The following is a 115528-nucleotide window of genomic DNA, read 5'->3' as shown; positions in this document are numbered from 1 at the left end:
TGTATTGATTTTGGGAGTTTTGGTCCCAACATTTTAGGAATTAGGGGCCAAAAAGGGCCCAAATAAGCATTTTCTTGGTTTTCGCACTATAACTTTAGTTTAAGTTAATAGAAATCTATGAAATTTTGACACAAGGTTTATGACCACAAAAGAACGGTTGGGATTGATTTTGGGAGTTTTGGTTTCAACAGTTTAGGAATTAGGGACCAAAAAAGGGCCCAAATAAGCATTATTCTTGGTTTTCGCACAATAACTTTAGTTTAAGTAAATAGAAATCAATGAAATTTAAACACAATGTTAATGACTACAAAAGGAAGGTTGGTATGGATTTTGGGAGTTTAGGTCCCAACAGTTTAGGAATTAGGGGCCAAAAAGGGACCCAAATAAGCATTTTTCTTGGTTTTCGCACCATAACGTTAGTATAAGTAAATAGAAATCTATGAAATTTAAACACAAGGTTTATGACCATAAAATGAAGGTTGGTATTGATTTTGGGAGTTTTGGTCCCAACAGAATAAGGGGCCCAAAGGGTCCAAAATTAAACTTTGTTTGATTTCATCCAAATTGAATAATTGGGGTTCTTTGATATGCCGAATCTAACTCGTGACTGTGTATGTTGATTCTTAACTTTTGGTCTACATTAAAGGGAAACTTCGCAAAAAAATCAAAAATTGATATTATGTCCATTCTATATAAAAAGGCTCAAATTTATAGATATTAAAGTTTTATTCCGCTAGATAAGAGATCAACATCGATTTTAAAAATTTGAGTATCAATTTTCTACGCTCCGCCATCTTGTCATCTTCTACGATTATAATCACGATATGTCTATAAAACACAAAGGACCAAAACTACAGTAACCGATGTAGTCGTAATTGCGTGTCGATATCTTGTCAATCGTACGATTGTTTTATCTGACTAACTATAAACTTGATACGGAAAATGTTCTTATTTTTTTTTAAATGACCATTATTATATATCTGTTATTTTTAAACTGTTAATATTGGAATTAGTTAAAGAGTCACAGTTCAAATAATAAATAAGTGTTCCGTGAAAATTGTTTTCAAAAATCTAATTCGTTCATAATTCTTTAAAGTAATAAACTTTATTCAAATAAATTCGGATCTTTCCTCATCTGATCACCAGCATGGCTAAAGGTATTACTCCCAAAGGTATTGTGAGGGGTGTGAGGACTCAGGTGACACGTCCGGGTATTCAAGCGATTTCCTGTCGGGCTTGCAAGTTCATGCATCGTTTCACTTCTGTAGGTATTGATCAGTGTACACGGCAGACTTATAACTTTCCATTTTGAACTATCAGGTGTATAATACACATCTCTGTCTTGTGTGTCCGAAAGTGATATGATGCCAATAATTTAACTCGTACGCTTGTTTATAAATAACATTTCTGGTGTAAAGAATATTATTTATGAAAATATAAAAAATACCACAAAAAAAAAAAAAAAAGATTTGAAGAAATAAAAATCTATATACATATTTTTTCCGAGGGTTAATTTGGGAAAATGTAATTTGTCAATTATAGTAAAGGACAGACTGGTACATACCAAAAATATTGATTTAAAAAATGTACGCACTTGTCGATGTTGGCTTATACGCCTGGATAGAAAGTTACGGAACTATAGTGCAATTTAAAATATATACATGTATCAGACTATATTGTATACCAAAAGAAGAAGAAGAAGAAGAAGAAGAGAACCAGTTTGATTTAAATACAGGTCGATATATATCTTGCTTTGGTTCATCGAAGTTATGAACATAGTAAAATCCCAGTTTTATGTATCAATTAGATTGTTCTCGAATAAAGGAAGAAATTCGTCATCATCACAATTGTTCCGACATTCATGTAAAATATATGCAACTGGACGTACACTAATAACCCCAAAGAGGTGTGAGTATTTTCTAGGAAAACTATTGAGTATTAAAGTTTCAAATCAATTTCGGGATTTATTTTCTTTCTTGCCGTGATATGATAGCAATTTAAAGAATAAACTGCTTGTTCGCTTTAGCGGTATCAGAGACATGTATATATGTCTCTGGCGGTATTCTTGCCAGTTGAACAGCCTTATAAGTTACATTCAAAAATAGGGAAAGATGACATAAAATTCGCTGTCTTTTGTTTTTGAACATCGTTGGTCAAATAGATAGAGTATTATACGTTGTGAGACGAGGACTATTTCAACAAATACTATAAATACAATTGGAAGTTTTCGTTTTTTGCAATTTGAGAGTAAATGATGTATCAAACGTTCAAGAATACGCATGTAAAATGTGTCACTGGATATAAAAAAAAATCAATCTCAAAACCTACTTCCGTATGGAACTTCCCCTTTCAGTGGCCTGCAAATTTAACAGATGATACACTTTATAAGATTTGCATGTCCAACAACGACCCACTACTCTACATGTGTTACTGACAGCCTAAGATAGTAATTCTTCTGTTAGGTCAATTCTCTTTCGAACAATACCAGAAAACATGGAAAGTAAGTTCTTTAAATTTTGACTCTGGAATTAACACCATTTTTTCGTGCGACAAACTTTATTTCTGGCGATGAGCAGACATGGACGGAAAACAATAAACAGATAGGTTTAATATTTGTTCATTCATTTAACATGTATAATATGAATACTATTGTACTTAAAAAAAACTTATATAGTTAGTTTCAAGAACAACCGGGTTCAGACAAACTGTTATGAAATCGATGCTGTTACTTATGCATTCACCCAATTCAATATTACGATCAAAGAGAGTAAATTAGTGGCAAAATAGACATTCCGTTAATAACGGCATAAGTATGCAGTTAGTACACGAACACCAATCTGTGTTTTAAAAACTAGCGATGGTTGCTAAGGATATCTTGATTTCGGGAACTTTCTGCAGCTTCCATTTTATGGAGCTCTTCTTCGGTATACCCTGGCTCTAGTGCGTACCCAATATGACCATACTCGTCAAAATCTGACTCTTTTGACTGACTGGAACCACTGTTATAGTACTATCATTCTCCGAACAAGATATTTTTATTTATGATTTTATGATAAATGTTTGGACCATATATAAACTGCTCTATAAAAACAAGCACGCAAAAATCATAAGATAGAAATATAAGTAATATGTGAGTAAAGTTAATTGAATCATTTAAGTTAATATCCTTTGGGCTCGAATGTAGTTAACTAATAAATGTGTTTTATAGGATAGCTCAAATCCTCATCCAAATAATATAATCTAGTATATGTAATAAAACCCTTCCTACTACACCGAGTTTTAATGCCAAGCGGTAGACATATTTTAGGTACCAATTAAGTAATTGAATGAGTAATAGATAACAATAATTAATCATGAATGTGCAAAGATTTAAAAACAAAAGTATTTTTCTTTGTTCGTACATATACTCCGCTTCGGTAGATTTATCTACTTATCTTCAGATAGTTTCAGATATACATTAATACATGGCTTTCAAAAGTCTAAATGTAAGTGTTCTCGTACATTTTTTGCCTAATAAAGAAAATCAAAATGCTTTGGTAAAGCTATTTCTAATTCCCCCTTTTTAATGAGACATACATCAAGGACAAGAGGTGTATATCATTTCATTCTGACACATGAATTAAGTTTCCCGTCTTAACCGAAAATTGTTTAAATTTTATTACTTAGTAAATTAATTTATTTGAATTGAAATAAATGATACAGCAAATATAATTAAATAATTCCACGGCGATCTATTTTTATTTGTAACAAACTTGAAACTTGAATTAGTATTATAGATGTGTATATTGAATGCTCCCTTGTTTTATAATCCACTGATCCGAATAGACAGTCACACCTGGCAAGGTGTGCCCTAGAGGCGTGGTTAAATACCGAAGTGCAAATAACAATTTACCTTTCAACAAGCCATCTAAGAGTATTCAATTTGCCACAGAACCGTGAATACACACATCGTATAAATCTAGTCAAAGCAGAGATAGTAAAAGGTCAATAAGAGTACACCAACATATTGTCTTTACAGATTATTGTACTTTAATTTGTTCACCTCATATATCAGTCCGAAAATGCATTAATTAATAAATTTATAACTTTTTTGGTGGTCTACTAAAATAATTCGAATATATACGTTTAACATAGAAAATTTATCTCATGAATGTGTACAATTGCACGTCTGTGCGTCTTATCTTCTTATTATCGGATGTTTATTAGATAAACCATAAGTCATCGGCGCGCTTACGATTACGTTTAAATATCATTAAAAACCAAGACTTTTACTGATTGTATTTTAAATCCCGGCATGCAAAAACCAGGAGAAAACGTCACGACCTACAGGAAGTAGTTAAAAAAATTTCATTAATTGTTGAATTTCTCCTTTATTACTGGACATATAGCGATAAAACTTTGTGAATATATATATTTTGTCATAATGAACATATTTAAACCATAAGTAAAAAATCGCGAATTTTCCCTTTAAGGTCCAAAGGGTCCAAAATTAAACTTAGTTTGATTTTGACAAAAAATGAATCAGTTAGGTTCTTTGATATGCTGAATCTAAAAATGTACTTAGATTCTTGATTATTGGCCCAGTTTTCAAGTTTGTCCAAATCGGGGTCCAAAATTAAACTTTGTTTGATTTCATCAAAAATTGAATAAATGGGGTTCTTTGATATACCAAATCTAACTGTGTATGTAGATTCTTCATTTTTGGTCCTGTTTTCAAATTGGTCTACACTAAAGTCCAAAGGGTCCAAAATTAAACTTAGTCTGATTTTAACAAAAATTGAAATCTTGGGGTTCTTTGATATGCTGAATCCAAAAATGTACTTAGATTTTTTTATTATGGGCCCAGTTTTCAAGTTGGTCCAAATCAGGATCTAAAATTATTATATTAAGTATTGTGCAATAGCAAGTCTTTTCAATTGCACAGTATTGCGCAATGGCAAGAAATATCTAATTGCACAATATTGTGAAATAGCAAATTTTTTTTTTAATTAGAGTTATCTTCCTTTGTCCAGAATAGTAAGCAAGAAATATCTAATTGCAAAATATTGTGCAATAGCAAGATTTTTTTTTAATTGGAGTTATCTTTCTTTGTCCAGAATCAACTTAAATCTTTGTTATATACAATATACAATGTATATTCACTTTTTACTACCAACTGATAAATTAAAATAATCTTTACCATTCAGTGATAACAAGCAGTTTTTTTTACATCTTGATATTTTATGATGTATTTAAATGAGTAGTTATTGTTGCAAACTCCATTAGAAATTTTAATTGAGATTAGTTTTGGAATAAGGGAAAGGGGGATGTGATTAAAAAAATTGGGTTCAATTTTTCTCATTTGAAATTTCATAAATAAAAAAGAAAATTTCTTCAAACATTTTTTTGAGAGGATTAATATTCAACAGCATAGTGAATTGCTCTAAGAGAAAACAAAAATTTTAAGTTCATTAGAACACATTCATTCTGTGTCAGAAACCTATGCTGTGTCAACTATTTAATCACAATCCAAATTTAGAGCTGAATCCAGCATGAATGTTGTGTCCATACATGCCCCAACCGTTCAGGGTTCAACCTCTGCGGTCGTATAAAGCTACGCCCTGCGGAGCATCTGGTTATCCTTTTAATAAGTTTGCCTCAACCAAATGATATGAAACTTGTACACAATGCTTATAACCACAAAACACAGATCAAGTTTGATTTTGGTGGCTTCACTTAATACTGTTCTAGAGTTACGACCCTTTACAAAAGGAAAAAATTGCTAAATTTTTCATTCCCTTTATACAACTTTAGTTTTCCTCAACCAAATGTTATGAAGCTTATACACAATACTTATTACACCAAAATACAGATCAATTTTGAATTTTGGTGGCTTCACTTATACTGTTCTAGAGTTATGTCCCTTTATAAATGGAAAATTGCTGAATTTTTCGTTTTTGTTCTCTAACTTAAGTTTGCCTCTACCAAATGTTATGAAACTTCTGCACAATGCTTATAACCACAAAATACAGAACGGGTTTGAATTGTGGTTGCATCACTGCTACAGTTTTAGAGTTGAGGCCCCTTTACAAATGGAAAAAATGCTGAATTTTTCGTTCCAGTTCTCTAACTTTTGTTTGCCTTAACCAAATGTTGTGAAACTTATACTCAATGCCTATTTACCACAAAACTCAGATAAAGTACAAATTTGGGTAGTGTCACTTTTGCTGTTCTTCAGTTATGTCCCCTTATAACATTATATGCAACCGGGGACATCATTTGAAAAGTGGATTTAAACACTAAAGTTAATCAATTGCTATTATAAAGTGTTAAGAAATCTGGGCCTTAAATCCCGTCCAGCATGAAGTGGATAGGTGATGTATTGTAAAGTGTTAATGGCAGTTAATAAATCGAAGCCGTACTGCTATGACATTCAGGTAATACTTACATTAATTAGGAAGAAAGAAAAAAAAAACGACCCCAAAACTGATGAAATTTATAGATCAACAGTCTTCGACATTATACCAATATCCATACCATATAACTTACATACCTCAGTCTTTACATTTTCAAAAACTAGTTACACTTCAATATACTTGCCTTCTCAGGAACCTGTTCTGTAGCAGTTATTCCTTGTTTTATTCATAATGTTTTCTGTCCTTATTGAATTTTGGTGTAAATGTGTCCTTTATGAAATATGTTTTTGATGGGTCCCTTTTTAAATTTAGTGTTGATTAGTTCTTTGTGAAATTTGTCCTTTATGATTTTTTTAATACTCAATCTTCCCTCTTCAAATATTGCTATAAGCAGGAGAAACGATAGAACTGACCAATCAAAATCAACCACTATGACAATCATTGTTTGATCTCTATCATGTGATCAGAGTTTTATCAGAGGCCCCTTACCATGAAGTCTACCTTAGAGGAAATATATATTACATGTTAAATATTTAATTATTACAGCTTATGACATAGGGTTCTGAAAAGAAAAACGTTTTATATGTATCTATCACATTAGTACAAAAAATATAAATAAACAATTGATTTTGAAAATAAATTAAATACAAACAAAAATCATAATCTTATGAACCACTGTTTTTGCAAAAGGCTGATTATCCAAACGAATCCTTGGAAACTAAAATGCATCTTTGACTGGTTTAGTTTTCTTAGTTTCTATATGATGGTCTTTTCATCTAAGGCATGGTCGTTTGTATTTATATATAATGCAAAATTCAAACTAGCTATTGACTAGATGTGGGTATTTTAAATTTAATTGTGAAATTTTAACATAAATATGATACCGAGCACATGCTTTTTACCGAAATTGCCATTCTGTCTTTACCTACAATATTTTAAACTGAAGATCACGGGAAAGCTTTTTTTAGCAATTTTAAAGGTGGGTCATACACAATTCAAGACATTTTAATCGGAACTGACTAGTTTTGTTCATATCACTTTAAAGGAAAAAGGTGTTTACAAATAAACTATATATAAACTAAACTATATAAAACCCATCTTCACAATTTTAGCAGTCTGATTTAGTTTTTTTTTTCTATTTGTCTGGCAAATTTTAACAAATGTGGACTTGTTTAATGGGCTGGGTGGGACAATGTACAAAAGAGAAAGATAATGAAATACCGTTAAAGGTTGTATAATAGAATTTGACAAATTTTGTCACTTCCTTTTTCTTAAGGTCGAAGAAAATTTGTTTCAGTTCAGAAATTTTGACATATTATAGCTTTTTGAAGGATTTGACTCCTGAGTGCGTGCAACTAATGTATTAAAATATTGTCACAGGAACTGTACTTGAACAATTGAGATATATCACAAAACTTTATTATACAAAGTTCATAATAAAGCAAATCTTTTAAATGTAAAAACTGCATTACAAAATGATCAAGGAAGTAAACAAATCCATTTCCTTTTCTCACGATTAACAGAATGGTCAATAGTCCGATAGTGCATACAACAAAAAGGAAAACTACCTTTTGTTTTATTAGTAAGAGTGTATAAAAACTACTCAGCATCAAGTGACAATTAACAATGTAAATCATTTGTTTGTCTTTATTTTCAATGAAATATATGCTTATAACGTTGTCACATTCTCTTTCAATATGACATAGAAAATTACTCGACTTGTGTGAGATGAAACATGATATCACTGGACGATCACAAGAAAATTTCAGAAAATATCGATGATTGGAATACTTTTCACAATTTGCACTAGATTCAGCAAGGAAATACGGGAGTTTAAACTATTGCCCAAAAGAGATTGATTAGAGATCATTTTGAAACAGTTTGAAGACCAAGTAAATTTCAACTCACTAAAAAGTTATTGCAAGGTTTTTATTATTGCAAATAATGCCACTTGGTGATTACCTCTATAAAAAAAACTTGTAATCTGAATCCGATAAAAATAATTTCCGAGACATAAAACCATTTATTATGGTATTTAGGGAGCTACCATTTGATTTTTATGGGGGGGGGGAGGGGGCTAGGATGTAATTTGAAAAAAATAGGCAGGACAGGAGTTTTGAGTAAAAAAAAGTCAGGATAAACTAAAAAAAAAAAGGCAGGACCGAACAGAGTGAAAAATAAAAAGGCAGGACAGAGATTACAGCTAAAAAAAAAGGCAGGACAAAATTTTTCATCCTAGCCCCCCCCCCCCCCCCCCCCCCATAAAAATCAAATGGTAGCTCCCTTATTCACTATCGCTTGTTTAAATTTGTAAATGAGAGTATCATTAGTGGATGATTATTTAGTCAACACGTTAAGTGATATCATCTACCTCTCTAATGATTTAATTGAAAATGCTGAGTGCAGTTTTATCAATTGATATGGCCGTATAGTTGCTAGTTATGATGATTATTAATCTTTTCTGAATATGGAACAATAAAAAAAAAATCCATAATGGCCGCAAATTTTAAAATGGCCGCCAACAGTCATGAGGCAGAGTCCAAAAATATGGTATAATTTATCATTTGAAAATAAAAGCACAACACTTTGCATATTGCTAGTTATGGTGCTTATTAATCTTTAATGAGTATGTGAGTATGGAACAATTAAAAATAATTCCATAATGGCCGACAAATTCAAAATGGCCGCCAACAGTCATGAGGCAGAGTCCAAAAAATAATGGTATAATTGATCATTTGAAAATAAAAGCACAAAACTTTGCATATTGCTAGTCATGATGCTAATTAATATTTTCTGAATATGGAACAATTAAAAATAATTCCTTAATGGCCGACAAATTCAAAATGGCCGTCAAAAGTCTTATTATCAGAAACTATATCGTGTATATCTAGAAAGCTATTAACAATCAACAAATATTTGTGCTTTGCAAAACTTTCAGGATTTCAGGTCATCAAATCTTAAATTACATACTTTTTGTTTGTCTTTTTAACTTTTTCGATTCAAGCATCACTGATGCGTCATTTGTAGACGAAACACGAAGTTATCCACAAGGAATATATAAACTAATTTACGATCATAGTTCGTACAACATGGCTTCTGAAAAGACGTTCAGGGTATCAAGTGTAGAATATGACAAATCGACTAAATCAAATAATATTGATTGGGCAAATTGCATCCTATGCCAAGAAATTATAGATGAAAAATTTATATGCCCATTTGATTCTAAACGTCTCAATGTTGGTGCTGGTTATCAATCTTCAGCTGACAATATTAAGAAGTTTCATAAATTACGATTGATGCCTGAAGGCATTAATGTGTGCATTGAAAACTTAGATGAGGGATCTGGAATAGCACAGTCTTTCTTTGACCAAAAGGCATGTTGGCACAAATCTTGCAACTTAAAACTAAACAGGACAAAGTTGAATAGAGCAGAAAAACGAACCTCACACGAGAGAATAGATGATAAAGCAACCACATCTTAAAAGAAAACTAGACATAGCTTTTCCGTTCAGTCCACCAGTAACCCGTCTGTGTGCTTTTTATGTAATGAAAATGGCCAAGAAGCCTTTCATGAGTCCTCAACGTTTGGACAAGATACAAGAAAAGTACCACTCTAAATGTTTAGTTTCCTTATATAATCGTGCATCTCGAATTGAAATGAAAAATGATAATGTCGAATCTATGAAGGAAAGTCAAATCCATGGTATTGCATTTTCAGAACTAGTCTCTTATATAAATGAAACAAGGTCATGCAATGAGACCATAAGTATTTTCAAGTTGTCAGATCTATGTAAACTTTATACGGAAAGAATAACATTCATGTCTAAATGCAGATGTTTCATCTTGAGTTAATAGTACACGACTAAAACACAGAATTGTATCTAATTTCCATTACTTAGATGCTCATACACAAGGCCTTGAAAACATTCTTACTTTCAAAGATGACATTGGTCCTGCATTGAAGAGAGTCTGCTTAGAAGACTTTGGTAATGAGTTTGTCAACATATCAAAAGCAGCTACATTTGTTCGTAAAGATATTTTCGCATCAAATTCAGAATTTAAAAGAACCTTCCCAAAGGGCTGTCAGAAAGCTTCTGTACACCCAGTCATTGCTTTCTTTGGTCAGTATGATTCTGTTTGGACCCAGCATTCAGGATCGTTCATATTCTCAGTCGACATTAACAATAGCACAGCTTCTGATGTATAGTTGTACAAAGAAACTATCCAACCGTCACATGAAAGATCACGAACCTTCAGTTTGTGCTTATTATGGAATCATGATCCATGTAAGACTAGAAAACGTGATCTAGTAGATAGTTTTTCAAACTTTGACTATCTGTCTCCTACGACCGAGTGTTAGAAATTTCTACTTCCATGGCCAATGATGATTGTCGTCGTTCAGTCATTCCCAAAAAATGGGTACAATTACAAAATTTCAGTGTCGCCGGCAAATAACCACAAAATGCAAGCTTAACATATGTCACAGATAATCTTTTTCGTGTTCTAAGTGATTAATATGTATACTAAAATAAAATTATATTCTTTTGTGATGTATATCGTAAATATATTTGTGTGATTTTCTATTCAGTATACGGAAATCACACGAATTCCGAATGTCGCCAAGAAAAACTCCAAATATCGGTTGAATTAAAATACTTTATTTCATCTAAATCATGATTATATTTGCTTTTTTATTTGACACTATATCTTGATTTTTATCCACAAAAATATTTTAGAATCAAAAGTTATAATATACACTTTGATTTACCCATTAAACCAATGTCGCCGATAAACGTATAACCTACCGTAACGTATCTTTAGGTACAGTCAAAACATATTTATATGATTGGAAATCATGCCCAAAGTGACTTTAAGCAAAGTTGATACATCAAATTTTAAAATCCTGCCTTTAACTTTTATTGCAATGAAACGAAAAATCAAAATAAATCTTCTCTTTCTCTTTTTTTCGATTATCGCATATAAGAATCCAACCTACGTAACGCGTATTTTGGAACGCACTAACCAAGAACAAATCAAAATGATGATTATTTCATTGAAAGCACACATAAAGCTTCTCAATAATCAGTTTGGAGAAAGCAACTCAACAATATTGTTACATATTTCCATGTATAATGTAAATAAAACTAACCTCCGTTTAAATAACCTCCGGGACGCAGTTTTTACAGTTAAGTTGTGAGACTTTTTTATCAGTATCAGCGGCTGCCGACACTGCCGAAAGTCATTTTTGTAGCAGACATCATTTATTATAAAGGAAACAGACAAACAAAATACATATTTTGAGAAAAAAATGTTGTTTTGAGAAAGGTATGTTAACTTGTTTTTTCCCTATTACGTGAGCAACATTATAACGTTTAATAAACGTGATATCAGCCATTTTCTTAGATTTGAAATAGTCTACAACACAACTTGTGTAATTACGACGACAATCATAACTTTAACAGCGGTTTATGGCAAACATTTTCAAGATTATTTAGGACTCATCAATGTAACGGAGGTTATGCAAATAAAAAAAATCTAAAGATGCATGTAAACACGATCATACCAATTGAAATTCTTGTACATTGTTATAGATACCAAATCAGTTCATCAATTATCACTAATAAAAATCAAAAGGTGATGTCAATCATAGACGACATCATTGATTTACGTTACGGAGGATAGAAATTTAAGGAAAAAAAGGTTTTTTTTCTCTAACAGGACTTTACTCTTTTTAGATAACAATTTACTAAGAAAAATGTTTAATTCTGTTGTCTTGTTTGTCATTTAATTCCAATATTTACATTCATTTATATGTTTGCTGTTGGTAAGAACTGGAATTGTCCGTTATGGAGGTTTTAAATGTCGTTACGGAGGATAGACATTTTTGAAATGAAACTATTTTGACTCCAAAACTTCATAGTTGAGTATAATACATACATTATGGTGTGAAGGAAGATGACATTATCTGTTTAGAGCTAATAAAATTAAGTTGAACAGTATTCGGTTTAGGTAAAACATATTTTTGAGTGAAAGTTCATGAATCGTTACGGAGATTTTGACAAGTACAAGTCCATTTGACTAAAAGAAACATATAACTTGATAGAAAACAGTTTTTTAGTTTGTAATGTCAATAAATTGTTTAGAAAAGCTAGCATTAAAGAGTTAAGTGTTACTATGTATCAGCATTCAGATACTGGTTTGATATCAACCTCCGTAACAAAGATGGGGGTGTGGACTAATACAAGCATAAAAAATACATACAAGTGATTCAAAACATAAATAATAGGGTTTTTCCTGGAAAGCTGTATAATGAAACTAAAATATTATACAGCATAACATTTTATTAGTTTAAATGTATTACTAAATAAGTTGTGAAAACTACTTATTTGAATTATTTTTTAAACACTATATTAATTCAGACCTTAAAATTGGTATTTGCTTTCAATATATACAGAATAATACGTATAAATCAGTTTGATATGGTGGTAAATGTAATCCATTTCACATGAGCCTGGATTTAAATCTTGTGTTTTTCTCTAATGCAATTTTTAAGATGACTTTATACAACACTAACCTCCGAAACGTTCATACTTACCTTGTCTTACAAAAAATGCTAAAACTAGAAAACAACTAAAATGGTGTAAGTAAAAATTTAAAAAATGACAGACTAGATATAGACACAGAAGAAAACAACACTCTCTCTCTGCTCAGTTGAAATTTATTTTGTAACAGTGTCTACATTCGAATTGTACCCATTTTTTGGGAATGACTGCGTGTTATGTCCAAGAAGGTATTGTTTGCCCTACCAGTCTACTACAAAATGTATATACAATTTACTTTCAATTGATATGTCCTCATTTCCAGCTGCATTAAAAGGGGAATTCAAATGGCTGAACAGCTGTGTCTAGGTTTTGGCACTTGAAAGAACTTCCGATATATTTCAATTCATGGATTGTGCCTTGCTCTAGGGCCATTGAAATTGAAAGTCTTTCCACTGTTCAATTCATTTATCGGTTGTGACACAGTCTGAGCTTTTTTCTGGGAAAAGTAAGAAATCAGCTTGGGACACATGGTCCGTATATGAGGAGTTGTCAGAAGCATTTCTGCAGGTTATTGAGAATCCAAATGAAGTGGAAATTTTAAAAGTGTTAAAAGTAATAGAACGATATGTTGTGCTTTTGTATGATCGGTCTAGTACAGCTAATATGGTGAATTAGTTAAGAAAACAGTGATTTACGCAGAAGACAAGAACAATTGACAATATTCCTCCAACACGAAATGCACTTCTTCATTGAACATACGAAACGTGCAGCTGATCAAGGTAGTGTTATTTGGGGCAATTGTTTAGTTGCAAATCCAAGTATGCCATCACCAGATTTATTTGGTAGGCAAAAACTTGATGTTTCTTGGGTACCATTCTGGTCTGTGCTTGCTGAAGCTTCAATGTCATACCAAGAGCTCATCCACTGTGGCTGTAAGAAAGGATGTCGAGGAGCATGTAAATTCTTGAAAGCAGCATTAAAATGCACAGCATTATGCAACTGCTCACCGGACTGTGAAAGAAAAACTGATTGCGACTGTGCTTTCTTTTGATTTTCCTGCATTTGTATCATATTTTAATTATAATTTTAATCTGCTGTCATGTTAAATAGTTACTTGTGAGGTTTTTTTTAATTTCTTATCTCATTTCTACAAAAGAAATACACTTTGCACTGATTCAATACTGCATATTGTTTTTGTTTCATTTCAGGAAAATTGTGTCATTACTTGTAACTGTGAAAAAATAAGAACTCGTCAAAGACGCCATTTTGAATGGTATCGGCCATTTTTATTTCATAGTTAATGTCACCTGTTACATTAAATAACAAATATGTTTGTATATACGTGCTTGTATTGAAATAAATGATCCATTTTTTTAATCATTTTTATACCATATTTAAAAACAAACATCAAATTTTGACATGTTAAACGGCGCCATTTTGAATATTGGCACCATTTTGAAAATATTATCTATGCACCCAGGTATTAATGATACATTGTAGGCCTTTGTCGATATCAAATGATCAGTTTCACGGATAAAGTAACTTTCTATCACACAATGATGGTGTATACATATGAATACTGTCAAACTTAGACACTTTAACGCGCCATTTTGAAATTGGACGCCATTTTGATGATTTCTGTATTATAATGTTTAAAAAAAACTAATTGGCATATCTTAATTGTATTTCCTTATGTTTGTGACATCTTCTGAACTCATTAAAATTGGAAGACTTCGTCAAGTGAATTATGTTATACTTATGTCGGCCATCTGGAATTTGGCGGCCATATTGGATTTTTTTTCGTGGATCCATATCTGAATTTTGTCTATACCCCTTAATCTTTCACTATGCCAAGTTTCATGCTTTTACCATAAAGTGATCAATTATTCTTATATCCGCTGGACTATTAATATTTTAAACCAAAACATTCTCCTGCGTCTTTCATAACACATTCGATAACGTTCAATTCATAGACAACAGTTTTATGAACCTTTATGAGGGTTAAAATTCAGTGATAATTTTTGGGGAAACACCTCTGAGTACAAAAGGTCACATGTTTATACCATTTGCAGAAACATTTCCAAAAGAGAAATACGTCTTTCCTGTATTATAATGAGAACACTTGGAGTATCAAAATCTAATGAATTCTCTTCTTGTCTAACCTTCTTGGAATTTCAATTTTGCCATAAATTGTTAAACTTTAAAATATGATAAACATTTTGTATAGGATTTTTTTTTAATCAAAACCAAAATATTTTCACAAAAAGATTCATATTGAATATGATTTAATAAACAGAGTAATTGGTGATTGGTGATATTTTCTGAATACATTCTCTCATGTAAGAAAAGTAAACACAATTTTAGTTTAGTTTTAAAACAATACTGTAGCAATGTTTAACTCTCCATTTTAAAAGGTTGTACATTTTTTGAAAAATATATAAATCAACTGTCTTTAACTTTAATTTGAATTTCTGGCCAGCTTGATAAAATACACAGGGTTAAAAATGGTAAAGGAGGAGTAATGATAGATGCTTTTTAGTCCCAACATCGCAAAAATGGTAAAATCATTTTGATATACCTTAATACCTTATAGAAAAACTATCTAAGGGCAAACTTGAATGGACATGTTCAATAGAGGATATCTTATGTAAATATTGTTTTCATAAGTATGGCTTAAACAATGCATAACTAATTTTGACATACTAGTATTTATGTTAAAACAAAGTTAAAACAAAGAATTAAAGATACTTCTGTTACTGGTGTTAATGCGGTTAACTCTTTGTTTTAACAATTTATCTAAATGTATACGTTTTATGACTGTACCAAGTCAGGAATATGACAGTTCTTGTCCATTCGTTTTTAATGCGTTTTGTTATTTGATTTTGCCATGTGATTATGGACTTTCCGAATTGATTTTTCTCTAAGTTCAGTATTTTTGTGATTTCACTTTTTAGATATAGATAAGAAACAGATATATTGCAGTTTTATCAAATATATAAAACTCGCATACAGATGTCTACAAAAAGACTCAATGTAAAAATAGTTATGTTTTATAGTTAGGCAAAGCTCTCACTTATAAATCAGTTGCATATCAATTGATTATGTTGAAAATGATGTGTGAACAAAACAAACAGGCAACTATGGTAAAAATATCAAAAATTGGGGTACAGCAGTCAACGTTGTGTTGTAATCTTAATCAGTATAAAAGCAAATACATGTGTAACAACGAAACTCAAAAAGACATATAGACAAAGCAAAGAAAGACAAGAATACATAATTTTACCATAGCTTAATGGCAATGACGGGATGTATAGGCGCAGAGCCACGCCATATGTAACAAAGCTAATCTGTAACAAGTCAGGAATATGGCAGTTGTTACTCATTCGTTTGATGTGTTTTAGCTATAGATTTTGCCATTTGTCGAGTGACTTTCCGTTTAGAATTTTCCTCGAAGTTCGATTTTTTTTATTATTTTACTTTTTATCTACTGCTTATATGTAAGAAAAACAGAGCAGAAACATAAAATTTATACTGAGTAATAAATCATAAAAATGAGGTTAATGTCAGAATGACATCCACAGCGTTAAATATTTCTATTCACCAAATGTAGTTGACCAAGTTCAATTACTAGTAGTATTAGAATTTGTTTTACCAAAAACACAAAAACTTAACTTTAACTTCTAAACCATGAAAATAAGGTCAAGGTGAGACCTGCCAGTTGAATATGTACAATAATTCCATACACCAATATATATATGGGTTCGAATCCCGACGAGGGAAGAACAAAAAATTTGCGAAAGCAAATTTACAGATCTAACATTATTGGGTTGATGTTTAGACGAGTTGTATAAATATATATATATATATATATATCTACCATACATAGTAGAACTATTGCTTATAGTATCTGATGAAAATATTCTGACAGGCAAGATGGATTTGCAAGGTACGCACAAACTAAATATAGTCATCCTATTGCTCATGATGAGAGAAAATTAACATTACGCAAACTAAACTATTTTATTCACTGAAGTAGTAACTGAACAATGAAAATGAGATCAAGGATAATGGACAAATGACAGACAGTAGTAACATAACATAAAGCATATATTTACAAAGAATGACGTATTCAGAACTTCCACCTTCAAATACATTTTACTTTTAAGCAAATAGTTAACGCCACCACTGAAGGCACCGGATCACTTACCCTATGTCGAGCTTTCCGTAGAAGTTGCAGGCACAATAAAACTGAATCTCGTTTTCAATTTACATATGCTTTTTGTTTTATATATGAAGAATATGCGTATTGTCAATATCCGCCATATGTGTTTTATATTTTATAATTATTGTTTAAATTTGACACTGAAAATAATGTTAAAATGTATGTTCTTTAATCAGTATTGCGTTTGAATAAAATTTTATGATACAAAAGGAATAGTCATTATGTTTTGAGGAATGTTACCTCATTTGAGGGACTGATACTCCTGCTTCCACTTAAAGCAAATAGGATGAACACAAAAATATCACGGATAAACTAAATAAAAATCGAAAACAAATGAAGTCGCGTACATGCATGAAAGGTCATTTGGCGAGGCATTGGAATGTTCACCTCCTATTAAAGTAGGATTGAAATGGAAAAGAGATCCCCTTTTTTATTTTCAATTAAATTATCTAGTATAAAACTTTTATACTGTATTGGGGTTTGATGTTCGATATACACAAAGTTTGATATATGTCCATTCGGAGTATGATCTGAACAACTGAACCTTATTCAAGATGGGTATAAAAGTTCAGACAAGAAGCCTTTAGAACATTCACTTTATTGTGGTTGTAAACGTAATTATAGGGTGGTTCATATATATATCCGAGATTGCGTTATAAACGTTTGTGTGCTTAATTCATTTTCATAAAAGACAATTCATTGTCTGGATGTCGGCCAAATATTTCAAGCATTTATTATTATTTCTGCAAAATACAAAAAATGGATCTCCTAAAAAAATGAAATATTTACCATACCTCTTTCTACATTCAGTAACGGCGGCTTTCGTGGTTAAAAGATATGTATTTGTCAAAGAATACATGAAACGCTCTGTCTAAATATGGAAAAAAAAGGATACAACTCTTTGAAAAATGAAGGCAAACTTGAAGTGATGACAAAGCCAGTAATAGCTCCTGACAAGTTGTCAAACAAGTATATGGGAATTTCTGAAAATTCCTTGTTAACTGATATTTCAAAAAGTATCTCAATTGATATACAAAGAGAAGAGAACAAAGGCATCCACATGTTTCGCAAAAGTAATATTTTGCTGTTTGTCAAAGATGCATACACTCTATTATAGTTTTGAACAACGATTATTATCGCTACTTTTCCCCTTTAATAGGAACGCTCTCATCATTGTTTCGACTTGCGTGAATACTATATCGCCATCGCTTAGTTTTTTCAAATACTTTTCCAACTCTTCGAATATATTAAAACAAGACTGAAAACTGTACTCTTGTATGTTAATCTCTGATATATGTAAAAATATTTCAATGACTAGATTAGCTAACCCTGCTTGTGCCTTGTAAAACCGATCAATATCAGCATCAGTCCCAACCATTGAATGTTCCCATACGTTTTTACTGGGAATGAAAATATTCGGTAAAAACTTCTTTCCTGAGGTTTCCTTTAAATATTCAAGTACTTTCAAAATACAAGAATGAATGCACCCATTTTCATTACAGTCTTCGAAATAACAGTGGTGTAAAATAGACGTTTTCATTGCATAGGAGTCAAAACACAATACCGACATCGTTTTACTAATAACCTTTAAAATTTTATAACACTTAATGTGGTGTTGACTCAGTTCACGAACCATATATAATTCAGGTCGAGTAAACGAAATTTGACAGCAAAAATGTTCGGAATATATGCTACAGTTTTTCGGAACAATATGGCAACCATCTTTCCTTACGTACTTGTGCAAAATAGATGGAACTTCCTGAAGGATTTTGTTCATTTCATCTTCTGGAATTCTTATGCATGGCATCATATCTACATCAATTAAACCGAAATCTGGATTGTTTTTCAAAGTTTCTTTCGAGAGACTTTCCCACACGACAGAAAGGGATTTAAAACCACCTCCAACTAAATGCAAATTTCCTAATGTCTTCGATATACATTTTTCAACTTCCTTACATGCGTATTTCATAACCATTTCGAAGTAATCATTAAACGAAGAACCAATTTTTTCTGAGCTATCTACTTGTTTATTTGGAGCAAAACAAAACTTTTCTCCTGAACAAAAGTCTTCCCAACGATCTCGATGGTGGGGCAAAAGGGTTACACATCCGGGACAGCTTTTCACCATTTTGAATTCCGTTTCAAGGGAGAGAATATCACAAACAACCATGTAATCAAATTCATATGGATTTCCTATTTTCGTTTCTTCATAGTATCCTCCTGCTGGAATGGCATCCGATATATATAGCCGTGGATCTTCCGAATCCATAAACTCGCAAATGCGTGTGATGGCGTCCCTTACAGCTGATTCTATCTCCTCTATCTCATTTTCATCCCGAATCCCAAACGTACATTTATTTTCATGTATGTCGAGTACAAATTTTTCTACAGACATCTCTTTTGCTAAAATTCTGAAAACAAAATATTTCTATTACTTATTTCCTACATGTGTATATATGTTTAACATTGCACTGATATAATTCAATTAGTGAAATAGGATATATGTGAAAACTTGATGTCAGAAATTATCGTACTTTTAAAATTGAACAATATGTTTATGTTCTATAGATCTCAGTGGACCATATGAGTATTTGGACCGCACGCGTATGGTCGGACCATATGAGTATATATACTCGTTTGGTTATTAACGGGCCGGACCATATGAGTATTTAAACCATATATATAGGTATTTCTTCAAATATGTATTAGAATTGTTTCAATAATACAGTTAACCTGATCTATAAAAAAAACCAATGATGGGTACATGAAATGTATTCATTTTATAATTCAAAGTCTATCCAAAACGGCACAAGTTTTATATAATTACAAGTTGTAACCCTCTGTCTTTCACGTATTGTATGAATCTGGGTGGTAATGTTTTCTGTTCCTCTCTATAGTGTCAATTATTTGATTCTTTTCCTGTCGACTTTTTCGTCAGTTAGTAAAACAGTTGACTTCTTATTCAACAGTTCATTAAGATGTTTTCCGACGTCGACATATTGCAATTCACTCGTTATAATAAATCGGTATTGACCATGGGTATAAAATGAGCTTACTATAGTTTTAACTAGTTAGTAAAACTATCGTCGTGTCATATGTTTTCGTATGTCATATGTTTTCGTATCATCAATATTTCATCGGTTTCGATTTCACACGCCTATATTGTGGCGGTTTTTTCGGTTTCTAAATTTTGTACAACACTACAACTTGACATCTTTAAAACATATTCAAAGTCGTTTTAAAAAACGCTAGAAAAAAATTAATAAAATTGACCAGATTAACCATTTTTATATAATGCCAAAAATATGCTTCACTAAAAGAGTTGTTGAGCAATATTCTGAGGGGTTATATGAAGTATAGCTATATCGTCTGCCTGTGGCGTGCCCGACATCGGATCTTCTAGACATGTGACTGTCATGTGTGTTTTTTTTCATTTTTATTACAAACGAGCGCGTTAAAATTATCATGGTATTTATATAAAATTGCTGTTCAAAATCCATTTATTCAATATTTAATTGACAATTCTTTTTATACATCCTTGATACACGAAGATGAAAACAGTCTTTACTTCTTACATTTAAACCCTAAATTTTAAAAACTGCATTTTGTTTTCCAAAAAAATCATTTCCTTTGTAGAAACCAAGTGTCAATCGGAAATAAATAAAAATGTAACAATTTCAGTCAAGAAACACCAACCTAAAACTATTTACTATTTATTTCTAGAACTGAATAGTATTGAATAACCTTTATTATGATTCAAGCGATCACCTGACTGAGAACAACGACTTTAAAAAATTCTAATTTCCGGATTATATAGACTATATAGTCATCTCCTGTCAGTGAACTGATCCAATTTTTGATTTATACGAAAACATATGACGCCGTTTTTTTGACATACGAAAATCGCAAAGTAATCGGAAACGGTTAAAAATCGTAGAAAGCCTTGACACAAAAACTAGATACATAAAATCATTAGATAGGACGTGTTTTTCAAATTTGAGTAAACACCTGAATAAAAACTCAACAGTGAAAACCGTAAGCAGAGAAAATTGTTATTAGTACGAAAACACATCACTTGATGATAATTGTGTGAAACTGCTTATTTTTATTTAGTTGATCTTATTATCATCATGATATAATAAAATATAATAAAATGACCTTTGATAGCGTCTTTTTGTTGACGTGACAACTAGAATGGTCATCCCTTATGAAGTGAATTAGCATTAAAAGTACACGTTTCAATTATCCGGACCATACGTGTATGCTCCAAATACTCATATGGTCCAGAACATTTATATAAAGTATGAAAAGCAAAGGACAGTGTCATAAGTAAAATCACAAAAATTCTGAACTTCGAAGAAAATTCAAAAAGGAAAGTATCTAATAAAATGACAAAATCAAAAGTTCATACACAGCAAACAGATATAACCTAGGTCATATTCCTGACTTAGTACAGACATTTTTTATGAAGAAAAAGGTGACCTAAACCTGGTTTTAAATCTAATTTTAATGCCAAATTAGATTTTTTATCCAATTTCACGGTCTATTGAACATGGAGAATGATAGTGCGAGCGGGGCATCCGTGTACTTTGGACACATTCTTGTTAACTAGCTTTACCTCTCACTTGTATGACAGTTGCGTCGAATTCTAATACGACGTGCTTCTTTAGCTTTGTAAACAACACTGTGATAAAATTCTCGATAAAATATACTTGGCGCAGACTCAGAGATATGCATAATAATGGCTGTTAAAATATACTTCCCCCGTAAATCTACATGTATTGGAACCTATTTGCAGATCCTTTGCCGATTTTATTGTTTTAAGAAGTGCAATTAAAAAAGACAAAATAACTTTTATTCTTATTCGTATGCATAATAAAAAGAAGTAATGCACAAGAGCTCGGAGAAATCAACAAAATAAAAATTAAATAAAATTCCGCGAAAGTCTATTAATCTTTTTGGCGCATTTAAGTCATTTCAAAACATGATGTCATACAAATGAACCCGCTAAACTTGAAAGTTTTGAAGAAATAGATAGGTGGCGCTGCTTACGATCAGCTGTTTTGAAACAAGCTCCGTACATTTTTCAATATTTAAATCGTTTTTAGTCATTTTTAATCTTAAAAGTCAGGTTAATTTATCATCTTTAAGCTTTTTGAGGATTGTGTGATTGTTTATAGAAAGACTTTCTGTGAATTTTGCAAAGAAAAAGACATATCTTGTAAACTTTTATGGGATGCATCCATAGTAACATCCGTTCAGAAAAAAATATCCAATGGCATTTCTTTTCTTATTAACCTGTGATTTATTCAGTTTGGAAGTGTAGAACAACAATTTTTAAGAATTCTTTACTTCGGTAATACAAAATTTTCCTAATATTTTATTTTTCTTATTTATTTTTCATTCAATGAGAAATTATCCACTCCGTTGTTAATAAACATTAATTGTGACGTCACCATTTTGTGTGTACATTCCACACTTCCGGTTTTAGAAATACAAACAGAAGAATACCAGTCAAGGTAATACTTTTCATTCACAAAATATTTGTGAACAACAATGTACTCATAACATACCTGTCATGTTAAGAAGAAGTCAAAGAACGAAAAAGGAGAAAAACCACTTCTCCCCTTCAAAAACAAATCACCAACGACAACATATAACTCAGATTTGTCCAGAAAGTGACACTGATAGTGACACAACAAACAATTTAAACGTAAATGTCTGTGAAAATAACAAACCAAACATACTAAAAGACTACGAAATATGCATTGGATGTGGCAAGGACAAAACGCACTCTAAGACTGATTGGATTGAATGCAATACTTGTAGATGCTGGTAGCACTGTTCATGTGCAGGTATCAACAACAGAGACTCTATTAAATATACTACATACCATATAAAGTATTCCTATGCATTTTGCATAATAAGAAAAGAAAATACATTTGAAAGAGCAACAAACATCACTAAAACAGTTAATAATCAACTGAATAATACAAACATAGTATATCCAACACAACAAACCACAGTAAATGATACCAATCAATCATTACAGCAGTCAATAAATATTACATGTAAACCTAAACAAAAATCATTCAAGGAAGAAACAGAGGATATTTTCATTGCTGACACAATCAAGGAACCTGAAAAGTGTAAAACCAGTACAGATATTAAAAAAGAAATTTATAAGCAAAAAAGAAAAGGGTTCGAATATAATTAAATTTTCATATAAACTTCCCTTTGGAGGAATTTCCCCCCATTTCCCATCTTCAGAAGAAAAGAAAAAGTTCAAAAAAGAGACGCTAAGGAAGTATTTGGAGAAGACATTGTGGCACATAATCCTGCAAATCATTTTCAAGACAAAAATATAATAGGTTTTGCTAAAAACATACCATTGAATTTAAAATTGGATAAACTCAAATCAGAAATTGAATATCAAACTGGAGGAAATATCTCTGAAATTTGTAGACTCCATTTTTGGGATACAAAACGTCACATGAAAGTAGTTAAAATCTTCTTTGACAGCCCATCAGATTTAGATAAATCCCTAGACATAGAAATTGCCAATGTTTCTACTAACATCACCAAGAAAATCAAAGTTGAATAAAAAAGAAACGTCAAGTTTGTTAGATGCTATAACTGTCAGTATCTTGGTCATTCTGCTAACCAGTGTCAGGATAAAAAACATTGTCACAACTGTGGATCAAATTCCTGTTCAGAAACTTTCTGTACAAAGCCAGCGACTTGTAGAAACTGTGAGGGAAACCATAAATCGTCATCGCCTTCATTCGCTTTATCAACCAACATAAATTTAAAAACTGTATTTAACCATATATATATATATATATATATATTCAACATGAAAATCCTTTTCCTAAATACTCAATCTTTTAAAACAGCAACTGGACTAAAAGAACTTTGTGAAAAATATAATGTTGACATCTTATGCATAAATGAATCATTTGAATCGGAAAAAATCCACTCTCATTTGGTGATTGGAAACCAATTACATCACCTAGACCAAACAAAGCAAGGGGGGATCTGCAATATTTTTAAAGCCAAACAATCATTTCATAGGACAAAGACAGGAAAATTTAGAATTAAAAGACATTGAAATGGTCAGTATTGAAGTAAATGTCTTTGGGTTCCGTACATCCCACCAGATAAACCAGAGTTGATGAAAAAGCTTTATACACATATTCAACAACAAAATTTAAACAATTTAATATTGGTAGGTGATCTAAATGCTAAATCCTTCGAATGGAACAATACAGTTGAAAATAAACATGGAGAACTACTAGAACAGTGTATGACAACAGCTAAGCTGATTTGTGTTAATGATGGACAGGCTACAAGAAGAGCAAGTAGTTCTGTAATAGACTTATTTCTAATTTCAAGGCCACTATTTAATGATGTAAAAAATTGTATAACCCTAACTCATGAAAAGGTACAATCAGACCATATTGCAGTATTGTTAGATTTTAATGCAGGAAATCCTCATGAAGAAAATACACCAGAAGAGGAATATTGGAATATCAAAAAATGTGATTGGAATGCATGGAAAGAAACAGCAAAAGAATCATTTTCAAAATTATCCTTTCCACAAAATGAAAATATAGAAAATAACTACAACCGATTTGAAAACTTTAACAAACGGTATGACAAAATGCATTCCCTTAGTCAAACCAAAGAAAAAGACAATAATACAACACCCTCCATGGTGGAATGATGATATCAGAGAAATGAAAGGAAAACTAAACAAAGCCCAAAAGAAATTTAAATTAAAAAGTACACCAGGAAATTTTGAATATGTTGCAAAAGCAGAAAATGATTTTGAGATGACAAAACGAGATGCCCAAAATAAATGGTCTGAAGACTTGTGTGAAAAAATTGGAGAAGCAAAATCTTTAAGGGAAAAATGGTCGAATTTTGAAAAATTAACTGAAACGAAATCTGAAAATTTAGTACATCCATTACAAGAAAATAATGGAAATATTCTTTTCACTGAATCAAAAAAATCTAACATCCTTAAAAATACCTTCTTTGAAGGTTACCGTTTAAAAGCAAATAATTTTAATGACCAATTCTATGATGACATCACACAGAAATACATCAGCATTAGTACTTCTAATCAAGAAAATACAGATAACATCAAGTACAATGATTATATTACAATGGAAGAGTTAGAAGGATCCATTTTTAAATTAAAAAAAGAATCAGCACCAGGTCCAGACTTCTTTTTTACTGAACTTTTCATCAATGGTGGAACCAATTAAATTAAATTTCAATAGTCACATAGAATCTACAGTGAAGAAAGCCAAAAAATCATTAAGAATTATAAGAGAAATCAAGGGAATAGCATTAGTACCAACCAATACACTTATTCAAATATATGACAGCTAAGTATGTTCAATTTTTAATTATGCTAGCAGCATTTGGCAATCGAGCACTGCAAGTCATCTTGAAAAATTAAATGAAATACAAATAAAAGGGCTAGCAATGTGTTTAGATTTACCATCTCACTCATCTCTTGAAGCATTAGAAGTACTTAGTGGAACATTACCAATAGATTTAAGAAGAGAAGAAATGGCCATCAGAGAGTTAGGAAAAATTAACTCATACAGTAATAATGTCCCAATTAAAAGAAAATTTGAAATTTGGAAAGAGGAGAAATATCCAGAAAAATGTATATCACCATTAGGAAAAATGTATCAACAAACAGAAGACATGAGAGATACAGAATTGGTTGATATAAACAAGATAGAACCACAGTATGAATACCAAGGTCTAGTATCAGTCATTAGAGCCCCTGACTACTGGCGTAACATAGGCAGCTCAAAATCCAGAACAACAGCCCAAATAGAGGAAGGGAAACAAATTATCTCTGAACAACTCAAATCTCAAACACCAAACACAGCAGTCGCTTTTACAGATGGATCATGTTTGGGAAATCCAGGCCCCTGCGGTGCAGGAGCTATAATCTACATCAATGATCAAGAAGAAAAATTAAAAAGACCTGTCTCTAACAAAGGATCAATCTTGCTAGCTGAACTTATAGCAATAAAAATTGTACTGGATCACATAGAATCTTTTTCAAAAGCGCAAATTGACACTTTAACTAATTTTCGGACAGTCAAACCGCATTAGGTATCTTAACTCTTAATTGGAAAAGTGACAGCTATCATCAAACCATTAACGAAATCAAAGGGAAAATAAAAAATTTAAACGAACATGGAATTTTAATCAACTTAAACTGGACACCAGGACATGCCAACATAAAAGGAAATGATGAGGCAGACTCCCTGGCAAAAGAAGCTGCTAAAGAAGCAGAAACAATAGCAGAAATAATTTTACAAGAGAGAATAATTTACAAGAGAGATTACTCTGTGACGTCATCACGACAAAGATTGAAGATTTAAAGTTTTCTGTTACGTGAACCATCGGAATTCGTATGATATTGTATTAAAACTGATTTTTTGAGGTAGGTTTTGTTTTATTTTCTATTCTATTGCATTATTCTCATAATTACCCATTTCAGCAAGTCAACATGGCTCTTAGTTACAAAATGTCAACTTTTGATTTGACGGAAGCTTACGAGAAAAACATGTAAATTAAAAATGACAAATGTTGGTTTTGAGAACTTAAAGAATTAAAAAGTTTTTTTCTAGCAGTTATTCTCGAAATAACCTACGCAAGTTACATATTTATAAAGATAGTTGAGCTTTATCTAACAGGGAGTAAAAAAGAACAGTCACATACACAGCATACCCACCCTCGCTTCAGTTTTTTAATGACCTATGACGTATTTGTCCTATTAGAATCGAAATAATTCATGGAAGCCATAGATTGTTGGAAATTGACACATGGCCTGGGCCGTGATATTCGAATTTTATCCTGAGCGTAACGCTCAGGATAAAATTCGAATATCACGGCCCAGGCCATGTGTCAATTTCCAGCAATCTATGGCTTCCATGAATTATTTCTTAAATATATATACGAGATACTAGCGGATGTGTTGGACTGACCTATAGTATGAAATGATTATTTGAAGCTGGCCATGCAGCAGGCATATTGCGGATATGATTGAAGTTCAAGTTTCAACTGTAATTTCGAAATCTAAAAAAAGAAACACTGTAGCCAACCGTCTGGCATTAAAATTGTGGGTAATGTTTTAATATATTATAATGCGACAAAGAGAAAATTTATAGAATTAAAGAATTTGATGAGGTAAAATCCAATATTGAACTTAATATAGTAGCTTTTTTTGTTTGTTAACGAACTGCATAAAGGGAATGAAGATGGACGTAGTCATGAATACCAGTTTTCTCAGCCGCCAGAAGTATGCAGTGAAGTAAGCACTCTTTTTGTAGTTGAGTCTGGTTCGAATAATATCAGATCATAACATCACTTCCAGCACTGAACTAATATTTGACAAAACTATACACGTCATTTTCTGTACATTGTAGAATACTCATTCATAGTGATGAAATCAAACGATAAATCAATGACTTGAAGATCCATTACTTTTTTTACAACAATATTCAGCAGACGCATAAAAACTTGAATAGGCTTAAAATGTATTGCTAACAAGGACCCCATGGTATGCCAGTCAGTAATATAATCAAATCTAATCAACTGCTTCGAAAATGTTGCAGTCCCCATCGAGCTTTTGATTTTGCCATTTGATTAGGGACTTTCCCTTTTGAATTTTCCTCTGAGTTCAGTATTTTTGTAATTTTACTTCTTCTTTTTTTAACAAAAATTAACTGTTTGTTATCGATTCGAATTACTTGAGAAGAGTTGATAATAATGCAGTGCTTATACTTCGTTAAAATAGCAATTACATAGCATGTTGAGACTACGCGGACAGAAACTCCGTCAGTTCTTGACTATGCATTTACATGTACTAAGAAAGTGTCACTGTGAGGGTTCCTCTTTTTTGTGTCAAAGAATAAATCTGCATATGAGGTACCAAGAATATCTATATATTAAACAATTTTCACAGTGCATACGTGAAAAACCTCCTGTTAACACAAAACATGAACATTATGATTTAGTTTAAAGAGAACTATAAAAAAAAAAAAAAGGAGATCGACAGCGCAGTGTTCGATTAGACACACCAAAATAAATGCTGGGACTCTCGAGTTGCTTGCTTCTGATATTCATGCAGTCCTAACTGAGTGGTAGTACCTTCGGGACAAACAAACCGAGAACGACAGTCGCTTGATGACGAGGTTTGAGAAGGATCAACAAAGAAATTGATGTGTTTGCCACAATAATAGACACGATATATTCAAAGCTGTGTTGTATGAAAAAGAAAGGGGCTTTATTTTCACAGACGTACTAGTTGACACCGATTTGGAAGTAATTGCATCTCGGCCTATGTTTTTTCTTGATCATTTGATGTTTACAGACGGCAGTGCCTAACATACAGTGTAAAAGTTATTGACGTGCTTGAAGCAGAAGAAACAACACTTCGATTTTGCGAAAGGACAAAATGGTTCATAAAAAGCAAGACATTGCTCGATTTTCTTGGTAATCATTAATAGTTTTCGTGTTTGAGGGTGGGAGACAAGAGAAATGAACGGGAGGAAGTAGAAAGTCAGTTGGGAGAAAGATAAAAGAGGCGAAAGAAAGGAGAAAGTCAGTTGGGAGAAAGGGAAAAGAGGCGTACATCCAATTTAATTGGATAGTTGTCTTATTTGCAATCATATCACATGTACATCTCCTTATATTTATATCGTTTATGAAAAATACATGCGATCTGATATTTCATACAATTATTTTTAACATTTGTACCAATAGGTATACTGCAGAGGATAACAAACAATTACGACAGTATACATGGTATAAATATTAAGCACTTTTTCCTATGACAAATACATTTTTTACGATTGTTCACCTTTCATTTGAGGACAATCTATAGACATAATCCAATATTTTATAGATAACATACCAGTCTGTTAGATAAGGACAAATTATGGCACCTCTCTTCTTATATCCTGAGTCAAAATGCAGATCTGCTGGCTATATAAAGCGAATGGCGGCTTGATTACCAAATTAAAGAAAATATTAAAAGCATTCAAATTACCACATTTACAACATTGGTAGTGTATTCATCAAGGGAAAATATTGCAGTTTCTGTTTCACTTGTTTCACTATGAAGATATATGTGAAAATCCCAATTGCTATTCTTATCAAAACAATGCCAATGGGAGACAACTCAATTCTAAATCTGGGAAAACCAACAGATAAAGTTTTTATTATTTAAAATCTCTTAAAGTCGTTCTTTAAATTTAAAAATGCATTATTTATTATGATCGAGAGAAAACTAATATGTGAACCCCTCACCGCTGTTCATCAATTAAAACTATTGTTGCTGATTTTTTTTTTATATTAGCGTTTTGGTGAGTTCAATTTGCTCGACATTCGTTTGTTTTCTATGTTATATCTCGTTATACATGTTTTTAGAACTTTTATTTGTCTTTTCGTCGGTTTTTTAGGTATCCCACGGCATTGTCATTTTGTTTCAACGTATGCGTTTGAATATCTCTTTGGCAACTTTCGCATCTCTTTTACAATTTGACAGCGTATACCAATAGCATTTTTAACTTTTGTCTTTTAATCAATACATATGATAGGAAACGCAATTTCGTAAAAGGCAAAACTAACACACTACTATGGAGAGCTTCCTTATATATTTGAACATAATGATATTACGGTTCGACAGTGTCGTCCATGGAAGATGAACATTCAAAATGATTGTGTGTACAACCTTTCAAAATATTTTGTATTAGAAAAAAATAAATAAAATGGCTATGGTTAATGCTAGCATTATAGAGATAAGAGTGAAATGTGTTTTTAATTAAAGGGTAATTTCCGAAAAGTAAATGTCAGTTGGACTTTGCTAAGCTCAAAGCTGTTATCATGGTTATGTACAGTATGTTTTACATGGTTAATATATGCAATATGTAAATCTTAATGTACACACGAAATATACAATTACTGCTTATCTTTTTATTGTATTATATATGTTGTGTATAAGATATAAGTTTGTACAAATTATAATTTGTACAGGGTTTTTGTACAAGTTATAAGTTTATTTTAACACATATACCTTCTTACACCTGATGATAAATGTTTAATAATTATCTTCTAAAATTCATTAGTTCAATGTTTTAAGCATATACTTCCACCTAGCATTTAGTGCTATTCTCTTTGTAATCAAACTGGAAATGAGGATACCTGAATGGTTTAAATTCTAATTTTAATTTTCTGTAAGGTGTATATGTCCGTCTGGCAGAGCTAAAATGACCCTGACATCATTTTCATTGTTTATTGTCAGCATCATGCAGTGTTAAGGTTTCTCGTTTACCATTAGCGATAAGACAACTATATTTTGTTGATTTAATGGTTGTAAAGTGTAGTACATGTCTGGCTAGCACTGTTCGCCTGTACGTGAACTCACATTAATTAATAGAACAGTTATAATGTTAATATTTTTGGTGATCATATACTGTGTATTTTAAAAACTATTCTTTGTCTTAAATGTTATGGCAAATGTTATGCATCAACACCCAATACTTTGCCTTTGACAATATTTTATCCCTTGTAACAACGATATGGTGTATATAACACAATAACAAGATAGGCAATTGTATATTTCGTGTGTAGATTATACTTTACATATTACATGCTAATTCCACTGTTTAATATGTATCACATGATATATCCTGTACACAATAATAGCTTTCAGTTGAGTTCAACTGGCATATACTTTTCGTAAATGATTATTTAAATTAATTTGAAACACCTATACTCTTATTCTCTAAAAAAAATTAAAAAAAAAAATTTAAAAGGTTACATACTGTAAATTCAGAAATTAATGCGAGGTTTTTATTATTGCGAAAAATGCGACTGAGTTGTAAACGCAATAATTTAAACTCGCATTTTGAAATATTTTATATGAATTTAACAGGATTTTTCTGAAAATCGTAAAAATTAAAATCGCATTTAAGTCTAAAATGAAAATATCGCAATAATAAATGCACGCAATAATTTCTGAATTTACAGTAGTACACAATCATTTTGAACATTCACTTTTTATAAAAGACAGTCTAACATTGCAATCATAATGTACAAATAGATAAGGAGAGGTTTTCAAAGTAGTGTGTTAACCTTGTCTTTTGTGAACTGCTGAAAGATATGCGAAAGATACCAAAGAGATATTCAAAGTAAAAAAAAATGACTATGTCTTGGCAAAAATTTAAAAAAAAAACGACGAAAAGATATACAACAATTCACAAAGCACAACATAGAAAGCAAAACAATGCGCAACTCCAACATTTGTTTGATGAGTTTCAGCTTTTGAATTCACCTTTTGATAAGGCGCTTTACGTTTTGTATGTTCTTCGGAGTTCGGTATCTTTGTAATTTAACTATATACACAATCCTTAATTTATTACCACAAATGAAGTTTAAATTTTAGTGGCGTCCCTTTTGCATTTTTTTTTTGGTTATGTGCCTTTATAAGGTTATATACAAGCAGTGGCATTAATTGTGTCCAATGGATACATTCTCTATTCCTTTCTGAAAAAGATCTGTGTAAATAGTTATCAAAGGTACCAGGATTATAATTTAGTACGCCAGACGCGCGTTTCGTCTACATAAGACTCATCAGTGACGCTCAAATCAAAAATATTTATAAACCCAAACAAGTACAAAGTTGAAGAGCATTGAGGATCCAAAATTCCAAAAAGTTGTGCCAAATACGGCTAAGGTAATCTACGCCTGGGATAAGAAAATCCTTAGTTTTTCAAAAAGTTCAAAGTTTTGTATACAGGAAATTTATAAAAATGACCACATTATTGATATTCATGTCAACACCGAAGTGTTGACTACTGGGCTGGTGATACCCTCGGGGACGAAACGTCCACCAGCAGTGGCATCGACCCAGTGGTGTAAATAGTTATCAAAGGTACCAGGATTATAATATAGTACGCCAGACGCGCGTTTCGTCTACATAAGACTCATCAGTGACGCTCAAATCAAAAATATTTATAAACCCAAACAAGTACAAAGTTGAAGAGCATTTAGGATCCAAAATTCCAAAACGTTGTGCCAAATACGGCTAAGGTAATCTATGCCTGGGATAAGAAAATCCTTAGTTTTTCAAAAAGTTCAAAGTTTTGTATACAGGAAATTTATAAAAATGACCACATTAACAAGGAAGTTATTAAACAAAGAGTTCCAAATGATCATCCCTTCTTAAATAGTTATCAAAAGTACCAGGATTATAATTTAGTACGTCAGACGCGCGTTTCGTCTACATAAGACTCATCAGTAACGATCATATCAAAATAGTTATAAAGCCAAACACGAGTTGGTTGAACGTTATGGAGTATCCGTTTCGCTGATGATATCAAATATGTTCCTAATGTCGTAATTACAATCCTGTTCTCTTTCCACGAAAGTGACCTACCGAATCAGACTTAAGGTACCGGGTTTGTAATTACATGAGCTACACGACTGGCACCACATGTAGAGCAGGATCTGCTTACCCTTCCGGAGCACCTGAGATTAACACCTGGTTTTTTTTTGGTGGGGTTGGTGTTGCTTTGTCTTTATTTTTCCATGTTGTGTTTTGTGTTCTATTGTTTGACTTTTTTTTTATCCATGGCGTTGTCTTTTTTTCTAAGTTAGAATTACACATTTCTAAACGTTATTATAAAGAGAAAAACAATCATTTTGAAAATTGAACAACAAGAAGTCACAACAGATTCTTGCATATGCAATAATGTTCCGTTTGCATATTAAATTTAAGTATTAAGAACAAGAGTGCACACACTGAAATGTCTCGCCTTCTTTACTAATCATTGATATTATGTTGATACTCCTAAATATAAAGCTTTATTACGACTGTCACATAAACTTAACATGAACCATGAAAATGAGGTACAGGTCAGTTGAACCATATGCCAGGCAGACATGTACAGCTAACAATGCTTCCATACAACAAATATAGTTGACCTATTGCTTATAGCTTATAGTTTAAGAAAATAGACCAAAACACAAAAACTTAACATAGAGCAATGAACCGTGAAAACCAGGTCAAGGTCAAATAAAACCTGCACGACTGACATATAGATCATAAAATATTTCCATACACCAAATATAGTTGACCTATGACATATAGTATAAGATATAAAGACCAAAACTCAAAAACTTAACTTTGACAACTGAACCATGAAAATGAGGTCAAGGTCAGATGACATCTGCCAGCTAGACATGTACACCTTACAATCATTCCATACAACAAATATAGTAAACCTATTGCATAAAGTATGAGAAAAACAGACCAAAACACAAAAACTTAACTATAACTACTGAACCATGAAAATGAGGTCATGGTCAGATGACATCTGCCCGCTAGACATGTACACCTTACAATCATTCCATACAACAAATATAGTAAACCTATTGCATAAAGTATGAGAAAAACAGACCAAAACATAAAAACTTAACTATAACCACTGAACCATGAAAATGAGGTCAAGGTCAGATGACACCTGCCAGTTGGACATGTACACCTTACAGACCTTCCATACACCAAATATACTAGACCTATTGCTTATAGTATCTGAGATATGGACTTCACCACCAAAACTTAACCTTGTTCACTGATCCATGAAATGAGGTCGAGGTCAAGTGAAAACTGTCTGGCGGGCATGAGGACCTTGCAAGGTACGCACATACTAAATATAGTTATCCTATTACTTACAGTAAGAGAGAATTTAACATTACAAAAAATCTGAACTTTTTTTCCAAGTGGTCACTGAACCATGAAAATGAGGTCAAGGACAATGGACATGTGACTGACGGAAACTTCGTAACATGAGGCATCTATATACAATATATGAAGCAGCCACGTCTTCCATCTTCTAAAATATATAGCTTTTAAGAAGTGAGCTAACACCGCCGCCGCCGCCGTAGCCACCGCCGGATCACTATCCCTATGTCGAGCTTTCTGCAACAAAAGTTGCAGGCTCGACAAAAATGTCTATTCAATACAACTATTTAAATGTTAACATCACAAGGGTTACAATGTATACAACTCTGTGTTTCATCTAAAACGAAATTACGGAAATGAAGTTTAACATTTAATTTTGGTTAACTTAGGTTAACTTCACTTTTATAAATATACATTTGTTTAATTATTCCTATCAAACATATTTACTGAGAATTTCTTTCATAATTGGATAATAAACAGAGAGCTTAATTTATGATGAAGTGTCAAAACTCAAAAATTTAACTTTGACCACTGATGTTACCATGAAAATGAGGTAAAGGTCAGATTACACCTGTCAGCAAGACATGTACACCTTACAACCATTACATACACCAAATATAGTAGACCTATTGCATATAGTATAAGAAAAACAGACCAAAATACAAAAACTTAACTATAACCACTGAAACATGAAAATGAGGTCAAGGTCAGATGACACCTGCCAGTCGGACATGTACACCTTACAGAGCTTCCATACACCAAATACACTAGACCTATTGCTTATAGTATCTGAGATATGGACTTGAAAACAAAAAGTTAACGTTGTTCACTGATCCATGAAATGAGGTTGAGGTCAAGTGAAAACTGTCTGACGGCATAAGGACCTTGCACGGTAAGCACAATTATTCCTATCAAACATATGAAAGGTCATATTATTGTTCTGTTTACTCCTAGATCTCTTCCGGCTTTTTTATGTGGATGAATCACTATCTCACTATAAAGTGTAAAAAGACAACAGGGGGAAGGCTTTGACTTGAGACAGGCACATTAACATACAATTCCATTTAACATTTTTTTAATTATAAACTACCCCATTCAAAGTTTGTTTACAACAGGGAATATTGTAGTTTCCACTTTGAACCTATCAGCAATGGAAGTAGGCTTTTTAGTAAATTTGAAAAGCCCCAACTTGAAGAATTGTATTTTTTAATTATAAATAAAAAGAGATGTTTCTCAATACAGAAGTTGAACAGAATGTCTATTTATTTTGAAAGGAGGAGAGTTGAGGATTAAGAATCAACCAAATTCTCAGAATTTTTTCAGACTCCTAACTATACTGCAGAGTCTAGTTAAGATATGCTGTATGATATTAGCATTAAAGGAAATATTTATTACAAATTAAACACTGTATGATTCTGTCATTAGGCCGCCACCAATAATAAATTCATTATTTTGCTACTTTTGGATCTGCATGTAAATAATAGATAAAGAATTATAGAAAAGAGTAGACTACATCAGATGAATGGGATACTTCATTTCCAAGGCGTGTTAAGACAAGAAAATGTTTTAATGTATTTATTACATTATTACAAAACATATAAATAAACAATCAATTCAAAAAATAAATTAAAACAAACAAAAATTACAATCTTATTGCATAAAATAAGAGTATCAAAAATATTATATGTCACAGTTTTTACAAAAGACTGATTATCCAAACAATATGTTAAGAAAATAAAATGCAACTTTAACTGGATTATCTCCTTTGTATGATGCTCTTAACCCAAAGCATAGTTGTGTTAGCTTTTAGATGAAGTGCAAAATTCCAACTGATTATATATTGCCTTTCATTTTTCAAATTTAAACATAATTAGGACACCTGATTTAGACCAAATTGATCATTTAGTGTCAATCTTTACATAAACTTTTTTACAAATGCCAAGTCAAGAAAAAGTTTTTTTCAGACTTTTCCCAGCTGATTCATACATGATTCTATAAATTTAATTTTAACTGCTTGGTTTTGTTCATATCACCTTATAGATAAAAAGATGTTCTGTAAATAACAAACTTAAAAACAAATCTTAACAATATTAGTAGCCTGATTGAGGAATCTCTGTTTCTATTTGTCTGGCAACGATTAACAAATTTTGACCTTAAATGTGCATGGGAGAAAAATTTACAACAGTGTTAGTTGTTGATATAGTATCAATGGTAAATAATAGAATTTGACAAAAGGGTTATCACTGTCCTAATTCTGAATGTCCAAACAAATTATATACAGGTCAGCAATAGAAATATATCTTTTATTTATTATTTTGACATTTTAGTCTTTAAAGGATTCTTTTAATACCTGAGTGTTAGTAAATAAAATAATGTCAAAGGATATTCAATTAAATATTGAAATAAGCAGTAAACATACTAACGAAATGCACAACAAAGTAGTTCTTTTTAATGAAGAATCTGCATTGACAATATTGAAAAAAGGGAGATAATTGGAGAATATTTCACAATTTACACTACATTCAACATTGAAGGAGTATAGAAGTATAAACTATTGCATAACACAAATGTTCCAAAATATCACAGACAGATATTTGTTAGAGATCATTTAGAAATTAAGATAACACAAACAAAACACAACAAAATATTATAACAGTTTATAGATCAAGAAAAGGGTAATATTTCACAAGCTAAAAATGGTTATTGCTATGTGTTTAAGGTACTTATTAAGGAAAATATGAAACAAAATAAAATCATTTCCTGCATGAACCAATTAGCTCTTAGAACAGTGTCATGAAATTTACTAACTGCATAAGAATCTATAAACAATTCAAAATGTACATAATAGTTATTGAAAAACTGGTCATTATCGTGATATATTGACAGTGGTATTGACTGAGACAGCGATAATGACTGAGCCGAAGTCATGGTTATTATCGCTGTCGCAGTCAATACCACTGTCCTACAGGCTGTCCATATATCAGGATAATGACCAGTTTTCAATAACTATTATGTTTATTTCATTGAGAAACCATGTTTTAAAAAAGAATTCATAAATTCAAACAAGAGTGCACACGCTGACATGTCTCGCCTTCTATACTAAGGCCAATTAAAATTAATTGCTAGATTTTCATCCCCGCCCGCCCCTCTGAAATCGTCCCGCCCCGATTTTTTTTATTTAACAAAAATACGATTTCCGGATTTTGTTCATGTCCGTTACCGGGAACCATCGATAATTTCGTTTCATTCAAAACTTCCTGTTTCAAATTTCGTTTTTGTATTTCTTCGAGTAATCAAACGAAAATGATTAAGTCGACATATTCTGCTGCTCTATGATGACAACATCATCTTCCGAGAATAGTGATTGATAACGAGAAGAGCATGAAATATTCGTGTTACGCTGAAACGCAAACTGCGGTAGTCACAAGTGAATCGAAAACCGTGTTTTTTTCTTTATTTATACAATGACTTTGTGTCAGGAAATGTGGACTGTGAATGATATCCAAAGCGCAAGAATCGTAGAACAAATTGGTAAAAAAACATGACTGGATTAAACAAATTGACACAAGCACGAACTTATTTGATTTATGACCGTATATTGAAAAAAAAAGTCGACAAACACGCATTTTAATTATAACAAGCCCTTGGCTGTTGTTATTTTGTTGACCAACAGCAAACACCCTCTGTAACTGTCCCAATACCTTCAATTTAGTCATTAAACAACAACTACTTTTTGGTTAAGTTCATGTTTTACATCATAATTACTTTCAACACTGAGTTTACATTTTATTCTGTACTCACAATACAGTTTGTACTTGTGTTGCATACAATTGTACCAATACATTTTATTGATTTTATTGGGACTACAAACCATTGCTTAGAAAGCAAAATAAATTTGGTGTAGGTATAGTCCAACTGAAGAGAGCATTTCTCTTCTTTTTGATGTATACTATAAATAGGTTTCTAAAGCGGCAATTACATGTATAACAGTGGTTGCCAATCAGGGATTTTTATTTAAGAGTTTAAAAATAGTGTAGAATTCCTTATACAGCATGTATATACATTATACAAGCTTGTTTTCCACTAGCATATACCCCAAGGCATGAAGAACTTGTGACGAGGGTATCATATGAAATAAAATTTAAAAAATAAAATCCTTCCACCCGCCCCATTTTTTTTCAAAAATTTGGATGAAAATCTACTAATTAATTTTAGTTGGCCTAATCATTGATATTATGTTGATAGTCCTAAGTATAAAGTTAAGCATTATAACAACTGTCACATAAACTTAACATTAACCAAGATAACTAAACAAAGACCAATGAACCTTGAAAATGAGGTCAAGGTCAGATGAACCATGCCAGGCAGACATGTACAGCTAACAATGCTTCTATACAACATATATAGTTGACCTATTACTAATAGTTTAAGAAAAATAGACCAAAACACAAAAACTTAACATTGTGCAATGAACCTTGAAAATGAGGTCATGGTCAAATAAAACCTGCGCGACTGACATAAAGATCATAAAATATTTCCATACACCAAATATAGTTGACCTATAGCATAGAGTATTAGATAAAAAGACCAAAACTCAAAAACTTAACATTGACCACTGAACCATGAAAATGAGGTCAAGGTCACATGACATCTGCCCGCTAGACATGTACACCTTACAATCATTCCATACAACAAATATAGTAGACCTATTGCATATAGTATGAGAAAAACAGACCAAAACACAAAAATTTAACTTTAACCACTGAACCATGAAAATGAGGTCAAGGTCAGATGACACCTGCCAGTTGGACATGTACACCTTACAGTCCTTCCATACACCGAATATACTAGCCCTATTGCGTATAGTATCTGAGATATGGACTTGACCACCAAAACTTAACCTTGTTCACTGATCCATGAAATGAGGTCGAGGTCAAGTGAAAACTGTCTGACAGACATGAGGACCTTGCAAGGTACGCACATATCAAATATAGTTATCCTATTACTTATAATAAGAGAGAATTCAACATTACAAAAAATTTAAACTTTTTTTTCAAGTGGTCACTGAACCATGAAAATGAGGTCAAGGACATTGGACATGTGACTGACGGAAACTTCGTAACATGAGGCATCTATATACAAAGTATGAAGCATCCAGGTCTTACACCTTCTAAAATATAAAGCTTTTAAGAAGTTAGCTAACACCGCCACCGCCGCCGCCGCCGCCGCCGCCGGATCACTATCCCTATGTCGAGCTTTCTGCAACAAAAGTTGCAGGCTCGACAATTATTGATAATAACCTCGAGATAATGTAAAGAGTGAAAACCGGTCGTGGTTTTAAATAACTATAAGTCACATCAGTATAAGAAATACAAAATAAAGTTAACTTTAATTTTAAAAGTTGCAAAACGGTCATTAGAGTTGTCTGCACTAGCAGATGTGTCTTCCATTTTCCTAAACTGTAAACTGTCAACACTGCGTTTTATTAGGGAACGTCACTCAAACAGACAAACCACGCCCCACCAGTCATTATCATGTAAAAGTCTGTTAACGACCGGTTTTCCAGTCCGTTTTGTTCTGTTAAGACCAATGGAATTTATTACAGAAGAATAAAGAATGCCATGTGGTTGCTTTTTATCCAATCAGATAAGCTTATTCTCAACCAATATGAACTAAACATGAATATTGCCTGCCAAATAAAATAGCATTGCCACATGTTTTATTATGCAAATCTATAATTCAGTAATAATTACATCCATCTTTAATTGAAATACATTTCAAAAATAAAATACTATTACTACATGTAATTAACTCAGATTATTGTTAAATGCTCTAACAACTACATGTAATTAACTCAGATTATTGTTAAATGCTCTGACAACTACATGTAATTAACTCAGATTATTGTTAAATGCTCTAACAACTACATGCATTTGCAATCGATATGGTTTTGTTGCTCTAAAATAAACACTAACACAATTTAAAGTGTACCTACACAACATTCATACACGATTATCTTTCATTTAAAGTCTTTCAATTTACAATTACCAAACATTTATTAAATATATTTCAGTTACTTTCTAATGGACATTATGCACTAATTATTTGAGAGAGATCTATTTCTGGACTTATAGTAAAAATATAAACAATTCTCAGAAAATAATAGTAAATGCAATAAAAAAATATGTTTAAAGACACTAATTTTGTAGTCTTTACTTTTATTCACCCTGCTAACTGATATCTATAACATTTATACAATAATATAAGAAACAAAGATCATTATTGATATGGGGTGTGATATAGATTCAAGTGTGTAAAACTTAAATTAATAGTGTCATGATGTCATGAAATGTTAAATGCACAATCTGAACAGTTAGCCACTAGTCCGATGCCTCCGACTAGTACAATTTCATTTGAACTAGTAAGCTTTTGCAAAACTTTGTTTGAACCAATAAGAAAAATGTCAGAATATTGGTCTTCGGACAAGTAGTTAAAAAAAATTAGGTGCAGACTGATTGCAACATAGTTAAACAAAGAAAAATAATTTTAACAAAAAATTTACAAATAATTAAATAGCAGGTACAAATCACATTAAGTAATACATGTAACATGATAAATATAAATTCTACTACACTGCTGCATTGATAATGATACTTATCCGCGCTTTATGGTTGAAATTTGAAAATATAATTATCATGAATAAATAAATATTAAAGCCAACAAGTTTAATTGGTAGAATCTGTTTCTCTAATGATTTAACTGAAAATGTGGAGTGCAATGATATAAATGATATGGCAGCATATTACACACGACAAAGGAGGGGTTTGATAAAGCCACTATTTTAGCCCCTTGAATAAAAAAATAAGAAAAGTCTGATATACCTATCAATATACATTCGTCTGATGTTTACAAGACATAAATCTGACAGAATTTATGTTATTAAATTTGCCTAACATGTTTGCAATAGGGCATCAAATTTGTTGCATTTATGACTTAGCACAAAAAAAACCAAAATAGTCTATTTTTTTTAGCTTCATGTTATTTTATTATGATAATGCATGGATAGAATGTAGTAAATATTAAACAAGAGACCAATAAAGAACATTAATTTCGTCATAATTATGGCATTTATGTAATTTTCAAATGATGAAAATAAATTCTCATGTGATCATATTTTATTTCTTTTTTACTTCTAATAATGTGACCCATTATTTTTAGCTTCTAATAAGGATTTGTTGATCATTATCATAATAAATCTTATCTTAATAAAAAGCTAGATAGGAAATAGGTCTTTTTGAAATTTACCTATCAACTAATTTTTTTTTCCAGATGTCACCGATCGCACAATATTTCAGATTTCCGGAAAAAGAAAACAACAGGATATAAATATCCATTGTTTTTTTTATGACTGGAAACACAATTTGAAATTATGTTTATATATTCAAATACAATTCCGATTTGAATATATTGTGTTGCAAATTCTGTTGTCTGTTTCCCAGACTGAATTGTCATTGAAATCTAGCAAATTTTGTCAACTTTCAAAAAATCTCTAGTTTTTGTCTACTTGGAGTATACATTTCCATACTTCATACATAAAGCCTGACCAAAAATAGTTCTATTTAACATTTTTATATGTCTTTTCATCCACTTGAAATATTTTTAATTTTGTATCAATAGATTTAATATTTGGATCCAAATATGACCTTTACTGAACATACTCCTTTGTTAGTGATCTTTTCAATTCAAACTTTTCATTAACTCTTTAGTTCATTTTATTGCCCTTGATCTCCTCCACTTTGGCCAGCATCTGTTGTTCTAATTTCAGTCTTCTTTCCTTCTTAGTGTAGGTCTGGTAGTAAAAGTTTGTAAACAGTACGATGTGGGATAAATCGTACACCACCAATGCCCAATTGAATTTGTTTGGGAAGCCACAGTTTAGATTAATAGCATAGATTGTATGGAACATTATCCACCAGAATTGTACCTGAAATGTTAGATAATAAAAACATGTTACTATGGTAGCAATTCAAAATATCATTTAAAGCTGATATAACAGACAAAAAAGTCAAATAAAAGAATAGAAAATTTCCCATTCCAATGCTTTGTATGTTGCCATTACCTTGTGATAACCTGTTCTGAAGGTAGCTTTTTCTTCAACAAATAGGAAACAAAAGTTCAGAACAGTAGCTCCAGAGTCTATTTTCAAAGATCTCTTTCACAAAAACAAGCAAATGAATTAAAAATCAGGTTATATTTTTTTGTTTAATTACAAGAAATCTTTTAACAATTGAAATGTACAATATCAAGTTTCTTGCATAACAAGAATATCTTGATTGAGTGATGTCCCTTGCTGCTACAGCTCTTTGAGATATCATTGTCAATTATATTTTTTCAATAAAAAAACCCATCTCAATAATAAGTATTTTAAAATTAAGAAAGAGACGTCTAAATCTTATTTTCTCATAACAAAGACATACCAGTTGAAGAGTGGTCATGTATTTCTTCCACCAGAGATATTTCTGCATGTGTGGTCCTAGTGATGACAGGAAATAGTAACTGTACATCAAAATGTGGATGAAACTGTTGATACTGGCACACAGGTAAGCTAGAATAATCAGAAAAGGGTGTGTGAGCATGTAGGTAATACACAAAGTAACAATGATGAGATATATGTCTGCTTACACAAAAAATGTTCTGGAGTCGGTTTCACCAAAAAACTTGTGACTAAGATTGGTCGTAACTCATGAACAAATCAGTATACTTACGATCAATCTTAGTCGAAAGTTATTTTGTGAAATCGACTCCTGGTTTGTATATTTGTCATGATGTCTTCCACTAGCAAAACATTAATCAGTTAAAAAGACCAAAAAGTCATAGGCTTAGTTCTATTTAAGTTGTGCATTTTGACTATGTGATAAAATTCAGAAGCTCTTTCCTTTCCACAAAACAATCTTATAACAAAAATTGAAAGTATGTAATATTGAAATGTCATTACTGATAAGTACTTTTTCTCATAGATTTTTTTTGGTGAAATAACATTGCATGTTTTTCAATTTTTTTTCTCACAAAGTGGCAACTACTCGTAACTCTTTGTGCTTCTGTAAGCAAATAAAGACTGTATCATCTGTAATAGGAAAGTCAGTGATGGAAGAAATAGCTGTGGCAAATGTCTTCCTGGAAAACTCTATTACATCAGAGTTATATTGTTTGATTATTAATGTATAACCTTTGACCTACCTTCGCCACCAGGTGCAAAGAAAACCCCAATCCACCAAATAGCTGGCATGGTAGAGTGATGATAAACGTGGAGGAAGGTAACCTGGGTATTCTTCTTTCTCAATATGAAGAAAACCTACAATGAAATAGAATTTTGTAAAAGTGAAATTACAAATAAAATTTCAATAACCAAATGAATATTTGATACTGTTAATTCACAGACATTATTAAATCTTGACATTGCAATTGTAACTAAATTACAGTAGGCACCAAAATCTTTTTCAAACTACTTGTATTATGACCAATAGACAACTTTGAGTTCGATGCATTTCCGTCGAAAACTCTGGTTTAAGTGAACGTCATTTGTGCGTTTAGGGGCGTCGTCACTTCCATTCCAATGTTGAGCGAGTGGTTGGAAAACTATAATTCTATATTGTACGAATCATTCGGCAAATTGAATTCTCAAAATTGACAATCAGCATTGCTGTCATTAGGGAATTGTCATTAAGTACCTACAGAACAACCATTATTTCTAGTTGATCCTGCACAATGACGATCACTAAAACGCTTGATGAACGTAAATAGTGCAGGGATACAGGCTACCCCCTCTATCTGGTAAATTACGTCATAAAGGCGTGTATAATAGACGATTTTTTTCCGGTGGAGGATGAACTCGAAAGTGGTCTATTGTACGACATTTTATGTGTGCGTCTGAAACAAAGTTTTGCAAATAATTCCTAGTCCAAATAAAATTTTACTAGTCTAGGTATCAGATAGTGACTGAATATATCCAAAAGTTAGATATAGTAGGCATTTTACCATCACTACATAAGTAATTCAAGCATGATGAAAAATTAAAGCAAAATGATGTACAACAAGCATTTGGCCTTTGAAAGTTGAAACCTTATGAAATAAATATCTAACTATAAAAACAATAATGAGTCCAACTAATTGATAAAACTTTAAAAAGGTGTAATGATCTGATAATATTTTGGAGATATTTTCTAGATACATGCATCATAAAACGTAGAGTTGATGTGAACAAACAATATCTATCTTATCCTATCTTTACCAATAAATTTACTCACAGTATCCATTAATTCAATGATCTTTGAGAAGTAAAACCACCATACTGCATTGGCCAACTGAAAAAATGATTTAAAATAATGTCCAATAACTCTATCAGTGATAAAAGAAGTATAGTATAAAAAAATATATACATGTATATAAATTCAACTTTTCTACTAATCTAATGTTTATTGTACAGTCTCTGTAACCTTGCATATCCATAAATTTTGCTTAACCAAACTATATTAAACATGTTAAATGTTTTTGAAGTATAATCTAGGTATTGTTAGTTGCAAAAGAGTTCCCTCCCCTGACCTGAGACTATATGATGTATGAATAGCGTTACATGTAAATGTTAATTATTATTCTATCCATCTTGTATGGGAAGGGATTCATATAGACTATAAGCATTTATCCAATCTCCCTTTTTTTTTTTTTTTAAATATTTAAACAATAGAATCTTTGAATTATAAATTTTGCTTGAAATTGTCTCCCCTTAAAACTTAATTTTTTTTTTTAAATTTAAGAAAAACATACATTCACATTAAGCGAAAACATTCTTACTTTTTCTATTAGCCCTTCACTTTGGAAGTCATATCTCATGTATCTATGTGAAGAAAAAATGGTATAAATTCATCACTTTTAAATGGAAACATGGGAGAGATCAACAGACACTAAAGTATCTGGCCAAAATTAAAGTTGCACTGAATAATGCACTAGTGTAACATTAAATATCTAAAAATTAGATAAAAAATAAATTTATACTTCTAGATAAAACAAGTACAGTGGATAGAATAAAGATTAAAAATACTTCAGTCAATTGATATTTTTGTTATTTCGTACTTCTACCTTACCAATGACTACAATATTGTCAGTTACTTACCCTGAGAGAGAGAGGATCATTAGATTTGTCAACAGGTGCACAAAATTTATCTACTTTAGGATTCGTCCAGGCTGATACAAAAAACTGAAAATAAAAACACAAATATGTATACAAACAGATTCATGATATCAATATTTAATCCCTATCACAAATTAAGTAAAGATTGGTTTGATCTTATTTTAATTTACTGCCATCGTCATAAAATTTCAGAAAAACAAATCAGTAGATAGACTTGAGCACAAATCTTATCTTGAAGAACCTGTTGTCTTAACACTTTTACATTTTTGGCTAGTGCTCAAAGAGGATTTTAATACTGACTCAACAGGATTAATACTGTATCACAGACACACAGTGATATTTTGATGAATTTTGGTCTCTGATGGAAAGTTGTCTCATTGGTAATTTACCACATCTCAGATAATAAAACTGGCTATAGCTGCTGACAATGCAGGTAAATATTTCTAATCGAAATGTTAAAAATCAATCTCGGATTTGAGTAGCAACATCAGTTCTTTGCAAAATTGAATAAATAGTGATCAATTTAAATTTAACTGAATTTTTCCAAACTATTTGTATGTCTACAGTTAATACTTGTAAATACATGTTTTTATAATCATCATTCAACTTTGAACAAAGGTGAAAACAGTTGTATATTGTGTAAATTTTAAAAGAAACATATATGTCCCTCAACTAACCTCATAAAATATATAGGCATTCACCAATATTAAGCAAAAATTATAAACTTGTAGAACTCTTTTTAAATCATAAGCCTCTCGTTTTTTCATCCATCGAAGTCCCTTATGTACAAATAGTAGATAACCCATGATGATAAAAATGGTAGGTATGGGTGACGTCATCATGAACCAATCTTGGGTTCTTATGTCTGAAAACACAACCAATGATATATTATTTGATAGGGTCAAATATTCTAACTTTGAACTTACAATTATAGTTAAAAAAAATAATAAATTCAAAATATTTTCAATGAATTATTTATCAGTTTTAAACATTATGTTGTGACCTGCTGTCTCATTAATGAATACCATGAATGCACATTCATCTTCAATACAATGTGCTTTGATGGTTTACAAAATGCATTATCATGTGTTGAACTTAATTTTTCTTCATTTCAACTTAAAATTATAATGTTTTAAAAAAAAACAGTTGTTGGCATGACACAGGTTATGTTCTTAAATATATTTTATGATAGTATGATACTAAACCCCTAACGGGAGGGATTGTGCCTGATATTCATATGATGAAGACATAATCTTCCAATCAGTTTAATTGAGGTCTGGAGCTGGCATGTCAGTTAACTGCTAGTAGTCTGTTGTTATTTATGTATAATAAATAAAATGACAATAATACTGTATTATTGTCATTTTATTTATTTTCTTTTGTTACATCTTCTGACATCAGACTCGGACTTCTCTTGAACTGAATTTTAATGTGCGTATTGTTATGTGTTTACTTTCTACATTGGCTAGAAGTATAGAGGGAGGGTTGAGATCTCATAAACATGCATGTTTAACCCCGCCGCAATTTTGCCACTGTCCCATGTCAGGAGCCTCTGGCCTTTGTTAGTCTTGCATGATTTTTAATTTTAGCTTCTTGTGTATAATTTCGGAGTTTAGTATGACGACCATTATCACTGTACTAGTATACATATTTTTTAAGGGGCCAGCTGAAGGACACCTCGCTACATTGAAGACCCATTGGTGGCCTTCGGCTGTTGTCTGCTCTATGGTCTCTCAATTGTCCTTGTTAATGTTATACACTAAGGGAATAACCATTTAACTTAACTAAGGGAGTATTTTTTCTAAATATTCTGATCCCCAAATTGATGGAAAAATATATTGTTGTCAAGCAGATGACAAAATTAAATATATCTGAATCCATATTTCCCCCACACTTTATAGGGTTAAATTTTGAAAAATTAATTTGATTGATAGCCTGAAAAAAAGGCAAAATACATAACATCCCCTTGAAGTTAAATGGTTGCTTAATAATCAAAAATGTGATTTTCTTTTCTCTTCAATACCTGTAAGTAAAATTGTATTATAGAAGTTCAATATAATTTCTGTGTTTTCATGGATAGTTTTTGTTTTGTTCTTCAATGATACATGTACTGTAAGAATAAAACTGGTATAGACTAGAGACATACCTCCCATTTTAATCTTCCAAACTTCATCATAATCATCAATGAAAGATGACAGTCCCATTGTCAGCACTTGTTGGTGATTGATCTAAAATTGAAAAATATAAATTTTACAATATTATATTTGAACAACAACTATAAAACTAACTATACATCTAATCGTTTGATTGATTCCAAATGAAACCTGTATTAACTGCTTATAACCAACAACACAGGAAATCCTTGTTGTGAATTTGGCCCAATGCATTAACTATCATTCTTAGTGCATGACAATAAAATGTACATTTTCTGTATGATGATAAAAACAATTGAACGATTTTGACAAATCATGTTTAATTAATGAATGGCTTTTATTTATTTTGAATTTATTGACCCATAAAATCAATTTTTGACTCTTCACATTGAATAATCCGCAAAGCGGATTATGTAAAATGTGAAGAGTCAAAAATTAATTTTATGGGTCAATAAATTCAAAATAAATTATTGCCATTCATTATAAATAAATTTCTATCAAAATAAGGCTCAAAGAACTTTTTCTATTATTTATATTAACAATAACAACGTATGTACACACATGTTGGCGTATGAATACACAATGTCAGAGTGGGCGTGTCGCCATAAAAATTGACAACATTGAAAATAAAGCTAATACTTTTAACCAATCAGAAGACAGTAAATACACCAAATTTATTTATAATCAAAATAATGGTAACTCCTGATATTATTTCAGCCCTCTAAGGAATCCCGACAAGGATATTTTGATGAATATTGTATGCAAATTTGTCCACCATTACATAAAATCACACGAGTTCCAGTAAACTTTTACATGTACATCACAATTTGGAAAAAAATTATGCCATAATTAAAAATTGATTGTTGCTTGATGCCAAAAGGTCATACACCTTTTACCCATTATCGCTATATGTCCGCCATTACTGGACTTCATTCAGGTTCCCGTAAAATTTTAATACAAAATATCTGACGCCACAATGGAAAAAGTACTTGTTGTATGACGTCAATACACCTTATCGCTATTTGTCCGCCATTGCTGGATATCACACAGGTTCCTGTAAATTGTTGACGTCATCAAACAAAATATCTGACGCCACAATGGAAAAGTGATTGTTGTTAACGTCAAAAGTTCAAGCGGCCGGGTCAGCCGGGATTAGCGATAAGGTGTATAGTTCAAGCAGGACAGATTATCAGGTCAGCTGGGAATACTAGCAATAAGGTGTATTCAGAGCAGGTATTAAAGGTCATTTGAAATAATCTGATGATACATTTATAGATTATCGTTGGTTATCTCACCAAGATTGTTTTCTCGTTTGAGCCGGTCATGAAAAGCAATCGAGTTGAGATGACCAATGATAATCTGTTTATCGTAATTTTACCTATGATGTCGTTGTCAATTTAATGTCAATTTCATTAGCAACGCCACATGGCTCCTTAGTTTCTAGCGATAATATTCCATCTCAAGCGAGTAGCATGAAAAATTATCAGAAAAAAAGATCAAAGGAAAAATGCACATAATAGCGATATAAAATATAATATATAAACACAAATTGATTATGAAAATGCTATGTAGGAAGATATAGAGTAAAGTGTTAATATTTGCTTTTTTTTTCAGTATGGTAAACCAATAATTTTGCTGACTATGATTACTGCCATTATTGGACTGTTTCAAGATCAGTGTTTTCAGAAGTGTGGAGACAAACAAACATGTTTACATACTTAATTGTTTATGAATAATTAGTATAAAGTATTGTTTATTGTAGCAATGTCTTGAGAATGCACATAATTAAATTGATGACACAAACATTTCTTACCAGAAAGTGAATAAATCTGTTTCTTTAGCAACTGGTAAACTCTGCATAAGACTTATTCCGGAGATCCTCAACAAATCTAAATTTACTTTCATTGATATTGACCAATCAGAAACGTTGACTTGCGAGATTTTTGTAAGACAATTAAGCAAACGGTGATTTCATTGGCTAGCAGGTGCTTTCACCGGTATATTTGTTTCTAGTTGTTTATAGCAACACATGCTGTAGTCCATGCTTGTTACCCGGTTTCCTGACAATTGTTTACAACAGAGAAGGTACATTTTCTTTTATTTTACATATATTTTTTCATTTTATACCAATTCGTAAAATATTTTATATGCTCTGGCCATCCCCGTGGTACAACACCCGGAAAACTGGCGTCTGCACGTTTGATCACTTCAGTGACTTGTAATCACAATTAAGATCGATCCGAAACATGATTGCTAATTAAGCAAACTGTGTTTTCTTTATTAAGTATCCATAATTAGTAATTTTAATTGAATCAACAGATTTAATGTTTTGTTTACTTAGGATTGAGCTTTGTACTAATTTGGGTGCAAGGTGAAAAAGTAACCTATTTTTTTGTTCCTAAACATGTAAAGGCTTCTAACCTGTAGGTATTGTTAGGATCAACACTTAAAGATACCAAGGATGTCTTCAGTGAAGACTAGCCGGTGCCATCTTTTCTGATAGTTGTGAGATTATTTTTAATGGAAAAATGTTTGACTTACTAACCTAATCCAATTAATTATGCCCTGCAATTCAGCCAATTGGGACCAGGAAGAATAATTACACTGAGACACAGATAGTCCAAGATTACTCTGACGTCCAACAGCTGTTTTGCAAGATAAGCTGTGCCCATGGCAAACAACTGTTTGACGTCAGAGTAATCTCGGACTATGACACAGACAGTGCTACTTTAACATTGACTGTGTACATGTACGTAACATGTGTAAATTTTGGCTATCACTAACCATATAGACTTGTTTGTTATAATGATAATGTAATTTCTTCAAGCTTTATTTCATTGATATTATGAAAGAATGCTGGTTCACAGAACATTTATGGTCTACAATCATCATGTTCATGACATTATAAATGTTTATTCTCAATTAAATTTTAAATTATTGATAATGTAATAGAAAAATTGTCTTGAAATAAGATAGAAATTAATAAATACATGCATGACAATCTTAGCATGCATCTTCTTACATGTATATATCTACATAAGTTAACTACTTAGCTTGTAAATTTGAGTTTATGAATATATTATGGTTTTGTAATATAAGCCATATTGGTGTTTTATCTTCTTAAGACTCAGCAGCTAACAGCAAAAGCTTGAATGAGGAACAAAATATAAGAGATTTGAGGACTCTGGATTTCCAAAAAAAATAATTTGCAAAGTTCAGCTGTGCCCCCTGTGGTAGTCTATTCCTAGGGTAGAAAATCGTTACTGTTTTGAATAGATAAGTAAATGAGTTTTTGCTTAGATGTCTCACTATAATCAAGGATCAATAAAGAACTATTTTTTAAAAAGATAAACAGAGTTAACAGAGGACATATCATAATGATTATCCTAACTATTGAAACCTGCACAATTATGAATAGATTATCCTATATGAGCTTTTATCTACATGTACACATCTTTCAATTAAAAGTATTTTCTTAGTGTTAAACATGCTTTGAATAAACTTTAATCTGTTTTAGATTCAATCATCATTGAAATTTTTGTGTAAAAAATGCCATCTCAAGTTAATTGTCTATTTATAAACTTGAGAATGTACTTTTTACACAAAATTTTCAATGCCAAATGATAGTTTTTTATTATTAAGGAGGGTTCCGTCTGTGATTTGATGATATGATATTGAAAGGCATGATAAATGCAGGGTATCCAATTTCAATAGCCACATCGTAGTGTAAATCATGTTAGGATAGAGTAAAGATTAACAATCATGTTGCTGTATATATATACATTTGCACCACTCATACATTTTTGTACAAACAAAATCAAAAAGTCCCATAAGATATCAGTTGTTTATTTATGACACTCACGAGCTCTTTATCATTACTGACAGAATGAACTAAAATTATTTGTCAAGTGTTTTGACTTAAAGAGTATGTTAAACCTTACTTTGTCACTCATTATCCAACAGGCTTATCATGCCAACACTACCCAATTCTGAGATACATGTCACCAGCCCAACAGTCAACCCTTCTGCTATGACATGATCATGAGTTATCATTTAATTTGGTCAAGATTATTACAAATTAACTCACAGTTTTCAGAATTTTGAATTTTTCGAAATTACTAAGAATTTTCAAAACCAAGAATTAGAATAGCCTGGCTGAATTTGGCAAGGCTTAATTAGAAATTTGTGTTTTCAATGCTCCTTGACTTTAATTGACCCTTTTAGAAAAAAAAAAATTTTAGTGCCACTGGTGAGTCTTTTACAGACAATATGTGGGTCTGGCATAGACAATTTGTATCAGGTATCCATGATGTGTTTATATATACATGCTGTCATGCAGACTCTAATGCAATAATCAAAAAGCCTCATACTTCAACTTGTCCTATTTTCTAAATTTTTATTATACAATTCTCAGTGCACTGCTTTGTAGCATTATCAAGATATGCATTAAATTTGATAATGTTTAAATGGTGTAGGTTACATAATTGACTTAAAAGGTTGCAGCCATGTTTTAATTACTTAAAGTCGGAAAATTGTTTGTAGTAGCTCAGGTTTTTATGCCCCACCTATGTTAGTAGAGGGGCATTATGTTTTCTGGTCTGTGCCTCCGTTCGTCCGTCCGGTTAAAGTTTTTGGTCGAGGTAGTTTTTGATGAAGCTGAAGTCCAATCAACTTGAAACTTAATACACATGTTCCCCATGATATGATCTTTCTAATTTTAATGCCAAATTATAGTTTTGACCCCAATTTCATGGTCCACTGAACATAGAAAATGATAGTGCAAAGTTCAGGTTAAAGTTTTTGGTCAAGGTAGTTTTTGATGAAATTAAAGTTACATCAACTTAATTGAAACTTAGTACACATGTTCCCTATGATATGATCTTTCTAATTTTAATTCCAATTAAAGTTTTGACCCCAATTTCACGGTCCACTGAACATAGAAAATGATAGTGGGAGTGGGGCATCCGTGTACTATGGACACATTCTTGTTAATTTATGAATTCAAAGTTGAACAAGGACATTTTATCAGTTTTGGTTCAGTAACTGACATGTTCTTGGTATGGTATATATTTTTTAAAGTTTTTATTCTTTATTTTTAAATCTATATTACATATATATATATATATACCTTTAAATTCATGAATACACATTGTAAAGAAGATGTTGGGGGTATACATGGCATACATCAAAAAGTCAAAAGGTTAACCTAATAAACTACATGTACATGTTCAAATGTATACAATAATCCATTAAAGAAATCTGTAAAATTACATTTATTATTCATTCGTTGTAACCTGAATTCATGTAAATCTGTAAATCAATTAAATCAAATTATAATATAAATAAAACTAGAATTAAACAAATTTATTATAAAAAAGTGACAAAATGTACAATCTTGCAATTTTTTTTTTAATTTTAAACTACACCTATTACATAATTAACAAGGTATTTGATTTCATTAATGACAAGGTCAAGATCACTATTGTCTATATGTGTAAAGGTCTATTAAATAGTAAAAGATTAATCCTTTCTGTCAGTTAAGCACCTCATTGAATTGGGATTTAAACAACCCAAACAGACTAATTGCTAAATCAAGACAATTCTAGCTGTTGCTACAACACATCTAAACACGGTTTCGCTTGTGTCAACTCGTTCTACAGTCTTTAAACTGGGATTGATTTTTGATTTTTTTAAGTAATAAAAGATCAACTATATATATATATTGAATTAATTAGCCTAGATGCACAGGACTGGAAAGACCTATATTTGAGTGAAGGTAATTTAAACATAATATATTTATACTCGTGCCATGGTAATCGATGATGGGTTGTAAAAAGTGGAAATCCATTTATATTTATTATTAATTGTGTTGATGTAATACTTGTATACTAGTATAAAAAGCTATCAATATCTAGGGCAAGTAACATTTTACAGTGAATATATATGAATACCTTTTAAATTAGATTTTTTCAAAAGATATTTCAACAAAAACTTTTTGTGCATTGCATTGTGCCTAAACTGATTGAATAGAAATTATAATGATTTGAGGTAAAAATGAAATAGAAAATTCTTATTTCTGAATTTTACCACAAAGACTTTAAGTTTTGATAGTTGCATTTAAAGTAAGAATGACTGTTTGCATTGGGTGCATGTATATATTTGTATGTTAGACTGGCAGCAATTTCATTTCGATAATAATATTTCTAAAATTGGGCCTCAGTAATCATACATAGAAATTGAGTGAAGTATAATTTTGTTATTATTCAGCTTACTCAAAAATGAACTATCACATGTGTCTTATGCATGGCAATGTATAAATGATTTATTTTTATTTCAGATTTTAAATAAATAAACATGGATATAATAAAGGACAAATATTATGAAGTATCAGAATTTTATGACTGGGCTCTTTCTATATCAGGTAAGTCTTGATTTTTTTCCTTTCTGTAATTACAAAATAATGTGATAATTTAATAATGCAATGACATGCATAGGATTTTGTGCTGATATAGTGTGACCGAAACTGAATTTTTATTTGACTGTTCATTCTATACATGTGCCTGTAAGTTGTATCCAGGGATATATATATGTGTGTACAATTTTAACATGTTTGATTACTTATTCTTTCTCATAGATCTCATAATAAATAATTTATTTCCATAAATGCTTCTTTCATTAAGTCATAATTAAATTGATATTGATTTGTACCAGATGGCTATTAAATGCAATAAACTTTATTTGTTTTATTTCTAAACTATTTGTAAATTTGAGTAATATAAGAGAGAAATTTGTCATCCTCTAGCTAAAAATTTAAAACCATAGCATTATTTTATAATAATGTCCTCACAAAGTGCAATTTTTCATTTGTTCTCTTTATCAGTATTTGCATTACAAAAGTTGCGAAATGCCCTTTATCTAAAATATAATACATTTAAACACTTCAGACATGATATATATATATTATTTATCAAAGGTTGAAGCTCACTGATATGTGAAGTATTTTAATTGATTTTGGTTATTTACAAATACACTACTGATAATAAAGAAGGAAATGGAATACCCAAAACTTATCCCTATGTCTTCCTCTTAACATTTTGTAATATTCAGTTTATTTCCTGTCTTTACACACTAGGCCAAATAAAGTAAAAAAAACTTAGGTTAAAATTTGACTTGTTAAAAAATTGTTGTTAGATAACTTAGACTAGATGTGGGTGAACTGTCAGATATTCTATACACTGTCTGCTAAATCTTCATGACGTACTAGGCTTTTTAACCTTGGACAGACATTATGTACACAATGGTCACAAAAATAACCTTTTTTTGTACATTGTTGTATGGCCTTTTAAATTTAATCTTTGCACAAATCTAAGTTTTGTTGTAATACATACATGACATACATGGTGTAATCTAATTAAGAAAGAGCGATTACTGTTAAATCAGAAATAATTGCGAGGTTTTTATTATTGCAAAAAATCTGACAGCGTTGTAAGCGCAATAATTTAAACTCGCATTTTGAAATTTTTTATATGAATTGAACAGGATTTTTCTCAAAACCGTAAAAATTAAAATTGCATTTATAAAGTCTAAAATGAGAAAATCGCAATAATAAATGCACGCAATAATTTCTGAATTTCACAGTATTTGTGATTGTAATTTGGTCAGTTGGAAATCTGAAGCTTTAGTTTAAAGATTACTATGATGAAAAGCTAAAAGATAAGATAAATCGGAAATGAGATATCAATAAAACAACAAGAATAACCAACAGACAACTAACATACAGTTATAAACATTAGACTGGACAGCTTACCATACACACAATATGCCTCAAAATTGTTCAATAGTCAGGCATGGTTAAGTTTGTTTTCCATCGCATAGATGATTGAAAAAAAATCCTCCAATAATAATGAATTGAATAGTGGTATTTGCATTGCTCAATAATTATACCCTGAAGGATTGATAACATTTGAAAGTCGAACAAACAATAAAACTTGACAAATAAATTATTCATACAAAATATCAATAATTAGTCTAGCTTGCCATACATTTAAAAAAGAAGATGTGGTATGATTGCCAATGAGACAACTCTCCACAAGAGACCAAAATGAAACAGAAATTAACAACTACAGGTGACCCTATGGCCTTCAACAATTAGCAAAGCCCATACCGCATAGTCAGATATAAAAGGCCCCAATATGACAATGCAAAACAATTCAAACGAGAAAACTAACATCCTTATTCAATTTAAAAAAATCTTTTAATTCAAAGATAAAGATTTAAAAGAAAACACACTACGTTTATCATGTTTAACTAGTAATAATGTTCATAAGAACACAATGAAGAATGATCATAAAAATTTAAATCTTGTAGATTTATAAATTGATGCTGCTAAGATTCTAAACACTAAACATGCACCATAACTAGCCCCTTCAGTCAAAAAATCTAAGGGTTTTATCTGCAGCTCTGATGGCTTCAGTTAATATATAAATTTATATGAAACAATTAACACTGAATTAAAATTTTTCTTTTTCTTTTTCAGATCCCAGAGTAAAAGACTGGTTCTTGATGCAAAGCATTGTTCCTACATTAGTAACAACAATAGCATATATCATAATAGTTTTAGCTGGAATGAAATTTATGGAAAAACGAGAACCAGTGAAATTAGGAAATTTTTTATTTTACTACAACATAGCTCTTGTGATATTAAATTTACATATATTTACTCAGGTAAGTCTTTTAAAAAAAAATATAGAGATGGTAATTGTTATGAGCTGAATAAATTAAAAAGAATAAGATTAATATCTCAAATCAATGTTATAACCAATCAAAACTCAACTGTTATTTTTGTCAAGCCTTCGACTTTTGTCAAGACATATTCTGCATTCCGTTGTTGGTGGTGTCCACAAATATTCACTCTACGGTTAAATTTTTTGTAATTTTAATAACTTTCTTGAGTTATCCTGGATTTCAACCAAACTTGGACAGAAACTAGTTTATCTAGAAGGAAATTTTTAAAAAATATTTCCTGTTTTTCTATACGTACTTATATATGGACTCAGTTTTTCTTCCAGTTAACATTACATACAGTCTGCATTTAAAGTTCTTGAAACATTTATTAGATTTATAAAGTAGGCCAGACACTGGGTAAAATACCTTGGAACCCTTAAAATATTTTCACATGGTAAACCAATTCAATAGCACTGATGGTTAGTCAGAGGGTTTTCTCATTTCCAAATCACAATCACACTACCTTTCAAATATCCAGTTATAATAACATATTAAAGTTTTGTTTTTTCGATACATAGCTGAGCTTAAGACTAGCCTGGATATATCTCAGTTAAGCAAGAGAACATTTATTAATTTATGTCGTCTAAAAACTATAATGGTTTATTGTATTTATAGTTTTTGTTTCTTTTTAAAGAATACAGCACACTTGTTTTCTAATGACAAACTTTGCTACTGACTTTAACTTTTTTCGGTATAATTGAATAATTTAAATGTATTTTGACTTTTTCCAGGTTATTTATTACACAACAAAAGCAGGGTACAACTATTCATGTCAAACAGTTGTTTACAATGATGATGTAAATGAATTACAAGTAAGTTTATATGCATTTATATGTTTTCATAAGAAAAGTAGTAAATAAATAACTGAGTCCAATTAAACTCACCTTTATATAGTTCTGATAGTATGAATGTTTTATTACTTTTAGTTGCATACATACTGACCCTCTCACAAATGTGCTTATTGTTTAGTGAGAATCCTGCATCCCACATCTTGTTGCCATATTAGCAGATGTAATTTTCAGTGTATCGCCTGACTTCGTTTCCCATTTTCAAGCTTAATTATTCAACTTTCATGTTTCATGCTTAAAAAAATCTGCCAATCCTGCATCAGGCTGAAACACCAATAAGACCAACTTTTAAAGTGCTGTCTCAACACTCTAGCACAAAGTCTCCTTGAATATCATTCATTATAATGATCGTTTGTTTTTTTTCTGGTGTGTCAATACTTTTTTTTACCAAAGAACTATAAATGCAACATGTTTTATGTTTTATCCCACTCTAGAAATTTTAGCTTTCTTGCATTATCCTTGTTCAGCTGTTTGTCAGTTTGTCCAACAAATATTCGGACACATTTTCCTAGTAACTACTAGAAACAGAATGACTCCATATATAGTCAGTAGATTGACTGTGATGAGTTGTAATGCGTGAGAACTTCCTGAAAAAAAATCAGTACTTAAAAAATGCATAATGTTACGCAAGTTATCATTAATAAAATCATGAAATTTAAAAAATGTAGCATCATTTGATGTCTTTTTGATGTTTTTTTTACATTAAATTAGCAACAAAAAAACACACATTGTTGTAGCACTCACTTTGTTTTTGGTAACTGCCATACAAAAAGTAAAATTTAAATGTCTATTTTTTTTTCATTTCAGATAGCCAAGGCATTATGGTGGTTTTATTTCTCAAAGTGTTTAGAAATGTTAGATACAATTTTTTTTGTATTGCGTAAGAAAAATAACCAAGTTAGTTTCTTACATGTATATCATCATGCTTCTATGTTTCCCCTATGGTGGATCGGAGTTAAATGGGTAGCTGGTGGACAATGTAAGTATAACATGTCTTTTAAGGTTTTCTTTAATTTGAAGTTTTACATGGAAAAAAATATAAATAATACCTGAATAGAAAATATTTTTATGGTGGATAATAGTCAGGTTTGAAAATGTTAGCTTTCAGTCTACTGTAAATTTATCACCAAGTAAAATCTTATTATTTTATTATGCACCATTTATGGGCATTATGTTTTCTGGTCTGTGCATCTGTCCGTCTGTCTGTTTCATCTGTCTCAATTCAGGTTAAAGGTTTTGGTTGAGGTAGTTTTTGATGAAGTTGAAGTCCAATTAACATGAAACTTAGTACACATGTTCCTTATGATATGATATTTCCAATTTTAATGCCAAATTAGAGATTTCCCCCCATTTTCATGGTCCATTGAGCATAGAAAATGATAGTGCTGATTGGGCATCCGTGTACTATGGACACATTTTTGTATGTAATGTTTCAATTCTCACAACTGAGAGTGGAAAGCCTGATAAAAATTGAAATTAGACAAATTGAAATGTATAAAGATGATATTTTGTCTGCTTTGGTGAAAAGTCTTGTTAAACACTTTTCTATTTTACAACATCATAAAAACACAAATTTTGGCAAAAAATCTCTGACAAAAAATATCTTTAATATTTCATCAAATTAATTTAATTTCAATTTTTTCCATATATCCATGAAAAAATACCTTTTACATCTATTTTACTTTGTTTCATTTCAGCTTTCTTTGGTGCAATGATCAACTCTTTCATTCATGTTGTTATGTATGGTTATTATGGATTATCTGCCCTTGGACCACATATGCAGAAATATTTATGGTGGAAAAGATATTTAACAATGATGCAATTGGTAGGTTTCTTAAATTTGTGCTCTTTGTAACTGTGTTTCCCTCTTACAGTAGAAACTTATTCTAGATGACAAAATATATATTTTTGTACTTTAGAAACGTTGGAATTCAATAGATCCGCCTTCACTATTTTAAGAATAAAAACATTGTTTTAGTAATGTCATTTAATTTTTTATGCTATTTCCTTTGCAGTTTTTGACACAATGAATGACACATTATGAATTTATAGATTTGCAAACAGTATATTTATATATACTTTTAAGATGCATATATTTAAAAAAAAAAAAAAAAACTTTCTAAATATTTCCAAGAAATATTCACAAAAGAAACGTTAGTACAGAAATATATATATTTACCAAAAAGATCCGCCTTCACTATTTTAAGAATAAAAACATTGTTTTAGTAATGTCATTTAATTTTTTATGCTATTTCCTTTGCAGTTTTTGACACAATGAATGACACATTATGAATTTATAGATTTGCAAACAGTATATTTATATATACTTTTAAGATGCATATATTTAAAAAAAAAAAAAAAACTTTCTAAATATTTCCAAGAAATATTCACAAAAGAAACGTTAGTACAGAAATATATATATTTACCAAAAAAAACCTGTCCAACAGAGATTGTTTAAAACACTGTTATATATTCTTTGATATGTCTGAATTGAGCTTCACTCCATAGAACTTTTTCTATTTTATAAACTTAATATATGCAGAAATTTTATATTGCCTTCTTACATGTAGATATACTATAACAAGAAGATGCCTCTATTGTCATATATTCTTTATACATTTAATATGTTTCCATCTTTCTGAACCAACACCTTTAATAAATACATGTACAATACAAAATAGCAAAATGTTGACATACTAGCTTTTGTAGGTGTTACAAGTACTCTGAACAAAATTAGTTTTGATCCTAAATTATTTTAACCTGATTGGATGATAAAATATTAATCTTTACACTGGCTCTTAGTGAATGTCTTTTCAAAGATTCTAAAGATTATTATTTTTTTAAATTTTGAAGCGTTGAGTGACTCTTTTCGTAAAAAATCTAATGCTTAAAATTGATCATGAGTTATACAGAAATGTTCATGACTTTAATTCGTAAGATTTTAAGTGAAGAGTCGCAGATGAAGAATGAGAATTAAGAAATGTTTTAAAACTTACAATTAATTTGACTTGTATTTTGGTTTAAACTTATTGCAGACTTGAAGGTCAAATAAGATTTAGTACAATAAAAGAAAATTGATTCACAAAGGTGACAAAGCTCTTTTAATAGATCGAAGAATGTAGAATTTTTTTCTGTGAAAATAATTAGGTTTGTTTATTTGAACAGTTTCTAGCAGTCATAAATTAAGATCAAATATATAACTTCTTAGTTTAAACAGTATTTATTAATGAAAAATTACAAGATAAATATTACAATGTTACATAAAGTTCAAATATGGGATTTGGAAACAAGTTTGGAAAAACTTTTATAAATCCGTCTCCATATAACTTCTTATTGGCATGCACTCTTACTCAACATCCCAATATTTTCACTCAAGATATATACGTTGTGTCTGCACATGTAACAGTATTCATTGACTAACTCGTCTATCATTTTGCAATATTGCAATATAGATTGAATAGAACTTTTTTTTGAAAATAAATTTTTCTATTGAAAAATGTTGTAAAGATCTAATGAGTTGCTTTTAAATGATTAAGTTTAACTGGAATTTTTTAAATAACTGGAAATCAAAATCTTAGAAAATTTACATGAACTAAAACTATTGCAGCTTTATAAATCTTTAAACATGTTCTGCATGAGATGGAAAATAGTTGCATCTCTATAAAATTTTGTACGAAGCATGAAAATTCTGAAATAATTTGCATGTAGCATGAAAAAAAAGAAGCTCAAACTGTTAGTATACATTTTATTATGTTTCTCTTTCTAGACCCAATTCTATGTAGGCATGATTTACACTCTTCAAAGTCTTTACTTCGATTGTGACTTCCCAAAATGGATGCAGTATGCCGGCTTTTGTTATGGTGCAACTATAATAGCACTGTTCCTCAACTTTTATATCCAGACATATATAAAGAGGCCAGCAAGGTCAAAGGTAATAATATTATTTGTATTTATGATTGTTTTCTTTAATTTAGATCCAATTTGTGGTAGGAATTGCTCACGCTGCCCAGTCACTGGTCAGACAATGTGAATTTCCAATGTGGATGCAGTGGGCACTTGTTTTCTATGCCTTCACCATCCTGTGCCTGTTTCTGAACTTTTATTTCCATGCATATATCAAATCAGTAAGAAGAAAGGTAAAGTTTTGTTTTTGTTTTCATTTTTTATTTTTTACAAGCAGTTAAATTTCCTGATTATATTTCCAATTCATTTTTGTATTGTAAAAAAATAATCATATATTGGGATAGATTTTGAAAAAAAGATGTTTGATACAAGGAAAGAAATTCTTCATCATTTATTTTTTTTACTAAGTGAACAACAAAAAGTTCAACACCATGACTAAAAGAGAAAAAGACAAATTGACAAACAATAGTTTACAAAAAAAATTAGAAAACTAAAGACAGAGCAACACATAACTCGCCAAAAACTGGTTGTAGTTTTTGTGTTATGGGTGTTGCGACTTAGACCATTTTTATGCCCCAGCCGTAGCCGAGGGGGCATTAAGTTTAACCCTTGTCAGTCTGTACGTTCCATAAATTGGTGTCCATTCTCTAACTTTAGTTTGCCTCAACCAAATAATGTACACAAAATGCTTATAACCACAAAACACAGATCAAGTTTAAATATTGATGGCGTCACTTTTATGGTTCTAGAGTTATGTCCCTTTACAAATTGAAAAGTTGATGAATTTTTATATCCATTCTCCAACTTTAGTTTGCCTCAACTAAATGTTATGAAACATATACACAATGCTTATTACCTCAAAACACAGATCAAGATTGTGTAGCATCACTTTTACAACACTTGAGTTATGTCCCTTTATAACATTACATGCAAGCGGGGCATCATCTACGTTCCATGGACAAATTCCTGATTTATTAAGAAGGTAGTACATTGTATTGTATCCTATCTCACAATCAACATGATTCCTACGTAAATGTTTTATTTTTAAACTGTTATTGCCTATGATCTCTTTAATGACTTCTAAAACTTGATGTAAGTAAATTATATTAAACACAAAAAAGTTTTTTTTTGTGAATTTTCATCTTCACATTTCAATAGAATTTTGTCTTAAAGTTTTTTGTATTTTATTTTTTAGGCTGCCAAGAAAGAATCAAATGGAACAGTTAAATCTTCAGGGGCCAATGGTCATATATCTAAAGACAAATCAACAACCAATGGACATGTGGAAACAAAGAAACATAAATAAGTGTATTATGGACAGTATTTATATGGCTACTTTGATTTAACCTCTGTTAGTTATATTTTTTGTGTTCAATAGCATGACATTTGGGGTCAATTCTGGTTGTTTTTGAATAGGAGGATAGTTGGCAATCATCTTTTATAAATATGAGCCAATGAGTCGAGACGTCAACTTTTATTTGTCTGGCGAATATAGTATATATAAACAGAACCATGAGTTAGTGTTAATGTAATTTTGAAAGGGTAAATTTAAGTCATGTTTAATATAAAGATGGCATACTATCAACCTGTATCATTGGAGTTAACACATGGTCTAAATTGTTTACCAATGATATGACAAATGACAAATCCTCGGCAATTATTTGCTGTATATTAAAAAATCCTAAATAATGTTTCACAACAAAATGTTTTCCGGGTGTCGACTTAAATGTTACTGGATAGTAGTATGCAGTTAAATTTGGTAGAATTTCATTTAACAAAATAGAGAAAAAATGTCTTAATTGAAATTAATTTTTACTCACTTCTTGTTAGATTTGAAAAATTACATTTATTCTATTGGTTGTCCAGTAAAAAAATGGAATTAAAGGTGAACGTACAAATTAGGGTTAAATTGACCGTCAACTCAAACAGTTATAACATCAACTTTTACTGGTCACATGAGTTCTAAATTGTTCTATCTCCTTTCATTGTATATTAAAAATTGTCACAGTTTATACTTTATAACACAGACAGTTTGAATACAATTTTATAAATGATCATAATGTCAATTTTTTTCTACATTATATGCCAGGCATGTTGTTTTTTTTCAATTTAAGAAGTAAAATTTTCTTGATGATTACAGCATCCTCAATTGGGTAGAGTTTGATGATGATTCCTGACAAATAACTTTTGTTAAATGTTATTTTAATTAATTTTTCCCACATCAAATATAATTCATCTATGAGTCCTACAAGTTAGATCGATCAAAAAAGTTTTGAATCACACTCTGCCAGTTTTGAAAAAAAGAACAGATACATGTGCCATCATTTTTCTATCATACAAACTAGGATTTTCATCAAGACATATATATATATTTCAGTAATGAGTCTAATTTTTTTGGATGTATATGATTAACCATTTTATTTTTGGGCATTAGGTCTTAAACTATCACTTCTTCAATATTTAGCACTCGTACTTCAAGCAGGTCTTGAAATGAAATATTTTTATGACTGCATTTATTTAGACATTAAATGTATGTATCATACAGTAATTCATATGCATACACATTTAGTGATTTAGCTTGTTCTGATTGTTCATAAAGTTGAAAGTATTGTTGTATGTTAGTGGTCAAAAACCAGTTATTAGAGGTCTCTTAGCTAGTAACTATAGGTTTAATATTCTTTATTATTTTTTTTACACAGATCCATTTATTAGTTGATAGACAAATTTGAACAAAAGACAATCTTTCATTATGTAAAGTAGCTAATATAAGTCTTACAAAACCATATTCATATCATAAAAATGACTACTAAAATTAATATATAAATTTGTGATGAAAGGATAAGTATTTCCTGCTGAATGAATATAAGCATTAATTTCATTTGAATTTTTAAAATAGATATTGGGTATCTATCCATGACACAAAATTAGTAAAGGTTCGTTATTTAAATTTTACCTCATGCATATTCATTCTTTACATATTCATTATATACAGTCCTTAATATATTTGCATAAAATACAGCTGATATTCTTATATAAATAAAAACACCTAAAAGAATCTGACATTTTTGTTATGCTGTCTTTGTTTATATATTTTTGAAAATAGTTTTTATTTAATTTTCTGACTGAGGTCTGCAATATTTCTGTCTTTGAAAGCTAGGGTTATCTCCCATTGAAAATATGCATAATGTGTATCTGTGTTTGTGTGCTCAGTCTTTCTATTGTCAATGAAAGATAATCAAATGTACAAAAAGATGAAAAATGTCAACTTCTTTAGTTGCATAATCACAATTATATAAAGGAAATGCAATAAAATATTTGTATAAAAGATTGTTTACTCTGATCATGAAATCCATATCTTGTTATTTAGTATTTAATCATGTTAATCTTTTTCATGTTTCTAAACTGTTAAACTATATTTGAATTTTGTTTAATTACTGTTTGTTCAATTTCTACTTGTTAATGAATTCCTTTTTGTTACTGCTGCTCAAGTTTGTTGGTTTTTTGTTGTGTATTTTTTTCTCTTCTTTTTTATATAACGATGTTTCTATCACAAGAATTAAATATCAGTGTACCTATCTTCCAAAATAATCTAACCTAACATCAGTATTGATTTATAAATAATACAATTGTCATGAAATTCAAAATAGTGTGGCAATAGTATTGCTCGTAATCTCTTGATAACAGAAGTTGTCTCCCTTATAAAATTTATTAACATAGGAAGTAACTCTTGGCACAAACAAGTTTACTGCTGATTTAGATCTAATGCAATATACCTGTATATGTATTGTAATATTGTGTCTTATGTGTATAGGTTTTTTAATTTCCTACTTATCTTTCCTAATCATGGAGTGAGTGAATTTTTCTTTGTTAGGAAACCATTATCAGACTCTGTCTAATCTTCTGAGTTATGTCCCCTGCTAAATAATTACTATAACATGAAAATAGTCTTTTAGACAGCTTACATTAAAAACTTTTAAATTTTTAGTGGACGGATAACTGTAAATGTTAAGGTCCAGATTTTTGGGGGGGATATTTATTTATTAAGTTACTATTTCTTATCATGAGGGTAAACACCACTGACATGTTATTTCTTCAGTAGATCTTACATGTAACATTCTATGATCCAAAATTAATAACATACACTTTGGTTAAATGACAGCTCTTGAAATTTCAGGATGCAATTACCATCATTCCAAAATTTGCATTGACATATTTTTAATAATACAGTGTGGTTATCTCCCTTTGCAAGCTTTGTACCCTTGGAAACCAATGTTTGTTTACCCTTTGCAATCCTGTCTACAAATTCTGACATTACTTTTTTAATCATCAATTTATCAGTGGAATGATTAGACAAAGGGTAAGCAGATGAATCAAAAATGATTATATAATTAATTATGATTATCCTTTAACCAGTTTACAGAAGAAACCATGATAAAAGACAATGTGATTTTACCAATCTTACATGTGTTTTTAACATGTTATAATTCAACAAATGTTATTTAAGTATTTTTTTATACAAAGTGTCTTCACATTTGATATTTATTTTGTGCATATTTATATAAATAATAATATAAAATATTGGATACATTGAAGTTATAGTTTATTTTTTTTATTGTCAAGGTGGACAACTGTGGATACATTCATTTTTGTTGGTACTAATTTAGTGGATAAGAAAAACTAAAATTTTCGAGAATACTTGCTTTTGTGGTTTACCGAAGTCTGCATACAAAAGATATTTAGGCTTCATTAAGCATAACATTTGTGGTGTGACCTTTCCAAATTAATCCAGAAAAGTTTTTGGGTTTAATAATGACTCAACAGAATATCACCATCCAATGATGCAACTGCATACCAAGTTTTATTATCCAAAGTTTTATGGAAAATAAATTTGTGCACTAGACATGAATTGGACAAGGTATTATGATCATAGATGCAAAGTCAAGGTCTGAGTGATCTAAAATTGAAATATGAAACACACCAAGCTCGTGATGCAATGCAAACCAAGTCTGGTTATCTTATGTTTGACAAAACAAGAGATATGCACCAGAAACGTAGAATTAGGTATAGAAATTCATCATTTACATGTGAACCATAAAAATTAGGTCAAACAAACCCTGGCAGAGAACATATATACCACACTTTCATCAAGCATATATTGCTTATAGTAAATAGACAAAACCAAGGAAATTAAACATTAACTTACGTCTCAAACTCTCAATGAAAATAAAAATTAGGTCACGGTCAAATGAAACTAGCCAGACAGACATGTACCCCTTCTAATCTTTCCATACACTAAATAAGGTTGACAATTGCTTATAATTTCTGATAAATTGACAAAACCATGAAACTGGCAAATAGACCATATCATTAAAGATAAACATTGACCAATGAAATGATGTCAAGGTTAAATGAAACCTACCAATCAGATATATAAAAAAGAAGATGTGGTATGATTGCCAATGAGACAACTCTCCACAAGAGACCAAAATGACACAGAAATTAACAACTATAGGTCACTGTACGGCCTATATCAATAAGCAAAGCCCATACCATATAGTCAGCTATAAAAGGCCACTTAACAGTCATTGTATACACCAAATATAGTTAAGACTTATACAAAAAAAATTATAAAGTCACCACAACTAGATAGTAATCCCTGTCTCGTTTTCTACGACTTCCATTGCAGGCCAGGCAAAAAGCAGTTGCAAATCCATGACAAGAGTGCACATGCTAAAATGTGTCACCTTCTTTACTAATAACTGATATTATGTAGATAGTCCTAAATATAAATCTTTACTACAACAATCACATAAACTTAACATAATGCAAGAAAATGAGGTCAAGGTCATAAACAAACAAGAAATACATGTACACCTTACAATCATTTGATACACTAAATATTGTTGACCTATTGCCTATTGTTTCTAAGAAACTGATTTAACCAACAAAAAAAGAAGCATTGACCAATGGACCACAAAAATGAGGTCAAGGTCAGATAAACCATGCCAGGCAGACATGTACAACTTACAATTCTTCCATACAACAAATATATTTGACATATTGCTTATAATTTAAGAAAAACAGACCAAAACACCAAAACATAACACTGAACCATGAAAATGAGGTCAATACCGTCATGGTCAAATAAAACCTGTGAGACTGACATGTACATCATACAATATTTCCATACACCAAATAAAGTTGACCTATTGCATATACATGTAGTATTAGAAAAAAATACCAAAACTCAAAAACTTAACTTTGACCACTGAACCATGAAAATGAGGTCAACATCAGATGATACCTGCCTGCTAGACATGCACACCTAATCATTCTATACACCAAATATAGTAGACCTTTTGCATACAGTATAAGAAAAACAGATCAAAACACAAAAACTGAACCATATAACCAGTGAACTATGAAAATGAGATCAATGTCAGATGACACCTGACAGTTGGACATGTACACCTTTAATACAGTCCTTCCATAAACTGAATATACTAGACCTATTGCTTATATGGGGACAAAGTCCCCAATAACAGTAGACAAGAGTGCACACGCTGAAATGTCTCACCTTCTTTACTAATTATTGATATTATGTTGATAGTCCTAAGTATAAAGCTTTATTAAAAACTCACATAAACTTAGCATTAACCAAGATAACTAAACAAAGACCAATGAACCATGAAAATGAGGTCAAGGTCAGATGAACCATGCCAGGCAGACATGTACAGCTAACAATGATTCCATACAACAAATATAGTTGACCTATTACTTATAGTTTAAGAAAAATAGACCAAAACACAAAAACTTAACACTGATCAATGAACCGTGAAAATGAGGTCGAGGTCAAATAAAACCTGCGGGACTGACATATAGATCATAAAATGTTTCCATACACCAAATATAGTTGACCTATGGCATATAGTATTAGATAAAAAGACCAAAACTCAAAAACTTAACTTTGACCACTCAACCATGAAAATGAGGTCAAGGTCAGATGACATCTGCCCGCTAGACATGTACATCTTACAATCATTCCATACAACAAATATAGTAGATCTATTGCATAAAGTATGAGAAAAACAGACCAAAACACAAAAACTTAACTATAACCACTGAACCATGAAAATGAAGTCAAGGTCAGATGACACCTGCCAGTTGGACATGTACACCTTACAGTCCTTCCATACACCGAATATACTAGACCTATTGCTTATAGTATCTGGGATATGGACTTGACCACCAAAACTTAACCTTGTTCACTGATCCATGAAATGAGGTCAAGGTCAAGTGAAAACTGTCTGACGGGCATGAGGACCTTGCAAGGTACGCACATACCAAATATAATTATCCTATTACTAATAATAAGAGAAAATTCAACATTACAAAAAATCTGAACTTTTTTTTCAAGTGGTCACTGAACCATGAAAATGAGGTCAAGGACATTTGACATGTGACTGACGGAAACTTCGTAACATGAGGCATCTATATACAAAGTATGAAGCATCCAGGTCTTCCACCCTCTAAAATATAAAGCTTTTAAAAAGTTAGCTAACGCCGCCGCCGGATCACTATCCCTATGATGAGTTTTCTGCAACAAAAGTTGCAGGCTCGACAAAAAATCAATAAAAAAAAAATAAAAAAATCGGGAAAATTTTCCCGAAATTTTTATTGTACTAATGAACTCAAAATCGTTCAATTTTTTTGATGTCATGTTTTGAATTCCCGCATCTGCACAGAAATCTACAATGTACTTCCTTTTTCCGGTCTCGTTTGTATGAAACTTTGAGTAAAATGTATATTTATCAGTCTAGTATAAAATAGGAAGGAACGCAATACCAATTTCATTTTTAATGATTCCTTGATATGAAAAAATGTTACCTGATGATAGCGTTTCTTTGTTTACATTGTATATGACGTCATAACTTAAATAACGTCACAACCAAAATTAAGTATTCACTTAACCAAAATTAAGTATTCACTTAACCAAGATCTTCTACCTTTTGCAATATAAAGCTTTATGTTTAGAGCAAATGCTTCAACTTTGTACTTGTTTGGCTTTATAAATATTTTGATATGAGCGTCACTGATGAGTCTTATGTACACGAAACGCGCGTCTGGCGTATTAAATTATAATCCTGTAACCTTTGATAACTATTTGCGCCTAATTAACATCCCTGCTGCATGTGTTTTGCTGGCAAGACAAGAAAACTTGTTACACTTTGTTTCAAGCTCCTCTGAATCAGAAGCATATGACTATGTGAACGATTGATATTCCAAAAACTTCCACAGAGGTGATTTTTTTTTATCCTTATTAAAAGCCTCACTGTGACTTTGAGATGAAGAGCAGCAGTTAAAAACACTGTGACTTTACGTTAAGTGTTTTGTTTTTGCTGTGCATATACTGATTATATATGGTTTATCTTTTTTTGATTGAATACAAATTGGGGCCAGCTGAAGGACGCCTCCAGGTGCCGGAGTTTCTGGCTACATTGAAGACCCATTGGTGACCTTGGCTTTTGTCTGCTCTATGGTCGGGTTGTTGTCCCTTTGACAAATTCCCCATTTCCATTCTCAATTTTATAATGTTTACGGTACTGTTAGTATTGGGTTATAAAATACTACTGTAAACTTTATCTCACATATAAAAATATGAGATTAAATTTTTACCAGAGTTTTGAAGACCTGTGATATGAATTTCCTCAATAATATGAATTTCAATTAGTTCAACAGGCATATGAAAAGGGCAATTTGGAACCTGATACAATATTCCCCCTCAAGTATCATTTCTCAAATGAGGTTGTGACTTTTCTATCTTGAATTGTTTCTCATTTTGATTTCTTTTTATATACCTTGCCTAGTAAATCTTACTGTTCTGGTTGGGTTTTGCTCAATGACGAAGGCCATATGGTGACCTGGTGTTGTTTCCAACCTTGTTGTCATTGGTATATAGGGACAATATTAAGAGAATATACCATATATGCAATCATACAATACTAGTATTTTGAATGATATGATGTGTGGATGATATTTTAGAAACAAGAATATCTAATCGTTACCTGTAAAAAGAATTAGAAAAATTATGAATAGATACTTAACCCTCTTCTAAATAGATTCCAATCATTTGGGATCTGTCTCATATTTCATATGTTATTTTCAGAAAAGTGGTCTTACATTGACCTAGCTAGCTATAATAGTTTACTTTTATAAATTGTTATATGGATGGAGAGTTGTCTCATTGGCACTCACACCACATCTTCCTATACCTAATTAATTCCAACAATTCATATTCTCTTAAAGATGGAGAAAAAATAGTAAGCTTCCATATCTAAAGACTCAAGGAAATACAATTTTAGGAATCATATTAAAGAGAACAAATAAGGCATAATAAATAAATAATTTATTTTGGGTTAAATATCATTTCTGGATTTGAAGGAAAAGCTCCTATTGTTTCTGATTCTGCTGGCTTGAATCTTGGGAGTAAATCTGTACTATTTCTTGTAGATCCTACAAACAGTAATAAAGAGAGTATATAATTCATCAAAAGAAAAATATTCCAAATTAACGAAGAAAATGGATTATCATCATAAAGACTATGACAGTTCAAAGTAAAATCATGAATTGTCTCCCTTGTAACAATCTGTAAATGCACTTGGTACATATTAATATCTGTACAGTCAAGGCTGCTATAAAAAGGTGACTGTTAAGCAGAGACTTGTACTGCGGGGTCAACCTGTTCTTTTCCAGCTGTTATAATTCTTGTTTTTAGAACCTCAATTCAAATGTCTAATTTTTATAAGAATCAGAAAAAATATTTAGTGAATTGGTAAGTGGACATTTGTCTTTACTTCATTAAAGAGTAACACATCTCTGCATGGTCAAGGTTTAGTTTGTACTGCCTAAAAATTTAATTTAAAAGATTTTTTCATTGGTCACTTAGCAGCACAGTGAATTATATTGGATAAAAATTTCATTTTAAAAGTAGAACTAACTACTTATTCATCACATTTCAAAACACAAGAAAACAGGTTGTCAAAATTTTCAATACAGTAATTTATTTTTTTCTGTTTTAAGTATGCCTTAGTTTGTTGTTGATCCTTAAATCAAAGTAGTTAATTTGTTGATGAACATTTTGTTTCATAGTTTGCTCATTTTATATATAAATAAATAATTTTTATTTCAAGAGTATTTTCGTCTGAATTAATTTTGTTGTTTTAACATACACTAGATAAACACTTAATGAATATGCTTTTCATAATAAATAAAATACTGATTATTTAATGTATTGTTGGCAACTTAAACCTGGTTATTATGTACTTGTGTATTAATAAATTGTAAAATGGAACATAAACTAAATTTAAAACATTTAGATGGTATTTTTATCTTGTACATCTTAATTTACCTGAGCAATTATTGTGTATCTTCTCTGCCAAAGCCAAGCCACTTATAGCAGCTCCCTGTATGCAAGGACTAACTAACCAGTCACCACATATCCCTATGTTATGTTGTCCATCAAATACACATTCATCCTTATTCTGCAGAACATTCAGGGGAACAGCTGCACCCCATAACTGTACCCGTGTAAAACAAGGGGGAGGTAACTGCTTATGTATCCTTGTTACTCTACCAAAAGCAGTGAGAAGAGTGTTTGTTATATCTTTGGCTTTTGCTGGTGGTATATGTTCTTGTGGAACTTTGTTTGCAGATGCAAAAGATTTGGTACTAAATATTGTCCAACATTCAACTGATTTACCTAAAGTTGCCCTGGCAACCATTTTAGATGTGTTGTTTGCTATCCAGGAGATCTGATTGTCTTCAACATGAGCAGCAACATAAGGCAGTTTAAGAGAAGAAGGAAATGCCACAAGTAGTGCCCATATTGAACAAAGTTGCATTTTGTTTTCTCTCATATACAAAGTATCACTAAACCTAACTTGTAACAGATGATGAATGTTTGGTACACCTGCATTTGACATTAAATTATCTGCACATTTCCCGTTATGAGCAATCACCAAATAATTAAAGTAGCCATATTTGTCAACGTTCCATTTTCCAAGTGACGAATCCCATTCAACATGAGCAATCCATGATGGTCCTTTCACTTGAACAAGACTAGCTAGAGATTTTGGAATGGACACCATTCCGTCAGAGCCTATAAAAGCTTGAGTCAGCCGGTCATCCTGAGTAAACTTCCCTTCTTTTAAGTGTCCAATTTTACCATTCCATATTTTCACAGCACCTTGTTTATGAAGAAATGAGACAATTTTGGCAAATCGTTGATCTGAGACAGTAAAATACTGAGCAGAATGGTCAAATGTATGCAAGTTTCCATCTACATTTATTGTACGACTGGAACATCTTCCTCCGGGTCCATGTTTACCTGGGGAGGATAAAAAATACAAATTATGTAAAAATCATAAAGTAAACTATAAAATGATATCTTAAATGTCTTATGCAGTGGCTGATCCACAAATTTTCATAAGTGAGAGAGGGGCAATGACCGCCTTAAAAGTTGGCTGCTCCAGTCATGCTCCAGTGATGCCCTATATAATCAACCAAAGTTCTTCCACAAAAGTTTGCTATTTGATTGCAGACTTTCTGTTTTGAATTTTCTACAGAGTTCAATCATTATTTTTGTTATTTTCCTTTATTCACTTTCTACAGTTTAATAAATCATGAAGGTGTTTAGTTTACTTTAGTTTAAATTTTAAAAACAATTTTGCAAGTAAAAGTTATATCTTTAAGAATTGAATGCTTCTTTTTGTAAATTTATTGGGGTGTAAAAGCGTTGACCAAAGTACATTTTGTATGAAGCGCAGAAGCGCTTCATTCTAAAAATGTGCGCACGGTCAACGCTTTTTACAACCCTATAAAGTTACAAGAAGAAGCATTCAATACTTATAATTACATTTTTTAGCTATGATCATGAAAACACGAATTTTATATATTTTTTTATTTAATTCACCTGTGCACTTTATTGTTGGACCATGTGTTATCATGAATGAAAAGTTGTATTGAGCAATGCAACTGCTTATGGAATAACATGTGATGTGCAGTTAGCCAATTTAGAATAAAGTATTATAATAAAACATGCATCTAATGTAATTATCAGTGATTAGAAGAAATTATTATATAGTTGTAAAATATAAACATGTATAAATCTCTTACATTTTTTCAAAGGAGATAACCTTTTATTTTTAGCATTTATAATATTATTTTTTATTTCATTTTTATTAATACATTTGTACCTGTATCAAAAACTGTAACGTTGTTCATATTCAGTTGCTTAAGTCTAGCAGCACAAACCAGCCCAGAAATACCTCCACCAATTATTGCTACAGATCTCTCCATGTTGACTTCAATTAGCTTTTTTTGGTTTGTACATTAATATATGATTATATACATATCCTTGATGAGCTGTGTTTGAACTGGAAAATATCTTTCTGGAATATCAAAATGTTTCTTTTATCTTAATGTTATACTCATACTCATAACTTTATCATTGTAAACTAAGGGACGACATCAAAAGATCGATGTAGGATAAAAAACTTAAATCAAATAGCTTGGGGGTGGGGGGTTATTAAATTCTGCAAGTTTTGTATATCTAAAATCGATTTTTACATATATACCTATTGGTAAATCAATTTTTCCCAAATTAAGTTAAGAGGGGGTCAGTGAAAAAACTATGTGAATTAAGTTTTTTATCCTACATTGAACTTTTGATGTCGTCCCTAATTGTTTCAGAAATTTGAAAGAGTAATTCCTAAATCGATATAAAAAGATGCGGTATGAGTTCCAATGAAACACTACTATATAACTCTCTCATCCATCCAAGTGACATCACAATTTGTAAAAGTAAAAAAACATTATAGGTCATTAAGTATATAGCTTTTTAAAGTTTGACAATAAAATATTTTTAAAAAATTGTTCAAATGCAGCATTAATGACTGAGGGTACCTTCAAGGCAAATAATGGTAAATTCTTGCCAAATGATGTGAAAGGTAATTTTTTGTGTTGATAAATGCACATTTTTTATTAGACAATGAAAATAATGGCAACAATAATTAAAGAGACCTCTGATGAATCACGATAAGAATATTTTGACAAATCATGATAAAATTTTAACCAATTTGACGCTAACAGTAGCAAAAAAGGACCGTGGATGCCTGACAGCATTTCTAACTTTCTGTTATACTGCTATATATATGTAATTTTTTGCAATCTAATTAAAAACCGATCTCTCATCGCTCCCGTTTTCTGATATGTCGCGTGGGAAATCTAACGAAACCCACTTTGAGTTCACATGTGAGTGAACTAGAAGTCATAAATTTATAATAATATGCAAATGAGTTGACGACCTATCAATAAGCCAATCAAAAAAGTTTATGAATTCTTTTGACTGAGGATTTCTTCGTAAATAAAATGAGTTACATCCCTTTACCTCACGATAAACTTTCAAGATCGTGGAAGACTCATTTTCATTGGTCGAAAAAGACACACCTAGGAGGTCACTCACATGTGACCTCAAAGCGGGTTTCGTTAGATCTCCCATGCGACATATCAGAAAACGGGAGCGATGAGAGATTGGTTTTTAATTAGATTGAATTTTTTTGTTACTGGTGAGAATTTTTTACAGAGTTTTTATTTAATATGTAAATAAATGCTTTCATATAAAAAAAATACACTACACAGAAAAACTAAAGATTGTGGAATTCCACCAAACCCATGGTGCATCGTTGTTGTCAAATTCGTTTTGTAAGTGTTATGTGTAAAATTGATTGACTGGTGCAGCTACGGTTGCAGAGAAAATAAGCTGTCTCCTGCATGCAAAATGTTGTTGTCCTACTTGAATATTATGAATATGAGGTACTAAAGAATGGAAATCAACATATAGAGTAAGTTTTAAACGTTGTGTCTTCGGTACAACCATATGTGTGTCTGCCAGGATGCAGATTTGTCTCGTCGAAAACCGATCGTTTGGTCTATGGAGCACACGATTATATTAATTTGACTTCTGCATTATTAAAAAGGTAAAATCGTTCTAAATATTGAAAATTATGTTGTTTTGAAATGACGTAGTTCTGCTGAGTTGAGGGAATTTCGACTTACCAGTTGCATAAGTATTGATCGAATAAAAAATAAAAATATTAGACAAAACGAAAGTAAATTTTTAGTGGCTAAGTGTTGTAAAGGATAAGTCATCTTTACAGTACACGAAAGACACATTAATATATATATAACTCTAAATATTCTGTCAAAACAAGATAGATTGTTAAATTTATATTAACAGTATGAATTAAGAACCGAAGAAGGCCAATGGCCGAAACGTCTTGAAAAATTTGGTTTATTTATACAAGTATGAATTATACATATATAAAATATAATGCTTGCTATCTGAGTCAAGGGTATATAAGTTATTCAGACATTCAGAGAAAAGAAACATTTTAACATGTTATTACCACAGGCAGATCCAAATGCCTACCACCCCCCTTTTGGTGGGGAAAATTTGAATATATAGGGAATCACGGAAGCATGACAGAAATGATTGATAATTTGCAGATTTTGTAAATTTAATGAAGAGAGTGACAATTTTTGAATTTGTACAGTTGTATTGATTTGTTGAAAATACATGATAAAATTGCAAATTAGATTAGGCTTAAATTAAAATATTGTTTGTTTGCAGTTTACCGACCGACCCTTGAAAATCCTCCCGACTGTGAAAATTTTATTGCTTTAAATTTGAAGAAATTTTTTTTAATACTTCTATTGACGCGATCCGGAACTTTGGGTCCTTTCCGAAAATGATTTAAAGTCTGGGTCAATTACGCATTTCAAGTTCGGTTTTTCTTAGCTTCCCGTCAAGCGTTAATGTGACCAGTTAATGATAAAGCACATGGACATTGTTTACAGGTATCCATGAAGTCACGGAGGAGTACTTTACGCTGTCGTCTCGTGTCAATTTTAAGACAAATAACAAACACAAAAGTTTATTAGTAAACTGTTTATACAGATTCAGGCACATGTAATGATGTGTGATGATATCATTGACGATGATGCAGCGGATATTCATAACTGACACGATAACCATTCTGTCTCAAACAAATCGGGTACAGAATCTGTGGAGCCTGACTTTATGGAACCAATTTCAGTGGTTAAATAATTCGACAGCAGCTTGACGTATGGCATATTTTCTACAAATCGTTGTGAAGACGACAAAGATGAAACCACTCCTCCGTGACTTAAATCTTCATGGAGGAATATCTGTAAACACGCCTGTACGGAGGAATTTGGGCTCATTTGAAATGTTAATGGATATAGATCATGCCAAATCAATATGAAGCAACCCTTACTACACAAAGATGTAGAGAAAATGAATGCTTAGCTTGAAAAATAAATATACTCTCTCTATATTAAGTCTATCTTCGATTGCAATGAGTATGCTCCTTCACTCATTGCAATTATTCTCTTTCTTGCAATATTAAATATACCCAAACTGTGTGGTTATTTTTTTTTATTAAAAATACACTCTTTAATACATTGTCTTATAAATCTTTAATATCTACATTTTTCTGATGAAAATACTCTACTCATGAAAACATTCTAGTCAAGAAGCATACATGTCTGAATATATTTCTTTAAAACAGTTCTAGTCATAATGACATTCCTTGTTTATAAGTGTTCCAGTATTTAATAATTATACCATATTTTATGTCATAAATTGGATAATGACACTATGTTAAAGTTTCAGTTTTGGTTAAAAAGTTGTTTATCTGAAAATGCCTGTTCATTTGATGTTGGTTTTCAGCATGTCCAGTGTGTGTTGTTTTAAAATGTTTTTTTTTTCTTCACAAGAAACTTGGTTTAGTGTAACTGCTTGTTTCAACTGTTTTTTGGCTGATAAAATAAAATATTTTTCCTACCTACCGACCCTTCAGTCTGAAGGTACAGTCGGAAAACTGCAAACAAACATATTTTTAAGGTTGGCCTTAAAGCTGATAAGTCCCTGCAAACAGAAAACATGATAAAATTAGGAATTAAAATGTAAATGCACATATTTCAAAAGAATAAAATTATTATACTGAATTTGAAAATACATACATATTCCAAATTTAGCTATGTAAAAGCTTGAGTTTGAAAATATTTTTTTTAGCAAAATTTTTAAATATCTATGATGTATACTGCTCAAATTCCAATCTGAATCGCATAGCATAAAGAACAATTATTTTATATTTTAGAGATCCTTTTTTGTCTTATAAATAACATTAACAAGCTGTTTTTAATTCAATACTCGCCAGATCAAACAAAATGTATCTAAATACTGTGGATTCATTTACATGATTTATTTTTATGTGTACCAATTTTCATGGATTCAGGAACAATTGCAATTTCATGAATATTTGATTTTGTGGTTTTGCCAAAGTCTGCATACATTTATTCTCAAAGAAAACATGTAAAATTGTACATAAGAATTCGTGGTTCCCAGGTATCAATGAGATCCACAGAAATCGATTATCCAACAAATAATACAGCAGTTGCTCTCTGTTTTTTTCTGGAAGGCATGCAGCATTTATTTTTAGCTTATTTGTAATCATGGTAATAATGACAACATCTTGGATTCATCATGATTTATCTAGGTACCAGTCATCTTGGATTCATCATGATGATTTATCTAGGTACCAGCTCAACTAGCTTTCAATGGATTATTTTAATAAACAAACATGACAAATGTATGCACGAACACAAAATTGTCATTAACCTGAATACATTACTGAACGGAAGCTGGGGAGGATATGAGAAAGTGAAGAAGGGTGCTATTGTCCAAAATAGTAAAAAATATCACTGTCACTGAACGTTACATATGCGTTAGGCAAAATGTTATTTTTTTTATGATTTAAAGCAAAATACATTGTATTGTTTTAAATATCCTCTATGGCCCTGAATCCACAACTAAGTACACAATTCATTTGTCATGTTTGTCATAACATCATTTTTCTACAGATAACATACTATGGTGAAATTTCTTTAACAAAATTAATTTTGATACACGTTTAACCTTTCTTTAAAGATACAGAGTGCATCTCAGTATCATAGCTTATGTCAGCATGGTGCATTAAATGTTGAGCAGGTTTTGATTACTTTCAATCTTATACTTCATGTACTTTATCCTCCATATTAAATAACTTCTACTTTCCAGGGCATGTTCCCTATTCCATATCTTATTTTACATAATAAAACCTTATCCACATCATTTAAGGCAACTAATCAGAAACAATAATTTACTAAGTTATCATTTCAAGAGGGCGTAAATATCAAATGAAATCAATATAGGTTTTTAATGTGATGCAAAGCAAAATGTCAAGAAGTAAATGTTATCCAACCTTATAGATTTTTAAGTGTCAAAATTAGAAGAAATTGGATTTACACTCTCATTTATATACTCTTTATATATACAAATGTACTATAACTTATAATTAGAGTATAATATTCAGTGTGGGACCTTTTATAGCCTACTGTTCGGTGTGAGCCAAGGCTCTGTGTTGATGACCTTTCTTTGAGCTATAAATGTTTACTACTAAATATTATTTATTATGACTTGGATGGAGAGTTGTGTCATTGGCACTCGTACCACATTTTCCTATATCTGTTACATTTCTTACACAACTCCCAGTTAAAAATGAGAAATAGAAAATATTATTAATCAAATAGTTTTAAGGATTTGTAATTCATTAAAACTTGATCACATGTAGTGATGATGTACATTTGTACATTGTATATGAGACTATAGTAGTCTCAGATTTTGTTAACTCAGTGTTCACATCCAACATGGCCAATACTGTTAAACGTTGTGTTTGGATTTGCGTGGTTCACAATTTTACAATAGTCATGCAATAGTTGTTGGTGTAAATTATAGAACAATAAAAGCCTGTTTTTGGTGTCAATATAATGGTATATCAACTTAGAGAAGCATATTGACCTCCGACTTTGTCCTCAATCAAGATACTTCTCTTAGGTCAATATAACCTCGTATTGACCTCATACTTAAGCTATAATTGTATAATATTTATTCTTAAGCTTATTGGTTTATATTGTATTACATTTCTTAGATATCGTTAGGTCAAAAGTGAAAAATATGATATTTTAATTTCATATTACTGGTGAATAATTTAGTGTTGTTTTCTGCATTCCATAAAAAATGTATAACACAGTTAATAGTCTCAGAAACGAGATATTCAAATCCCTCTCTTTTTCTCACTATAGTCCATTTAAATCATATACCGTAGTCTTTCAGGGTGAGTGGTTACAACATAAAATAGTACTATTGATAACTTAGAATGATTATGTCATTTTCTCTGTCACTGTTTAAATATATTTACACACATAATTTCAGAAGTTTAAGTAGAGGACAATTGGTAATTATTCAGCGACATGACTAACGATCGCCATCACACGGAGAGTTTAGGACAGCACATAGAAAAGCAGACATCACATGCATAATGTTTCATCAGATTGATATGGAGTTTAAATGAATACCTGTATAACAATTTGCATTTGAATAAAGGTAACTTAGATTTTCATTTTTCCGTTTTTTCTCTGTTTTTGTATGTATTAATTTTTTTTTGAAGTTGGAAAACATTTTACCTTGTAAGTTATGCATATTATAATTAATACTGTATTGGATGCATTTAATATTACATATTATGAAAAATGAACAAAAGTGTGTGAATAATTATTGTGATTACAGGAAAAGCTACATACACACATTGTATTTGATATATTCTTATTGCTATCCTCAATATTGTAAATATAATCTTACTTCATCCCTTTTGAGGTTCAAAGTTCATTCATAACTAGAAATGGACTTTTCCGGTGGGGACAGTAAATTATATATATATGAGATATTTAATATCTGTTATAAATTTAAACCTCTTATGGTGAAGAGATCTTAATCATAAATAAAATTATAATATATATGCATAATATTTTCATATTTAAGAATTTAGTGAAAAAAAGGGTTCAATTTTAGAATATTCTAAAATAAAATTTCCATTATAGTTTTAATTTAATATGGTATGTATAATAACCCTTTCCCTTCAGGGATTTTAAGCATCTTCATGAGAAAGAAAATCATGTTAACGTTAAACTGGAGAACATTTACTCCAAAGACAATTTATTAAAGTTTATACACGCTCAAACTTCGTCTCATCTAAAAGACTGTGTTTGGACCTGGACTCCAGATTTTGTAAAAGCCTATGGATAATTAAACTTTTGTTGTCTATTTGACTTATCCAAAAATTTAAACATGCCAGTTGCTGATTAAAAAAAATATTACAAAATCAAAAATTTATTCAATGTTAAAAAATAGTGTAGACCTTTTAACAATGTTTTTAAAACAGAATGATTTTTATGCCCCACCTACGATAGTAGAGGGGCATTATGTTTTCTGGTCTGTGCCTCCGTTCGTCTGTGCATCCGTTCGTCCGTCTGTGCGTCCGTCCGTTCGCTTCAGGTTAAAGTTTTTGGTCAAGGTAGTTTTTGAAGAAGTTGAAGTCCAATCAACTTGAAACTTAGTACACATGTTCCCCATGATATGATCTTTCTAATTTTAATGCCAAATTATAGTTTTGACCCCAATTTCATGGTCCACTGAACATAGAAAATGATAGTGCGAAGTTCAGGTTAAAGTTTTTGGTCAAGGTAGTTTTTGATGAAGTTAAAGTTACATCAACTTGAAACTTAGTACACATGTTCCCTATGATATGATCTTTCTAATTATAATTCCAAATTATAATTTTGACCCCAATTTCACGGTTCACTAAACATAGAAAATGATAGTGCGAATGGGGCATCCGTGTACTATGGACACATTATTGTTACCCTTATAATCAAAGATCAAATCTGTTTTTAGTAGTTATAAAAAAAACAAAGACACATAAAAAAAACAATTGATGGATCATTAGAGCATAAAAGACACATTCCTAGCTCAACAAGAAATATATCTGCCTGGACTCTGGGACTGTATCCTCTTACAACCTCTACTAAATGTAAATTCTATAAAGTTAATATATTTTGTTTTTTATTTTGGTTCAATGACCTATACCAGTATATTTTTTAGGGAAAATATTTGTTGTCGTAATTTTTTATTGTTACAAATTTGAAATAAAATCTTTGTTTTTCATAGTTCAAGGACCAGTCAAACTTTATTGGGTTTTTATTTTAGAATGTTTACTAGCTTGGACTATAGGATTACTTAATAATGTTTGTAACACTATAATTTGACTTGACTTCAGTTGGAGGTGAATGAAATTTTACAGAGACGTAACCTATCTATATAAGGGCAGACATTTGTTTTACCTATAATGCTATATTTAATATTGTACAGTGGATTCATTAATATTCATTGGATACCAATTTTCTTGGATTTTATAGGTACAGTAGAACCATGAATTAAAATGTTCCACAAATTACACATATCTTTTAGGAATATATGCAGACTTTGCCAAAACAACGAAAATTAATCATTTAGGAAAAATTTCCTGGGAGGCCCCTATTAATTAGGATGTCCAAGTTTTCTTCAATCCATGAAAATTGGCATCCACCAATGTAAATGAATCCACAGTTTGTTAAATAAGAGCATACATATTAGCATTCAAGTGTTTTAAAACTTTATACATTTAACTCAAGGTATTGTCTACTAAAAAACAAAAGACTATTAATATGAATAAGAAGTTATTTGAGAAAGTGTTAAGTTAAAGGAGTAGGTTCAGTAAGTCCCCTTTTTGGCCCCAAAATATAGCAGTTTTACAAAATAGTTAAGATGTAAAATTTTAGTTAATCATTGGAAAGTAAAATGCTTCTGCTACATAAATATGGGCTGTTTTTGACAATACAATTCACATATATCGGGTACCAGCACCATTAAGTCATGCTAAATTACTGAAATCTTCAAAATGTTAGCATTTTAGTTAAATTTTAGACGGTTTCTGTCTTAAATGAAAGTGGCCGCATTCGTGTTCATTCTTAATATTGAAATGTAAGTTGTATTTTATGATAATACATAACATATATAAAGGTTGTGGATGAACACGGATGCGGCCACTTTCATTTTTGACAAAAACCATCTGAAAAGTGACATTTTTGGGCATATTTGATAGATTTTTCATATTTAAGCTAGAATCGGAGCGTTTTTAATGAGTACATCAGTTAAAATCTTTCACATAAACTTATTGAATCAACTGAAATAGACACTTACCTGTTTAAAAAGTGTCTAAAATCTTTCGTCAGATGAACTTGAAATTTGAGGTCAAAATCGGCCCTTACCGGACCTACTCCTTTATTTGACTTTTTATCAGCAGTTAAGGTGACATCAAACCCTAGATTATTTAAACATCGTCTCTTAAAAGATTAGGTTCAATTCAAATTATTGAAATTATTTTTGATGTTGTTTCTTTTTAGTTATTGTCAAATTTAGAGTGACACTAGCAAAATTTTAAGTACCTATATTGTACATGTAGGAAATATTAGTTATACATGTTATATATTGGACAATAAAAGAATAAATCCTTGAATGTAGGTAGGTGAGATAAACAGTTCATAGAGGAAAAATGAAAAATGCTGGTTGTCACAGTTTAAAAAAGGTCAATCACCTCTATTAAAGTCACAAAATGAAAATAGTATGACAATAACATATTATTCACTTGAATAAAGAAAATTCGACCTTATAAACAAGTTCTGTTAAAGCAATGGAAGTAATATTGAAATATTACTTCCATGGTTAAAGTAACTTTCTAAAAAGTTCTCATATTTGATATTGTTTATCAAATTCAAAATTGTTCAAGTACAACTTTGTCTTAACCATGTTAACTGCTATTTTTTTGTTGATATGTGTTTGGCAAATTATAAATGGAGCAGGATATGCTGTAACCTTCTCTCATCAGCATCCGAGATCACCCCAGGTTTTGTGGTGGAATTGGTGTTTCTTTGTCTACAGTCTTCTAAAATTTGTTTTGTAAACTGTATTTTGTCCTTTTTGTCATATTGATGTCAGTTCATTTTCCTGTTGGTATCTTAAAAGGTGGCCTCTCTTTCATAAAACTCAAAAACCATTATTTAATTATTTATTTATTTAATTGTAAAAATGTTTAAGAACCAGCATCTGCAAGTTTGAAGTGACACAAATTGATTGTAAGACATTAGGTAGATATAATATGATTACCAATGAGACAACATTTTCTTTAAAGCATTTTTGGATTGTAAGATATTTAACATTAACAAATGATTAAAGAATAATAACATTTTAATAATTTTAAACTTCTTAGGGAGCAGCTCAATCGAAGTTTACCAAAGAAAACAGGTTTTTCCTCCTCAAAAATTGTAATTTTAATTACCATGTACATAAGCCATATGTTAAGTTGACTTCATGAATTTATACCATGTAAACATACAATTTATGTAATATAGATGATATTTACATTTAAGCTTCTGTTTGTACATAACAGACACTTAAGCTGTGTTTGTATAATGTGTGCTATACATTCTTGAGCCTATTTTGTGCTGCATAAATTTTCAAGATTAGAGTGTTAGGAATATTAAGTGATTTTGATTAATATTAAAACTTATTATGTAAGTGGTTGATTTTGGTCTGGAAACCATAAGTAAGTGATTCTGATGAGCTTTTACAAGCAGCACCAAGTATCTTACAATTTAAGAACTTGTTCTAAAAGATTTCAGTTTACTCTAGCTGCTATTACAGTAAATTGAGAATATAAGAAGGCTGCAATGTAATTATGTACATGTATTCTTATTCAAATTTTCATTTAGAAAGTTTTATCATTTTATTATCCTTCTATTTAACGTTATACATATTTGCATTGTAGGTCACATTTTCTCAAAACAAAAAAATTAAAATGGTTGAAGAGAAATTAGATTTAACCAATATGGAAAGTGATTTTGTGCCTTCGTCAAAAAATGGTCAGGAAATGGAGCTGATATTTAACCATGTAAATGTAACCATCAACAAAAGACAGATTCTGAAAGATGTATCTGGTATTGCTAAAGCAGGATGTTTAACAGCTATAATGGGACCAAGTGGTAAGATTTAGTTTGTTTATTTTTGAACAAAGTGTTATGTAGAACTTACAGGAAAATAAAGAAAGTGTTTATATTTAATTTTCTTCTGATATACCATTCTTTAAATATTGCCATTAGCGGTCATGGCCAAATTATTAAACCATACGATTGAATGCTTAGTGATGAGATTCAGAGCCGCAGTGGACTTTTAAATAAAATGAAATCTTCTTTTATCTACCACAAAATAATCAACATCTACTTGTTAGATATAGGAAGATGTGGTATGACTGCCAATGAAACAACTGTCAAACCAAGTCACAATTTATAAAAGTAAACCATTATAGGTCAAGGTACGGTCTTCAACACAGAGCTTTGGCTCACAGGGAACAGCAAGCTGTAAAGGACCCTAAAAATGACTAATGTAAAACTATTCAAATGAGAAAAACACGGTCTAACCTATATAAAAAATGAGAAATGAGAAACACTTAACCACATACTAATGCCTATCATTATTATGCTTTGACTCAATAGATTTATCCCTAAATAAAATGACCAAACATATATACTCTGTCAAGTTTTATAAATAGAAGGTCAATTAAAACTTGTTTTCCAAAATCATTCACAGTTTACTTGTTCAACAGATAAAACTATATTAATTACATTTGGTAAAAATGTTGGTTAGAATTTTAGACACAAGATTCCGTACAAGTTACCAAAAGCATAACAAAATATATGCTTTGTTCTTTAACATTGTAGTCTATTGGGAATAAGAATGCAGTATTTTTTTGGATTTTTTTTGTATCAAATTTCTTCTTCTTTTATGGAGAACCTAATTACTGGACAATAATGAAAGTGTTTACTTTCAATTTTCTCCTGACACCATTCATCTTTAAATATTGCTATGGGGGCATCATAACCAAAGTATTATATTATATAATAGGAAATCATTTTAATTATATCTAAATATATATGATCTAACGCCATGTGAACAAAATGTTCTAATGCCTTTCATATTCTGACTATCAATAGATTTATCTTAATTGAATGACAAAGTAAATTCTGTATACTGTAAATTCAGAAATAATTGTGTACATTTATTATTGCGATTTTGTTATTTTAGACAAAAATAATTTTTGCGACAAAGTCCTGTTTAATTCCAATAAAAAATTTCAAAATGCGAGTTTGAATTATAGCTATTATAAACCAGTTGCATTTGTCTTTTTGATAAAAAAAAAAAATTTCCATTACATTCCAAGTTTTCTTCATCAAGAGATTATTAAACTATTAGTAAAAAATGCTCGCTACTTGACTTACACCTGACAAAACCTTAGCATCACCATTTGTTTAAATTTTGACACAAGAAACTACAGAGTGTGGCCATAAGTATTCATCACTTCAGAATTTTCCCTATATATTGTATATAGAACTACATTATTTCAAACAAACAAAATTTAGGGTCATTTTTTGTTTGATTTTAATCAACTTGATAATAATACATGTAATAGAAGCAGAATTGTCACAGGTTTATTTGTTTATTTGGTTATATTTTTTTGTGGAGCATTTTTATTTTTTCACAAGATAAACACAAATGTTATTTTCTGTTCAGAAATTCACTATATATATTCTACCAAATTAAATTATAAAAATCTATTGCATGTACTCACCTCAAGAGAAAACAAAAACACCTGAAGACAATTTAGGCCTTGTTGATAAAAATCCAACCATAAATGCCCTCAAAATTTTTTTTTGAAAAAATGTGTTTTTTGTTTTTATATGCCCGTCAAAATTTTGACGGGACGTATTATGGTATACAATGTCCGGTGTCCGTCCGTCCGTCTGTCTGTCCGGCGTAAACATGTCGCACCGTAACTTGAGAACGACTTATCCAAATTTCATGAAACTTAACAAAGTTGTTTCTTATGATGGTCAAATGATCTGTATACTTTTTGGTGAAAATAAGATTAAAACTTTTTGAGTTACGGCACTTTGTAACTAAAACAGGGGTGTGTTTTTTTTCACATGTCGCACCGTATCTCAAAAACGATTCTTGATTATGGCTTAAAACTTTAAACACTTCTTAGTTATATTAATCTTAATATCTGTATACTTTTTGGTGATGATTCAAAATTTTATTTCTAAGTTATTGAGTATTTTGTAAAAAAGGGGGAGGGGTTTTTTACATGTCGCACCATATCTCAAAAACGATTTATGATTATTGCTTAAAACTTTACACATGTCTTTGTCATATTAATCTAAAGATCTGTATACTTTTTGGTGATGATTCAAAATTTCATTTTTGAGTTATTGAGTATTTTGTAAAAAAGGGGGAGGGTTTTTTTTACATGTTGTGCTGTATCTCAAAAACAATTTATGATTATTGCTTAAAACTTTACACACTTCTTTGTTATATTAATCTAAAGATCTGTATAGTTTTTGGTGATGATTCAAAACTTTATTTTGGAGTTATTGAGTATTTTGTTAAACAGTGGAGTTTTTTTTTACATGTCGCGCCGTATCTCAAAAATAATTTATGATTATTGCTTAAAACTTTACACACTTCTTTGTTATATTAATCTAAAGATCTGTATACTTTTTGGTTTTGATTCAAAATTTTATTTTAGTCATATTTAGTTTTTTGTAAAAAAAAAACCAGGGTTGGGGGTTTCACATGTCCCTCCGTGTCTCAAAAACAATATATGGTTATTGCTTAAAACTTTCTCAGAAACTATTTATGATTATTGCATAAAACTTCCACACAAGACATCGGGCGTATCATGCGCTCATGGCGCAGCTGTATATTATATGAAATATATAGCAAAAACATTCAGGTGATGAATACTTTTGGCCAGATTACCTGTAGCTGCTAAAAGTTCAAACAAATATTTCCTTTGTTTTATACTGTCTAAATGTAGTCTTAATTTTGTTGATAAAAATGCTGGCATTTTCTATTTTTTGTTGCTTTTTTTGGTATCAAAATAGAACAGTTCAGAGAGGATTTAAATTATGAATTTTATAACATTTAGGACTAAGTCAAGTGAATGAAAAAAAGATGATGTGGTATGATTGCCAATGAGACAACTCTCCAGAAGAAACCAAGTAACACAGCAAATGAAGTCAACTATAGAAAACAAACATAGGTCTATAAAAAACAAATAAACAAATAAAAACCTTTTGTTGAGTTCAGACATTTGAATACCTTGCATATTGGTAATCATAATTCACTGTTTTCTTTTCCAGGAGGTGGAAAAACTACACTGTTAAATACACTAGCAGGAAGATTTCCATGTACATCAGGGGAGATAACTCTCAATGGTTGTTCTGTCTCAAAATCAATGAGGCGAAAAGTGTGTTACGTACTACAGCAGGATGTTTTCTTCCCAAACTTAACTCTAAGAGAAACTTTGTCAGTAAGTTTAAAATATTGATTATTTTGTTTGCATTCATATAAATTCAAAATTATACAATTATACCTTTGATGAGGTTGATACAACAATTTCTCTAATTCTTACACGATTTACCCTTTTCCTGACATGTTGATTATTTTTATTTAATCAAAGTGTGGATCGTTTGATCTCAGATCTCCATTGGTCAAAATTCAATTATGACTTCGAATTTTTTTGCTTTCCTCTGAATTTCCGATTGTGACGGCATGAAAAAAGGTGACCATGTCTGATGACGTCACATAGAAAGAACACATCATTTTGCAGATCATTTGAAAAGAAGTATTGAATTTGTCTGCATATTATTTAAAATTCATTAGAGAAACAGATTCCACCACCAAATCTTGTGTAATACGATATTTATCCACTCTCGACAGTTAAATTTTAAATATTTAAAATGCTTGGCAAGCCTCACGTTTTAAATTTGAAAATTTAAATGTCTCGTGCAGATAAATATCGTCTCACACTGGATGCAGTGGTAGAATCTTCATTTATCAACGCCAGAGATATGATATTTACAGAGGCTGTGTGTGAATGTAATATCTCTGGGGTTAAAAGGACAAGTTAACCAATATAATGTCAAAATAGTATAGATTTTAAATATAGTATATAGTTCCCAAAAATGCAGGAAATAATTGCCACTGGACATGAAGCAAGCAACAGTCTTTTACAAATATAATGAAATTTGTACTAACAGTGAATAAAAAATACATTGTATTTTGTTATTTAATTTTTGACAGTTCACTGCAATGATCCGCCTCCCAGACAACATGCCAAAGGTAGAGAAGGAAAGAAGAATGGAACAACTTATAGATGACCTTGACCTCAGAAAATGTTTAGACACAAGTATGTAATAGACAGTATTCTTCACAAGGCTTTTTGCGTAGTGGTATCATGGTAGTTGATGAATTTTAGAATGTATTATGAATGTATTGCAATAATTTCATAGAAACAGTACTGTTTGAAGTCCTATGTTTTTATTTGAAATAATGTAGGAACTGAGGAGAAAACCTAAACTCTCACCATGGAAATTAAATAATGTGATTAGATATAAGAAGATGTGGTATGAGTCCAAATGAGACAACTCTCTCATCCAAGTCATAATTCCATTTATCTCACAAAAAATTGCACCATAGTGTGAACAAGTTTAAATTTTGTACATATTGTTTATTTTTGTTTGTATGACAGTTATTGGAGATGTTTGGCTGAGAGGACTTTCTGGTGGAGAGAAGAAAAGGGCTAACATTGCCTGTGAATTAATAACTGACCCTGTCATGATACTGTTAGATGTGAGTACTGTAAGCTCATAGATTTCAGGTATTTTATGCGCCTGCCGTAATTGATGGTGGAAAAAGTTTTACCCTTGTACTTTGGTACCTTAATACGTCCGTCTGTACATAAAGGAATTGGTTTCCATTCTATAACTCTACTTTACCTCAACTAAATGTTATGAAACTTATACACAAAGCTTTTTACCACAGATCAAGTTTGAATTTTGCTGATGTCACTTTTACCATTCTAGAGTAATGTTCCTTTACAAATGGAAAAAATCCGGATTTTTTTCATTTCTGTTCTCTAACTTTAGTTTCCTTCAACCAAATGTTATGAAACTTAGACGTAATGCTCATAAACTCAAAACTCAGATCAAGTACAAATTTGGGTAGCATCACTTTTACCATTCTTGAGTTATGTCCCTTTATAATGTAATATGCAAGCGGGGCACAATCTCTGTTCCATGTACACTTTCCCAATTTATATCAGTTGTTTCTGTACCAACCCTGAAAGTGAAGTAAAAATGAGATATAGTGTATACCATTACTCTAAAATGGAAGCTATATTACAATCACTCTGTCCATCTGTCCTTTTGGGCATGTTTCTATTTGTCCATCCATTCGTCCGTCCATTGGATCAAGTACATGTAATATTGTGTTTGTCACATTTTTTCACAGAAACTTCCAAATAGATTTACTCAATATCTGTTTTAATAGAAAGTTGACAGTGATAAGTTGTAAGCTGTGTCCAACTTCTGGATCTGTCAAATGAATACTTCCTGTTTTCGAATACTTTAAATTAAATCTGGGACCAATAGATTAGTATTTTTAAGTGAATGAAATTGTCCTGCTCTTTTACTCTGTTATATTCAGTTTTCTAAATTCTCAAATCAATTTGATATTTTCTGGCATACAAATTGTTTTTTTTATATGTGACGATTTTCCTTAATCTAAAACCAAGAAAAATCAAATATTTTCTATATTTAGGAACCAACATCAGGTCTTGATTACAGTACAGCCTTTGGTTTGATACAAGGATTAAAGACATATGCCAAGGACCACAATAAAACTGTTGTTACAACAATACACCAACCATCCAGTTTTATTTTCTATCAATTTGACAATCTCTTACTGCTATCTGATGGAGAGGTAATAATAAATAATACATTGTTATACATGTACTAACATTGTGAATTACTGATATTGAAATATCTTTCAATAAACTTATTATTTGGAGTTTTGCATGACTAACAGAACTTAGGGCTATTCCATTAAAATGTATGTGGGAGGATAGAAATGGACTTTCAAAATATCCCTACAACCAAGAACCATTTTTTTTAATAATCTTGCAATGGTAATAGACACATACTGTAAAGGACCCATGACCCATATTCAATATTAAAATTCCTTCCCTACCCTCCCACATACATTTTAATGGAATAGCCCTTAAGAAATACTGTAAATTCAGAAATGTTTGCAATGTTTTTATTGCAAAAAATTGAAACTGTATGGGTTTTGCAAATAAAAACTTATATTTTAAATTTTGACAGCATAATTTGTATGCAGTGTTTTCTGAAATTGAACAATAATAATTTTAATTTTACATTTGAATCCACAGTACAATGTTTGCTATTAAAATTATATGCAAGCAAATGTTCTTGAATTTACAGTTGCAAATGTAAAGGGACTTTTATTAATAGAGTTCCAATTTTTATTCTGTGATAGAATAGATCGAACATTTCAAGAATTATAATGCAAAATATGCATGATTTTGTAATGCTTCATTTCATAGCTCAAATTAGGATCCCATTCACTTTTTATGATAGTTGTATAGTGTTTTGATGTTTGTCATAGTTTTAAAAATGTTTATTGCTGTATATTTGGAAATTTTTGTGTGTGTCTGATTCTTGTCATCTATTCTTTAGTTTTTTTAAATTCTGGAATATTCAATTTAGCATACCTGCCAACTTATCAAAATGCACATGGGGGTTTTGTGTGCAAGATGGCTGTCATAATCCTAAAAAAACTTTAAAGGGGCCTGCAAATACATTTTAATGTTGGTTTTTTTTTGGTTTCTTCATACTTTTATAAGCCTAAAGTCATTGTAAATTTTAATTGTTTTGTTTAAATTGTGGACAAAATTGCTCTTTCAAAATTACAATTTGGAATTCAATTTGGAAGCCTCCATGGGGGAAATCCCCCACAAATAGTGACAGTTGGCAGGTATGATTTAGTGGAAAACAAAAACTCAGTGAAGAATTACCTTTTTAATCTAAGGCTTTAAACATACATCAACAAAATTTGACATAAAAATTTATTGATATACATTATAATCAATGACTTCTACTTGGGCAATTCTAAAAAAATAAAATTGGAGTTACTTTTCCTGTAAACCTACCACACTTGGCATTAAAAATATTCATTTTCTTATCAACCATTGAAAAATGATAAAATAACTTGTCATATATTAATTGGAATATTCAATAGTCTGTCTGCCAATTCCTGTTATTGACCCTGTAATTTAGAGATCCCTTATTTGGTTGTCTCCCTTAAGAGGGACATATTTTTTTATTGACAATGAAGAGCTAGCAGAAAAAGCAAATATATCTGTGCGTACTGTGTGTAACCTGTAAGTTTTTAAAATCTTTTAGTTACATTTAATTTGTTATCAAGCTAAACACTTTGGATATCAGAAGTTATTTTTCAAAAGAAATTTGTTAAAATGCTGATATATCACATTCAACTTATCATGCTTTGCATGGACAAAAGCCAAGTTTATGGCATAGAACCTGTCTTTGATTGACAAAGGGAAGTAATTTGTTTAAAAAGTGTGTAATAACAGAATCAAATCTATAATTGGCAAATTGACTAGTGTTCCAAGGAATACCCCTGTGTAGTTCTTATATATTTAGATGAATGGATATGAAAAATTATAGCCATTTATGCTGTTTGTTTACACCAGTGTATTTAGTTCTAACATTTTATGTTCTTTTTGTGTACACATGTGTATTTAGTTCTAACAAATTATGTTCAGTTGTATGTGTTGTGTATAACTTTATGTATTTTTAGTTTTATGCATACCTATATTTAGTTTGCTTCAACACTATGTATTTTTCAGTTTGTACCTGTACTAACATATTCATTGTGTATAACTGCATTTTGTATGTGTCCTTGACACCTGCATGCTGTAAATAGAAGGTAAAGTACATTTTTTGTACTAACATATTCATTATGTATAACTACATTTTTGTATGTGTTTATGCTGTAATACATAGTAAAGTACTAACATATTAATTTTGTATAACTTTGTCCTTGACACTTGCATGCTGTAAATAGAAGGTAAAGTACTAATCTACTCATTATGTATACATTGTAACTGCATTTTGTATGTGTCTTTGACACCTGCACGCTGTAAATTGAAGGTATTAAAGAACTATTGTATTTTTAGGACTCAAATCTATGACAGGTTCCAAATCTATAACAGATTCCTAATCTATGGCAAATATGACGTTACAAATGCCAAACAAATCAAATCTATGGCAGCTTTTTGTTTTCTCCAAATTTATGGCAGATTTTTAATTGTATAATGTTCCTTGGAAAAAAGTAACAAATAACATTAAAATAAAATAACGCCATGTAAGTCATTGCCCACATTAACTATGGGGGAACACATAGATTTGCAACTTCCAAAGCAAATTTGTGGGCTCTCCAAACTTCCTGTAGTTCTGCGTTTGAAATAAACAAGAAAACACTTTCTGCTTTCTCTCTATAACGATTTGATGATGATTAAAAGTAAGATGTGAACTTTTATCCATAGGAGGAACAATATGTGCTGTACAGGCGAAACAAGTATGTATCACTTTTACACTTCTTTATGGTTGAATCACGATTTGGTTGACCTTTATGGAATGTTTATAGAAATGCTGCTGTTGTCTTATACATTTCATCACATCATTGATTGTATATGTACTGCTTTGTTCTACATTTGCACAAAATCGGCCATAGATTTGGAAACAACAAAAATCCCCCATAGATTAGGAAATTACAAAACTTTCCATAGATTAGGATTTTTAACAAATTTGCCATAGATTTACACAGCTAATTTTGCAATAGGTACTATTTCTGTAATTTAAGTACTACAAATTTTTAGTTTCACCATTACATTTCAGCATTTTGAAAGTTTGTCTATTTCAAATCTCTTAAAGTTATGATTTTTAAACATTGAATATTGTGATCACAGTTGGTGTTATTTCTGTAACAAAATTTTGTAGTACAGTACTAAAATACTTAGTATTATACCTTTAAATATGTCTTTAAAATGACAATATCTGTTGTAATTTTTAGTTTGAATAGGGGGTTTCTGAGATACTTTTAGTTTCTACATGAAGTTATAAAAAAATCATGTTATATTTTTCTAGCCATCTATCTAGTCTTTCTCATAGAAATAACAGTAATCACATGGAAGGATTTTAACAGATTGCACTTACAGCAATAACTTTATTTGTCAACTGAGATCAGCTCTGAAGGAACAGATCATAGCTTGCCATATGCTAACTTATCAAGTGCTCATTCATACTCAAAGCAACTAATATTCATACAGTTATATCAAGTCCTCTAATATCCACACACTGTTATCAATATATCATGTTGTCATTTCACTTTTAGAATATTCCTTTAAAATTATTCATGGAAGAATGCCTAATCAAGAGTTTTTGTTTTATTTTTCAGGTTGCTTATTTTGGGAAGACAGAAGAGGTCATAGATTTCTTCCGCAATACAGGATTCCCTATGGAGCCTCATTATAATCCAGCAGATTTTATTTGTAAGTTGAACATAGGAAAGTCCTATATATGTCAAAAACAGATAAGACTATCATTTTGGGGCCTTTTATAGCTCACTATGCGGTATGGGCTTTGCTCATTGTTGAAGGCCGTACGGTGGCCTATAGTTGTTAATTTCTGTGTTATTTTATTCTCTTGTGGAGAGTTGTCTCATTGGCAGTCATACCACATCTCCTTTTTTATATTATGATTCAATTAATTTTCCAGAACAGCAACTAAAGGATGTAAGCTTGTCATGTTTTACTGAATAGTCTATTTTTATATTATTAACTTTTGAAAGTTTACTGCTTTCTGATGATTAAGTCATGTATTGAAAGCATTAAACAGTAAACTTTCCCTTAAAATTGTACTGGTTAAAATCTTGAATTTACTTATTTACGTTGCTCTTTCTTGACTGGGTACCAGGATGTCCAACCTCAGAGAAGGTAATCTGTTGAAAAAATAGAAATGACAGAGTCAAACGTCAGTAATATGAAATTGGTCGATTTACTTTCTTTCTTTTTGTTGTGTAACCTCTCTAGCTTTTCCCTATACTATGCATTTAAACATGCTCCATTCTTTAATATTTGTAAAATATTGCATATCAATTAAAATTTATGGTAAAATTTAATAAGATACTTGTTGTTTTAGTAGAGAAATTGAAAGAAGATGATAATACAAGACAACAGATTGTTAAGGCTGCATACAAGCTAAGGTAATGTCTGCTACATTTATAGATACAAGAAAGGTAATGTCTGCTACATTTATAGATACACATTTAAGTGCATTTTTCATACTCTTTGTTGACAACCATGTTTTTACAGGCATACTGATCAATGTAAACTAATATTGTTTTTAGCTGTAATTTTCTGTGTTTTTAATCTCAGAAATACAGATTCCTGGCCAAAAGAGCTGAAAACTTCTAGCATTGTCCCAGGGAATATGACTGATGAGCAGAAAAAGTACCAAAAAGTCAAACAGAAAAGTGGTAGTGAATCCTATGGTATGTTCTTGTTTAGTTTTAAATGAATAAATATTTATCTTCAGCTATATAGGTACTTCAAAATCAACATACAGCAACCTATATTATCTATTCAAAATATATGAGTATGTTAATTTTTACTGTATTCAAAATGTAAATTTAAAATGGCAACGGGATCATGCCCCAGCTGTCACCTGAGGGGCATTAAGTGTTACCCTTATCCTTCTATCTGTCCTTCCCAAATTGGTTTCCTTTCTTTAACTTGAGTAGCCTTAACAAAATATTAGGAGACTTATACACAATGCTTATTTACATAAAACAGAGATCAAGATCATGTTGTGTATGGTGTCACTTTAACAGTTCTGGAGATATGCCCCTTTATAAAGTTATATGCCAGTGGTGTCCCATTGTCATATTCTCTGTGTGATTTTTAAAGGGAACATACTTAAGAAATTATTAACATATGATATCAGACTTTAATCTTTCTTTTCAGAGGCAGACAGTGTACACATTAGTTTAATGGAGATTCCTGAATCTGATCAAGTGGAGACAAATTCCAATGATCCAAAATGGCCGACTGGATTTATAACACAGTACACACAGCTGACAATCAGAACATTTAGACAATCAAAAGCTCTTATATTTAATAAGTTTAAGATTATAGAGACAGTAGTGATGACTGTATTGCTGAGTTTGATATGGTTTCAGTTACCAAGGATTGAGGAGACACTTCGTGACAGGATGGGTGTGGTAGGTTTATTTGTAATATTTGTCCAAAAAGGTTGTATTACTATATAAATCATTGTTCATTTATGAAAAGTTTTCTAAATGTATTAGTAAAAAGGAAAATCACAAAATTGCAGAACTCTGAGGAAAATTCAAAACAGAAAAAAACTCAAATACATCAACTATCATTTTCCTGGCTTGGTACAGACATTTTATTTAACTAAGCATCAAACTTCTAAAAATGTTAAAGATCTCTCATGCTAAAATGAAGAACAATATTTGTATATTGTTATATCAAAATAATTTTAAGATGAGACAAATCTCTGTCTCAACCATTTATGAAATTGTTTGATTTATTTATAGATATTTTACCTTGGGATGACCTTTGGATTCACACCACTGTTTGATACTATCACTTCTTGTAAGTTGAGCTATTTAAGGAATGACTGTAATATTTTTACTGTCTATGAAGAAATAACATAAAAAATGTGGTGCGCACTGAATAACGCGCGTAGCGGGTTATTTAACAGTGTGCACCACATTTTTTATGTTATTTCGAAAAATTATGTCTGTGGGCTGATAACAAAATAACGTCAGCCAATCAGAAGACGTGTTACATCCAAAATTAAATTATACACTGTGGATTAATTTATTTTCATGGATACTAATTTTCATGGATAGAGGAAAACTTGCACTCTTGTGGAAATATAATTTTGTGGTTTTGCCAAAGTCTCCATACATTTTTATAGCGAATATGTAATTCATTGGTTATTGGAATTCGTGGTTCCCAGGTGAAAGCAAAATCAATGAAAAATTGGTATTCAATGAATAGTAATGAATCCATAGTATACGTATTGATGTAAAATTTGTCATAGAACAAAGACGAACGTGATTTTACTGCTTAAAATGGTACATGGGATCTAATACAAATACATTGTGACTTAAATTCTTTTGATTTTATCCAAAGCTCTATAATCCCTTCAAATGATACAACAAGATAAAGTAGTTAGAATAAATTAATGCATCAACTGTTTTATAAAATAAAAAGGTTTTGATAAGAGTACACATAAATGCTGACAGTTCTAAGTTCAAGGAAATCTAGAAATTATCCAAGTAAACAAACAAATTTAGGGGAATGCAATTATGGACTACCATTTAGATAACGAAACATAAATTAAAAAAAAAAAATGTTTGTTATCCATCAATGAGATGGTAACCCAACAAGACACAAGACTATGCGGAAGGGGCTTTGCTCGTTGTTGAAGGTTGTACATCGACCTATAGCTGTTTAGTTCTGTGTCATTTCCTCGTGTGAAGAGTTGTCTCATTGACAATCCTACCACATCTTCTGTTTACATGTACACACACAACACACACAAATTTAAATGTCAAATACTGTATTCACAAATAGAATAGTGTCAAGACAAAATGGCAAGTTGCAAATTGTCCAGAGTCAAAAGAGCTGTAAATTAATTTTCTTCAAACTGAAGACTGTCTGTCTTATACCTTACTGAATTCTTAAATCACACCTATGTTATAAATATACCCAATGTTTTTGGTTCATCAACATTTCTTAAAAGCAATTTGACTTTTTCAATCTTTTTTTTTATAGTTCCAGCAGAAAGAATGGTTATAAACAAGGAAAGATCAGCAGGATGGTACAGATTGTCAGCCTATTATCTGGCCAAAATGACCAGTGAAATTCCATTGATTCTCGTACAGCCAATATTGTTCATTACTGTTGTGTATTGGTGTGTAGGACTCAATGGTGTAACAGCTTTCTTTGCCACTATAGGGACATTAATCATTCATGCTATTGCTGGTCAGGTAAATATAACAGAAGGTCAAGGTTATGCCACTATAGGGACATTAATCATTCATGCTATTGCTGGTCAGGTAAATATAACAGAAGGTCAAGGTTATGCCACTATAGGGACATTAATCATTCATGCTATTGCTGGCCAGGTAAACAGTTACAACTGAAGGTCAAGGTTATGCCACTATAGGGACATTGATCATTCATGCTATTGCTGGCCAGGTAAACAGTTACAACTAAAGGTCAAGGTCAAGGATGAGAAAATGAAGTGAAAAAAAAGAAAGATTAATGATCAACTATTGTTGTGCTATCCCATTAAAAACCTATGTTGTGACCATAAAACCCCCACAAAAGACAACATTTTGATATGAGAATAAAAGTTAAAAAATAATCGGATCACTTGCAATGTGCAATTATGTCAGCATCTCAAATGTGTTATTATATTAAAAGGTTTGCCCTGTTTTAATTTCCAAAATGCATACATAATTACAGAAACAATACATTATTGAAAAACAATCACAGTTTCAATCCATATTTGATGATTTAGTACTGGCAGTCACTTCCTGTTTTAAGATAAATTGAATTCTGAAAACACTATTAGCATGGACTTTTTGTCAATGTCTCTTACAATTAAGGTATACTTTGCACAACATCTTTTGCAACTTATTGTTATATCAATTACACCAATTATATATATATGCAAAGTTTTAAAATAAAAATTATATATGTAGGACTCAATTCTATGGCGGGTTCCAAATCTATGGCAGATTCCTAATCTATGGCAAATGTGACGTTACAAATGCCAAACAACTCAAATCTATGGCAGATTTTTGTTTTCTCCAAATCTATGGCAGATATTTTTCATAACGTCACAATTGAATAACGCCATATTACATCGTCGTCGTCGCCGCTAACGATGGCGAAACCCATTGATTTGAACACAATTCCAAATGAAGGTATTTCTTTCGACAGCAATTTAAGGATGGTTTATAAAAAGCCATGATGTCATCTTTTATCTGAAAGAGAGACAAAATGTGCTGTACCTGCCGAAGCTAGCGATGAATAATGACACTGCGGCTGTTTTCAGTACCGGATATTTTAGAAAAAGGAGTTATAATAAATAGTTTTCGGCTGGAAAAGTTTTTAAAGTGAAAGATCAAATTACCAGATACCTTTTTGATTTAAATTGTCACCAAAAGATAAAAAAAAATAGTATTAACGATGAAATAACATTATGTGAAAATTTAAACTGTTCAATTTTCTTTTTCTTTTTGATATTTATAAAAACCTGCCTTCTTATTTTTATGCAGTTAAGCTGCATTATGCGAGCACCCTAGATTTGTGTTCTACCCAATAAATGCTGAAATACTTGCCATTGTCATTATCTAGCTTGCTACTATGTTATATATAACTAATTGAACACTTTTTTAATACTTTTTATTCTGGATTACAAAAAATATGACCAGAAAAACCTTAAATGATCGTTGATTTATCCAAAAGTTTTGAAGTTACACATAGGAAGTAGTGCTTATTAAGAATCCTTGTGTAGTTCATTATGACTTGTGCTTTTGGCCAAGATGTCAAAGAACAATTGTATGAAATATTTAATCGCCCAAAATCTCTTAAGACAAGCAGTTTAGATTTCCCAAATGGCAAAAGTCGTAGGAATCTTGTTTGTCATCAATACGTAGTACAACTACGTCAGTAGTCTATTATATAATAAGTTCAACTGTTCATGCTGTTGGCGGCAATTTCAAATTAGAAAAAGAAATTTTCGTATCTTTTCAATTTGGAGGCAGGTGTGCAAATTAGCGGTGGTCCGAGGTCCGCGACCTTCCACTTTTGCAAGCGGAATTTCGACTAGGATAGTTGCTTTCTAGCTACGCCCGACGTAGTCACCTTCCACTTGAAAGAAAATAAGAATTAACTTTGCAAACCTTTTCACCATGTTCACCAAAGTCTCCAATTGAACGAGCTAAAAACTTATTTTTAACATTATTATTCATGACAGCGATGTTCATTTTGTTCAACCGCTAGCTTTATACAGAAAATCGCCGACAAATATTGTATAAATTCGAGTTAAATCGTATCTGATTGACAAAAACAACATTGTAAATACATAACAATGGCGGCCGTGAAGACAAAATTTTACAATATCGGATCCGATTCCGGAAGCGGATAAGGGTAATTCCTGGTTTGGCGATCAATTACAAAATAAATCCAAACAGGTGAAAAAATACATCTATGCATGGTAAATGAATATAAACACTAGAATTGTAAACCAAAAGATATATGTAAAAGAAAGAAAAAGTAGAAAAATATTTTATACAGAAACTTAAAATTCTTTTTGACAAATTTTAATTTAAAAATCCAATACAACATGACAGCTGGGAATAGTATATCTAAGAATATACATGTTCATGTTCACAGTCTAAATCAGTCATAAATGATGATAATGCATGTGAGATGCTTTTAAAGTGTAAACATATTACTGCAATTTCGAAGGGTTATTTTTTTTATCTCAATTTTGAAGGGTCAATTAAAGTAGCTGAAAGTTTCTTTCTTTATTTTCACAAATAATGCAACTATATTATATATACCTGAATGTAAGTAAATCATAAGATATATAGGTGGCATCCTGTGGGCCACTCTACCCCCTCCTGTTTAATAACGTGGAAACGGTCCAGCTCCCCACCCCTAAACCATATGAGGGGCAGATCCAGGATTTTAGGTTAGGAGGGGCGCAAACATAAATTTTCTCCGAGCAGAGCGAGGCTAAAAAAATTTGAGGTAAAATTATCGGAATATTCTTTATTAAGCTGAGAACAACCCATGCTTTGCAAATTTAAGGGCGGTGCACGCCCGCCCCCCTCCGACTGAATCCACCCCTGCATATATTCAAGTATAGGACAATATAATAAATAAAATGAAATATAGGGGGAGTCCCTGGAGTTACCCCACCCCCACCTGTTTGAGAACTTGGAAACGGTCGAGATCCACACCCCTTAACCATATATATTCATGTTTGTGACAATATGAAAAATCAATGAAATATAGGAAGAGTCGCTGGGGGTCACCCAACCCTCCTGTTTTAGAATTTAAAAATGGTCGAGATCCCCACCCCTAAACCATATATATTCATGTATGGGACAATATAACATCCCACCCCTTAACCATATATATTCATGTACGGGACAATATAACAATTCAAATGAAAGATAGGGGAGTCCCTTGGGTCACTGTACACCCTCCTGTTTGAGAACTTAGAAATGGTCAAGATCCTCACCCCTAAACCATATATACTCATGTATGGGACAATATAACAAATCAAATGAAATATAGGGGAAGTCCTTGTGGTCACCCCAACCCTCCTGTTTGAGAACTTGGAAACGGTCGAGATCCCCACACCAAAACAATATATATTCATATATGGGCCAATATAACTAATTAAATGAAATGTAGGGGAAGTCCATAGGGTCACCCTACCCCCAGTGGGGGATCCAGAAATTTTCATAAGTGGGGGCCCACTGACTGACCTAAGATCAAGATCCTCACCCCTAAACCATATATACTCATGTATGGGACAATATAACAAATCAAATGAAATATAGGGGGAGTCCCTGGGGTCACCCTACCCCTCCTGTTTGAGAACTTGGAAACCAATGAGATCCCCACCCCTAAACCATATATATTTATGTATGGGACAATATAACAAATAAAATGAAATTTACGGGAAGTCCCTTGGGTCACCCTACCCCCAGTGGGGGATCCAGAAATTTTCATAAGTGGGGGCCCACTGACTGACCTAAGATGGGCCCGCTCCCAGATACGCTTCAGTGATTCTCTATATAAGCAACCAATTCTTTTCTCAAAAAGGGGGGGCACCCCCCCTAAATCCTCTGCCTACCCCTACCTGTTTAAGAACTTGAAAACCGTTGAGATCACCACCCCTAAATTATATATATTCATATGTACGGGACAAAATAAGAAATCATTTACATTTACTATGGGCAAGTCATTAAGACCTCACATTTGATCCCTGTTGTAGTGAACATTTTTCTGATTCGTGTCTCATAACTTTTGTACTATAGAACACAAATTCAGTTTTCTTTCCAGGGAAACTAGTCCATTCATACTATTATATGTTCATACTAAGTCAACTTGAACTTCTAGCATTCAAATAAAACCAAGGTTAACTACCAAGTAGAACAACTGCACTCATTGGGAACTTGTACCACTGCAGACTCACCATAAAAAATATATATTGCTATATGCATTGCTTTTGAAACCTTGATAACATATAAATTATTTGCCTTAATAAATAAATCATTAGATAAACATAAATGTACTATATATGAATGTTTAATGTTGAGTCAACTTTGCCACAGCTTTCATACTATTACTTTGTCTTGGTTTTTGGTTAACTGCCTTCAGCGCTTACAGCGCTTTGATTTAAAAGACTTACTAGTTGGTTTAATGAATGGGCTAAACACAGTGGGGGATCCAGGGGGGGGGGGGGGTCCGGGGGAACCCCCCTTTTTTTTGGACGATCAATGCATTTGAATGGGGACATGTGGTTGAACCCCCCCATTTTTGTCCTGGGTTGGGACCCCCCCCCCCTTTTATTTAAATGGCTGGTTCCGCCAGGTACCATGCACAGATTATTATTTTTTAATTTTTACGTGGCGCATCATTTCAATCTTTCAGGTTTTAATTCATCATTTACGAAATTGTTTGGTTGACAATTATTGAAATCAATGTTTATTTCACAAATTTTTAAAGACATGATCCCGTTGTCGTATAGTTCCACTTGTTTAAGACAAGTAATTTGTCGTATATGTACTGCAGTGCTTTCCATTTGCACAACATTTGGAAACAACAAAAATCCGCCATAGATTAGGAAATAACAAAACTTGCCATATATTAGGGAATAACAAAACTTGCCATAGATTAGGGATGGCATGACGTCATATTTACCATAGATTAGGAATCTGCCATAGATTTGGAACCCACCATAGATTTGAGTCCTACATATATATTTGTTTGTTAAAGATTTCCCTGATATTCATATCCTTATAAGGATCCATGTCATGAAATATTCAGTAAATCTCTAATGTTCTATTAAATAGCTTTTCAAATTGGTAAACATGCCTTATGTTGGATGGCAAACTTTATTAACATGTGCTTCGGTTTTTAATATTGACTATTTCTTTTTTTCTTAGAGTATAGGTTTATTCCTTGGTATAGTTTGCATGGATATAAGAAAAGGAATGAGTTTAGCTACTGTTTGCATTATGGGTATTATGTTACTAGGTAAATATATAGTATAAATAGTGAAATATAATGTTACAACTTAGTTTATTCTTGAAATACAAAGAATGAGAGGTTTGTTCCTATGGCCTGTTAGGCTCAAGTTTTCAAGTTTTGCCTGAAAATCATGGGAAAATTATAATTTTCTTACAACTGTAGGTATACTAGTTAGCTAAGACTTCATCATAAACTGTTGATACAGAGAAATGTCTCGCCTGGTGACATAAAATTTTCAGAAAAGACAATCTGATGAAAAGCAACAAGGTGCATTAATGCAGTCCCTGGATCATTATCTTGTGACATGGGTAGGACCTCAAAATATTTGTTAAACTGATATATACATATAGTAATGCAAATTCAAACAAGATATACTTTATCTATCTAAAGAAGTTCTTATTAAACTAACTTAAGCAGAAAAGATGACATTGAAAATTGCTAATTAAATCATAGTCACTTGACCATGATAAATTAGGCAGGGCCTCCAAATAATCATCAAAATTATTGGAACTGTTAGTAATAAAATTGAGAATGCAAATTGGGAATGTGTCAAAGAGACAACAACCTGACCATAGAGCAGGCAACATCAGAAGGCCACCAACGGGTCTTCAATGCAGAAAAATCATACAAGACTGACAAACATGACAAAGGGCAGAGGCTTCTGACTTTGGACAGGCGCAAAAATGTGGTGGGGTTAAACATGTTTTTTTAGATGTCAACCCTCCCCCTATACCTCACATATAATGCATACAATTCATGCAAAATATCATAGATCTTTGTCAAACTAACTTAAGCAGAACTTAACATTGACATTTTTAAATTCAAAACCACTGGACAATGACCTAGGGGGCAGGGCCTCAAAATAGTTGTTAAACTGAGATGTACCAATGGTAATGCAATTTCATATTAAATATCAATTATCTTTCACAAATAAATCCTTTCAAACTAACTTAAGCAGTTAACTTAAAATCGAAAATTGCTAATTAATTCAAAATCACTGGACCATAAGCTAGGGGCAGAACTCAGAAAAGTCTCAAACTGATATATAGTAATACAATGAAAAAGCAATCCCTTTGTCTCAGTTCAGACAAAAACCAGTTTAGTAATTTACAATTGAAAATAAATTAATATAAAAAACTGCATATTTAGTCAGTTTTGAAGTACTATCACAGAAAACTGTAAAAATTACAAGTTATAATTCTAAGATGATTTATGGAAAAACTAGTGAAAAGGCATTGGATAACATACTCCAATTCAATTGGTTGTCTATGTATATTTATATATATGGGAGAAAAAACGTTTTGAAGATTAAAGGTCATATTGAGGCCAAAGGTTGTGAGGTTCAAGTTTATTTAAAGGATACATGCTGAGGTACCTGATCAATCTATTTGAAAGTTTTTGTACCAAACCCAAGAATGAAAACTAGAATGCTGTTTACTGACAAGTTTTAACAGAAATTTCAAATATTTTTAACACTTTTAAAAAAAAATTACAATGTTTATTTTTTCAGGAGGATTTTATACTCGTAGCTTGCCACCATGGTTGACCTGGATAAAATACATATCATTCCTGAATTATACATTTAATTGTTTATTATATCTGGAATTCCATAATAGTGCACCGTTCTCGTAAGTACATGTTTTAGATTTTAGGAGTTGACGATAAATTGATCATTTAAGAATGTCAAATATTTCTTTACACAACAATAAACTTCCTAGTAAACAAATATTCAACCAGCAAAACAAATTATCTTACTAGCAGATCTATTCTTATCAGTTGATGTACCTTCGTCAGTTCACAAAACATTATACTCTATATATAATTCATAGTTTTTCACAGAGATATTTTTTGCTTATTTTATATTCAAAGAAGCATTTGAAAATTAAGTCCAGTTTTAAAAAAAATGTCTATCATGTACACAGCTACTGAGATTAAACTTTTGAACCTTAAACTTCAGGTGGTTTTTGGGTGGCTGTATAATTTAATTGGCCAGTGTCTCTTTATGTCATGCTTACAACCACTGGTTCTTTCTTTATATAAAAATTATATAATAAACAGTTACAGACTTTCTTAGACCAAATTTGTTTTGTTTGACCCTCAGAAGTAATTGTTATCATAAGCCTTAAGTTGGGAAAACATTTATGTCTTTGGCCGTTTGAGACAGCTAAATAGCCAATGTCCTCTAAAACTTTGTAAAGTATGAATAAAACCAGATGTTGAGAATGCATCCAGCAACCTTAACAGAATGTGGCAGATTAAAACATTTTGCAGGCACCAAACCCTCCCCTGCCATGGAACAGCATCTTGACAGCACAACAAAGGAGCAAACTGCATGAATCAATTGAAAAGGGCTAAACTTACACATAGAAACACAGTACAAAAAAACTTGACAAAAACAATAAAAACACGAAGTACAAATCTAAGATAAACAAAATTCAAATCCAAGATAAACAAAATACAAATCCAAGATAAACAAAATACAAATCCAAGATATACAAAATACAAATCCAAGATAAACAAAATACAAATCCAAGATAAACAAAATACAAATCCAAGATAAAAGAAAGACCAAGGACAGTGGAACTGTTTATAGATATAATACTAGACTTGTCTTTATTTTATTTTTCAGGTGTGCTGCCCCATCCAATAATATATCAGGATCCCACTTTACCACATGCTTACAGTCCAATTCAACGATGATTCCGTCAGAAGATATACTAAAGTACTACAACATTGACTGGGAGTACTGGCAATACTTAATGCCTCTTTTTATATATATTGTTGTGTTTAGGATTGCAGGGTACTTAGTACTTAGATTTATACAGAAACCACATTTACACTAAAATCATTGTTATATGCAGGGTACTAAGTACTTAGATTTATACAGAAACCATGTTGACACTTGAATCATTGTTATAATGCAACATTCCATTTATCATAGAAGTTATTTATTCTGTAGGCTTTTAATTTTTGTGTTCAGAGCTTCTAATACTCAAGATATCAACTAGATTTATTTATTTAAATTTTTTAAGAATATGGTAATAGAAAAAAATCATGCATCAATATCATATGTTAATATTGTGGTGATTAGTCCATAATAATATCTGAAAAGGCAAAATTTATTTTAAGAAAAAAATATTTTTTGGTTTCCACTATGACCATAATGACCACAATAAAGATTACATTCCATTTTATTCCAAATAAGGACCAGACCTAATAGTGTAAGTTATATGCTTCACTACTGACCCCTATGGATCCATAGAGGGTTAGTAAAATCCATAGGGGATGACAGCCGAATCCCCTATGGATTTTATTCACCCTCTATGGTCCGTAGGAGGTCATTAATTAACTATATAATGAATTTATCGCACCCTGGACTTTTCTGCTGCATTTTGTTTAAAAATATTCTTATTCTTCAATATTGATTAAATTCAATTGCTCCTTATTGTATTAGTGTGGAATTTATTGTATTAATAGGGAAACATATGATTAATCTCATTGTTTATAAATCTCATTGTTTATTTCTACAATGTAATTTTTTTGACATTTTGACATATTATATCTGTTTGTTTTGTTCATACATTGTTGTCAGTTTAATGGAATTTTATGTGACTTTCATACAAGTGCTAGTTTTAGCTAGTTATAAAATCAGGTATAATTCATCATTTCTACATAAAAAAAATATGCCTGTACCAAAGTAAGGGACGACCAGTTGAAATTTGGAGGGGGGGGGGGGGGGGGGGGGGGGGGGGGGGGCAGGAGGATTTTGAAAATAAATAACTCAGCCTTGATAATCACAAAAATAAATGGTTTGTTCTGTGGTAGTTTGAAAATAAATTACCTGACTTGCAATGTATTGAAAATGAATAACTCAGCAGGTCTAATCGAAAGTATGAGATGGCACCAGATTCTTCATAAATTCATCTTTTTTCAACAAAAAAATCGCCTTCGGCAAACACTGCCCAAATTGTTCAATAATATATAATATAAGTATAAATATTATTTAAATATATTTGAAATGTCTGTAAGTTGGCTTCATTTAACTTGAGGTATGTTTTCTCAGCAACACTTACCTCACTTTTATTTAACAGAGCCGTAACTTCATTGAGGCAAATGCCTCATGTAAAAATGTCAAAACCAAACGCTTGTCTCCATATCAAATTGTTTTTACGTCGAGTGCCTTGCAAGAAGCAAGTTCTGTTATCCCTAAGACGTAGCCCCTGATATTTCGGGATCAATGTTTCTTATTTATTTGTCTTTTGTTCATTGATTGCCCTTCTGTATTCTGTTAGTGTTGCATTCCTTTTGTAATTTAGTAATTTTGTTATTAACTTGATCATGAGTTTAAAAAACAGAAGCCCCAGACTTCAACTATGTGAATTACATTTTTGCTTTATCATGCATATTGATCTATTGATGTTGTCCCTAAAAACTTGAGTCTTACACTGAATGTATACATTTTGCTTTGAGACCAAAAATAAGAAAGGGTCTGGGGAACACCCAGAAAGCATGCTTTTGCATCATTTCTTCTTAAGCTTCTTGTGCCTTCAGTGGCTCCCAAACCTTAAAAAAAAAATTGCCTCGCTCCGCTCGGCGTACCATGTTTTTGCTAATACTTTTAAAATAGCCTAGATACAATCAATCTTTAATATAGTGTCTGGAAACAATGCATGAATATGCAGTTGGGAATATAGAAGATTCATTTCTGCAGAGGAGGATGATTAATTCTGATTAAATGGTACATGATGACTTAACTATGCATGTAAAATTTATAATTTATAAACAAATAATTTAAAAATTGTATGTTTTAGAATATTATAAATATATATATAGTTGTGAAAATAAATAATCAGTCCCTTGCTTTAATGAAAATGAAAAATCTTGCTTCAATAGTGCAGAAAATAGATAACATGTCCTCTTAGTTTTCAAAAATAAATAACCGATCAAAAACAAATCCTCCTGCCCCTCCCCCAGAATATCAAATGGTCGTCCCCTTAGAAATATGACCATTCGTTTGATGTGTTCAAGCTTTTTATTTTGTCATTTGATAAAGGACTCATAGATTTTATTTTTTTTGGAGGTTGGTATTTTTGATATTTTACTATGTATTGTAAGAGCCTTATGTTAAAAAGGTTGCAATACATTTACAATGATTGAATTGGTTTACCATAAGTGAAATTATTATCAAGTACCCACTTGTGAGTTACTTAACTTGTCCAAATATGTTGCATGTACTGCTGCAAGGGACTACTAAATCTTCCATTTTTAACCAGATTTTCAAAGGAAAAATCAGTTATTGATTTGGGGAAGTACGGCTAACTTGACCGCCAATCAGTGTTTTTTCATTGTTGCAGAATTTATTTCTTTGTTTTATTATTGAGATTAAGCTCCAAAAAAGTTTCCATAATAACGATTAATGAGTCCTCTTTAATATTGATTGACTTTGATGTCTGTTCTGGCTGACTGTCTTTTGGCAGACTTACAGCGGAATTTTTGTGATAATGCTGCAAGCCAAGGCATAATTTTTGTACCTTTACAACTTACTTAAACTTAAATGTGTTATTCTGCATCCTCATCAAGATTTTTTTAATTTTCAATGTTGAAATATTTTTTTGAAAGTTACAAAATTAGCTTTAAAAGAAATGCAGACAATTGTCATAAGCTTATCATAACCAAGTTTTTAACATTTTTGTTCGTATTTTTTACTTGTTTTAGATTTTCTTGTAACAAAATACTAGTTATAATTAACAAGGATTACATATTGTATAACAATTTAATACTCAGTTTTATTGGGTAGGTTTTATCTATATTTAGATATTTATTTTAATTTATTGCTCGAGTTAACATGTTTTTTGTTGTTTGTTTAGATGTTTATTTAGCCAAGGCAGTTTCTTTGATACCAACTTGATACTGAGTTTATATGTTGATATATTTTAAAACTGAAAATAATTGGACTGGCAGATGTTCAATGGATAGACACTGTGTTTTGACTAAGGGTAATATATTCAAATAGAGATGTGCCTTTTCAATATAATGGAATTTGATGTGACTGTCATACAAGTGAGAGGTTAAGATAGCTATAAAACCAGGTTAAATCCATAGTTTTCTACATAAGAAAATGCCTGTACCAAGTCAGGACTATTACAATTGTTATCCATTCCTTTGATGTGTTTGAGCTTTTGATTTTGCCATTTGATAAGGTACTTTCCTTTCCATTTTGAATTTTTCTCAGAGTCCAGTATTTTTGCAATTTTACTTTTTTTTTCTATTTTATTACTGTGCATAATAAAATTACTGATATGTGATATTATTGATCTTGTATACATTTTGTATTTGTATTCAGGTAGCATATTTACTTAAACAGTGAACACTTATTTAGGCTTATTCAAACTAGTGCTTTTCACTTGATACCAAATTGTATGCTTTTGGGATTTTTTTCTTCAATATCATGATTTTTCTCAGTTCATCTAATTTGCTTTTTGCTGCATATATCAAGATTACAGATTTCTTTTTTAACACAAGAGTTAAGACGAATAAAACATATGTATTTATTGTTTATTTCAAAATAATGACTGACTGTGAAACCAAATTGAGATATCTACACATTTGTCACCTTTGCAATGTTTGAAATAGAATTTTGTGCAATTTAGAAAAAAAGAAATTGTGATGCCTTATTTATTAAAATAAAAAGAGTATATACTTTTCTTGATCTATTGAATGAATTTGAATTCTATGAGATTAACGTAATCTATTTTATGTATTTAGTTTGGAGTATTTATGTTTTCATGTACAAAAAAAATGTACCAGCAAAAGTATTTTATATACATTTTAATAAAAAAAAATCAGAAAATGATTTTGTTTATTTCCATATTGCTAATTTTCTTAGATATAAGTAAATATTGTATGAATGCCAATCAGACAACTCTCCATCCAAGTCAAAATTTGTAAAAGTAAACCATTATAGGTCAAAGTATGGTCTAAAAGATAAAGGTAACTGAACAACACAGGTCTGCTGTACAAATTGGCAAGATGAATTACTTGGTCTAATATATCTTTGGGGGTAACATTCCCAGTCAATTGATAAAGAAAGACAAAAGATATGTCAAGAAAACTTAGGTACCTTAGTAATTCATTACAGTTACTGAATAAACTGTTGGCACAGATATATTCCACACCTGTATGTGCTTTTTATAAGGCAAATGTTTAAAAAAACTCAAAGTATCTGAACAACAATCTTTCTCATTGTTGAAGGCCTTACGATAGCCTATAATTGCTTACATCATCAACTTTGGTGGATAGAAGTCTTATTCATAATTTTTATATTTATTCAATGGATAATTACTGAGGAGGTAGAGCCAAATAATATCCCTTGAAATGAGATGTACCAGTGCAAATACATAGACAAACATTATTGGACCCCTTCAAACGAACCTAGTCACAAAACATGTAAACTATGCAAAAGTTTATTAAACTCAATGGCCTCTACTAGGGGGATGTGGCCAAATAATCTGAATGGGAATGTTCTAATACTAAAATCAACAACATACCATATGTATCAATGAATTACAATAGGTGGCACACATTTACCTTCAGCTGACATGGCCAGAAACAGCACACTCTGGCTTCTATAATTGTCATAGGAAAAAGCAAAAATCAGAAGCTTAAGATGAGCATTAATGGCCTACCTGGATAATCCAGCTATATAAAACAAATAAGAATGAACATTAATTAAATTTTCAGTCACACAATGAAATAAATAAACATTTGATACTGATCGGACATGTTATAAATCTCTCCTATCATGGGCAAACTGACATTTCATTGAAAATATAAAAAATTGATTAAATCTTTGCATATTTAGCTTTACAATGTTGAGAATAGTTTTTGAAATTTAATCACATTAATTTTTAGCATAATTGGTCTTATGTATTCTTTTTTCGGACAGTTGGATAAAGCATCAAAGAAAATTACCTCCCTTTGACATTTTCTATGGTTAAAATATTTTAGTTTTACTTCCATTCTTCAAACAAAATAGCTATAATTTTTCCAACTAAAACCAAAAAAATGCCTTATTGTTTTACAATGTGTAAGAAAAAGTCTATGAATCATTTGCCTGTTATATAAAAATACTGTTCGGTTTCAATATTTAATTATAACGTCAAGTACAAGACACAAGAATATAAAAATAAGGAGATATAGTAAAATTACCAGTGAGGCAATAATCCACTAAAGTTCAAATGAAATGGCTGTAAGCAGATATAGGCAACCATATGGCCTTCAACAATGAGAAAAACCCATACAGTATGGTCGACTTTAAAAGGCCCCAACATGAAAAATATAAAATAATTCAATTGAGAAAACTCAAGAATTACATATCTGGAATGTGCAACTGTATCTCTGTTAATTGTAATTTGTATCTAAGTTTGTACTACATCTAAGGTCTGGCTTCAAGTGTAAGAGGTAATAGTAGCCATCCCCATACCAATCACTTTGAAATTGGTATCATCTGCTTCTCTAACAAATGTGGATTTAGAGAGTGCAGGGGGCCTCCCCCAACCTATTTTGGAAACATTTGGCTGATTATTTAGGGAATTACTTGAGCTCCCCCACCCCTTATGAAAATGTCTGGACATGCTACTGTTTTCAGCATATGGTTTAAGAAGAAAGAGCAGACAGGCAGGGTTGGAGTCTTAATAATGTGCCCAAGTAGGATAATAAGACTTTATGAGGACTATATAGTTAGATTCAATTTATTTTAGCATTTATAAAAATTGGTTGTTGTTTAATAAATGTCAAGTGGCAAATATTACAGGCATATTCAAGATGAGAACAAATTAACTTAAATTCCAATAGGATGATATTTTAATGAGAAGAAATTTACATGTTTTTACAGCACATGAAAATAAAAAAAATATTAATAAGTTATAGAAACAGTCAGCAGAAAATTATGACAATAAATGTTTTTGATATTTTCATACATATCCAATTTTGTCAATAGTTTACTGCAAGATTATAATGCATTTACTTTAAAGATGTCAACATGTGACTAGATATTAAAATTGTGATTTAATTTCAGTAATTATCAAATGAACAATGATTTATCTTGTTAATAACAAATTTTACTATCATGTGAGTAATAATCTTGGCTCAATAGATTTGCAAGTTCAGCAGATCAATTGACTTTTACTCAGTTCCCAAATCGTTCAGTCAGTGAAGATGAGCACATTGCTCATAAAGAAAACTACTCACTTGTTTAAGTTACTTATCAAATGGACTGGACTGTTATGGACTATACCACTATTTCATGTCTACCTATTTTAAAATGGACTAAACTTTAATGGGATGAACCATTACAAACAAAGCTTACCCAATTTTAAATGGACAACCCTTACATTACAATTGATGAATTATTTCCCTTTATATGACCTATGCCTAATCTATACAAAACTATCTGTTTCTTTTATTGTCTAGGTGAAAGTTAGGATCAAAGATAAATTTGAATAATCTAAACAATAAATAACAACTCATTTATAAGCTGGTTGTTTCATAAGTGACCCAAAACTTTCTCTAATTTTGGTTACTGCACATTGTTATACAACTGCATACACATTAAACTTGTTTTTTTCTTTCTTTATATTTGTTGATTTGGTAGTGTTTTACTGTGCATATCATTTTCAATGAGCACCTTTTTTACATCCCAGCTCCTTTTTTTCTAACAGGGGTGATCACCCCAGTTTGAGTTTCTTTGTTATGCATGCTTTCCTTTGTTCTGTAACATTTTGGTGGGAATAACAACTCCACTATAAAACTTATAATTAATTGTACGGAAAAGACTAGCAATCAAAATTCACGGAGAAAAAAATGCAGTGTATATGCTGGGATTCGAACTCAAGACCTTTGGCATATCAAGCCACGACACATACCACTTCACCAGGACGACTGGATACGAATTAACAATTATTTAACATACTTAAAGGAAACAAGATATTTTTATAAGTGTGGTGAGTTGGCAGACCTTTATTCAGTGGGTTTAAACCCTTTTCGTTAATAAGTGAGTTGTCAGACTGATTGTTCAATTTGATTTTACACTTTTTCAAAAGTGGGGCGATTTTTTTATAAAGTGGCGATATAGTGTGGGCCGATTGGCCAGTTGACATTGTTTGATATCTACTCATCGTGTTCGAGGGTCAAAAAGGGTATACATCATATAGTAATATATAAAGTATATTATAACGGTTGTGTGGCGTTCTAAACTAGATTTTTTATGAATTGTAAATGGTTTTTCATCTAATCTAAAAACAGCTGGGATGTATAATAGTTATCCCACTCGGACTTCGTGTGTCAGTGTTAGATCACCCTCTGGCCTCCGACTCAAGAATTCACCAGGGGTTTTAGAGTTTTTAATACAACAGTCTGCAGGAAATATGACAATAATTATTTTTGAAATTTTTAAATACATATATTCAATTTTGTCTATTGTTTACTGCAACATTATAATGCATTTAGATGCCAACATGTGACTAGGTATTAATTGTGATTTAATTTCAGTAATCATCAAATGAACAATGATTTATCATGTTAATAACAAATTCTACTAACATGTGAGTAATAATCTTGGCTCAATAGATTTACAAAATACAACATATGAGAGTTCAGTTAATTGACCTTTACTCAAATCCTAAATCGTTCAGTCAGTGAAGATGAGCACATTGCTCATAAAGAAAACTACTCACTTGTTAAAGTTACTTATCAAATGGACTGGACTGTTATGGACTATACCACTATTTCATGTGAACCTATTCAAGAATGGATTGAACTTTACTGGGATGAACCATTACAAACATAGCTTACCCAATTTTAAATGGACAAACCTACCGGTAATACATTATAGATGACTTGGTTATTTCCCTTTATATGACCTAGGCTTAATGTATACAAAACCATTTGATCCTTTATTGTCTAGGTGAAAATAAGGCAGAAAGTTAAATTTGAATAATCTAAACAATAAAATACAACACATTAAGCTTGTTGTTTCATACGGGACCCAAAACCTTCTGTAATATTTGATACTGTACATTGTAATGCAACTTACACATTTAAGCTTTGTTTTTTCTAGCTTTAATTTGTTGATTAGGGTAGTGTGCATCCATCCATACTGTTTTCTAGAAGCACCAACTAGAGACCCCTAGGATTACCTAAAATTTGTCTCAAAAAGAGTAAGTATCTCATAAAATTCTTACATTACAACTTTCTGAGTATAAGGTGATCTGTTTTAAAAAAAGAAAGAAAAAAGAAGCAGACATCAAAAGGACAATAAAAAAATCTTTTTTCAAAGAAAAACCAACACAAATACCAATTTGAAAGTCTTTGTTTTAACCGGGGCCAAGGTTAGAACCCCAAACCTCCAGCATGACAGGCAAACACTGTAGTCTTTTAATCGTATCCAGTATGAACTCAACTGAATATGATATCACATGAAATCCAACTTTATATTTTATGAAGAACATAACCTTCAGCCAAACCCAGACCAATGTACTTGATTTTCTAAGCCAACAAGTTATTATGATTTATAAGCATTTCATTTTGTCACTACCAGTCTCAGGGAAAGTACACAACATTAAAATCTTATATAAAAATTTAATTAAATAAAAAAACAATGATGATTCTTCAATTCTCAAAACAAGTTTTCAGACAGTTCTCTCTGTTGTACAAGTTTATCACAACTGTTAATTCCCTACTTTTATCTGCCACATAAAAGTCACGAGGTATTAGGCCACCAATAAATAAATGTCTTGTGTCCACTAGTGAATACTGGTTAGGTCTTTTTGTTTCTATCTGAAAAATAAACACATTTAAATGTTATTTCTTCCAAGGTCATTACAGTGAAAAATTATTCAATTATTGACATGTTGCTCTGGATTTTGATTAAAGTACCAGTACACAGGAAGCCTAACTTTTCGTTTATATAACAGGTTCTTTACTCACTCAACTGCATCTACAACAATCGTCACTTTTTTTTGCGAGTGGGGCGTAATTCCAGAAAGTTCTAGAGGCTTTATATAATATATATGAAGAGTATGAGTCAGAGGGGAATAACTATTTCTTATGGGTGAACAGACAATTTTAGTAATGTCAATGTTTTTGCAGATCTTATCCTGGTAATCGTTTATCATTTTACAAGTTCTATTTATCTATTTATATAATTTTCAAGATTGTAAGCAAATATGAAATCAAATTAGAAAAAAATTGTTGTTAAAGGGCATTAACCCTTATGACGCATACAAAGTAATTGCAAAAGCTCCTATTGGCCAACTAGGCCAGGTGAGCTAATAATTGACTCTTTGAATGGTATTTAGAAGATAACTGTATTGTACTTTAAGCTTGGCTTTCGTAAAATATAGAGTTTACTGTCTTAAATAAGTTTACCTAGCGACACATGAACAAATATTTGCTACAGTAAAATCAACATTTACGAAGGCCAGGCTTAATCTCCATTCTAATGTCACATATCAAAATCAATTCCATTTGATATTTTAGCTTTATAATGCAATAAATGAAAAATTTGTAAGGGTTCCGCGGAACCCAGTGTCTCGCCTACTTTTGCTGTAAATCGCAGGTTCAACAAAAATGAGGAAAAAAATCAATAAAAATATTCCTCTTGATACTATCTTATGATTGTAAGAAGCTTCTGTCCAAGTTTGGTAAAAATTTAGGATAGTTAATGAATCTAATAAATGTTTTGAAAACTTTAACTGCAGACTGTATGTAATGTTAACTGGAAGAAAATCTAAGTCCATTTAAAAGTAAAATACAGAAACAAATGGAGTAATCTTTTTACAAAATTTACTTCTGGATACTATCTTATGATCATAAACAAGCTTCTGTCCAAGTTTGGTACAAACCAAGGATAGTTTAAGAAAGTTATTAAAATTTTAAAAACTTTAACCACAGAGTGAATGTAATGTTTCCCCGCAGAAAAACTAAGTCCATTTAAAAGTAAAATACGGAAAAAATGTAATTTTATTTTTACAAAATTTACATCTGGATACTATCTTATGATCATAAACAAGCTTCTGTCCAAGTTTGGTAGAAATCCAGTATAGTTTAAGAAAGTTATTAAAATTTCAAAAACTTTAACCACAGAGTGAATATTTGTGGACGCCGACGACGACAGAATGTAGGATCACTTAGTCTCGCTTTTTCGACTAAAGTCGAAGGCTCGACAAAAATTCAGCGACATTGTCTTTGGTATCTAAAAAATTGACATTATATGTA

At 31.1% G+C, this 115528-nt stretch overlaps 6 protein-coding genes across 9 annotated transcripts in view; 2 read left to right on the top strand and 4 right to left on the bottom strand.

Annotated features, from left to right (window-relative positions):
* Window positions 1–16943: 16943 nt before the first annotated feature.
* On the bottom strand, window positions 16944–29331 carry LOC143083186 (uncharacterized). The gene is made up of 2 exons (XM_076259423.1): window positions 29113–29331; window positions 16944–19570 (listed from the first exon to the last, which is right to left on the bottom strand). The coding sequence occupies exon 2, from the start codon at window positions 19552–19554 to the stop codon at window positions 18271–18273; it is 1284 nt and encodes a 427-aa protein (XP_076115538.1). The 5' UTR covers window positions 19555–19570; window positions 29113–29331; the 3' UTR covers window positions 16944–18270.
* Window positions 29332–35506: 6175 nt separating this feature from the next.
* Window positions 35507–49220, bottom strand: LOC143083185 (very long chain fatty acid elongase 4-like). Its single transcript, XM_076259422.1, has 8 exons — window positions 49097–49220; window positions 47277–47358; window positions 45808–45995; window positions 45113–45196; window positions 44250–44306; window positions 43183–43297; window positions 42423–42550; window positions 35507–41929 (listed from the first exon to the last, which is right to left on the bottom strand). The coding sequence occupies exons 2-8, from the start codon at window positions 47332–47334 to the stop codon at window positions 41708–41710; spliced, it is 852 nt and encodes a 283-aa protein (XP_076115537.1). The 5' UTR covers window positions 47335–47358; window positions 49097–49220; the 3' UTR covers window positions 35507–41707.
* A 39-nt stretch (window positions 49221–49259) lies between these two features.
* Window positions 49260–65410, top strand: LOC143083184 (very long chain fatty acid elongase 4-like). 4 transcript variants are annotated; one of them, XM_076259420.1, is made up of 8 exons: window positions 49260–49368; window positions 53621–53704; window positions 55820–56007; window positions 56799–56879; window positions 57723–57894; window positions 58613–58740; window positions 60890–61051; window positions 62014–65410. In XM_076259420.1, the coding sequence occupies exons 2-8, from the start codon at window positions 53638–53640 to the stop codon at window positions 62122–62124; spliced, it is 909 nt and encodes a 302-aa protein (XP_076115535.1). In that variant the 5' UTR covers window positions 49260–49368; window positions 53621–53637; the 3' UTR covers window positions 62125–65410. The 4 variants fall into 4 exon arrangements, with proteins under 4 accessions (XP_076115535.1, XP_076115532.1, XP_076115534.1 ...); XM_076259417.1 differs by lacking the exon at window positions 60890–61051 and adding an exon at window positions 60682–60846; XM_076259419.1 differs by lacking the exons at window positions 49260–49368; window positions 60890–61051 and adding exons at window positions 49770–49788; window positions 60682–60846.
* A 4799-nt stretch (window positions 65411–70209) lies between these two features.
* Window positions 70210–74961, bottom strand: LOC143083182 (renalase-like). The gene is made up of 4 exons (XM_076259416.1): window positions 74934–74961; window positions 73073–73267; window positions 71227–72204; window positions 70210–70331 (listed from the first exon to the last, which is right to left on the bottom strand). The coding sequence occupies exons 2-4, from the start codon at window positions 73173–73175 to the stop codon at window positions 70225–70227; spliced, it is 1188 nt and encodes a 395-aa protein (XP_076115531.1). The 5' UTR covers window positions 73176–73267; window positions 74934–74961; the 3' UTR covers window positions 70210–70224.
* LOC143083181 (uncharacterized) lies at window positions 74594–105988 on the top strand. Its single transcript, XM_076259415.1, has 16 exons — window positions 74594–74719; window positions 79213–79383; window positions 83699–83912; window positions 87129–87298; window positions 88072–88177; window positions 88520–88620; window positions 89590–89751; window positions 93331–93424; window positions 94074–94137; window positions 94310–94425; window positions 94898–95154; window positions 95494–95551; window positions 96743–96957; window positions 102169–102259; window positions 103764–103881; window positions 104883–105988. Exons 3-16 carry the CDS (start codon window positions 83729–83731, stop codon window positions 105094–105096), a joined length of 1950 nt encoding a protein of 649 aa, XP_076115530.1. The 5' UTR covers window positions 74594–74719; window positions 79213–79383; window positions 83699–83728; the 3' UTR covers window positions 105097–105988.
* Window positions 105989–113870: 7882 nt separating this feature from the next.
* The window catches only part of LOC143083180 (uncharacterized), a 7335-nt gene continuing 5677 nt past the window's right edge, over window positions 113871–115528 (bottom strand). Inside the window, exon 4 of the mRNA XM_076259414.1 lies at window positions 113871–114088. Coding sequence (XP_076115529.1) covers window positions 114069–114088 — 20 coding nt within the window. The 3' untranslated portion in view covers window positions 113871–114068. The remainder of the gene's footprint in view (window positions 114089–115528) is intronic.

Source organism: Mytilus galloprovincialis, chromosome 7 (assembly GCF_965363235.1).
Source record: "Mytilus galloprovincialis chromosome 7, xbMytGall1.hap1.1, whole genome shotgun sequence".
In the NCBI taxonomy this organism is placed as follows: domain Eukaryota; kingdom Metazoa; phylum Mollusca; class Bivalvia; order Mytilida; family Mytilidae; genus Mytilus; species Mytilus galloprovincialis.
The sequence above is the reverse complement of the archived record's forward strand: the minus strand, read 5'-3'. Positions and strand labels throughout refer to the sequence as shown.

Coding starts and splice junctions, on each gene's coding strand:
- LOC143083182 (XM_076259416.1), bottom strand. CDS start 73,175: ATGGAGAGATCTGTAGCAATAATTGGTGGAGGTATTTCTGGGCTGGTT. Junction 72,205..73,072: donor CGTTACAGTTTTTGATACAG/GTACAAATGTAT, acceptor TATCCTCCCCAG/GTAAACATGGACCCGGAGGA. Junction 70,332..71,226: donor GATACACAATAATTGCTCAG/GTAAATTAAGAT, acceptor TACTGTTTGTAG/GATCTACAAGAAATAGTACA.
- LOC143083184 (XM_076259417.1), top strand. CDS start 53,638: ATGGATATAATAAAGGACAAATATTATGAAGTATCAGAATTTTATGAC. Junction 53,705..55,819: donor CTGGGCTCTTTCTATATCAG/GTAAGTCTTGAT, acceptor TTTCTTTTTCAG/ATCCCAGAGTAAAAGACTGG. Junction 57,895..58,612: donor ATGGGTAGCTGGTGGACAAT/GTAAGTATAACA, acceptor GTTTCATTTCAG/CTTTCTTTGGTGCAATGATC.
- LOC143083181 (XM_076259415.1), top strand. CDS start 83,729: ATGGTTGAAGAGAAATTAGATTTAACCAATATGGAAAGTGATTTTGTG. Junction 93,425..94,073: donor TAATCCAGCAGATTTTATTT/GTAAGTTGAACA, acceptor TTGTTGTTTTAG/TAGAGAAATTGAAAGAAGAT. Junction 95,552..96,742: donor GTTTGATACTATCACTTCTT/GTAAGTTGAGCT, acceptor TTTTTTTTATAG/TTCCAGCAGAAAGAATGGTT.
- LOC143083186 (XM_076259423.1), bottom strand. CDS start 19,554: ATGTCTGTAGAAAAATTTGTACTCGACATACATGAAAATAAATGTACG.
- LOC143083185 (XM_076259422.1), bottom strand. CDS start 47,334: ATGGGACTGTCATCTTTCATTGATGATTATGATGAAGTTTGGAAGATT. Junction 42,551..43,182: donor CTTTGCACCTGGTGGCGAAG/GTAGGTCAAAGG, acceptor TGATTATTCTAG/CTTACCTGTGTGCCAGTATC. Junction 41,930..42,422: donor ACATGACCACTCTTCAACTG/GTATGTCTTTGT, acceptor CTAACATTTCAG/GTACAATTCTGGTGGATAAT.